Source organism: Phoenix dactylifera, chromosome 4, assembly GCF_009389715.1.
Source record: "Phoenix dactylifera cultivar Barhee BC4 chromosome 4, palm_55x_up_171113_PBpolish2nd_filt_p, whole genome shotgun sequence".
In the NCBI taxonomy this organism is placed as follows: domain Eukaryota; kingdom Viridiplantae; phylum Streptophyta; class Magnoliopsida; order Arecales; family Arecaceae; genus Phoenix; species Phoenix dactylifera.
The window spans coordinates 19,825,265-19,947,160 of NC_052395.1; the positions used below are offsets into that span (position 1 = coordinate 19,825,265).

Below are 121,896 nucleotides of genomic sequence, written 5' to 3' on the forward strand. Positions count from 1 at the left end.
TGCGGACTTTCGGCTCTGCCTAGTGTTTATACTGTTTTCAAAGACGAACCAAGTCACTGATCAGATCGTTTAGAGGTTCTCTGGACCTCTATTCTTTCACTTTTATGAAATATTTTGTGTCTTAACTGTGATGGCAATGCTGGTGTAAAATTAATGCGAGCTTCCGATGTACTGAAAAATATATAAAAAAAATATCTAAGCCCTTGATATCAGAATGCACGAAGATAGAAAGGGGGCAAGAGAGGGAGATAGAGAGATTTCAGTCTATGCGTGGTTCTTTAGCATATTTGTAAACTGGGAATCGTTTTTTTTTTTTTTTTTTTGCTAATAAAACAACAGATAGATGAGAAGAGAGAAATTTGAGAAGTGGAGATGTATTATGGAACAAAATATATGATTTTATTTCCGGGAGTTTTTCTCTCAGACCTAAAACAACACTAGACTCTGTATGCTAAGAATCTCCTCTCTTGGTTACATTTCTAGTAAGGTAATAACATTGTTTTAAGAACAAATTAAATTACAAATGCAGGAGATTCTACTAATACAAAGCCCCCTCCTTTTCCTTCCTTCATCATCTATACATGCGCACACACACAAAAAAAAAAAAAAAGAACTACAAAAGACTTCCCCATTTAACTCGTAGTTGTAGAAAAAAGACAGCGGCGCCATTCTGGTAGAGAGATATGGTTACCGGTTGTGGAGCGGGTCGGGGCAACTGGGCACCACCCGCTTGCTGTCATCAATACCACCACCCGCCGTCGCCGTGGAGGGGCGGAGAGGGATGGGCCTCCGCCCGATGAGCGGCGTCCCCCTACTTTTACCCCCGGAGTTCACCGGAAATATCCGAAGTGCCATCGCTCGAGAGTTGAAGCACACGAATCCATGCAGAAGCCAAACGCTCAATAGGACGGCGGCCAAGCACACGACGGTCCGTCTACTCCTCCCGGCAGTCGACATCGCCGGAAATATGACGTAAGCCCGCCGGAACCTCACCACATCGCCGGAATCCGCCGTCCCCGCCGCCCAGTCTCCCTTTCGAGAGAAGAGAGAGAGAGAGAGAGGGGGAGAGGTGATGATAGCTCCTTTTTCGCAACCACGTGATGACAGAAAGCGAGTAGTTGTAATAGCCTAGCGGGGTAGCTCGGTGTGGGTTGTTTAAGAGAGGATCTAATAACTATTCGCCCTTCATTTTGGACTAAATAACGGTAATACCACCACAGCAGACAAACTGTACGGTGCCGTTAATGGCGGGCGGTGTCCGTGATTTTATAAATAACCCTAATTATTTAACTTCTGATTTCAAATTAAACGCAAATCCACGTACACGGCTTTCTTTGATTACGTGTCTAAACCTACTAATTATACATACATTTTTTGTGTTTGTATATATACGCTTCTTTACACACAGCGTGGTGTGCAAATTGGAGAATGAAGAAAAGCCGCCCGTCCAATCACCGTCAGATGCCGCTGGACCCACCAGACTTTTGAAAAGTACCCGTGAGGCGGTAAGGCAATGAGTAGGGTGACCCACCGACGTGCGCCGTCTGATCTTTTTGATGCGACAATGCAAAGATCCCGTGCAGAAGCCGTATCAACCCGCACCGTCCATCAATTGAAACACAACAATAATGCGGTGTATCAGAGACGGGTCACTGGAACATTATGTTCCGTAATTAAGACAAGGTAGGAGGGCACTGTTTGCGAGTAGAGAGAACCACACACCATTATCTTAAACTAATAAGCTACTAATAATAAATTAAGAGAAGGGTAGGTATTTGGCTAAGAATCCGCGATGGCATGAGATAAGATTATGGTGATCATTAGCAAATCAGCGTCCGAATGGACCAGGTTTCGGGCAGTCTTTTTGGCCGCATTAACCCTTTTTTTCCGCTGTCCTGAAGGCGACACGTTGCGAAGCCAGCAGAAAGAAGGTTTAAATAAAGCAAAGTTTGTGCATAAAAAGAGGGTTTCATCCTTCCAAAACTCCAAACTGCTTTCCCCAGCCGGACGTCATAAAGCGGCGACCCAGAGCTTCCCCTTGGCTTTTGTTTACCTTTTGGCCGCTTGTGTTCGTCACCTTTCTCCTCTCGCTCCACAGTTTGTACTTTTTTTTTTTATTTTCTCCCTACCATCTGTACGACACCCAATTCATCGTCCCCTAGAAACCTGGCCTTTTCACTCATTGTCCGAAGTGGTTCACAAGATTGGGTTACGCCTTGGTGATATATCTGGCTCCAGCCAGATGAGTCATGATTGCTGGAGTTAATGAGCCAACAACTCCAAAATGGGATCCGAGTTGCTGAGTTCCAGGAGAGTCGCGCTGTTCTCATTATGGCGTCCTAGAAGATGGCTTCAATTGAAGAACGTCCAGAAGCCTATGAATCTGAGCATGGTAATTGGAGGAAAGAAAGAAACGATGTAAAGTTAGCCATTCACCGTGCCAAAGCTCGGTGGATCCAGGGACTGAAGTGATACAAAGCTAGCCCGTCCCAAGCGCCACAACTTTCTCGTATTCGCCATTAATTACTACTCGGTGTTAGCACTTACTCCATGCATGGATTCTTGATGGCCCAATTTTGCACGCGTTCATGATGATTTTTCCAATCAATGCCATCATCGCCTCGTTTTCAGAGAACGCGTCGGGAGTTTTTATGGAGCTCGACATCCATGGTGGCTTTTGGGGCCGCTACGTACGGACCCATGAGATTTCAGAGAACGCGTCAGGAGCGTTTATGGAGCCTGTCATCCATGGTGGCTTTCGTGGCTACTACGTACGGGCTCATGAGATTTCTTTACCCCCAGTGAGATGCCTTCGAAGGGCCCTGCTCGAATCTGCCTCAGAATGTGCAAGTCCGTGGACTGGCAAAGCCCTCTAGGCCGTCAGTGGTGACTCTAACCTAGCTAGTTGACAACGCCCTTGGCTCGAGCTATTTTACCATCCGTATTTTAATGAATGTAGCCATTGGATTTCTCCTGATCGAGACTCAAGTTGTTGGACACTGCTGCAGTAATATGAGAGCCAATGTTATAGCTGCAGGTCCATTCATGGTGATCGCCATTATTACTATTACATGGGCTCGTTAATGCACAGGACAAGGGACAGGCACAGTACTAGCTCGCCCAGGCGTTAATAAGCATCAATGCTCCAACAACCCATGATGGTTGACGAACCCTAAAATAAAATGAGTTGCAGGGTTGCAGGGACAACACCGTGCTTGACAGCCTGCAGGATGCGGTTTTAGCATCCAGGAATCTGTAACCTGAGCGTAGAATATATTACACGACTGCAAAGTCGGCACTTCATCGTCCATGGCTTTATTTTAACATGATAATATGTGTCAGGTTTGGTAAATGTCATGGAAGCATGCAGATGGGTACTTAAGGGCAAGTTACTACGGAGACCGATGTACTTGCTCCGGTAAATAAGTCTCTAATGAGTCATGGCGATCTAGAAACACAGCTAAGGGCCAAGTCGATTTTATGAAAGGGGCCCAGTGCGCTTGGTGGGATCTTCAGACAAGTTAAATTATTAGCGGACAGTGGATATATATATATATATATATATATATATATATATATATATATATATATATATATATATATATATATATATATATATATATATATATATATATATATATATATATATATCAAGGAGCATTATTCCATGTTACCTGGGGACGCCTGGGGTGTGGTGAGATCTGTGAAAGCCACCGTCAAAGTTCGTGTGACGGAGCTGCATGCTATCGTGATTCATCTACGTGAGGAAAAGGACTGTTTTGGACCATCCAAAGAACTATGGCAAACTGGGCTGTACCGCAACAGTTGCATCACTTCTTGACATAATGGAGGCTTGATGCATGATATTTGGGTGGTGTTTTCTGGAGTACTTGACACAGATAACGCCATAATTACGTGACAAAAGCATGCGCTGCTGTAGTCGGATTTGTATACCCGAGGAAAAGGATTGTTCTGGATCTGTAAGAGAGGGAAAGATTAATTTGTTGTAGATCACTACAGGAGAGAAAGAGGACTGTTTTGGGTCGCTCCATGAGAGCCAAAGGATTGTTTCGGATCGCTACGACAAGGCAAGCTGCAAAGTGTTCATGAAATAGATAAGGTTTTCTCAAAAAATCCAGAACCACTTCCTAACAATGCATCTAATTGTGTAGGAAACCTTGGTAGCTCGCATTTTAAAATATCTTACACTCCAGAGATCAACCTTGTCATGAATAGATGGATTATCTTCACGACAATTTTTAATGTAGTCTCAATCATGATCTTAATAGCTACTATTATATTGTAATGTGCACTACGTTTTTTTCTATTTATAATTTCAATGTTGCATTGGGTTAAATAATGTGAAAAAAATTGCCGGTCCAAAATCACCGCAGACAATCTCGTGAGTGCTAGAAATCAAAGTGGGGAACTGGGGATATATATGTTGTGGCACTTGACTAATTTATGTAAAAAAAGTTCAAACTTATCCTGGAGTAGGATGCTTCATGGATACAAGCAGTTTTCAAGCTCTAGCAAAGATATCATAGTAGAAAATTAAGTAGGATAACTCCTAGTAAACCCAGTACCAGGTTAGGGATCTAGTGCATCTTAAATCGCCTGGCATGGAGGTTGGATAGGGAATATCTGGCTAAGCTATGGAAGCTGTACTGATGTTGCTAGTCTGTTAAATTTTATGGCTATAACCTAATCCTACAGATCAAGTTGATGGCCATAAGCTTGCTACCAGCTGTTCATTATCCAAATCTTGAATAGTTTTGTATATAGGAGTCATTTAATGGCATATATACAATTAGTAGGACTTTTGAATTCTTGATGACTATGGGCAAATAGGACCATACTACTATCTATAACATGCTCCATCCTAGCCTCATCAGATTGACCCACCCATGGCTCAGAGTTCTGTATTGAACTACACAGCTATCACTAAAGGAGAAAGAGATGGTCCATTCTCAGAACGCAACCCGGCCAAACCAAGTGAAATGGCATTTCCTCGACCCAGCTTGGCCCATATAAGACTGTGTTGGGCTGGGTTTTCAGGACGGCAGGAGTTTCGTATGTGATTGGGTTCTGATGCCTATACTATATTACCTTTTTCTTTTCTACAGCGGATGGCTTATACACTTCCAATATGGATATATCCAAAAAAGTCAAAAAACGACATATCACGGAGTGTGCTAGACAACTTTCTTCCTCAAACTAACATGATACCTCCGAAGTGATCCGCCAATACGATGCCTAGCTTGGAACTTAACATCACCTCTCACCATAGTCCAAATGTCCCAGAATAGAGGGTGATGTAATAATAGCATCTGCTTCCTAATAATCATGTCCTTCCATCTCTCACCCTTGTACCATTCTAACATGGCAATCTTGCTTGTAGGAATTATAGATAAGTCCAAGAAATATAATATAAAACAAACAAATAAAAAAATATAATGGATGGTTGTATCCAGAATTGTGGGCCGACCTCTCCACGGCCCAGTAAAAGCCCAGTTTGAAGGATTCTTCCTTCCTTATCACTTTAGCCCTTACCGTTGCGCCTCCGGAACAACTGATTCTTTCCAGCCGGCCCAGCGACACAAAGCACCACCACCCAAAAGTAAAGCGTTAGAGCCAAGTTTGTCATCTTTTTGTCCGTATCGTAGAGGGCAAGATCTCGGACTCTCTGTTGTTCTCGCCGCCGCCGCCACCACCTTCGTGGCTAAGAAAGGGCGAGGAAGAAAGAAAAAGAAAGCGAGAGAAACCCCAGTAACTGTGCGTGAAGAGAGGGAAGGGAAGGGAGGGAGGGAGAGATGTTCCTTGTGGAGTGGCTGTACGGGATCCTGGCGATGCTGGGGCTGGCGACCAAGGAGGCGAAGATCCTCTTCTTGGGCCTCGACAACGCCGGCAAGACAACCCTTCTCCACATGCTCAAAGATGAGGTCAAGTCCAGTCCTCCATCCCTTCTCTTCCTCTTTCCTTTCCTTTCCCCTCTAATAATTTAGTTGATTTCTCTTCGTCTACTTTCTTGTACAAGAAGGAAAAGATAGTCTATTTGTAGTGATTTGAGTTGAGGGGTTTAATATTTTTTTTTGCCGTTTTGGGGGCAGAGGTTGGGGCAGCACCAGCCGACGCAGTTCCCGACGGCGGAGGAACTGATGATCGGGAAGATCAGGTTCACGGCGTTCGATTTGGGGGGCCATCGGATGGCCCGCAGAGTCTGGAGGGATTATTACGCTAAGGTAATTTATTTCTCCATCCTTCTTTCTGCTTCTGATATGTGGGTTTCATTATGGCGGTCTAGCTACAGTGGTGAAAGAAGGAAAGAATTCTAGGGTTTATATTCATCCATCTTAATTTGGCGTTGATATAATGATATTAAGATCTGAATATGGTTTCTTTGTTGAAGAATCTGGAGTTATTGAGGAAGGAATTTAGTTGTATGTTTGATGTAACTTTTGCTTGTCCTGATATCTGTATTGATTTCTGCCCTTCTAGAAACTGTTGCTGTTCCGCTGCTTACAAAACAAATGGACTTATTCACGATGATTCTACTACAATTTTCGTTTATGGATGCAGTGAAATGACATCTAACATGTCGCGCATAACTAGTTAGCCGAATATCTGATCATTTAAATTCGTCATGGAGCCAATAGTTTTTCTCAAAAGACAGAGAATATGAAACAATTGGTGCATTTCTAAATCAAAATGGTAAACCAGGTGAAAAACATCCAGCAAATTCAACTGTGTAAGATATCATTTATTCATGTAGAACATAAGCTTTTAATTACATCTCCTGATGCTCAATAGGTACCATTTCAGTTCTCCTTGATGGATCTTCATATCCTGAAATTGTTGGATGATCTCATTATTGAAGCCCTTAAAAATGTCTTCTTCAATATATCTGTCCATATTATCATTCTTCTGTTCAACTTCCACCTTTTTTGTGGTCATCACATTTTTCAATGCACTAAAAGGCTCTTTCAAAAATAACTATTGCAACCGGCAAAGTAAGCACTAGTGTCACTAACAATAGCAAATTCAACCAAAATCCACAGTTCTAACTTGAGTTCAAAGAAGGGGTACCGATCTAGCTCCAATCTGAGGTGGCTAAGACTAGTTTTTAGTGACAGTAGCGATAGTTTTAGAGATTGTCATTTACTAGAAGTCCTCATGTTAGCATAAACATATGTATGCCCAAGGTTGTCATTCTCTTGGTCAGGCAAAAACACAATTTATACTGATATTGGAGAGCATATCTTGCCCAGAAGATAGCTACAAGGCTCTTGAACGTTGCTTGACCTATAGAACGATTTACCAGGGATCCCTGGGCATATTGTTCCTCTCTCATCATTCTCCTATATACGGAGTATTGATGAAGAACTCTATAAGCCTTTCTTTATGTCCTCTATGAATAGATGCTGGTTTCCTAACCCATCAAGGCCCCCAGTCAACTAGGACTCCAAATTCATCTTTAGGTATCTGGAACAGGCTAGTCGACTGATTGGCCTAACCTCCCATGGTGTCCTATTCTTGTCTCCTAGTTGTCTTTTAGTAGGAATTTTAGTGCTTAGTTTGAGAGTTATGGAGCAGCCCATGTCTATGAACTATATATTTTTGGGATCACTTATGTCTATGAACTTTATACATTGGGGATATCGCATACATCATTGGATCAAGCAGTGGAAGTGCCAGTTTGTGTAGCCCCCAGTGCTGAAGCTTCTAGAAGTATCGTGCCCAACAATTGGATCTGATACCATGAGAAATAGGTTGGATGAAAGAGTATGTTATCATCAAGGCGTCAGTCGAAATTGGTATAAAGATGTATGATTGAGATAGTGTTAGTCTAAATACCACGAACAAAAAATAATAATAGAAGATGACTATCTATGAAAAATGCATCTAAAGAGGCAGATCTCACATACTTTGAGATCTGATGGTTAATTGAAGCTCTGATGCCTGATATACAAATAATTAACAAACTGGCAGGTACGTGATACAAGATTGCAGAGTCTCTCTCTCTCTCTCAAAATGAGTAAGAGAAAGAGAACAGTAAAGATCACTCCACAAGCATCTCCTTCTGTTTGTTGATTTTTTTTTGAAATTTACATTTCATCAACCTTAAGAACCACTATAAGCGTTTCCAGATTTTGTTGAACCATCAATTGATTATTGAGTCAAGAAAAACATGTTAAATGAAAATTTGTAATGTGGTAATAAATGGACATTCCTAGTGAACTTTGCTTGTATCTAGCCCACATTTGTAGATAAATATTTGTCAGGTTATCCCCACACGCGTTGCGACGATCGCAGCGGAAAGACACGCGCGAGGTTGTTCATCTCATGAACGTTTTAGGGAACATAGATTTCAAAAATTTTCTAGAGTTCTCTAACTCAGATTTATGAAATCTAAAGGGAAGATTAAAATTAAAAGACTAGATTAATTTCACATCTACTACAATTCCTAATTGTATAGAATTTATAAAAATATAATGTTTACCTTTGAGCGGGTAGAACTTCATCGCTATCTGATGATCGTTGGATTTCTGGTTTTCTTGAAGCCGCACAAGCGTCCGGCCTCTACAGGTATCCACACGAGGTACAGATCGCTCCAAGATCTCACCGGGGTACTAGCTCTCTTGCAGAGATCACCTTTGATGGCTGAATTCCTCTTTTGTAACCAACTTTTTGATTACTTTGAGAAGAAGAAAAAGAAAAACGACGAACGTCGAAGAGGAGGAAGAAGATGGCGCAGCTCTTCTTCCCTTTTCCTTGCTCACGCTAAGGAGGAAGGAGAGAGAGGGTGGCGGCAGCTGGAGGCTTCAATGCTTTCATACTTTATGCCAGGGCCCTTTAAATAGGCATCTCATGCCCATACAAACAAGAAATAATTTCAGAGATCAATCATTCCTTGATTCATCCCTCCAAAATCTGCAACACCCCTTACTTAATTCTATCGCAACTCTTACTTAAAAGAGTTTGAAGAGAATCCAAGGGATGTGCTCATGCCATGTGGCAATCCGCGTGAACAAGGAGGTGGAGGGGCATCTGCCCCTCCACATGGCGCGGGGCCATTATAGGAAAGGAGGGCGGACGCCCCTCCTTTCTTTGTGCGTGAGGAGGGGCGGACGCCCCTCCCTCTTTCCTTCTTTGCTCCATACGCATGAAGGGCTCTCTCCCTTCCTTTTATGCATGAGTCACCTAATTTAATTAGGTGTTACATGGTTCCACCTGATCCATTGAATCCTAATCCAATTAAAACCCAATGTGTCATCCAAATTGATTTATGTGAATCCTAATCCAATTAGGATTTGAATTGGACTTCATGAATCAAGTTTCTTATCTAATAAAGAGTTCTAATTAATTAGACCTTTCCATCCTTATCTAATAAGGTTAAGCCTATTTTAATTAGGTCCAATTAAATCAATTAAATTGCAATCTAGTTGCGATTTCTTCTTCTTTAACTCACTAACTCTTAGCGGGTTAAATCAAATTGACAATTAATTTTAATTTTGATTTCAAATCGTAATCCAACCGTTAGAACGATCAAAACCTCTAATGTGTGTGACGCCGTATGTTCTATTCTGACTGGTAGCGAGATGTATTATGATTTCTATCATAATATCATCGAAACTCCTTTCAATGTGTTGGAACAATTTCAACTCTACTCTTAGGGTTCACTAATCACCAAGTGAATGCCTTCGAGTCTCACAATCCACTAGTGACACCTAGCAGCATATAGTGACAATTCAGCAGAATGGAAGGGATGAACTTCTAGTTGCAGTTAGCGTATGATACAGTACCCCTATCATGGATCCCGACATGACGGAGGTTATGGATAATTCGTCAAACCCCATCGTCTGTCTTATGTCAGATTTATTTGACTCAAGTTCGAGATTTGGAAAACTCGTTTTTCAGAACCGCCATGGTTAAGGTCTTTCGAACTTAGTCTAATAAATCACATAGGATCACTCCTAATCTATTAAGGTCGATAGATCCCATCTAGATGCAACCCTAATCCGATAGTAAACCTACTGCAGCTAATCTGCACCACAAGGACCTTTAGAGCCTATATATATGTGCTCGTCAAACTACAGCAACCTCATCGTGATTAGCTGAGGCATCGCAGGTCTAATAAGTACTAGTCATACAACTGCAGCATCAAGTAAGTCACTAACGAGTGGATAGACATCCAAGTGATTTCTTGCTTTGGTTACGTTTAGTACCCTTGTTTTATAACAAGCACTTGCACAATCACCTCAGTGTCGCCACACTATGGACTTAAGACTCGTCCATTAAGAAAAGTGATATGTGCACTAATCTCATCGGATCGATCACCGTTCTTCGGATGATCCATCGATCGGAAGCTATTCAGGAATTAACTATTAATTACACATGCCTTAAATTTTCAATTCTTGAGAATGTGTCATTAATTTTATTAATTCTTAGGACGATTCATGGATACATAATAACACAAATGAACAAAATGCTTGATTTTATTAATTAATAAAAGATCAAGTACAAATTTCATGCCTCCAGAATAATTATAATGCGTCTGCCAAATTGACTTTAGGGCATACTCCTAACAATCTCCCACTTGCACTAAAGCCAATCAGACATATCTAAGCCCCATCTTCTCAAGGTGTGCTTCTGTTTTTTGCTGACTCAGCTGTTTAGTGAATGAGTCCGCCACGTTATCTGTGGAGGCTACTCTCTGCACTTCTACATACTTCTTTTCGAGGTAGTCGCGTATCAGGCGATATCGTCGCTCTATGTGCTTAGACTTCTGGTGAGACCTCGGCTCCTTAGCTAGTGCTATGACGCCATTGTTGTCGCAGTAGAGTGTGATAGCATCTGATGACATCACGCCTAACTCTTCAACAAACTTTTTGTACCAGAATGCTTCCTTTGCAGCTTCAGAGGCGGCAATGTACTCAGCTTTCATGGTAGAATCTGCAATAATCGGTTGTTTAGAACTCTTCCAATTTACTGAACCACCATTGCATAAGAACACATACCCTAATGTAGACTTTCTATCGTCAATGTTAGTCATCAAATCTGAATTTGTGTATTCTTCTACCTTTAATTCTGATCCTCCAAAGATCAAGAACATATCCTTAGTTCTTCTTAAGTACTTAAGAATGTTCTTCACAGCTGTCCGGTGCTCTTCACCTGGATTCGACTGATATCTGCTTGTGATACTCACAGCATGTGCTATATCAGGTCGTGTACATAGCATGGCATACATGAGGTTCCCTATAGCCGAAGCATAAGGGATCTTGCTCATGCGTTGAATCTCTTCAGATGTGTTGAGCACATCTTCTTGGAGAGATGAATCCTATGCCTAAGGGGTAGTAATCCCCTTTTTGAGTTTTTCATGCTGAACCTCTTCAGCATTTTCTCTATGTACATTTTCTGTGACAAGCCAAGCATTCTTTTGGATCTATCTCTATATACCTTAATTCCTAAAATGTAGGATGCTTCCCCAAGGTCTTTCATGGAGAATTTCTTAGACAACCATACGGAATATCATTCCCAATTATGAGGATATCATCCACGTATAATACGAGGAATACAATAGCCCTCCCACTAATCTTCTTATAAACACATGGTTTCTCTTCGCTCTTAATGAAATCAAACGATTTGATTACATTGTTGAAACGAGTGTTCCAACTCCGAGATGCTTGCTTTAGTCCATAGATGAACCTTTGCAGTTTGCAGACCTTGTGATCACCATCACTGGAAGTGAAACCCAAAGGCTGCTTCATATAGATATCTTCTTCATGATATCCATTTAGAAAAGCAGTTTTCACATCCATCTGCCATATCTCATAGTCATGATATGCTGCAATAGCAAGCAATGTTCGAATGGACTTCAGCATGGATACAGGTGAAAAGATTTTCTGAAAGTCGGTGCCTTCGCGCTGACTATAACCTTTTGCTACTAGCCTTGCTTATAGGTCTCTATCTGGCCATCCGAACTTATTTTCCTCTTGTAGATCCATCTACATCCAATAGATACTATACCTTCTGGTGGATCTACTAAGGTCCAGACTTGGTTGGTATGCATGGAGTCCATCTCCGACTTCATCGCTTCCAACCATTTCTCGAAATCGATGTCTAACATCGCCTCGTTGTAGCTATTGGGATCCTTAGAATGATCCCTATTTCCCACGAAGAATACTTCCCTTACTTCCTCTGTAAGTATACCTAAGTACTTTTCAGGAGGATGGAAAATCCTACTAGATCTACGAGGTGGAGTAGGTTTTATGTGTATTGGCTCAATGTGAATAGGTTCTATAGGTATTTCACCAAAAAAAATAGGTTCTATAGGTACAGTGGCTCGTTGCTCTTCAGAGATTTTCTCTTTGAGCTCAATTTTTCTCCTACTGCCTTTATCAAGGATAAACTGTTTTTCCAGAAAGATAGTATATTGGCTCACAAACACTTTGTGATCCTCTGGGACGTAAAAATTGTATTCTAATGACTTCTTAGGATATCATATAAAACGAGCACTAACTGTCCTAGCCTCTGACTTGTTTGCCTGTTGTCGCTTGACGTGGGCCGGACATCCCCAAATCTTGAGATGACCAAGACTTGGTTTCTTACCATGCCATATCTCATATGGTGTGGTAGGAACAGACTTAGAGGAAACTCTATTCAATATATATATTTCTGAAAGTAGGGCATCTTCTCAAAGGAATAAGGGTAAATCAGTGAAGCTCATCATGGACCTGACCATATCCAATAGGGTCCGATTTCTCCTCTCTAACACTCCGTTGAGCTGAGGTGTTCCAGGAGGGTCCATTATGAAACTATACCATTTTCTTTAAGATAATCACGGAATTTTTCACTAAGGTATTCACCTCGTTCTGATCGAAGAACCTTAATGAGTTTTTCTGTTTGTTTTTCTACTTCATATCTGAACTTCTTGAACTTTTCAAAAGCTTCAGACTTGTATCTTATAAGATACGCATACCCATACCGAGAACAATCATCGGTAAATGTTACGAAGTAAGAATAACCTCCCCTAGCTTGCACATCGAATGGGCCACACACATCAGTGTGTACTAGGGTAAGTATTTCAGTGGACCTCTCCCCGTATCCTACAAAGGATAATTTGGCCATTTTTTTCTTAAAGGCAGGATTCACAAATCGGATATGACTCGGAAGTCAATGAGCCTATAAGCCCATGTTTCTTCAATTTGTTTATTCTGTCTTCTCCTATATGATCAAGCCTGAGGTGCCACAAATACTTTTGATTTATCTCATCTCTAGATCTTTTAGATCCTATGGTACTCACTGTTTGCTCAAATACATTCACAGACACATCCAAATGTAAGGGATAGAGACTGTCAATCATAAAACTACGTACAACTATTTTATTTCTCAAATAAACGAAACAGTAATTTTTATTGAAATTGAATTCAAAATCTTCATGTGCTAGATAAGATACAGAATTCAAGTTTCTGCTAGCAACAGGTACATAATAACATTTCCTAAGTATCAAACTAAATGCAGACGGCAATCACAGAGGGTAGGTGCCCACAGCAACAGCAACAATTCTTGCTCCATTGCCAATCCGAAGGGTTACCGTATCTTCCGTAAGCCTTCTATTTTTCTTTAAATCCTGCATAGTAGTGCACAAGTGAGCACTAGAACCAGAATCTATAACCCAACTGGAAGTAGAAGAAACCGTTAGATTCGTTTCAATAATGAGCATATCTGACATACCTTCAGAAGGCGTGTCACCCTTCTTGCTCTTTATACTCCCCATATAGATTGGACAGTTCCTCTTCCAATGGCCGTCTTCGTTGCAATGGAAACACTTTCCCTTATCTGCGGCCTTTTTTTTTGGAACATTCTTCTTTGGCTTCTTCTCGATCTTCTGCTTCTTTGCAGACTTCTTCTTCCAGGTAGACTCTCTTGGAAGTAGAAGTCAACTCGGCAGCGAGAACTATGCTTCTTGAACTCTTCAAGGCTTCCTCAGTTGTTACCAACATATTTAACAATTCAAGTTTGGTGCATTCAATCTTGTTCATGTGGTAGTTTACAATAAATTGTCCATATGAAGAAGGAATTGCAGGTGCAAATCAGTTTGCAATTCATTGTGCATGTTCATGTCGAGCTTCTCAAGCTCTTCCAAGCCCTTTATCATGGTCAGACCATGATTATGGACAGACTGCCCTTTGCGCATCTTGGCCTTGAAGAGCATCTTGGACACTTCAAACCGAGCTGTGTGACTCTGCTCACCATACAACTCTTGCAAGTGATGCAATGTCCCCGGCAGTCTTCACATTCTCATGCTGGCATTGTAGCTCATTGGACATGAATGCCAAAATATAGCATCTAACTTTATTGTCTTCATCCATCCATCTAGCATGCATCTCACGCTGCTCAGCATATGGACGATTTGGTAACACTGGGGTGTCATGGTTCAGTACATGCCCTAATTTCTCACAACTTAAGACAATTTTCAAGTTGCGGAGCCAATCTTTATAATTGGGTTCGGTCAATCGGTTGTTCTCAAGGATGTGGGTCAAGGAATTAGAGGCTGACATTTTTATCTGCAGAGAGTAAAGATTCTAGTTAGAGTTTTATACTTGAATTTGAATTTCTATTTGTTTCAGAGACTTTTAAAACAAACATCTCCCACTATTTTCTCGGATCTCCTACACTTCTCTAGTAGAGAAACGGAAACCTGCGACTTTAGGTTTCAAGTGGGGTGCTACGGTTCCACCAATTTACATGCCACCTCACCTAACAGTTATTGGTGACACATAAATGATGAGTGTACAACTTCTTGTACAATGCTTCTTAAGCAAGTTGTAGCCTACTTGGTCTCCAAGTCATAAGGGCCTCACCTAACAGTTATTGGTCCTGTTCCTTAGTTAAGTCAGACCCACCATAATTTCTGTATAAGTAAAGTCGTCATTGGGTCCTCATCTAACAGTTATTGATCCCCAACCCCATCTTTACCCCACGTCTCATGCTAATAGAGAGGTCCAGCCCCCCATGCAATTTGCCCAGTGTGTCCAGCTGAGACAAGTTAACGCCGGAAAGACCTTAGCAACTCTACTACGGTGGAAGACCTCTAGACTAAATATTGGGTAATCTAGTCTTAGTGATTCCAACTTTGAGCTATTCATAGGAGGTAATTGATCAATTGGTCAGGTAAACAGGTGGAAGGCTCTCTTTACTTAGAGAGTAAGGTTCTAATTAAGTAACCATCTTTAACGCTTTCCTAGACACCAATTAGATCAATTAATTAAATATGACTAGCTCAATGTATCGTTCACTCTCGACTGATTGAGAAGGTTTTAGGTCTCGAATAGGGTTTAAATCTTATGTAAATATGAAACTGCTTTCAAATGTTATATGTTTACATCTTATGTAAATGTCATATTGTTTAGGTTTACATCCTATGTGAATATGAAACCTTTTGCATATGTGTTTACATCTTATGTAAATGTCATATTAGTTTAGTTTTACATCTTATGTAAATGTCTTAACCTATTTGGGTTTTTATTCACATCTTATGTAAAATTGCTTAACATATATATATATATATATATATATATATATATATATATATATATATACATCTCATGCATATATTAATTTTTCTTTTAAGCACAATCCTAAATAAAATTATCCTTTAATAAACATGATTCTATGATTTGATCATATGCTATGCATATCATGCATGTATCAATTTTCTTTTAAGTATAGGCATAAATAGGAATTTATCTTTTATGATCATGAATCTTTGATTGAATCTTATCACATACTTCTTAAGTAATTTCAGATCCGGAAATTTCAATTAAATATGCTATCAACTGAAATTCTGATCATGCAAGATATGATTTTAATTATTGCAATCTTATTGTAATTAAAATTAATCATGCAAGATCTAGATTTTTCAAATAAAAATCTGCATGCTGAAATCTGAAATTTTAGCACGTAGAAATTTTAGCAAGCATATAAATTTTTCAGATCTAAATTAAATCCTAATCAAGCCTATCAAGTTTAATCTAAATCCCATAAACGCGGCTCTGATACCACTGTCGGATTACCCCCACACGCGTTGCGACGATCGCAGCAGAAAGATACGCGCGAGGTCGTTCATCTCATGAACGTTCTAGGAAACGTAGATTTCAAAAATTTCTAGAGTTCTCTAACTTAGATTTATAAAATCTAAAGGGAAGATTAAAATTAAAAGACTATATTAATTTCAGATCTACTACAATTCCTAATTGTATATAATTTATAAAGATATAATCTTTACCTTTGAGCGGGTAGAATTTCACCGCTATCTTTTGAAGCCGCACTAGCGTCCGGCCTCTATAGGTATCCACACGAGCTACAGATCGCTCCAAGATTTCACCAGGGTGCTAGCTCCCTTGCAGAGATCACCTTTGATGGACGAATTTCTTTCTTTTAATCAACTCCTTGATTATTTTGGGAGGAAGAAGAAGAAAGACGATAAACGTCGAAGAGGAGGAAGAAGATGGCGTAGCTCTTCTTCCCTTTTCCTTGCTCACGCCAAGTAGGAAGAAGAAGAGAGAGGGTGGTGTGGCGGCAGCAGGAGGCTTCAATGCTTTCATGCTTCACGCCAAGGCCCTTTAAATACGCATCTCATGCCCATACAAACAAGAAATAATTTCAGAGATCAATCACTCCTTGATCCATCCCTCCAAAATCTGCAGCATCCCTTACTTAATTCTATCGCAACCTTTACTTAAAAGAGTTTGAAGAGAATCTAAGGGATGTGCTCATGTCATGTGGCAATCCGCGTGAACAAGGAGGAGGAGGGGCATCTGCCCCTCCACATGGCGTGGGGCCATTATAGGAAAGGAGGGGCGGACGCCCCTCCCTCTTTCCTTCTTTGCTCCACACGCGTGGAGGAAGGGCTCTCTCCCTTCCATGCGTGGGTCACCTAATTTAATTAGGTGTTACATGGTTACACCTGATCAATTGAATCCTAATCCAATTAGAACCCAATGTGTCCTCCAAATTGATTTATGTGAATCTTAATCCAATTAGGACTTGAATTGGACTTCATGAATCAAGTTCTTTATCTAATAAGGTGTTCTAATTAATTAGGCCTTCCCATCCTTAACCAATAAGATTAAGCCTAATTTAATTAGGTCCAATTAAATCAATTAAATTGCAATCCAATTGTGATTTCTTCTTCATTAACTCACTAACTCTTACGGGTTAAATCAAATTGACAATCAATTTTAATTTCGATTCCAAATCGTAATCCAACATCGGAACGATCAAAACCTCTAATGTGTGTGATCCCGTAGGTTCTATTTTGACTGGTAGCGAGATATATTATGATCTCTATCATAATATTATCGAAACTTCTTTCAACGGGTTGGAACGATTTCAACTCTACTCTTAGGGTTCACTGATCACCAAGTGAATGTCTTCGAGTCTCACAATCTACTAGTGACACTCCAGCAGCATATAGTGATAACCCAGCAGAACGGAAGGGATGAACTTCTAGGTGCAGTTAGCGTATGATACAGTACTTTTATCATGAATTCCGACATGACGGAGGTTATGGATAACTCGTCAAACTCCATCGTCTGTCTTATGTCAGATTTATTTGACTCAAGTTCGAGATTTGGAAAACTCGTTTTTCAGAACTGCTCTGGTCAAGGTCTTTCGAACTTAGTCTAATAAATCATATAGGATCACTCCTAATCTATCAAGGTCGATAGATCCCATCTAGATGCAACCCTAATCCGACAGTAAACCTACTACAGCCAATATGCACCACAAATACCCTTAGAGCCCATGTTTATGTTTTCGTCAAACTATAGCACCCTCACCGTGATTAGCTGAGGCACCGCAGGTCTAAGTACTAATCATACAACTGCAGCATCAAGTAAGTCACTAACGAGTGGATAGACATCCAAGTGATTTCTTGCTTTGGTCACGCTCAGTACCCTTGTTTTCTAACAAGCAATTGCACAATCACCCCAGTGTCGCCACACTATGTACTTAAGACTCGTCCATCAAGAAAAGTGATATGCGCACTAATCTCATCGGATCGATCACCGTCTTTCATGATGATCCATCGATCAGGAGCTATTCAGGAATTAACTATTAATTACACATGCCTTAAATTTTCAACTCTTGAGAATATGTCATTACTTTTATTAATTCTTAGGACGATTTATGGACACATAATATCACGAATGAACAAAATGCCTGATTTTATTAATTAATAAAAGATTAAGTACAAATTTCATGCCTCTAGAATAATTACAATGCGTCTGCTAAATTGGCTTTTAGGGCATACTCCTAACAATATGCTTATACGAATGGGAAATAGTAGAATCGAAAGAGATTCTAGAGAGGCTGTGAAAATTTTTTGCTAGTAAGATTAGTAGAGAAACTCGGGAGAGCACATCTTGTCTCATAAAGGTTTTGTGCTTGCTATTATTCGATGAAAATGCCTTTTAGTTTTGATACAGCAATTAGAAACTTTGGTGTTTTTGGATCTGATAGAAGATATGAACTATAATATGTCATACAGGTTTATATGCTATTATCTTTTGTTACTAACTTGATGCTAGTCCTCGAAGAGTTTTTCATTTCTTGCAGAATTGTCCTGATGTTCATGAATTTACTCTAGCTGCCAGTACTTGATCCACCATCCACACTAGGTTCATTCCCATATCTTTTTTTTAAAAATTATTTTTAAAAATTCTGTCCAGCTCAGATGAGGTTTTGGCACAGATCTTGATCGTTCACTAATTCTCCAAAAGAAGCTATATTCATAAGACAAACATCTCCTCATCATTCCAGACGGTAAACCCAGTACTTGACTGAAATGGTTACCCAAACTAATGAGCCAGAAGCTTTTGTGATCCTTTGAAGTAGATGGATAAAAATGGCGAAAAAAATGATCTTGTTGTGGTTCTTGTTTGTCTATTTCTTTGTTGTTGTTGAGTTCTGTCTTTTCTCTGTGTTCTACCATCATAGAGTTTACTTGCCTATGGAAAAGTTTCTAACAGAAGTTGCTGAAGTTAAATCACTCTTTTATGAATAGTAGATTACTTAGGGAGAGATTATCAACAACAAAAGGACAAAGCGACAAACCATGGTGGTGCCTCCTGCTGAGTAAAATGGAATTGAAAATGTGAACATTGCTTTTAAGGGCCTTTAGGAAGTTTATTATGGAACATCCAAATAGCATGCTTTTAATGTGAATATTGCTCTCTGAAGTGCTGATAAAAGAGAAATTTGGAATAGATCCCTATCTTTAATTAATAGAAAAAAACATGCCCTTGAAAATGTTGGAATTGAATGAGAGGTCCCTGTCTTGCCTACTATAGATTGTTTTGCTTGTGATTTCCAAACTACTCCCTGTCATCTCACAGGGAAAATGGTATATCATGAGTCTTTGAAGTGAACAAGTAAACAGTGTATGTAAGCTTAGGATAATATTCTGACCATTAAATGCGACTATCTTGCTTTTACTGAAGGATCATTCAACATTGTCGAGGCTGGAAAGAGGCACCTCTTGTTGGTTGAGAGTGAGTTGTGAATTCTGGTGATATGGCTAATGATCTTTAATCTAAGATATGTGGAATGAAGATCTGGATAGAGCTGTTATCATTCTCAAATACCTTCTTGGCCAGTACAGCAGCACCTGATTCCCATCTTGGGTAGCTCCTGTTTAAACTTTTTAATTTACTTCAAAATTTTCTGAAGCATTTGACCATTGAGTCTTTTATAGTGATATCACATTCTTTAGTCTCTTGGCCATTGGTTAACAATAACTAACTTGTCCTTTGAGAAGTTTCTATTGAATTACTTATTTGACCATTGATCACCTTACAGAGTACCCTTTTTAGAAATTCAAATCAAAGTGAATTTTTGGAAGGTCTACATTCAGCTATGGTTATTCTTTCTTTGGTTCCAATCTTTCCAAATGGACACACTTATTTGGCATTCAACTGTTGGCTTTCCAACTCTCCTTTGTGTCCATTTGAAACTTTAAGGGCATCCTTTCATTCTCTATATAAAAAGGTTGGGACAAACCTTTGGGAGATGAGAGAATGCATCCACGTGTATACTCTCCTTCCCACTTGCAAAAGCATAATTTGTGTTAATCTTTTCAATTTGTTTAATTATTTTGAGTTTTTTTGGACAGTTTGTGAGTGACAAGAGGCTTGCAGTTCGAAGTGTTCCCATCTATGGGCATGCATGCAGGAGGGTATGGTTGCATCTAGTGAATAGATGAATGCAAAATCTTGTGCACCATGAGGGACTCAAACTACTCAAAGGGCAGCTTCATGGATGTGCCTCCATAACCTAGATTGCTTCCATAGCCTCTTATTTATTTATTTCTTTACTTATCATTTTCTGTTTTCATTTATAATCCTACATATATCCCCCTAAATTGATTTATTTCTAGCAGCTTCATCTTCTTCCAAATACTTTTGTTAGATTTCCCTTCTTCTAGAGCTCCACCAGAACATAGGGGACTAGCCTGTTGTATAGCAGAGATAAGTCTGACCCTAACTGCGAGCATGACTCTCAAGCACATAATTTTTTTTTGTCTGATAAATGAATTGGTGCAGTCACTGTCTGATGTTTGAATTGAATTAAGTACTAAGAGGCAAGAGTGTGAGTTCAATGGCTCCTTGTTTTGAGAGGTAGTCATCAAGCGCCATTGCTATTGTGCCTCCAGCTTCTTTTCTTGCTACTGCAGTCAGTCCTGCTGCTTGCCTTATAGCTTGAGTTTTGATTTGGCTTGTCTTGCTTCAATGTGCTCATTAGAATCAGGCATTTGGTAAGAGAGTTGCTCTGACACCTTAAAAAGGGTTTTGAGTGCACGCATCATTGCTTAATCGAGGGGAGGCCTCAAACTTTGCTTATGAGCTATCTGTTGGTGCTCTTTGATTCCAGAATGTTTTGGTTTCCTCATCAACTTGGCATTCATAGGCTTTTAAAATTTTTCTTTTCTTTTCTTTTCTTTTTTTTTTTTGCTAAAAAAAGGGAGTTGGGGGGGGGGGGGGGGGGGGGGGGGGGGTGAGGAGAACCTCACCCGCGTAGCAACCCCCACTGGGCTCCCTCCCTGCTGGAGAATGTTCGATGCGGGTAGAACCTTTAAAATTTTTCTTTTGTAAGCTTAAATTTTAGTAGTTGCATGATCTTTGAGCAGGCTACTAAGAGTTATATGATGGCAGCAAGATTCCCTTTGAATTGATGGGCTTTCTGCACTTGCAATAGAATTCATACAATCGCTCATTTTGGTTTTGTCTTTTATGAATGTGAATTTGCAAACAGATTTCCTTGTTGAATTTTAAGGTTATGGATATCAAACATGGCATGCTTCATACATTTTCTTGTATAGAGGAAAATTTTTCATCAGAGATGGTCACAGAAACAGTATATTTACCTTGTGTTTTCTCGCAGATGTGACGGTATCTTGCCCACATTACTAAACTGTGATCCCAAGCTATATTTTCCTAACATTTCTACTTCATTTAGTATTCTCTATTTCTTCATTGATCTGTTGAGTTAAATCCAAAGCGATGCTTTACTCTCTAGCCGGGTATAACCTGCAGGTTGATGCGGTTGTATACATAGTGGATGCAGCAGACAAGGAGCGATTCCTCGAATCCAAAATTGAACTGGATGCATTGCTAGCAGATGAAACTCTGGCCAACGTTCCGTTTCTTGTCCTCGGAAACAAGATCGACATTCCTTATGCTGCTTCCGAGGATGAGCTACGTTACTCTCTAGGCCTGGCAAACTGCACTACCGGCAAAGGGAGAGTAGATTATTCCAATACCAACATCCGACCCATAGAGCTCTTTATGTGCAGCATTGTCCGTAAGATGGGTTATGGCGATGGTTTCAGGTGGCTCTCACAATACATCAAATAAAGGTTTTGTAGCTTGCAAAGATGATATAATGTCATATCTATCTCATAGTTGTAGTTTTGTACAGCTAGCAGGTATGTGAAATTGATTCTGCAGTTCAATGTACTATAAAATGTGTTTTTTCTTCTTTTTTTTTTTTTGAGGAAACTATAAAATGTATTTTCCATGTATGTAATAGCCAGAAATATAGTGTTCGTGGGTGCATAGTGATGGTAATTAGCAGTTTGTTGTACCATGGGTTTTTTTGAAGGACGGGAACTTGGTTTCTGTAATTTTCTTTATAGGCTATATTGACCTCAAACTTCTAGATTCTCATTCTTCAAAAGACAGCCAGGTTAAAGATCAGCTCTTATGCAAGTATCGAAGAATGAGAGTAGTGCCTAATTGGCTATGAAGGTAAATCTTGATGGATGTGATATATGGTATCCTCTATCAAAGATTTAAAGATGTAGTTGAACTATATATCCCGCAAATAAAATTAAGATAGAAGTGTGCAGCCTTGTTTGTTTTCATCAAAATAAAGCATGCTTATGTTGCATATAATTGATGCCACTGAAACAAAGGGATTAATGGAGAGATTTTATTTTTCTTATTAGGTTACTTTTTTTTTTTCTGAAGCTTCCATTTTTGTGAGGGATTTATTATTCGTTAGATGCCACTTTGAAGTTGTGTTCGATGCTTGCAGGAAACCATGGTTCGGAGGAATACTGGAGCCAGTTACCCCACATGTCATCACTTCGGTGATCATCTCTGGGCATCACCTTTTACCCATTTGCTTAGCCCTGTTAATAGATTGGCTTAAAAATATTTTATTGCTTTCCTGGAGTCTAGACATTCACCAATGTATGAGAAGCTTGCCATGGTGTAATTTTTTTAGTTCAAGCTCTGCCGAAAACCAGCTGCAAGTGATGGCAGATATAGTTCCATAACAAATCATGACTTAATTGATTCTGCAACTAAGAATTTAATCTAAAATTTTATGAAATCTGTTCTTATTGGTGCAGCGCTTAGGACCATAGTTTCTTAGTCTCCCCAAGTATTCATCAACAAGTATAACTAATTTAGTCCGAGATCATGGTATGCCCTGTGAGTCCTTTCAGTTTTCTAGAAAATACTTGTTTGATTGCTTTTCATAAACTATGTTCTGTAAAATTAGTGTGTTATAAAACTCCAAAAATAAAATTATGTAAAAAATAAAATTTCAAATTTATGTTAAGAAAATAGTTTTTGTATATTTCCATAGAACCTATTTTTTTAATAAATAAGGCTTTCAAATCATCTCTTTTGAAAAATCTCACAAACAAACAAGCAGCCTCTTGAGGCATATTATTCTCCACTACCAAAAAAAAGGAGGGCAGATTATTGTCGTGGCTTAACAAAGGAGATCATGCAGCGCAGATGTTTTTATTTTCCAACAAGAAATTAGGGAAGAACAAGTTAGGTATCAATTTCTAGCCTATGTCGACCAATAGATTTGATCATGGCTGCACAATGACCAGGAGCAATGAACAAAAAGTCATTGACCATGGATTTGTCAACTCTTTTTCTTTTTTGGGTTGAACGTCAAGTGTGCATTTTTAAATGACTTATGGTCTTAAAAAATATATAACTGTGGTTGTAGCCATTGGGATTCGTTGGCCGGACGGCACCAAAATATTAATTTTCTCCAAATCCATAGGCGCGCTCTCAGAAAAATAATTATGCCACAAACAAACTGCCCGACTTCTTTGATACCAGTCGAACCATTCGGTGGGTGCGATGAATCCTTATTACTTAAGATATTGAGATTAATCTAAAACGGACAGGGCTATTAGCTGATTCTAAGGTTTCCTCCTTTATGTCCTTGGATTTGGAATGGTTCGACTCCCAAGTGGCACAAAATTTGAGAGGGGTACTTTGTACCACCATAGAGTTTTATCGACGCCATCAGATTCCAAAGAGCACGATCTTTTTTTTTTATTGTTTGGATGGGCCGAGGTGCCGGTTTTTTCGTTGAGCAATGGGAATCCCAATAACATGCAACCATTTGACAATGTAAGTATGGAATCTGAATGTATTTTTGGTGCAAAAGAAGAATTCACCTTTTGAATGCACTCCAAACTCTATCATTTATGCACCTGCACAGCTTTCAAAATAAACAATCCAAACTCCATCATTCACGCACTTGCACAGCTTTCAAAATGAGCAGCTTATTACCGGATGGTGCATTTGTGCGAAGAAAGGTGAACCCTTCAAGATAAAACTCGAGTCCATGAAAAACACATAAAATATGCATGCAGTTCTACGGATATATCAAAGATTGGTGTCAATATGGCATTCTTTGCATATCAAACGATTCATGATTTGTGCATCTTTGATGATTAATAGCAGCAAATACATATATTTCAAGAATTGTCAGGCTAAACCGTGTATACACGGTGGACATGGTCATTGTGTACAGATTGTGGAAATTTCAAGTATTGTTATTCCTTGGTGTTGAATCCTCTTATATTACACATGATATAAATTATTGGCAAATCTAAAAGCTCGTGATCTCCCCCTTTTCCAGATTTTGGGTGGCTGATTTTCCTCACATTGTGATGCTGAAGACTCAGGCTGATGCCATGCGTATTTCTTTCTCTAGACTCTAATTTCCTGCAGCCCTTTTTAAGAAATTAAAAAGGAATTCTCTTACACTATAGACTTGGTTATTGCTCATACACACAGTTAATGCTGAATGTGGAAATGTTTTGTTACTTTCAGTTGAAGTTTCATCGCTAGCCTATCAAAATTCGAGACCGGACCCAGCGTTGAAGGATAGGCTTGGTTTCTCTTCCACTATTTTTGTATTTTTTTTTTTTTTGCTATAACAGATGGCTCATATATTTTTAATATGAATACATCAAAAAAGTTAAAAAGCAATAAATCTCAGAGCGCCTTAGACAGCTCCCTCACCAAAATAAAAAACTTCTTCAAAGTAATTTGCCACATACGACGCCACCCAACCCACAGTCTTATTGGCATCTCTGTAGACATGTTTGGCCTAAAAGATAACATCTCCATCTATCATGACCTAAATATTTCAAAGCAGTGGATAACAGCCACCCATGCTACTAGTGTACCTCTAAATCCAGTTAATTATCGTAGCCAAGTCAATTTCGAACATAACTATATTGACCCGCAATATACGTCGTGCTTGACATAGATCAGGCTAAGTTATCCTTGGCTATGCCTTAGGACCATTTTTGTATCCTTAGGAGTTCACTTCAAGTTATAACATTGGTCGGCATGAATTCATATTCCATAAAGCGTCCAATCATTTATGCTCTTGTGTGACACGTGTTGCATGATCAGGAGCCAGCTTATCTACTTCTAGAGTCGAGAGGAAAAAAAAAGATAGAATAGTTTATCCTAGGTTCGGCACAAGTCAGAGAAGTGGGAGAGGAGAGAATAAAGAACTTCGAGATCTAGGTAGCGATGAAATGCACAGGAAAAGTTGTTAGAATTCCAGTCTCATCCTGAATAAAATAAAGCTCATAATGTAATAATTAAACACACCTATCAGACTCATTTGACCCGCCTTCTATATATCAAAGGTTTAGTCTATATAGACGTGTTCACGTTTAGTTGGCTTGGTGTGTATGAGAACATGATCAGGTGGGTCAAAGATCTCGGCCGGCTGGGCATTGCGTTTAAAATGATGAGGTAATTTCACCAGCACTGTCCGAGTTCTTCTAGAACATTCTAGAAGCTCTGTTTGGAATATAAGTTGGATTGCGCATCCAATTGCTCCAGCGGTCCTCGTGATATCCACATGATGAGGGAATATTCATACATTGATGGAAATTCTTAGATTAATTCATGTATATTATAAAAAAATATAAAATATATAAATAAATCTACTTCATCTTATAAGTTTAAGCTTTTGGGATAAATGGTGATTTTAACACTGTATCAGAGCAGAGGTGCTAAGTTCGAACCTTGTCTCTACAATTTATCTCATCTTATAAACTTAAGCTTTTGGAATAAGTGGTGATTTCAACATATATGGTATGATATGGGATGCATATGAGAAAAAGCATTAATGGTTATCTTCTCTTTTTTAATGAGAATATATAGTAACTCTTAGTTAGTTGATTATTATTATTTATTTAATTTTAAAGAAAATCCCACCTATGCCGGGTGGCTAGGTGGTGGATAAGCTCTTCCCTTTCCTATAGGTAAAAAAGAAATTTATTAAGATTTATTTTAATTGAAAAAGCATGCTGAGAGCATTAAGGATGAAAAACTAGCAGCACATCAAAATTGGCAAAGATTTAGAAGCAGCAAATAGAAGCTCAAGCTGCATGGTTTCAGAAAAGACAATACCTTGTGATCTATTATTTTTTTAATATTATGCTAATGAACTTCTTAATATCAAATAGCTTATTGTTAAAAATGCTTTTCTTGGATATTGTGATTTTCTTTTGTAATATCATAGTAAATTTAGGAGAGTATATAAGACGGTCAAGAAAGCTCACTAGGTAAAACCAATTTTCCTAGAAGCCATTCCTAAGAAAATTAAAAAAACATCACTTATTATTTTCTGTTTCAAATTGCTTTTCCAATAAATGGTTTTCTTTAACTTTAAGATGGTGCGGGAATTTCTCAGAAAATGTTCTTCCATGGTTGCTGGTAGTCATGAGGAAGGAGAGGGGTTGTATTGTTAAAGATGTAGTAATTGAGATCTAAAATAATTGGAAAATTTTCATTTATTTCATTTATTTCATTCTTTTTTTTATATATAGCATAGAGATGAATCGCATTCATTAATGGTACACCTCATGGTTCTCTTTCTCTCTCACACAGAGAAATAAAGAAACAGATAAAAGTTAGGCCAAGCCTAAAGTGGTACATCTCATGGTCAAGGGGATGGTTAAGGCTGACAAATTAACTTGCAAGAACTTCTATCATAAATCTCCTTAGCAGAAATGTTAAATTTATTTGTTCTCGTTATTTTTAAATGATAAGAGTAGGTCATCGGTTCCTTATTGTTTTAGTGGTTACTACAACGGATCTTATGATTATATTAGCTATCTATAGGGCTTGGTGAATAGGAGGTTGTAGCTGCTCTTTTCATTGGTTGTTTGTATCCATTTTCATTGGTGAAACACAATAATGTAGTCCTAGAGTGATTCGATGTACAGTGTACAGTGGGGTATTAGTGGCCTACCTTTATGATAAAAAAATTGTGTATTATTCTAATATAATTTGTCGAAGCTTAAAATACAATTTGTCGAAGTTTTAAAAAATTGATATTAAATAATGGCAACTTGATTTTTAAGGTTTTATTATAATAGCCAATTTGTAGTTTAAAACTAATTTAGGTACTGAATATGAGTATATAATATTAAGATCATTACAATTTGTCTATCTTGGACTTCTTTCTCATTCTAGTTACAAATTTAGATTGTCCAACAGATTTAATGTAAACTATGGATAACTAATTAGTGGTGCTGAGAGGCTATTGTACGTGGCAAGCTTACTTTTAATCTCAAAAGAGAAGGATAAAAATTGTACTGATATAGTTATAAAATAATTTCTTTTTGAAAGTAAGCTACAAAATAATTGTATATCAGCAAAATAGGATAGTGAAAAACTAAAAACACATTAAACTATTTATATCTCTCATTCATTATTTTTATCTCACTTTTAAATTTTTTGTTATGAAGTTGAATTATGCTTAGCTCCTAATCATGTGAATGAAATAAAAATGTATCATCATGTTCTTTAATTCCCCTTTTTCTTTGTGCTAACATTAACATCAACGATTGCTTAATAAGTAATTTAACGTACTATATCCTCGGTTTTATTGAAAAATAGACTATTAATTTTGATCCACTAATTTCTAAAGTTTCAAGAATAAAGAACCAGCCAATTGTGGAAGAAATCTTTGATGAGGCGTAGTTTTAGACTGTGGACAAAGGAACAAAACAACACAAAGAATAAAGCATCTAAACTTATCTGGACATTAAGTTTTTTGATTATAATATATATATGAGATATATTTTAATGCTAAGATAATATTTTTAAAAATATGATAATAAAGATTTTTGAGAGAACTTACATGAATCCATTGGCAAGATGTTTCCCGATGGTTTTCAGTTTATATCCATGGTGCATATCCTACGAATTCCCCTCTAGATTCCCAAGATTTTAATTAATGAGTTAGATTCTCTCACGGTCCCCATCAGAGTCCAAGTACATAGGAACCTAGTCTTTCTCCACCGGCCCTGCTCCCATAGAATACACGGCTGCTAACTTATTTCCCCGGTTTGCGAAAAACCTAGGGCTCTATCTGAATCAAACTTTGAAAATGATTGATAAATTCTCGCCCCCTGATTCCATGACCTAAAATCCGGCAAGACCCGTCATCCTCACCGTCGTCAATCGTCATCACCTGCCACAAGAGAACCAGAAGAAAACTATATCATCAACTTTTTTCCCGATTCTCGTGTGCTAAATTTCTAACCACAGAGGCATGGTATAGCTACATAAGAAAACAAAGAAAGCTGATAAAAGGAAAAAAAAAAAGGTAGGTCCAAACTCCAAACCAGCCATCAGAACCACTTTGACAGCAATAGATTAGATCGAAGCATGCAACCTGCAGTCAATTGCATTGCTCTCGTCAGCAACTCTGTTTTGCCTTAAATTTAACTGGGAGCAAGTCTATCAGCCAGTCCAAAAAACTCTAATAGATGAGAGTGAGTTGGTAGCCCAGTGATCTTACTTCCAACCAAATGGTTCCAAATTCGAAATGCACGGACATCGATTAAATTATGGAGACCGGATGCTTCATGCTCGGACAAGAAATCTGGAAGAACGTATTGCTCTGTTAGTAGTCTCAATGGTGCCAGGCCTCACACGTGGTATTCGTGCCGAAACTCAGGGGGATAACCAAACCGGGCCCACGAATGAAAAGGATATGAGTAAAACCGGTCGGAATGTCCAAAACACGATCATTTCTGCCCGTATCGAACATTCTCTTAGCAAGATGAAAGCTCAATGAGAACTGCTACGTGGGGATGGACTTGTCCATCCCTCCCCCTCTCCCCCATTTTGAGAGAAAAAGAAAAAAAAAAAAAAAAGACGCCGGAAGTTGGTGACTGAATCGAAACTTTTAATTCGAAAAAAGTATTGCAGACTGTGACCTTGCTTTCAGCTCACCAGCTCTTCTTGCCGGAGAGCCTCGAAACCATCGGGAATCGCGTTCGGCTCGCTCTCTTCTTTCCTTTTTTTTTTTTTTTTATCGCCACAAAGCTGAACCGAAAAAACGACGACGCCAGCTGTACCATCCACTCCGTCCTCCGGGAAAAAACCTCCCTCCCGGTCCCACATAAGAAACTGAACCGATAATAGTCTCCATCGCCGACTTGTAACATATAATAATATTTCATATCAAGTACATATAATAATTACACTCATCAATTCTCTTTAGTTTCTTTTATCATTCACGGGTCAGTATTGTTTCCACGCAAGCTACAATCAGCGATTCGCCTTGCTTTTTGCTCACCATAAAGAAGAACGAGTGACAGGTGGTAGATAACTTCGCTACAGAGAAAGCAGGGAATCCACCCTGAAACTTCACATCATAAATCCACAGAAAACCCAGACAATGGGAGCATTACCGTTTTTAGTATTTCCCCTAAGCTAAAACCCCTGATAACACACAATTAACTAGAGGAAAAAAAAACCTCTACCTTCTCTCTACATCATATTATATCATAAAGGCTACACATATAAGGAAAGGGCTGTAAGCATAAAGATACATACAGATGAAAACAAGATGAAATGGACCCTCTAACCTCCAACTCCTAACCAAAGGAGAGGAGTTGGGGAGGGGAGGGGAGGGGGAATAAAAAAAGAGGGGAAGAGGAGGGGCTGAGGATGTTGCATATTGGATTATAATATTAAACAAATTCCTCAAAACGACGCCAAAACTGTCAATCTCCTAGTCTTCGCCATTTCTATGCTACAGAGGAGCTTAATTTCTCATCATCACGCCGGCAGTTCGAGCCCGAGATCCATCCTACACGTGTCGGATCCCCAGGTGCTAACGTCGCACCGCGCCTCAGCCGCGGGCCGGGTGGTCCGGCCGGCTCTGGAGACCGGTTCGAAACCCAGGGTCAGCTCCAGCCCCACCTCGCTCTCCTCGGCCACGTTCGGCTCGCCTTGGCTCACGTGCGACCCCTCCGCCGTCTCCCCGGAGAACACGCTCTCGTTCTCCCGGCTATCGCCGTCCCCCGCTCCTGCGGCCGCCGCAGCCTCCCCGGCGTCGGGCTCGGTCGCCTGGCTCCCGGCCGACTCATGGCTCCGAGCGCGCTTGAAGTCGACCGGGTAACAACGGGGCCAGCTAAGATCGCAAGGCGGGGCGGAGTCCTGTTCAGCCACCTCGACCAGTACGGCTCCGTGCTTCGGTTTAGCAGCGGCGACGCGCTTGAACCGGGTGCGTGACTTGGAGATCTTGTGCAGTTCCGCGGCGGCCCGGGTGGCGGCGGCGTCGTCGGAGTCCTTGGAGACGTGGCGGATGTCGTAGGCCTTGAGGGGAGGAACGGGGGTGGAGGCGGCTGTCTCGGAGGGGATTTGCATGATGGGAGCGCCCTTGAGCACCGCTTCCACCGCCGCCTGGCAGAGCTGCCAGCTGCCGGACCACAGCAGGCCAACCGAGCCGTAGATCGGGTTCACGATCCTCCCACAAGCTTCGTAGAGCAGCGAACGGAATATTGCTGAACCAGCGAACACCACAACATCAATTTAACGCCCGCAGAGGATCGTAAACAACCATAAAAGAAATAAAAGAACAGAGGCAATGAGGACGAACCAGGACGGAGGTGCTCTGGGCCGGCGTTGATGAGGTTCATGAGCCCGGCGCGGCCGTAGAATTTGGCGAGGAAGACGGTGGCGTTGGCCTGGGACTCGGGTTTCTTGATCCACTGGAGACACGGCCGGATGCTGCAGTTCTCGCTGCACCCCTTGCGGAGCACCCGGCATCCATTGCAGCTCATCCTCATCTTGTCCGCTTCTTCTCTCCTTCTGCGCCTCTCAACTGACCGACGGGAGAAATTCCCCTTCTCAAATCTTCTCCTCCTCCTCCTCCTCCTCTGTATCTGGAGTCGAGAGATCGCTTTCCTTGGTGCCGGTCGCGGCCAGCTGCCTCACATAAGAGAAAAGGCCAAAAGAAAGGGGCTCTGGAAAAAGAAACTGAAGAGGACGTTCGCGGGAGCGAGGAATATCGAAGGAAACGAGGGTAAAGATTTGATGTGCGAGAGGAGGAACGAGAGACGGGGAGGGTTTATAAGTGGTTGGAGAGAGAAGAGCCGCGGATTTGGGGAATAGCCGGTGGTTTCTTAAAGCGGGATTGGGCTATAAAAATAAAAGTTTTTTTGCGTTCACGTCCTGGGGGCGCACAGAAGGAGGAATCTTGCCCCCGAAACATCCTCTAAATTACGTCCGTTCGTTCCATCTCATATCATAACCCTGGTCCAATGGATAAAGGGTCCAAAGCAAGAGCCCGGGGGGGATCGAGCGAAGCCGCAGCGCGTGGCGTCCACATTCGCATCGCAGGGTGCGGCCGGGTCGCCACATTTCCGGGAAAGGGGTAGAAACGCACGCCACCCACCCCATGCCTAAACCAAAAACTCCCAGCCACCACTCCCCGTTTTCTGGAATTCGTACAGCGAAACCCACGGTTTTGGGCTTCCCGGTTTTCCCAGGACTGTGGGCGCCCGACGGGACTCGCCAGCGGTATTCCCACTCTCACCCAATGTTTCCACTTTTCGTGCTCATCTGGTCCTCTTCTCCCCCCTTTCTCTCCTCCGCCCTCCTTTTATTAATTACTGTGGCTAATAACCTCTTTAAAAAATGGAACCACGTTATTCAATAATACAATATTAGAGTTCCTCCGCTCTACGCATGCAACCTTGTGTAAAATAATACTATAGGGACCGTCATTGGTTTTTGCTATTTTATATTACAGTCTAATATTTTTTTTTTAGTACAACGATGGTTTATATCATCCTAGCATCAACACTATTCTCGGTATAAAAAAAAGAAGGCGACATAAAGAAAAAAAAATAGAACCGAGGCTAATCCCACGAACCTCACCTAAGTGGGGAGCAGAAAAAGGAACAATCCATTTTGCAATCTTATTCACTTTTCGAAATACATGAGCAATTTGGATGAACCACATCTCACTAATAGCCTCGGTTTAATATTTTTTGCCGCCTCTTAATAGTGTAGAGCTCTCGCGAGAGTGAATGGGAAGGGGGCAAAAAGATTGATTGACCATCAAACTGCTCAAATTTCCCTGTTTCTATGTTTAAGATGGAATTTGTACGCTAAAGTTGGGAGTTAGATGGGCAGCATATCTACCCCCTTCAAAACTCTTTACTTAAGTGCATCGGCAATCATAAGATGATAACATTATTGCTAGTCATAATAAGATATAATACTATAACGGATAATGTCAACTCTTCGTAGCGAAGGAAAAATGCAGGACATATAGGGGATATGCATGTTATATGTTACTTAGAAATTAATAAAGAGTTAAATAGTATCGTAATAAAATATTTTTAGTGTATTAATTAAACAACCAATCTTATAGATAATGTAAACATGACTGACTTTTTATATTTTGCAAATAGTCCTAATATTTGTAGTGTTAATCTATTACTTGAATGTAATTGCAAAACTTTTTTTTTTCCATCAATTTTAAGCCGTTGCCGCTCCTAAAGAAAACTTTCAAGTGTTGATGGTTCTTAAAATATCATGGTATCTTCAAGGACACTCTAACTCAACAGGGAACTTCTTCAAATGTAGCTAAAACTTGTTGCATCTTCTGCAAATTCAAAAAATTTCTGGACTCCTTGTATTAGTTCTTAATAGTTCTATTCATTCTATCGAAGCATTAAGAGGTTAAAAAAAAAAAAAAGCATTAGCAATCTCTTGGTCTCTGATGCTTTGAATTAATAGCCATTATTTCCTTCAAAAGAAAAGAAGTTGGAAGAATCCCTATATCTGCCAAAGCTACAATGCCATCAAATTTCATTAGAACCCGGTAATATTTAGGGGGTTATCATTTTACTAAAATTCCAAACCCACTTCCTATCAAAATTGTTTTGGACCATATTTTATTAGACCTCCACGCTTCCAACCCCCCGCCCCTTAGCAACCCTGAGGTCAGTGAAGCTTCAAGTCAATGATCACAACTACAGGCCTGTAATAATATATTCAAGTAGCAGGTTCCATCAATATTTACATAAAATTTACTGATCTCTAGAAGTTAACATTTGATCCAAGTTTCAGGTACCACTCCACTATCAAGAATTGTTGAAGAGTAGAGATTAGATTTCATGAATCAACTAGGGAAACTATCAAATGCTATCTTTTATTCTTCTTAGTTTAGTGGCAAGATTTTTCAGAAACCTTCAAAAGGAGGCCATTTTTTTAAAAGCAATAAATCATTCATTAAGCATTTCTACATGTGTATGAAACATTTCCATTGAAGTCGATTCTACATTCTCACCAATCAACACTGATACATCGAGTTGGCATGGGTCTGCTTAGCTTAGATAAGTTTAGCCAAGTGTATAAAACCTTTTGGGAGTCATATCAAGAAATATTTAAAAAAAATCAATACTAGCACTAATATAGTCATATTTGTAATGATAATAAGAAGTTTTATAGGATCTTTAGTGAACTTCTCATTTACAAAAATTACTATGCCCTGACCCAATTCAAATTGTTTGAAAACACACTTTGTTTTATGTCATATTAGAGTTGTTAAGACACTAGCTAGAAGAGAAACTAAAACCAAAAGGATTACAAAAATAGAAATGAGAAGTGATATTTAAAAAGTCCCTATATGAGAAAACAGGGAGCCTGATAAAAAAAATAATATGAATGGCATAGAATATGCATGTAAACAAATTACATAGAGGTTATAGAAACATCTATACAATATTTGTCTTTGGTGAATTTCCATTGATTTCTCAAGTGAAAGGTAAAATGCTGGGGGTTTTTTTTGTAAAAAAAAAATGGAGAGACTAGAGAAATACCGGTGTAGAACTTGTGTTTACTAAATTTCCATTGATTTCTCAAGTCGACAGAACTTCAAAGGTTTGCATTTCTCTTTTATATATTTGGAAAAGAATATTTGCAAGATCAATCCAGATCTATCAAGATAATAAAACATGATAAAAATGCTTGGAGGCAACATTTATGCACATGAAATGTTTTAGTCTTTTATGACTCATCCATCTGCACAGATCTCAAAATGCTTCATTCTCTATCATTCATTCATCTGCATAAATCTCAAGCGCTCTATCCTCTATCATTCATGTGCATGCATAGATCTCAAAGTGCTTAATCATCCGTTGTACATCTATTATCTGTATAGATCTTAAAGTACTTGATCTTCTGTCATTCATCCACCTGTACAAATGTTAAATGAACCGTATAAGCGATCCCAATGGATCACTTTGATTTTTAGAAAAAAAAAGTTCTAATTTTTTTTTAATTATCTTTCTCTTTTCTTCTATTTCCGCCAAAACAAGAGGTGCCCTAATAAGTTAGTGAAAAAGGCATTTCTAAAATTTTACGAATATTTTGTTATCACTTGATCATAAGGTGACAATTTGTAATAAAGATAGATGAATGGATTATATTGCAACGAAAAATAAGTTATGGTGGCTAATTCAAACTTTTTTAAAAAAATTGGGATGAAGTGTAATTAGCTCAATTGAAGAGGTGTCGTCATAAGTTTTCAAAAAAGATTGTAGAGATTATAGAAATATCCCTGAAAGTTTTGTTTTTAGTAAATTATCATTGGTTTCTCACGAAGACAGGATACCAAGGTTTGCTCTTTTTTTATTTGGAAAAGAACATTTGGAAGGTCAATCGATATCCATTAAGATGATAAAACATGGTCTAAAATCCAAACCACCTGTCCCAGTCCCAGGAATACTGATAATTATTTGTTGAAAAATGCTCAGTGACATCTCTTGGGCACATGAAATGTTCATGGAGCCAACCTATAATCAATCCATCCTTCCTATTTGACACAAATTTATTTTTTTTGTACATAATAACAGTAGTCACACAGCATTACTCTTATTTGTTTCATGCTAATAAATAAATTTGAAGCAGACAAATATAGAAAATCAAATGATTTTTTATAAAAATGTTTATGGTGTACACTTTCTCCAGGATGACGTGATCATAGAAAAAAGTAAATCTGGCCAACTGGCAAGATTTCTCGTGGGCACCTGCACCTCCTTTTTGGCAGGAGGTACAGGATACACGGGAGGGCGGTGTTTTCTTATAAATATTTTTTTAAAAAAATTTAAATTTGCATAAATATTTTTTTTAAAATTTATATTTATTCATGTATTCTTATAAAACATTGTTTTTACAAAAACCTCTAGTATAACTATTTTTCTGACACAATTAATAAAAAATATATTTATTCTAATTAAAAATAAAATAAAAATTTGAAATTATTTTTTGTTCTTCATCGTGATCGTCTTATGTGGAGGTATAGGTTTCGTCGTCAGAGATCATGAGTCCAAACTAGTGGCAGCAGGATTAGTGGATCTTCGATATCTTGGTGATGTGTACCAAGCTTAGAGCTGCCTAGAAGGGCATTTCTTATGCCTGACGGATACTGGACGCGGAACGGCTCATTCTCAAGCGCAACTCGCCGTGGTGATCGATTGGGTTCGAGGTCGGAATCGTGCACACGACGGTAGGCCGTTGCTCCTTAACATTCACAGGCTTTTACAGAAGTGTCGCCCATCATGCAATACACATATACATGGAAGCGAATGGTGCAGCTGACTAGGTTGCTTTCTATGCAGCCCACCATTCCAGAAACTTTGTATGAAGGGAGTGTGACAAAGAGGCAGGTTCTTTATTTGCTTTATTATTTTCTGATTTTTTTGGCGGCATCCACAGCCGCAGAGTGTGAACCGCCATTGTACCAATATATATATATATATATATATATATATAAATGAATATCTATATATTAAGAATATTTTAGTTATTTTAATTAAAAATTATTAATTTTTTAACGGCTGTAGATGAGGTGGGTACACTTGCAAAAAAAAAAGAAAAAAAATAAAATAACTAATTTTTTAACTACAGAGATAGAGAGGAAAGTATCCGGTGGTTCATTTGCGTAGACGTGTGCTCTTGGCTCGTCTTTTCTCCCGGTAGCTCATTATTTGATCATGACGTCCGGGGAGCAGCGACGCCGACCAAGTTAGCCATTCGCTGTCGCTCCCGCTGTTCGCGGGCCCTCCTCCCATCCTCCTTTCCCTGACTCCGGGCCGTCCCCTTCGATTCTAGTCCCATCCTGGCTGCTGCTGCTCCTTCAAAAAGAACGCTTGATTTCATCGATCGCTGTCAAAAATAAAATATTAACAGCAACCCCCCCTATTTCTTTCCCCAAATGGAAATATTTCCAGGCCTGCCAGGCCCTCGCTTTCGCGTCCCACGTCACGGAGGGTTTTGAGGGCGTAGCCCGTGAAAGGATGTGGGAAACGATTCGACGACTCCTTCCCCCTCTGGAGGCTTATCTTTTTTTTTAGCTAAAATTCTGGAGGCTTATCTCCGGATCATCTAATATCAGGTGATTTAAGATAACGGTATTTACTATGCTATCTATTTGGTTTCTGCTTTTCTTTTCTAAAGATTTATTTGGTATCCTTCGGTACCTTATTTAATTCTGTAGTTATAAAGTTTATTTTTTAATTTTTATTCATATATATATATATATATATATATTTATATATTTATTCATATTTATTTAAAATAAATACAAAGATGAGTTTTTGCATCCACCTAATATTCGTATCAATATCAGTATTTGTAAAATCAAACAAATATGGATATCGATACTAATATCCGATCCGTATTCAATCCAGTTTTAGCCCTAGTTTTTGAGTGTGTTGTGCACTAGTTGCTTGGTTGTCCTAGTCAAGATGCAAAGCTAACCTTGCATTAGTCATCGTAAGGAATTTGACCAAATCTTGCTCATCGTGGTGGTAGTAGGATCTAGTTTGATCCAATGAGTCCGCTACAAGCCTCGACAATGGTGGATTCAAAATTTTGATCACGGGAGGACAAGACAGAGAACAACTAGTAGTAAAGTATTTGTCAAGGTAAATTTCAAGTCCTTTTGATTTGTTTGAAGAATTATGGGTGCCCATTTCTTGCAATCCCAATGGAAACTTCGTTAACTATATTATCTGATGTGGAATATCTCCAATTAAATTATTAAAGATCCTTTAACCCATCCTAAATTAGTTACATTTATAGCATGTGCGCACGCGCATGTATCCATGCATGCAATTTGTATGGGTGGACAAAAAACTAAAAAATATATTATGCATTAGAAATCACATAAATAAAACACCGTTAGACATGGATTTGGATCCAAACCAAGTTACATTTTTAGTACCAGCTGCGAGCGGCTTTGCCCATCTTGAAATATCAAAATAAATCAAAAGAAAGCTTTCCCTTGGGGTAGCAGCTTTTCATGGTTTATAACAAGTGGCTTGCTCTTCATGTTATTAAATTCCCTCATTTGTTGCAGAGTATGTTGTTAAAGAGTGGTTATCCTAGTTTAACTAGTAGTCAAGCTTATAAAACAAACTAAAATTTTCAATATCAATGGAAAAAATTCAGTGAAAGAAGGCTAGAAATATGTTCTTCAATATAATATTTCTTATCATCAATTACACCAAAGCATGCGCTTTCTATATTGCTCCGTATGGTTGATTATCAATAGCTTATTAGTTTTGGTATCCTTCTTGTAGTTGTAACATAGCAAATGATTGTCTTCAATATATTGTATAATCTAGATCTCGCCAATCCTCTAAATTTTTAAGTGATAGCAGTAAATGAGATTGTAAAATATTTATTTCACAAGCCTTGCATATTCTCTAAATCCTCGCCGTAAGGAGTATGCAGCCATGTCACATGGTCAATCTAAATAATAGGTTCGAGGCATGACACTGCTAGACACTCTAGAATTGCAGATATGCTAGCAAGAAAGCTCACAAGAAGAAGCTTTTTCACAGTCTATTGGAGTTATGCTATTACAACTTCATTAACAATCTTTGCAGGAACTCCTATCTACTGTATGAGTTAGTCCTTGATGATTTAAGATCACCATATTTGGTATGTTATATTCTAATGAATAAAGATCCCCGATTATCTATAAGAACGCTATTTAGTATTTTATAAAAATCCAAAATCACTCATTATATAATACCAAAACTATCGTCGGTATATTCAATAAAATATATTTCATAATTATATAAAATATATTACAATAATATTTTAATTTATTTATTAATGTATTGAATAAAAAATATTTATTAATCCTAGAAATTTATTAATCAGATAAAGATATATTAATTGTTATTATAGCATTAATATTTTTATTTATACCTATAATATATTATGTTTAATACCAATATTTATTCTGATTAGAAAAAATAGGGTAAAGAAGTAATATATTCAATAATTTTATTACATAAATGTAAAGCACAATAATATATTTCTATTGCCATTTAAATTTATCTTTGAACAATTAGATGACAATAGTATGATTAGTATTATATTATATTATAATATATCATAAATATAATATATATAATATTAATATAGTATATTAATGGTATATTGATATACTAATTTTTTTTATTAGATTGAGGAGTATTTTTGTTCTTAGATTTAAGCACAAGATCATTGCCCTATAATAATTTTGAATGGATACCCGATCTCAAGAACGGATATTCCATCACTTGGTTGGATAGTAATTTTAGGAATGGATTGATTTGAGATCACCACCATATAGTGCAATATTATTTTTAATCTTAGAATGATATACCAAATGCCCCTTCAATAGTACTGGCGCTATTTTGGGCGAATACTACTATGCTCTTTCTTTATCGACCACAAAAAAAAAAGAAAAAAAAAACTTTCCCTGTGGAAAAAGCAGTACACAGGAAAGAAGGCTCACGTAAGCGGCCAGCGCCGTCCGATTCTCGCGGGTCCCACAGCGTGATCGGAATCGTACGTCTCCAGATCCAAATCTAGCTGCGGTACCATGGTTCTGTGGGCGCGTCCTAACGCCGGGCCCCACCGATCAGACGGCCCTCGTCCACACGTCTCTCCGAACTGCGCGAACTCTCGAGACGATGATCCCAGAAAACTTGCAGCCAGCCTCCGGGATTCCAGTTCCACCCGGTCCCACCACGGACGAGCACACGTGTCGTCTTGCCTTTCGTAATTTCCTCATTTCCACGTTCTAGGCCGAACAGCTGATCCATCAGACCAGTGCGAGCCCCTGTCGATGGGGGAACATGCGAGCCCACCACCATTGACCCATCCCAAAAGCGAGCCTCGGACTCGACGAGGATACCTACGGAAAAGAGGAGGAGGGAATCGCGTTTCCTATTTTCTTTCCCCAATTATGTAAAGATGGCTGGTTCCGTGTGGCCTGTGGGTGCTCAGTGGACTCGCGGCCCAACCCAACCCAACTCGGCCCACTTTTTTTTTTTTTTTACTTTTCTTAATTCTTTTCTGTGGGCTATTCCTTGCAACCAGGAGAAGGAGAGGGACAAGTACCGAGGAGACTCCGGTACCTATAAATATTCACGATGTGGATAACTTAGACATCAATTTTGGAACCAATCAATGGGCCGCCAAATGGTTACATCTCCCCTTCCCACTCTCCTGCCCCTACCTTACTCTTTGTATTTTTCTCATATTCGCATCTCTTCTTTTGACCTCTGACGTTCTTTGCAATAATCTAATTCTACTGGCGATGGGGCCAGGACAAAAGAAGACCAAAACCTGTGTACTGCTGGTTACACGCAAGGTCTTGAAGGACAGACGAGGGAAAAGAATAGGACGGGAGGGAATTGAGCGTACCGCAGTTGCGTGGGTTGGTCGCCGATTCTCGTACTGCATGCGCTGGTGCTATCGGTACCAATCAAATGGCGGGAGAGGGTAGAGAGGGAGAAGGGTTCCGGGCCGGGGAGCGATCCTGAGTGAGTTTTTCTCCCCGTTCGCTGGCTTTTGACGCTTTATCATGGGGGAATCGGGCACAGGGGAATCGCGTTCCCGCGGAGGGAAAGGATCCGGGCCGTACGATTTCCTTAGGGAACATGGTATTTTCGTTGGCCCCACGAGCAGGGTTGGTCGGAGCATGAGGCGATGCACTACCACCATATGTGTAGTTAAATATCTAAGGCTTGCCTCCATTGAACCTTCGGAAAAAAAAAAAAATAAAATTTTTATAAAAAATATTTTTTATTTGATAACTATTTTTTAAAATGCTGTGAGATTTTAATATACATTTGGTAAATAAATTGAAAAAATACTTTTGATATGATAAAATACTATAAAGAATATTGCATAGTATTATATGACAGAGCATAATAAAATATAAAATATATTAATACATAAATATATAATATAGTATAATATTATTGTAATATATTATAATTATTATCATTACATATTAATATTATCATTTTTTGTAATTATTATATTTTATCATGGGTATTTTGGTCCAATTTTTTTTATATATAATTCAAAATAACTTTCCAACGGAGCCTAAAAGTGCTTTTATGGATAAGCTCCAAAATGGAGCTTCTTCCAAAAAGCTGTTTTAGCTTTTTAATAAATCTGAAATAGCTTCTCGATTTTTTTATCAAACATCCTTATTCCATTTAAAAGTGCTTTTGGTGCTTTCCGACCCTCCAAAAACTATGCCGGAGCCTAAATTATTCTTACAAGTATTTTTTTGATAAATCAAATAAATTAATCAAACAAATATAAACAGAAATCAATAAATAAAAATGCATTATCACATCTCAAAATATTAAATTTGTATAATTGACTACATAAGACGTCATCCAATCAGCTACATTATTAACTTCTCTTCCCCCCCCCCCCCCCCCCCCCCCCCCACACACACACACGAAACTTCAGAAAAGAACAATGAACGTAAAAATCACCAGCAATCTAGACAAAAAAGATGGAATTGGATTCAATAGGCAATGGATCTAAAAGCCATCTAGTAACTATCTAATAATCTCCTTCTAGACAAATATTGCTCATCGTCAATATTTGAATAGCATAAAACAGCTCTTCTCATGCTACATGCAATTCTGCCATTCAAACACGTTGGCATAAATTCGAATACCACCTGCATCTACTAAAACACCACTAGTATTCCTCTTATACATACTACCATCAAAGTTGATCTTAAATTTTTTTAATATTTTTGTGATTCTATGCGATTTTTTTGCATATTTACTCTTTAAGAAATGCAAACATTTAGTTCCGCTGCAAACATATTTGCTAATGATCGCATTCATAATATGAGTATATGTATATGTATGAAATGTTCTTATAAATGGTAGGGCAGGGAATAGACCTGCGAAAAAAGAAAATAACAAAAGATCTTTCTGGCAAGGTCCTGCTGAATTTATAGGCAGTATACAGTAGTATGTCAACTATCTGGTGAAGAAAATGATAAACATTCAACATGTTAAGCATGCTTATCTATTTTCAGTATAACATTCTATATAATTATGGACATATAAAACAATATTTACATGTTTTATATTTATTTTGCAAAATCACAAAGGATATTGAAAGATTTTTTTTTTCTAGAAAAAAGCTGGAGAGACTGGTTAATGTAGCCATCACTCCTAAGGTTACAGTTGTCTGGACCAAAGGTTTATTTGGGCCCGATTTTCGATTAATTTGTGAAGTTCAATTATGCCCTATCATAGATTTTGAAAATCCTGTCCAAACCTCACCTATTTGCAACCCTAACCACTGCTTGATGGTCTCATGATCATGTTGTTTGATCTCATCAGAGGAGGACTATTTTATAATTTAGTTAGGAACCAATAGACATATATCCTAGAGTAGAAATCAATTGTGAGATTCATACATTATCAAGACATTGTGGACATGAATCACGAGTAGAGATAGTCCAGTGTAAACCTTCCAAAGCTGTTGAAGCCATCAAGGTTGCCACTCTAATTTGATTGTGTGGTAAAGTACATATAAGTTTTCCCCCTTTTATTGGAGAAAAGAATAGGCCAGAGTCTAATCACTTCAATTCATCCAATAAAAAGTTTATGCAAGTAAAAAACAAGAAAAACCTAGATTCTGTTGAAGCAAGTGAACAATAGCCATGCATCTTGATTAGTTAGATTGCATCTCAAACTAGACACATAAAATAAAAGACATTGAATTACTTGGAACTCATGTCAGAACAATGTCTAGTTATTGTGGCTGATCAACAACTTAAGCCCTATTTGTCATCGCTGCTGATGTTGCGATTTTATTGCCTTACCGATTAATGAAATACCACATGATGATATATGTTGATACATGTCGCTGCTATTTTACGATTTCTGAATTGCATAAAGCTCTAAATTTCCAAATGATTTAGGAAAATTGTAGTGTTTCGTCCTACACGTTGATCTATCTAGCTCATTTTAATTTCTTCTTGAGTTTTCGAAAACAAATACATGAAACCAAGGTATCACCAAATAAGCTCTTAATTATAAGTCTTTTATATAAAAATTAACAAATCCTAACTAACCTTTTGAAGGGAAATGGTGCGCCCATCCTGGTACGCTCCCAAGCTGTTTATGGCTTCTCCTAGCAGATCATGTAGAAAAAGAGAAGATCAAATTTGGAGGGAAACTTATTATCAAAAAAAAAGGGAAAAAGAAAATTAAAAGGAGAACTTTAGAGTGCAACTTATAGGGTAATTTGCCCCGAGTTAACGCAATCCAACTTGATCCAATCTAGAATTTGCATGGGCCATCATGCACGTAACATGGTTTGGACTTGGATTGGAAAATGCTACTTCCATTCCATGTTGCATCGGGCTCACAAACTTTTGAAATCTGGCCCAAATTCAATAAGCCTTTGAACCGAGCATAATCCAACCAAATCTAAACCTTATTCCATATGACCTCTCAACCAAATCGCACACTGCCAGACACAATTTAACTCATGGCAACCTAATCTGTGTTTGCGTTGAAAAATTTGGAATTGGGTTTGGGCCTGGATTTGATATTTCATTGGCTGTATTTTAATCTGCCAGCTGCACCATAGAGCATCTCGTATGAGCCTGACAGAATTAATTCTGATATAGGAAATTTTTATGCGCATATATGGTAGATATCCTGGTTTCATGATCAGGTAATAACCCATTGACTCCACGTAGATTGGTCCATCTAATATAAAGGGGAAATTTAGATAGTGAAGTTACCCTAAGTTGCTTTAATGCTTGGCATGATTTTTGAGCGACAAAGGGTTTTCTCATTCATTTTGGGTGTGGTGTCCTGTGCATATGTTTGTGGGTGAAATGAATGGCTTGGATTAAAATAGGCTTTGGCTTTCCTAATGACTAAATTTGGGCATATTATTGATTAAGATTTGCCGTTTTACTACCGAACTTTGTACTAGTGCCACACTAGCACAGTATTGATACGGTATGGTATGGAGTTTTTTTAACGTACCAAGTATCAGTATGTACCATCTGGTTCGGGTGGTATGGCGTACCTTATTGATGACACTTTGTAAAACCGCAATCTGCATCATTTGAGCTCGAAAAATATAGCCAATTGTGTGCTAATTTCTGGTAATTGCACCTTATCTTGTAGTTGATTTAAATTCCAAATACAGGTCCTATTAAGGAATACAACTAGAAGGCTTTGTTGTAGAATGTCTTTGGACTCCTTAACATGGTGAAGGGTATAAGGATACCTATAAGCTATTATCAATCATGTAAATCAATTTGCTTCTTAGATGATGTATTACTCATATATTTGACTGATGAAACCTGGGGTGTTAAAAAGAAATTAAACTTACTTAATTACTTAACAAAATAATCATACGCACCCAATATGCATGCAGAAAACTAAAAGACGTCCGTGATGCATGTGAATTCTCCAGCCAAACGACTACGAGTTCAAGCGCTCTTCATAGGATTAATTCATCATTTTCATCAATGTGTAAATTGACACTCTTATGAAATTAAAGACAGCAATCAAAATGAAAAACATAGCGTGCCAACTATATATTTGTTTGCTGAGGATGTTGGAGCAGCAATAATGGCTGAAGTATATGGAACATAAATAAAGCTTTCGAACTTTAACTTTCAATAGTGGATTCTCCCCCACGCACCATGGTTAAGAGCAACTAACATGAGCATTCTGAATAGCCCTTTTTTCTTCGGAATGAAGGGGAAAATAATTCAATTCAATTGCTTTATTAATAAGGTTTCTTCTATAAATATATATGCATATATATAAGGAAGTGCCCATTCCTCTTTCAGTAGCCTTTCCAAATAGAATTCTGATCGAACAGCTGTTGTTGCTGCATAGAATCCATGCCTCTAGACGAAGAAGCTGGGAAACTCAAGCTCGATTCATCTCCAAAGACGGTGTCTCCTTGTGCTATAAAATGGTTTGAAGTGGTCACATCTGTGGCTTCTCTTGATTGTTTATTGTTAAGCTGCAATGCCTTCAAGATCCCTGGATCTGCTGAGAAGCTGGAACTTAACAAGCCTGAAGGCCATGCACACTGCATAATCTGGTTCGTGGTTTCTTTAGCAAAACCCCAATTGCTATTGTTGTCGTTGTCGTTATTAATCAACACCGGATCAAGGGTGCTAGAAGGATTGATGAGATTATCTAAGATGGATGTATTGGGTTCACCAAGCTCTGTCCCTGAAGTAGTATTGCATGGAGATCCAAATGACTGTGGCATGGATGAAGTGCCCTCTTGTAGTTTTTTGCCACTGGAGACCCTTCTAAAGACCCTGCACACAACCCATTCTTCCTGCAGAGGGGACACTCAAATGTCATCAGTTGGTGCTGCGAAAAGCAATCACCAGTTAGTTTAGACAATTCAACCTCCGCGTTAATAAAGGGAGTGACTTATTCTATCAATTCAATTCATCTTCTTGCATCCTCTCTACCATTCAGCTTCTTAATTATGTGCAGCTAATTGTAATTTCCTTTGAAAGAAGGGAACTTTAAATGCGCCACCTTTGTGGATTTGTAAGGGAATTTGGTGTGGAGTCGATACTCATGCATCGCCCAACCAGTCTTCTCACCATTTGGAGCTCTTCCTTTATAAAATACCAGTGTTTTCTTCATGCCAACCAGGATGCCCGAATGGAAGATCTCCCTGTCTTTCCCTGTGGTTTTCCAGTAGCCTGCATCAGTGGCTCTGTTGGTCCGGAGGCCCGTCGGATATTTACGATCTCTCAAGCTGAAGAAATACCATTCCTTCTCTCCCATGAAATTGGCCTTCCCTGTAATTATTTCTGAGCAAACTAGGCACTTCAAAAAAATATAATGAAATGATATAGTAATAAAGATCGAACTATCCTTCTAAGTTTTTAACAAAAAAAAAAATCAGGAAATATGTGGTAACTCGAGAAAAAGCCAGATGTGATGACAATTTTGCATTATACATACTCATGGAAAACATCAGAAAAGAAAGAATTTCATTTTCTTTTTTGATGATAAGAAAGGATTTGCATTTTCGATCACATGGAAATGCAACTTAGCTTTAAGGAATAGAGGATCTTTAGTTTACTAAGACCGAAAAGAAATACAAGTTAGAGCAACAAAGTCCAAAAAAAAAAAGGAAATCCGAGATACTCAAAAAAAAGAAAAGGCTTTCTATGCCCAAGAGAGAAGCAAATTAATCTTGGCACACACCAATCGATCCATGTTATAGATATAAAGAGGTATAAGAAATCATATAACTACCTGGGAGCTCCCATGGCTCACACTTCTTGAGATCAACCTCAGCTATGGCTTTGGTGAAAAACCTAAAATCTGAGACCTTGCGGCTCAGATAGCAAATGATGAGCTCTTCATCCGTTGGATGGAATCTAAAGCCCGGAGGGAGGTTCCCTTCCATCTCCAATCAAGCTACTTCACCAGCAACTCTTAATTAAGAGAACATAGCTCTCTTAAGGATGCTCTCCTTCTTGTACACCCCAAGGAACTCTTTTTAATCCCATCCAGCAACTTGAGAAAGATGGTTTGGTTCACGCTAATTACGAATTACCACGCGACATGGGATTGTGGAGAATATATTGGAGACGTGCACCTAGATTTCGTTCGTGGTAGATTTGTAATATGAGGTGGTTTAATGTGAGAGCAGAGTCGCCGTCAAGCTTTAAGCTCCTTGGATCTTTTCGATCTGCGGTCCAACCAACTCCAACCGTTTCTACCCACCACCCGAATCGGAAACGCACGCGTCGAAGACCATCGCGCCACCAAGGCCACGTTCCATCCAACCCCAGAAACGTGTCAACTTGGATTTGGTACCCGTAAAAAAATATAAAATATATAAACAAATCTACCTCATTCTATTAGCTTAAATTGTTGAGACAAGTAGTACTTTTAATATGGTATCAGATCAAAATCCGACCCACATATGAAAGAGAGTGTAAAAAAATATAAAATATATAAATAAATCTATCTCATTCTATTAGCTTAAGCTTTTGGAACAAGTGATGATTTTAATGGTACCGATGAATATCGTAATATGTTTGGTCTACAATACTGAAAACTGGATGAAAAGAGGTTGATTTCAATCTTATATTGCATGGAGCTGATTACACTAGTATGGATTTACTCAAAAACGTTCACACTAGCGAGCTTATAAATAGTAATGCAAGAGTTTCTCGTGTCATTGTGTAAAGCTATCACATTGTTGTTGAAAATCTACATGACAAAAGCGTATTTCAAGTTTTTAATGATAGCGATCAGAATCATCCATCTGATCCTTAAATAGAGATAGATGAATGCGCAAATTCAAACAAAAAGCACTACTTTCTCAGTGCATGGAGATTGTGAATCAGATTTGTGCCAAAAGGGTAGCATATTGTACAAATCAACCTGTGAATGAGAGATGTAAAGGAATATCAATTAGAACAAAACGCATGGAATATCTACAAAGCCTATCTTAAACCAAGAAGAAATATCAATGCTGAATTGGTAATTGCTATTCAAATGTCTTAGAACAAGGTAAAAGAATGGGGGCTCTAGTTGCAATGAATCATGTTATTATTCGAATCCACAATGGACAAGAAAGGAAAATATTCTCATATAATAACATGAATAAATAAAATAATAGATTTTTTAAGAAAAAATATATTTCAAGTAATTTTACTTGCAAACAAACATGCTAAGAATGTTGCACATATGTTTTTATTTTTTCCACCTCTTAAAGAATCGTATTGCTTGTAATGCTTAAATGACTTAACACAAAGTCATATAACCTATGGACCCGTTTGGTTCGCGGAAAGTATTTTTCCTCTAAGAAATATGATTTCTGGAAAGTAGATTTCTGAAAAGAGGATGCTTGGAAAGTACTTTTGGTATGTTTGGTTGATAATGGAAAAGTAACAGATTTTCATAGTGCTTATGTTTGGTTGACTATCCACATTTTTAGGAAAGTTATGTATAATTTCTATAATACCCTTAATAAAAATTAGGTATTTAATGATGAAAGGCTCATTTGCCCTCAGGCTCAGGTCGTTTCATAAAATTCCAGGCTTGGCCTCAGGCTCAGTATCGAACCCTATATTGGGCTCGGGCTCGAGCTCACTTGGCACAGCCCGGCTCGGGCTTCAGCTCGTAAGGCTCATTTGCCCGAGGTCGAGCCCGAGCCCGCCCTATCCCAACCCGAGCCCACCCCATCCCCATCCACAACGAAGGAAAGAAAGAAAGAAAGAAAGAAAGAAAAGAAGAAGAAGAGAAGAAAGAAGGGGGCGGCCGCAAGCACCGCCGGCACGGGCGTCGACCGTGGGCACTGCGGCTCTGCCGCAGGGGAGGAAGTGAAAGCTGGGGGATAGGGAGAGCCTTGGCGCTGGAAATGGCTGGATGGGGCACGGGGGTTTGGGCGGCGGTGCTTATTGCCTCCCCTGTCGGGGGTGGAGAAAGGAGAGGAGGCATAGGAAGGGTGCCAGAGGCGGGTGCAGAGGTGGAGAAGGTCACGGTCATGCGGAGCGAGGCGGGATGGGTCCTGACCGCGGGCGATGCGGCCGGCCATGATGCAGAACTTCTTGCGGAGGCGGCGGAGCTTCTCGGAGAGCTGGGATCAGGTGTATGGCGTCATTGTCGTCGTCATCCACTCGTCCTCGTCGTCGTAGCTATTGTTAGAGAGGAGGGCGGGGAGGGGGGCATCGGCTTTAGGCTTGGGGGTGAGGAGAACAGAGTCGTGGGTGAGGGTGGAGTCGTGGAGGTGGGGTTGGGAAGGTTCTAGAGAAATCGAGAAGAAAGGAGAAGAAAAGAAAAAGAAAGAGGAGGAGGGAATGGGTTAACGAGTTGGTTTGGGTTAACGGGTTGAGTCCGAACCCAAACCAATCCAATTTGATTTAAAGAAATTAAATGGATTTGGGTTAGCCTGGGTTGGGTTTGATCTAAATCCAATTGGGTTCAATTAGATTGGGATTTAAATTGATTAAACCAAATAAAATTTAATTGGGTCGAGTCCAAGTTTAATTGGGACCCAATTAAATTGTTAATTGGACCGAGCCCTCATTTGGGCTCGTGAACTGCTTGGGCTCAAACTCGGGCTCGGGTTCGAATTTAAACGGGCCTCATTTTGGGCTCGGACTCGGGCTCGTTTGACTAACGAGCCGAGCCCGAGCCGGGCTTTTACCAAACCGAGCCCGAGCAGCTCGACCCGTTGACAACCCTAGCTTACAGGAAAGTAACTTTTTCATGAAACGTGGAAATCATATTTTTATGGGAATACAACTTTTCTGTCTTTCTCCTTTGAAAACTCTAACCAAATCAGAGGCATCTCATTACTTTTTGTTGACCACACTTTTCCCCTTCTTTTCCCGCGAACCAAACGAGCCCTATATTCTTGTCAAGATCTGAAAATTGATACCAAGATGGAAAAATAACGTATGATATGCAAAATAAAGAATAAAGCATATTTTTTTGCATTTTTTTTTAAAATAATCAACTACGTGTTTTTTTCGAAATCAGATAATAATTCTTGAAATTCTTTTTCCTTTTGCTGAAAAAAAGAAAAGAGGGGGGTGAGGAGAACCTCACCCGCGTAGCAACCTTCAATGGACCCCTCCTCGCTGGAGAATGTTCGATACGGGTCGACAAGTTTTACTCATACCTCCCCACCAGCACCATCTAAGTAACCGGCAGACCGGATAGCGACTCCACCGGGCAAACCAGACGGGGGGCATCCGGTCTCCACATTTAATCGACGCTTGTGCATTTCGAATCTGGGCCACTCTGGTGGAATCAAATCTCCGTTTCCACCGTGCTTAAGGCTGCAAATGGGTCGGGTCTCGGAACGATCCGTGTAGACCCGACCTGACCCGAATTTTAGGATCCGCGGATCCGGGTCGGGTCCTAAAATTGGACTCGAATCATTTTTTGAGTTGGGTCTAGGTTTACCGAATGGACCTGAAGAGAGAGAGAGAGAGAGAGGGGGGGGGGGGAAGCAAAAGTGAGTTTTTTTTTTGTGGGTCATGGCACTATTGGTCTATCTAGATTCTCTCTCGATCTATTATATTGTTGATACCTCTGGTGTCTCGGTAGCTGGCTTTTTTTTTCTTTCTGTTTTTTTTAACTTTTGCAGGGAGGAAGTGAAGGAACACTGAACTGAATATGGGTCATATGCCAATTTTCTGCAATGGAATTGGATTTTGGAAGAAGGTTTGGGATTTTTTTTATCCTCGTGAGAGGGGAGCTGAGAGACACCAAGTTCCGTTTAATCAGTCATATGGACAAAAAATAGTGTGATATGAAATTTGGCTTGCAGACTCGACTAAGTTAGTAGTCATGGGTCATCTGTTCTGACTGGAGGTCAATTGCAAGTCTTTGAAGTCATGGGTCACCCAGCACCTCATATCATATGACCAAATTAGATTTGCCCAAATTCTTTTCTAAAAACACAAAAAATTAGATCTGATTTGGATCCGAATCCGACATGACTCAGATCCAGATTCGATCCGATCCGATTTTCAACCAGATCGGATCTGAGTCTAAAATTAGAATCCAAACAAAAATTCAGATCGGATTGGAACCACCTAAGATTCGACTCGATCCGATCCGACCAATTTGTATCCTTCCGTGCTACCGTCCTTTAGGATCTCCGCCCGTAACAGATAAAAGATATCCCCCGGCATCTAAACCGCCGCTGCGATCGCAACCGTTTCCGTTGCTGATCTGGCTCCCAATGATTCGCACAGTCCGGGTACCGTACGGACTAGTCAATCTCACAGATCGGCAATGCGGTGAATAGGGCGGTGCTGCATAAAGTTTCAAGAAAGAAGATCTGTTGCTTCGTCGGTGCCCGCTGTTCAGCCGTGGGGAAACAGTCGACGAACGTTGGATTCCCAACTTATCGTGTTCCAGCGAAAGAATTCTCGATCTCCTCTCCAAGGGTTCCGATCGTGTACCCAAAAACAGAAAAAGGTCGTTTCTCGTCTACAATTTGGTGAACTTATCCAAATATCTCTACGATTCGTAGCAGCTGCCTTCGTCGGGAAGATGTCCGTTCTGAATTCGCTGTTCAACAGGGCTACACTCGGAGCAAGATGGTTCGTTCGTTCGTTCAATTATTTTTGGTTAATCTATTCCTTTTTCTTTCATTCTATTCTTCCCTTTTTATCATATTGGTTAGATTCGTCGAGTTGTGATCCCTGACAAGAGGTTCATAGCGAAAGAAACGGCCTTTTACCCCTTTTGTCGACAGTCGTTATCAGTTCTCTGTTAATACTCTGAGAAAATTCGCAATAGTGAGGTTTTATGCACTGATTTCTTGATATTGTTGGTTGTAGAAAAATGGAATTGGTTTCGATTTGATGTGTTTCTTGATGGAATCCTATTTTCCACGCACGGCCACTTTCTTTAAATCTTTAATACGATTTGGTGGGCAAAGTATAATTTTTGACGGGGAATGAACAATTTTGTATCCCGAGGACCCTCTGAATATTACCAACCGTTTGACAAGCATGCATTTCTTGGTCCGGCAAGTTATTGGTTGCGTTACTCTTTCTTTGTTTTCCCTCTTCAATCACTGAAGAAGGGAAAAATATCATTTTGTGTTTTTTTTTCATTTATTAGTAAAATGTCTGGTAACATTAGATGGACTTGTTATATGTAGGTCGCTAGAGTTGTCTACAACTAGTAGAAATCTCTTTGAGCATTTTAGATCTCCCTTCAGCAATCATCTTGTTCTTTGGGGATGTGCTTTTTGGATCTTTTCATGATGTTTGTCAACTACTGAATTAGAAAGAATAATGCACTGGTGACTAGTTGCTTAATTTCTTGATGCAGAAACATTATGCAGCTGTTGATTGTTAATATTTGTGGGTTTTGATATGAGATATGAATAACATCGGAATAAAAAGAGGAAATACAAGGTAATACTAGAAGAAAGGGGAAAGAAGTGGAGTGGAAATAGGGTCTTGTAGGTTCTTAATCAAATTTTTGTGCTGCCGCTTCTGTTATTATCAGCCATTTTTGTGTCTGGGGTGGAATACTGGAATTTGACTAAAACTTCTTTGTAATAAAGAGAGTATGTGATTTTTTCAACAAACTTGTACTATTAAGTACATACTGATTCTTAACCACTCCAAATCAATCCAAAATGTAAAAAACCTCAGACTTCAAAATTCCCCCTCCATTCTTTGAAACTTGTCAAAGAATGTATCAACTATGAAACCTTGTAAAAACATTGAAAAGATCTTCCATTTCACATATGAATTTGGCTAGTTGGTGCAAAGCAATGTGCTCAACATGTTTAACATTGAATCCATTTTCTTCTTGATGGATTTAAACCACTTTCAATCCCAAGCATTGCGAACTGTTGACATGTATGCTTCATTTTTTATTGCATTTAAACTCCACATTATTTTCTTAGACTTCTAAGCTGACTAGATTTCTTCTAAGAAATGATAAATAACCTGTGGTGGCGCATCTGTCCATGAAGTTCTAGCATTGTCTACATGAGAGTAGACCTCAACATTTGGGAGTTCTTTCATTTGTAAGACCTTATCTAATTGTGACATTGGATACCTCAGGATCAGCACTACCACATTTTAATTTGGAGCTCTGGGAGTAAGCATAACAGGGTCAATACATTAACTGCAAAGGTTATTTTTGGCCTATTGTTTGTTAGACAATTGATTTTTACCCACAAAAACTCCCATACGTATGCAGCTTAACCAAACAAATTAAAACTTGGGATGCTTTGTTTCTTTCCTTCAGTATCCTTAAAGAATAACTTATGCCACATATAGGAAATGCAACTTTCATCACCTGGAAATACTATAAGAAAATGAACTATTTTATGATTTGTTTGGAAAAAGTATATTAGTTACTTCACATCCTAAGTGTCTTCTTTGCCAATTTAGACCATCTTGAACAACATTAATGGTCTGGAGCTCTTGCTTGTGTTTTTATTTTTCTGATATTTAACTTCTTATGACAATCTGATGGCTGGACTACAGACAGATTGGACAGCATAAAAGTAAATGATTGTTGTTCTATTTTGAACCAAAAATCAGAAATCTAAACAAACCATAATTCATAAGCTTTGTAAATTACTATGAGTATATGAGTTCCCCATTGTACCGGTACTAGCATATGAACAACACTGACAGGATGTCTTATTAATGTGTAAACAGAGTTAGATGTCCCTTTGTAGTGGTTATTCTAAGTTTTGAGCTTTTGTATATTGTTAATGTGTAAAGTAGTTATGCCATGTTAAATTTTATGAAAAGTAACTTGTAACTATGCTATGCACATTTTAACCTACAATCAACATAAATTTCTATGTTAATTTATAATCCTATGTTTATATAAGTTGGCTAGAGCTATGTTTATTTCATTGAAACATGTCTACACAATAGATATAGTAATGAAAATTAGCTTGAGTTCTAAGAACTACGAGTAAAATAGTGTACCTCAGAATATTAGTTCTTGTATTTCTCTTTGCCAATGCATGCCAAGTGTTGACATGCTACTGCATCATATGCATACCTTGTCGAATTTTGAGTAGTAGCATGGTGATAAAAAATAATTCTTGAATAAGACAACTCAACAAAATATATTCACCACAATTATAGAATATATTGATCTTTTTGCATATAGATACATTTTGAGAGTGAAGCTTTGAATAATTCTTAAAATTTAAGATCTAAAATATTTTTGAAATATATACACCTCAAGAATTCTTATTTTTGTATTTATCCTTCATTTTTTTGAGAAAGGTTTACCTTCAAAAGGTTAACCCTTGAAGTATGAAATATGCATATATACCCATCCTGTCATGATACACCAACTTATGTCTTTCTAAGCTTATTTTTTTGGGGGTTAAAAGGCACATAACTTATCTACTTACTATTTTACATTTCATTGCATTTGTTTTTGCTTTTAATTTTGAAGGCTATATTTAAAACTTTGTTCTGATGGTATATATGCAATTTCCTTTTTTTGATGGATGAATAAGCAATTTAGCACTTTTCAAAGATTATATGTACAAAAATCCGTGGAAAGGAAAATTAGTAATGTAATATTTTAATATAACTCTTGATTTAAGGAAGTCATCTAATCATAGGGGCTTATCTGCAAGTTTCAGATTGTAGGAGGGTAGATATGCAAACATAAGATTTTCTAAGGGGCATGTGTGCAAGGTTCAGACTTTTTGAGTGGTATATATGTACATTTCACTTGTCAAAATTCAAATAAATTAGCATTTTTTGAATGGTATACATACAAAACCCCCAAAAATTAAAGATTCATTGTTTACATTTTATGAATTGTTTTCATTGTTCAATTTTTTAGTATAAAAGTATGATCCTACAGAAGAGGACAGTGAATTAGTGATATTCCTAGAACCTCTTGGATTGTGGAACTTGTCACCTTATAAATAAGATCTGATCTTAAATCTTACAATTTTGAGCTGAAGTATTGCATCCTATTCAGGTCCAATCTACTACCCCATCCTCTTTTCCTTAAAAAATCTCCCAAAAACTCGACAAAAAAAAAAAAAAGGAAAGCACTCTTCAACTTTGTAAGAACTCACCTTTTGTTGAATTTATTGCATCCAATACCGGAGTGTTTCCATTTTCTTTTCCGAACTTGCAAATCTGAGTCTGATATTTTTAAAAAGCTTTCTGGAATGAAGAAATTGATGAGTGATATAATTAACACAAGATGATCACTAGGTTTGAAAATTGACCATGCGACAGGGCATACCAGGATGTATCATGTGCTGTATAGACCCATATCAGCAAACTATGAGCCGATAAGGAACTGCACCATGATACATACCATGCTAGCATCTGACCAGTATGGCCCTGTATTCTGTACTTGAAACTCGTTTTATGTACATGCATTATGTATGGCGTCATATGGCAATAGAGCTAAAACTTTGAAAACGACTTTGGATTTAATTCTTTTCCAAGCTAAACTGAATAAATTTAGATTTTGGAGTTTTAAGGAAATCTTGAAATTTTTTCTGGCTGCCAGTCTTCCTTGCAAACCAACCTTGGAAGAGAAAAACTGCTAAAGATCTGGCTTCTTTAGCTCCCTGGATAATATATCCAGACCTTTACTCTTTTTTTTTTAATAGAAAAATCTATCATCCAAGAAGAAATTTTCAATATCCTACTTACCGTTGAAAAAGGGAGTGTGGAGAAGCCCAAATAGAATGATCCTCATGCACTTGAGCTCTATCAGCTTGCATATTTTGTCTTGCATAGATCTTTATAATTGTAGTTTGCATTCTTTGGAATGATTTTCATTTTTAGTTATTCATATTTTGGGGCTTTCTCATTCTTTCGCATTTATTCTGGGCTATTATTTGACTTTATGAGCAGAGTCTTATATTTCAAGGAAACTAATGCTTGAGAATGTATCTTTAACCGAACATTTTTGATCATTTATTAGCAAGACTTGCTTGAATTTGGCCATCTCACGGATCAAATTACTGCATAATAAGAGAGAGTTGCAACTGAAGAATATGCGCAAAGAGATCTCTCAATATCTTCAGACTGGCCAAGAAGCCATTGCTCGAATTCGGGTATAATAAAAACTTTTAGTCTATTAGCTATCTTGTTATCAATTGCCTAATTATTTATGATAATATTTCACCGATTCTTTTGATTTATTGATGTTAATGTAGGTGGAGCATGTTATACGTGAACAGAATATATTGGCTGCCTATGAGATCATAGAGCTGTTTTGTGAATTTGTTCTTGCGCGTGTTCCCATTCTTGAAACCCAAAGGTGTGTTTTTTTATTGCACATACCTGTTAAACATATACACAGATATGTATTGTATGTATATATAATATGTATATACACATACATGTATTTATGTTCTTGAGAATTTATCATTATATATAACACTTCAAGAATCATCTCTGATGATTTGGAGTCCACCAACCGTCATGATCTTCGAACTTCATAGACTGTTTTCACGGGGATAGAACTAGGCTGAGCCACATTTGATTGTAAAACAGGAAATAGGGTACAGAGAATATATTAGGCAGCATATACTTAATTTCAAATATTTCTGGCTTCACAGAAAATTGTTCCAATGTTGCTTATCTTGTTGAATAATGAATAGCTTCACCAACATTTTGAGGAACAGTGCCTCTTATGTACTGTTTTATATTTCTAGCGGCAAGCTCACCACTTGGTTAGTTTAACATGTATGTGTGGGTGTTCCTTTGCATTTAGATTGTTGGCTTGACCCTATGCAGATGATATATGTTAGGTCTCCACACTTATCTGCTCTTCTTTACATTCTAACATGGTGTTCGAGTGTTATTAACTCCAGGCTTGAGTTTTATGCTAAAGCATTTATGGATCTTATCCAGTGAATTTGTCTTGCTCTTTCATCTTGCCATACTCATTTTGAGCCTAAACCGTGCTGCCTTCAGCACTCAACAATATTGCCACTCTTTGTTAACTTTATAGACACCCTGATGCTAAACCAGAACTCTGCCCCACATAATGGTGTCATAAGCTTGCACTTGTATGACTATCTCTCAACCCAGGTTGAAAAAGAAAATTCTTTAGTGGTAAAGTCCAAATCAGCGGTCAAGCATAGGGCTTATGCATCTTCCCCTAATACCATGTTTTTTTTTTGAAGAAAAATGTTTTAGGTGTTAATTGCTAACACTTCAGCAACCCAACAGATTGGAGATTTCTCTGACTCAGATCTTAAAAATTCCACTCTAGCTTGGAGTCTGTTTCCATTGCCAACTGTAAGCTTCTTGAACAAGTCTGTTTCCCAAACCCCTGCTCTAAACTCTGTTCCAAAGGGTGGACCAGATTATGGCTCAGCTGTCATCATTAGATGCATCGAATTGTGTTGCCTAGCACACCTATGATCAGTTGCTCTCTAACATTTATAGAAAAATTCGTTTACACTCTTCTTTTTGTCATTTTAATTTTCTGGATAAGAATTTTTCTTTTTTGCTTTCGAGTGTAGGGTGGATGTGTTGCGTGTAGATACGATCACCATATAGTATCACATCTGTGACCCTTTTTCCCAAACCGCTATCTTGCATGTGCTGCTTTTTTCTCTCTCCCTCTTTACTTTTTATTTTTTATCTTTATTTTTAGGATGGAGTTGGAAGCAAAAAGCTTTCCCCAGGCCATATGCATGAAATTGTAATATTATAGGGAGGAGGTTTGACTGGGGTTCTTCCTTTTCAACATTTAGGATCGACAAAAAGAGTATAGTTTCGATGAGGTCCAATCAATTGGTTATATATGATGGTTTTCTGTTGCAGCTCTCAACCTTTCTATAGTATTTCATTAATAGAATACCATCGAATCGTGAGAAGTTATGGAAGTCAACCGTTCGAATGTCAGTTTCAACAGCAACCACTGCAGCTAAACGGGAATTCTTTTTTTCCGTAATCAAGGGTGTCACGCCCTGAACCCAGCACCCGGGTCCGGTACGCGATCGGCCGCATGAGCCCTACAGCAGTGCCCTAAAGATCATGCCAGGCCTAAGATGAACAAAAATTCAATAATTCCACAGTTAATTACTTAATTCAAATAGATAAATCTAACATGTCCAATTAATCAAATTGGTTCAATTACAAGATCTTCAAATACTCATCGGCATCAAAGAAAGATAAACTAACTAACTAATAACTTTAATGCTCGTGATCCGCGCCCAACCCATCCATGTCTATGCATCCTGCAACTCTGAAAAGAGAAAGAAGAAGGGGGGGTGAGCTTTCAGCGCAGTAAGAACCCCTATACATCCACACCAACACAATAATAATGTAGATTTGAAACCACAAGAAATCGATGCACATGTCATGAAATCATAAACCGGCTATCAACAGGCTCAAATAATCAATATAAGTATGTACGTCAAACATCAATTAAAGTCCAGCCATACAAAAATTATATAGCATATGATAGCTCATAAATCTTCATTATTATTTTCAATGCTTTTTCTTTCCATTCTATATTAACTTGATTCGAATCAATTATCTTTCCGACTTTGGCTACATCCCGGTCACGTTTCCGACCCGTGACAGGGCAATCGATAGTATCGCATTTCCAGCCTGTGATGGGGCAATCAATAGTATCACATTTCCAGCCTGTGATGGGGCAATCAATAATAACGAGATAAGCCCAAAATTCCTATTCATTTAATCAATTCATACACACACATCAATTTTCTTTTCCACTTTATTTCTGACCTAGACTAACCATGGTCACGTTTTCGGCCCGTGACAGGGCAATCAATATAACATGGTTAGTCCATCCACCATATCCATTAGTCCAATTATATAAGTGTAAGTTATGCTCAGGATTGTATGTATCATACTATCAATTACAAACAAATGTGATCAAAATACGATTTAATACCATCATATCATAAGAACCACATTCATAAATCCAATTATGCAGGTGTAGGTTATGCGTAAGCATGCATCCATCATGATACCAATCACAAGAAAATACGATCAAAATATAATTTAATATAAAACTATTTTTTTCTTCTAACTTATCTGGATCATAGCACATCATACATATATAGGTGCAAAAATATTTATATCATGTAGGTTGGCGTACAGGAATCCTTACCCTTTGTTGAAAAACTCAGACAGACTAATCACCCACCCTCACGGCGATCTAGGAACTGGGATGCGCAGAACTCCGCTTAATGTCCTTTTGTCCAATAAATTGTTCTTCTACAGAACCAAGACAATATTAAAAATTACCCAAGATATCTGACAACCCAAAACTCTCTATTGATCCTCTCAAGGGTCTACAAGTATCTAGTACCCCAAGACTAACCAACAATCCATGATCTTCCTAAATTAAACTAGAGAGAAAACATACTAATAAGCGACAGCAACTAGAGAGAGGAGATAAAATAACAAAGAAGAGAGAGAGTTGGCTCTCTCTCTCTCTCCCTCTCTTCCTTCCTTCCAGTGGATTTGGGGAGGAGGAATAGATGGAAACAAGGGAGGGAGAAGACCCACTCGGGAGTCTCCCTCCCCCTTTCTCATGGGTCGGGCTGGTGCCCCAAGCCCAATGAAATATGAGCCCTCACATTCTTCTCCCTAAAAAAAATTTCGTCCTCGAAATTAGCATACCTAAAGTTTCAAATTGTTGCGAATGCTTGACCTTCATCTCTTCTTCGAGCTCCCAAGTAGCCTCTCTTTCCGTATGATTATTCCATTGCACCTTCACAAAAGGAATGGTTCGATGTCGTAGTACCTGATCTTTTCTGTCCACAATTCGTGTGGGGAACTCCTCATAGGTCAAATCCTTATGAAGATGTAATGGCTCATAAAACCTTATGAAGATGTAATGGCTCATATGCTACCACATGACTTGGGTCAGGGACGTATTTCTTCAACATTGACACATGAAATACATTGTGCACACTGGATAAAGCTGGTGGTAAAGCCAGTCGGTATGCCACCTCTTCAACTCTATCCAGAATCTCAAACAGATCAACATACCTAGGGCTTAATTTACCATGAATCCCAAATCTCATCATGCCTTTAGTGGGTGACACTTAAAAACACATGATCCCCAATTTAAAATTTTAGTTTTCTCCTTCTATTATCAGTATAACTCTTTTGACGACTCTGAGCTGTACGAAGTCGTTCTCTGATCACTTGCACCTTATCTATGGTCTGTTGCACTATCTTTGGGCCTAATAATTTTCTTTTACTCACATCATCCCAACAAATAGGAGATCCATGTTAAAACTTTCCAAGTCTAAGACCAACCAAGGAATCATCAACCGTTAACGCTAAATTTAAGATGCCTAAGTTTCTTCCAAAAGTTGTCAACAAAAGAACCCACTTGAAAATTACTTAGCAACCTCTAGATCATCCATAGAATCAACATAGCTACCTCTAGATCATCCATAGAATCAACAACATTCTTCTCTGCTAGAAACTAACTCAAGTGTTCCATCATAATACCTTTTAGATCAAATATTAATGTCCTTAACCAGTTTCAAAATAACTCAAACCACCACACTTCCGCTGCACACTCTGATTTAATTCATTAAATACTCTAAAGCCTCTAAATAATTTATGACCGAAATATCACTTTGCACTAGGAGTAAGAAAATCGAAATTTCAAAATTTTAATTGAGCAGAACTTCCAGATCTCTCTGTCCTCAATTTATGTAGAGTATACTTACCATAACTAACTCTTAAGTCATTAGTCAAGTTTAAGGTCACTGCATGATCTCCACAACTTAGAATCCAAAATATTTAGGTTTAATTAACTTTGGATTTCCTTAGCAATTCGATTAGACAGTCTAGATTGATCTTCCTCCCAATAGGATTTACTCCGAATTCAATGGGTTAAAAATCATTGAGCCAATATCACTATAATTAGAAATTAACTATATCAACCTTCAAATCTTTCTTCGCCAAGATTCTTAATATGTATGATCAATGCTACATATGATAACTCACATAAGCATCTCAAAATCTAAATCTCTACTCAATGACAAAGATTCCTGGTTAGATCATAAATCTAGACTTTAGTTTAAATTACACATCCAATATTCTCTAACAATTATAAGAAAAATCTAATAGCCCGATCCAAATATGAGAATTCAATTTACTAGAATTTCCACCAATTTGCATACTCTATGGCCTTAAGAATTTAATCCACTAATAGAAATACACCTATTGCAATATCCAAACATGCCAATACCAAATATAATCCATATACAGATTAACCTCGAAAAACAATCTACTCTAATATTATGAAAAATCTTTCTTAAATTACTCCAATACTATGATAGATCCATGCACAAAGTCTACTCTAAAAATTAACAGCAAAACCAAAAGTACTATTAGATCTACACCCATATCAAGTTTGAACTTCCAAGTCATTGACACAATATCTAAATATGGTATAACTGATATGCCATGGTTAACCTTCATACACTTACGTTAGGTCTAACCTCTCGTATCATGATCAAAGACAATTTATCCAATCGTTTCGTACTCATTGAATATCAAACCCAATACTTATATTTTATCACAATTCCTAGTGATCTTACACCTAAGCATTGAATTTAATTCTGCTACTTTATGTCAAGTTTAGAATGATCATAACCTCAAGATCTGACACAATTCTATCGCAATACCTGGTGATCCTAAACTTATGCTTTGGTTCTAATTTTGTCACTATCCCCAATGATCTTAAACCTCAAACTCTAATGCCACTAAGGCCACAGTTCCTAGTGGTCTTAAACCTTAGATTATAATATCATTCTTGTTCCAATCTCAAGTGATTATAAACCAAGGCTCTGATAGTCTTTCTATCATAATTTCCCACTCACACTCACCTGAACCTAAACCCTAGGATACCTTAACCTTAAGCTCTGATACGACTCTGTCACGCCCTGATCCTAGCATCCGGGTCCAGTATGCGACCGGTTGCATGAGCCCTAGAGCAGTGCCCTAAAGATCATGCAAGGCCTAAGATGAACAAAAATCCGATAATTCCATAGTTAATTACTTAATTCAAATAGATAAATCTAACATGTCCAGATAATTAAATTGGTTCAATTACAAGATTTTCAAATGCTCATTGGCATCAAAGAAAGATAAACTAACTAACTAACTAATAACTTTAATGCTCGCGCTTCACGCCCAACCCATCCATGTCTATGTATCCTGCAACTCTGAAAAGAGAAAGAAGAAGGGGGTGAGCTTTACAGCCCAGTAAGAACCCCTATACATCTACGCCAACACAATAATAATATAGATTTGAAACCATAAGAAATCAATGCACATGTCATGAAATCATAAACCGGCTATCAATAGGCTCAAATAATCAATATAAGTATGTACGTCAAACATCAATGAAAGTCCAGCCATACAAAAATGATATAGCATATGATAGCTCATAAATCTTCATTACTATTTTCAATGCTTTTTCTTTCTATTTTATATTAACTTGATCCGGATTAATTATCTTTCTGACTTTGGCTACATCCCGGTCACGTTTCCGGCCCGTGATGAGGCAATCGATAGTATCACATTTCCAGCCTGTGATGGGGCAATTGATAGTATCACATTTTCAGTCTGTGATGGGGCAATCGATAGTATCACATTTCCAGCCTGTGATAGGGCAATCAATAATAACGAGATAAGCCCAAAGTCCCTATTCATTTAATCAATTCATATACACACATCAATTTTCTTTTTCACTTTATTTCTGACCTAGACTAACCATGGTCACGTTTGCGGCCCCTGACAAGACAATCAATATAACATGGTTAGTCCATCCGCCATATCCATTAGTCCAATTATATAAGTGTAAGTTATGCTCAGGAGTTTATCCATCATGCTATCAATTACAAACAAATGTAATCAAAATACAATTTAATGCCATCATATCATAAGAACCACATTCATAAATCCAATTATGCAGGTGTAGGTTATGCGTAAGCATGCATCCATCATGATGCCAATCACAAGCTAATACGATCAAAATATAATTTAATATAAAACTATTTTTTCTTCTAACTTATCAAGATCATAGGGCATCATACATGTATAGGTGCAAAAATATTTATATCATGCAGGTCGGCGTACAGGAATCCTTATCCTTTGTTGAAAAACTCAGACATATTAATCACCCGACCTCATGGCGATCTAGAAACTAGGATACGCAGAACTCCGCTCAACGTCCTTTCGTCCAATAGATTGTTCTCCTACAGAACCAAGACAATATTAAAAATTACCCAAGATAACTGACAACCCAAAACTCTCTATGGATCTTCTCAAGGGTCTACAAGTATCTAGTACCCCAAGACTAACCAACAGTCCATGATCTCCCTGAATTAAACTAGAGAGAAAACAGAGTAATAAGAGACAACAACTAGAGAGAGGAGATAAAATAACAAAGAAGAGAGAGAGTTGGCTCTCTCTCTCTCTCCCTCTCTTCCTTCCTTCCGGTGGATTTGGGGAGGAGGAATAGATGAAAACAGGGGAGGGAGAAGACCCGCTCGGGAGTCTCCCTCCCCCTTTCTCATGGGTCGGGCTGGTGCCCCAAGCCCAATGAAATGTGGGCCCTCACAAAGGGAGCCTTTTGCAGTGAAGCTTGAGGGATCAAATGAATCAAAGGAATTGAAGAGGTGGTAGTGTCTCACCACATCAATCTGAAATTAGGGTTTTAGTCATCAAAGATTAATGAGCCTCCTTTCTGGTCTTGGTTTATAGGAGCTACATCTGGATAGTGAATTGCTGTGATGATGGGACTACAATATCAGTTGCTCATTTCCTGGTTGCTTTTACTTTACATCAAGCCAGACCCTTTCTTCTCCCCCACTTTCTCTATTCATTTTTTTAATATTTATGTTTTTATATCTTTTAGTTTATAGTGTAGTCAACTTCTGAGTCATTTGGACTTTTTATATTATTATTATTAATTAGTTTTAATTTCTCCTACATTTTACTGAACACCAAGATATCACCTCTCTCTCGTGCGCGCGTAAAAAATACTCATTTTTTCCCTATTCCAGGTTCTCTCAAGTTAATGAAGGGTCCAGTCCAATCACCCATCTTTCAAGCACCCACAAATAAGGAGTGATTGAAATCTTTTGCTATTGCTTTAGGTTTGAAATCTTGATCCAATCATCCATCTGGCATGGTTGGATGAACTAAGACCTCCACCAACAAGAGAGGGAGGGGCTCACAATCAGATCAGAATGGAGTATATGTATAGATCATGCTGAACAAGCTGATCCTCTCTGCGACATGTTTCCTTTACACTTCAACATCTTTTTCAGATGGTCATGGTCGGTGTCGGGTCCCACCCTCCTGTTGCTTCCACGAGTTGGCAACCCCATTCTGAATGGCTTAAAACAAAATCTGTTAAGGGGAGGCTTCCATGTAATGGGTAAACACTGGCATAAATACAGAGACAGAGGTCTACAGGCAGATAGATCATTAATTCATACTCCTTTGGTAGAAACTGTGAAGTAATAGACTTCCAGGCCCATACTTTTAGTTGTGTTTTAACCATTTCTTGTATTTGTAAATCGATGCTTATTTGAACTGCTCTAGAAACAGTCAAGATTTAATGTCAAATGAAATCAATTAATTTCAGCTGATTTTATATAATATTATCATGTTCACCATTTAACCCATAAATATCATATCCATGTAACAGGAATTGCCCATCAGAATTGCAGGAGGCTGTTGCTAGCATAATCTTTGCTTCTCCAAGATGTTCAGATTTGCCGGAGTTGATGCAGGTCCGGAATTTATTTACTGCAAAATATGGGAAGGAGTTTACGTTAGCTGCTTCTGAGCTGCGACCAGATAGCAGCGTCAATCGTACGGTAAGAAGCATCTATTTACTCCAAATTGTTGATATGGAATCTTAAGCAAGAAGATCAACTTACTAGTAATATCTTCAGATCATTGAGAAACTTGCAGTGAGAGCTCCACCTGCAGATTTAAAGCTTAAGATTTTGAAAGCAATAGCTCAGGAGTACAATGTGGAATGGGACTCATCAAACACTGAAGCAGAATTTAGTAAAAAACATGAAGACTTGCTGGTATGTTTTCTTGTTGCTAAATTGCTTCTAGGTATCTCCTTTATAAATAGCTTGTAGTTTATACTGAACTGTAGCTTTTTATTCTTTGTTTTTTTTTCTTGTTGTCCTTGTGGAAACAATGCTGAGTTTCATTTTTTTACTGTTTTGTAATCTTATAACGTTAATCGTAATCAGCAAACCTTATGCCGTCTGGAGTTGGCTTCCACAGTCGTTTGCCATCAATTTCCATGGGTCAACTTGTCATAGGCATCCTTTTCGTCTTTTGTCACAACAACAATGCAGGTTTTCATGTGCTTCCTCCTTTTATCGGACTGTTGGAGCACTATCTGATCCCATCTATTGATCAAGACGTTTGGCCATTGTTGCACATGACTGACTACATGGCCGTACTGTCTCCATTTTTTCTCCATAATTTGGTCACCGAAGGGTGTAATTCTACAGCTTCAACAGTATGCTCATTTATAACTATTAGATTTACCACATTTGTCTTTGCATTCTTGTTGCTGCAGTTATATGTAGTTAAGAAAGAAAAACTTCTTATGCTGCAGAGTTTCTTTGAATCCAGTGCTGCTGCTTTTGTCACCATATGGGCTTCCATCTTCAAACTTACCAGCAGCTTGCATATCACGTTTCAAAACCAGAGTCCCATTTTATATATTCTGCTTTGATTCTGACTGATCCTTCAATGTCATTAACTTGCTTCATTATTCCATAGAGTAAATTTCAAAATAAATAAGATAGTCATTATGGACAGTCTCTTAGTTATCATCTTGACTGGAACCTCATTTTTGTTTTTCTTAGCACTAGACTATGGACCTATATGCCCTATTTATGTTGAATTTGTTTCTTAGATCTTCCAAAGCCTGCATAAACTATAAGTTTCAAACAATTTTTTATTTATTCATGAATAATTTACTGGTGCCTACCTTGTTATTGCAGTTCCATCTCAAGCATATTAAAAGTGTAAAATTTCATTTAGTTATTAAGTTGGTCATGTAAGTTACCTGAACTTGGTGATGCCTGAGAAAAGGAGTGAGAATTAAGTTAAATACACTCCCACCAAAATTGAGAGGTTCTTCTGTTTCTTAGTTTCTTAGTCATTGAATAAGGTTAACAGTAGGGAGTTAATCGATTGCAGCAGTCCACTTTAGTCTGTTGAGAACGCCTTTTGTTTCTTTTTGTGCACTGACCAAATAGAAGTATTTGTGATTTAATCAAATATAAAAGGCAACATGCGACAACACGAAAACTCTGCAACTTATGCTGCAACACCACAAGTCTTTATCATTATCTTCTTCCAATCTCTATGTCCCTAAAATTTTTAGGGGGGAAAAAATCCCTTTGTTCATGACTCATAAACACATTTCTCTGGAATGCAGGATGGATCAACTCCCTCGAAGTTACAGGGACCCGTTGTTGAGAGTTCTGTGGATATGTCGTTACCCAAGAGTGGACTTCCCGTTTCACCTATCAAAGAGAATCAAAAAGATCAAATGCTTGTGGCTTCCATCCCCTCAGTAAGTAACGCTTCAGCTCTCATGAGTGGAGTCTCTTTGGAGGGCACCAAAAAAATAGAACCACTCAGCACTCAGAAAGGGGGGCCGCCTAGTGATGAGAAAGCAGGTACAAGCTGGAGCTCGTCCGATGTTTTGGAGAGAGCTCGAGCAGCCATTGCTTCAGCAGAGCGCGCATCTGCTGCTGCCCGTGCTGCTGCCGAGCTTGTAAATGTTAGATTGGATCGCCCAGCTAGCAACACCAAAAGTTAAAATCAGATCAATCTCTGTTACAAATTTAAAAATTCTTGAAGCTTCCCAAAAGATGAAAGGAAAATCTAATCTGTAATTAATCAGCCATATCTTATGGAAAATTTAAGTGGCTGAATGTGCATGATGAGGTCTTAACTTGTTTTTTGTTTGTTCCTTTTTATTATGGAAGACTATTTGTTAAACTACTCTTTGAAAGGTGGTGTGTTTTTTTTTTTTATACAACCGAAAAAAAGGTGGTGTCTTTTAAGTTTTAAGCTGTACCTTTTCAAAAGATTTGGATCAGAATGGGATCTTTTTATTATATCATGTACATAGAAATAAGCTTTGCAAATTGGATGTGTAATTAAACAGACTTCAAAATAAAAAGGTGCATGCAAGAGGCTCCCGGTGCAAAAATTCATTAGTTATTTGGACTTGTTTGATGCCGGAAGGACCTATTCGAAGTAAAACCAGGCGACCAGATTTCATTTAAATATAAAATATATACAGAGGACGATACGAGGATCTAGTAATATAGCGTGACAAACGTGCAACTTCTGAAATCAAATTTCTCTTTGAAAATCTTCATTCAGTTGGGTAAGGTCTGTCGATCTTAGTGGTGCCATAAAAACAAGAAATTAGAGCACTCGGGCAGTTCATAAAACTATGCCTGGCTGTTAGAAGGTTTTATCTCCACAATTCTTTGCACGCGTATGGTCGGTTTCAAGGATCATATATGATTATGTACACATTACGCAAATTAATTCCCACTTGAAGCCTTGATGTCAACTTTCTTTATAACCATCTTCCTGGCCTCAAGGTTGCGCCATGCAAGACAAAAGATACGCTACTCAGCTGCCTAAAATTTCTAATGTTGGAATTCACAACATATGAACGGAAGCAAAGACGATGTGATGTACTCCATCCATGGCTGGCCGAAATGATGGCAGAACTGAGAGTTAGAAGCTGTCCCTCCCCCTACTTTAACATTAAATTACATATGTCAATCTTTGCATTAAGGGCAAGCACAAGGTTTCAGTATTGTAAGAAGAACCGCCATTCGGTGGCCTTACAAGGTATATAAAATACCAACAGCCCTCTCAATTTGCATTGTCAGATACCATATTTTAGATTTTCTATAAAAAAGCTTAGAAGAAAATTAGAAGTTATAGAAGATCGATAGAAATTCGGCTTTCGACCTCGAGGCCGGCAGGCAGGTTTGCGTAAGCATGGGGGACGACCGGAAGGCGAACTTGGTGACCGATGGCGAGGCCACCAGGTGATGGTCACCGGTGGAGTTTGCGACGGGGAGGCTAGAATTCACGGTGAAGTTGCTGTCTTTTCTGATGTCGAACTTTCTGCTTTTAGGCTGTTTGGAGTCTTCAATTGTCACTAGGATGATCCTTTCTTAACATATGCCCTTTGTAAAAAATTTAGCATGTTATCCTGTTCAAGTTGCCAAGGGTTTCTCTACCTGATGGAAACTTGAGATAATATGTTCAAATTTTGCAGTTAAAATTGGATTCTTGCAAGGATTATCAGTCATTGTGCTTCAAACTCACAGGAATAAATTGTGCCAAAATGAACTTGTTGCATTACTTCGATTTACAAATCTTTACGTGTTCAAAATTAGTGACATGGCTGATACGCAGGCCAGTTCTGTTCAGGCCTTCTTATCGTAGTACTTGTTGAAATATTCAAATTCTTGAAGAATTAGAATCTCGATAAATCCTTGTTGTAATTTAAAGGATCCACAAACATAGGTGCTAAATTGTACGAAGATTAATATCACCTGAACTTGGGTGCTGTATCACATCTATCTCAGCCAGCTTAATGGATAAAAAAAAATGATCCACTAGAGTTTGCTTCTGTGCTAAATTTCTAATAATGGCAGTTGGGCAAGAGAAGGCCTTCCTAGAAACCTGGATGACCGGATGGTGGCAGGGAAGTACTTCGTCATTTAAGATCAGATGCTTAGAAGGCAAGTTAGCAAAAACATTGCCGTCTCCTTGGGTTGTTTCTGGACAGAAGGAAGCATGCAAGGTTTGATACAAGGAAAATGTTTTCATTTCCGGGGCATAAAATACGAATAATTTGAGCTTAGACACCAAAGAGCCAATTAATTTGCAGGGGCCTCACTGCACCATTTTTCCTTGTAGCATCCATCATAATCTATAGATCTTTGAAGAAACCTGTCAGGTTGCTGGGGATTATCAATTGCTTTTGATACCTTGCTGAACACTAAAATAACAGACTTCTTGTTGTATGAACTATTAATTAACGACATAGCAAGGCATAAATTCTTTCCATCTGTACACATGCACATGTATCCACTGGTTTGCCAATGTGTCCGGGTAGCTTATCTCGATGATACCTGATAACCTTTACGAGCATCTACACTTGCTTTCTGTAAGCAAGGCAGCAGTATCTTCTTCTAGACTCATTTTCCTTCTGTTCCGGTCCTTTTGTTGACCTGAATGAAACTTCACCTGGATCTCATATGTAATGAAACTCTCAAACAAACTGTATTCATATTTCTTTTTTAATTAACGCTAACAACTTTTATTTTTTAATTTTTCCTTCATGGGCATATATAGAAGAAACTATATATGAACATTTGACTACCACGATCTCATACTCGTTCATCCTTCTGCAACACAGGGTTCGGCCATGCTCTGTTATGCAGGCTGATTCTTTTGAACTTGCTGATGATACAGGGCGAGGAGGAAGTTTGACTGGCATGGTGCATCCCGTTGATATTCATCCATCACGAAAGCATATATGTGTAGTAAGATGGCTTCTTGCTCAATCTTTAGAACCAGTTTGTTTGATTTAATGCCAGATATTGGAAACAAGAATGCGTTCTTTTTACCCTTTCACTTCAATATGCACACTCAGAACTGAATGTTTGACCTCCTGCAGAGTATTCTTTTGACACAGATACACATATATTTGTTTATCCTAGTGGCCAATCTTTAAAGGTAACCGCAAGTAAAAAAATTATATATCAATCTATAATCATTCTCCCTTTTGTAGTTTCATGCTGAAAACCATACTGACCTGGGTAATCTTAAAGGTGTACAGTGATGATAATCCATACGCCTCATCAAAATCTAGAAATATGAAATGCAATGCACAATTATCGGTTTCAATGCAGACGGTTTTAGAACTACATGTACCATTTAATTTTAAATTCAAGTAAGCTGGATAAACCCATAGAGTCTGAAGCTCAGCTTCTTATACCTGTAAATGGTTTACTTGGGTAAAACTTATAAATTCTAAAATCATTATATCAGTTAATATCGAGTATTACACCAACAAAGGGACTCCACGCCCACTCTGCCACCCACATAGTTTCTCTCCTTCATGCATTTGCTGTTACCGCGCATTCCTATGTTAATTATTGCTCTAACGATCCCTCTCTTAGACATGCTAATGCCTTCAAAGTTATTCATGGTTTGTCTTCGTTGTTTAGTTCCATGTGGTTTACCATCTTCAAATCTTGTTTAAGATGGTTAATTATATGTCTTGACAGCAGCCAATCCTGCTCTCAGGAGTTGATCTAAATGGAACAACCCAGCCAGTCTCTGAGAGTGAGGTTTGGGAGGTCCAATGTGACAGCTACGCTCAAAGTTCAAACATCACCTCAGCTCCTTCCACAAGAATATTACCTATTATGATGTATTTTGGCTGACTATATAGCATTTCAGTTCAAATCACTTGCTTACTTAGAGGATGGTTTACACCTTTTATTTCTACCAAATATGATAAGCTATGAACTATATGCATTACTAATAAATTAGATGTGAGACTTTGAGACACGTCCTGACTCATGTAACTCGAGTAACAATTTCAAATTGTTAGGTTAATAAACCTAATGCCATGTATGAACTTTCTATACATATTCTTATATGGTTGTCAATCAGCAATCAGTTCGGAAATTACAGTTTTTAGTAATTTACTAGTGGTTCTGTAGTGGAATAGCATATTCTTCACTTGCATAGAAGTCAATTCCTACTCAATATAGTAGATTATAAAATAGTAGATACCAATAGTACATCTAATGAAAGTCCAAAAATTTGGATTAATATAGTAGATACCGATAGTAAATCTAATGAAAGTCATAAAAGCCCTAGATGAAGATGAGTGCTATCTTATAACCTATATCAGTTATTATTCAATTTACCCTCATTCTCTTTATCAAGTCACTATGCATCCAATATTCTGATTATAAATCCCTACTGCTGATTATAAAATCTTGACTGCGTCTACTGTTGATCATGAATAAGATGAGTGCTATCTTATCACATGAAGTCCTGAGTGAAGAAGAATGCTGCTCCAGTAACAATTATTTTCTCTTCTAGAGAAACAAAGAATATTGTTATGTACAGGCAAGTCAATCAGCAACATGACCTAAAGAATTCTGCCCTGTAAAGATTTTTGACATGAAGAATTCTGCCGGTAACAATTATTGTTAAGAGAAACCCCTCAGTATTTTCTCTAGATAACGTTCCACAGAAATAAAGAATGGTGTTTATGTATGAGCAAATCAAGTATCGACCAGCAACACGCAAGTCCAAAGGCAAAGACCAACACAAGCAGAACAAGCAAACAGAAGTCATGTTGATTGGTGCACGCACAATCTTTCACGCAAGGGACATCCTTTTTAACTCCCGGGGCCCTCATGCTAAAACCACAATATATAATAGCTTAGATAAGTTAGACTAGGGATCTATTGCTGGGAAGGTTAAATATTTATCTGAAAATCTATATTTTTCTTGATAAATATTTTTTAGAAAATATTTAAACAGGAACATAATTTACCAATAATTTTTTGCATTACTACTTTTCTGGATAAGTTGCTCATTAGATCTATCTATATTTTCCATTATATTATATTATATTATATATAAAACATAACATTATATTATAATATATTATATAATAAAATAATATAATATTAGGATTAAGGATATTTTATGAATAAAAAAAAAGTATTTTACTGGTTGCTGAAAAATGACTTACCCATCTTAGATGGGTAAGATTTTCTCTTCATTTCATAGGTAAATGCTACTCATGAAAAATAAATACGTATTACCCAGAACAGAAATAAGTTAAGCAGATTTTAAATTAGTTAAACAAGTCTTAAAAAAGATTAAATGAGTCGGGTTTTAACCCGACCCAATTATTAAAAATGGGTCAAATGTCTAAATTGAACCCAACCCATTAAATAAACAGCTTTAGACGGGTTGATCAATTTATGACCCAAACTTATTTATGTCAAACTCGAACTTGCTTAAAGTAGATCATTCAAGCATCGGATTGACGGATCGGATCATAAATTACTACCTCTAACTTTAAGGGCCCATTATTTTGAGGGTAAAAAACTTACCTAAATGCTTGTATTTCTGAATAAGTATTTTCTAGACAACATTTAGACAAAAAAATAATTTACCCATATTTTTTTATGCATTGAAAAGTAGCCCCTAAATCTGTTATCTATGTTCTATTGCATTACTACCTTCTCGGGTAAGTTGCTAAAATTTATCCATATTTTCTATAATACCCTTATGCTTCCAGCCTAATTTGATAAGTCTTTTCTGATTAAAGCCCAATTGCCTCATACGAAACTATGCTTTTAGCCCGTACAAATTGAGGAGAGGCTAGATGATACAAAGGCAAAGTAATATATAATTTCTTCCAATACATCCACGAGCATACTTCTTTTTGTTAAATTCAGAGTCCATATGTAAACTAACATAAATATAAACTCTAAAAGGTCTAATCACCAACTGTAGTGGCGGACGGTTTAGGAAATTTCCTTTAAAAAAATATAAATTTTCTTTTTTAAAAAAATTTCTTTAATTTTTTCTTTTCCTTAACTGCACCATTAAAGTTTTCTGGATTTATTTTTATGTCGTTTGTTGTTTTTTGTTTATTGTTTGTTGGTTTTTGGTTGTTGTTTATTGTTTGCTGGACCAGTGCAGATACTAAATAAGTCAAACCAACAAGTTGACCTAACCTATTTATTAAGGTTAAACCAATAGGTTAAACTAATAGGTTGATCTGATTTGACCTGTTTATTAAACTGGTTAAGCAGGCCGGGTCAAGTTACTTGCTTATCAAGCATAACAAGTTCAGATTTTAAATTCTGATCTGTTTAATAGACATGTGAGGTTTTGTGATTTTCTAATTCGACCTACGTCTGATCCGATCCGTATACGATTCCTATGGACGCCCAATGGATCCTATTCTCATGTTTCAACCCCCACTACGTGCCATCTGTCCGCCGCCCTCCCGCCTGCCCCTCTTGATCGTCAGCGGTCTCCCCCTCCCTCGACAGGTGGTTGTGGCGGTCCTGCAAGTGTCGGCCTCCTCCAATCCCGCTGCAGCATCCCGTGGTGGTCCTGCCAGACTCATCCACTCCCTTGGCTACCTTCCTTCTTTGGGTGTGCTCTATCTCTCTTTCTCTCCTCCTTCCCAAAGCATGGTTTTGTCGTCCCTATTCTTTCTATTCTCCTCCATTTTCAAGCGATCTCCTCCCTCTGTTTGTGAGCAAATGATGGGGGAGACCCACCAAACATAATGAGTACAAGAGTAGGGAGAGGGAAGAAGAAAGATCGTCATTTTTAAGTTATCGTTCTCTTTTTCATCCTTGAACCGACCCATTTACATACCGAGTTTAGAAACCCCTGTTCCTCCTTTTCACAAAGATTTGCATGGCAGGTATTTATTCTTATTTTCATGGCAGGTATTTATTCTTATTTATTTATTCTTATTTTCATGGTTAAATTTAGTGTTAATTTTGGCATACATGCATGCGATTCTTGTTACTGGTTGTTTGTGTTTGCCATGTGCCATGGCTTAATTTGGATTTATCTATGTTACCGAACCGGTTCAGTACCGGTACCGTACCGACCCGTTTGTCGACAGTACAAGTCTCGGTACCGATTCGGCGGAGCTTGTCTACACCTGTAAATTTTTTCTGGTAGTGAAAATTATTGACTCACCAAAATTACAAAACCAAAGCTGAATTTGCAATATGATGACCTGAACCACTTGACTAATACATGGGTCCACCAACAAGTCACTAAAAACTTCATACCTGCTGAGTTAGAGAAAAGAAGTAGCTCTACTCAAGCCTCGAGATCATACTCACTGACTGCTTCTATGTGCTCTGCTAAAAAACATGGTATACTGGAGGTACAAATAGGTAAAATTGTTGAGTTGTGTGTAGATGAAAGATCACAAAAATTCATGCATCTTCAAATTCCAAGTCTGAAACATGCAAGATGACAGAACTTTTCTTCACTCTATTATCACCTCTCTGTTCAGCACAGCATGATATCAAAGGAGAAAACAAGTAGACTGTCCATATATGCTGAAGGACCAGAGGGTCATGTTTCCCACTTGGCAGTACTCGAGGAAAATAAAAAGTTGACCACTAGATTCTCAATTTAGGAAAAAAATGATAGCTTCCATAAAATTGCATTTCCAGATGACAAGAGGACTAGATCAGAAATAATTTATTCTAGAGGTACCTTGTCAAGTTGTTAAGCGAAACTTGGTACAATAACCAAGAAAATAGTTCTCACCTCCAAGGGTAACCTGGTACAAGGGGAGCCCGGTACATTACAAGCATAAAGTGAGAATATTTCATGTACATTTCCTTCGAATAACCAAGAAAATAGTTATCTCAGTTTTCAGCATGTTACCTCACAGTGGATCGAAGCTGCCAGTGGACTTCTTGGCATTGCGCAAACAAAACTGTGGAGGAATTGATCATTTCTTTGAAGACTGCCCTAGAAAGGAGCCTGATCAGCACTTCTTTTTGGCTGAGAGACTCCGTTCTGAACCAAGGATTATCCCCACTTGACACAATAACTTTTCTATTGCTTCCACTAATAGAACACTGTAACAACATTGCGTTGCAATCATGAGATACGCATTACACTACAATTTGATCCACCAAAAAAATTGTGATTCTACCAACTAAACTACTCCTACGCTTTCAAAATTTCTAGAGTTCTTCACTTTTGCAGGTTGAGATCTATTGCAAGGTTTGAAATCCTCGGTTTGGAGCTGGTATTAGTTAGGACCTGGTGTCATATCAACACTTGGGATGGCTTGGCTCCTGGTCTTTACTAGAATTCTCTTATTCATTGTTTCTAATGCCTTTTTAGGATTTGTTTAGGTCAAGATTCATTGTTTCTTATTCTCTTATTCGCTCCTAGGTCGTCACACCCATATTGCACACTTTGCACAGAGAGAAGAAAATGAAGAGGAATGCATACTTGCTGAGCTTAAGCCAATTGACCTGCAAGTAAGTTACCTATGAACAATCTTAGTAATCAAAGTTACCTCAAACTTTCTACAACAATGGTTACTTACTCTCCTTTCATGCATCTTGTTCCCTTGATTAGTGTTATCCATGTCCTTATGTCTCTCTCAAATATTACATCAAATACTGTTAGATGTAGGGATGGCAGCCTCGTGGCTTTTTTCGGATATCCGACCCGTCCCAACCCTAATAGGACCCATTTAGAAAAACCTTGTTGGGTTTGGGATGGATTTAGGATTTGCCCCTCAAGGTATCTGCTCCCAAACCTAATTATATAATACATATATATACATTGTAAAATTTTATAAATATATATATAATTGCCCTGTAAGACTACTGAATGACTAGTCCATGGGGCCAGACCATTGTCCCACGGCAGATTTTTTTCTCCATAGCAGATACTGACCTTCTTTCTTTGAGGAGCACAATCAACAAGACTTCCAATGCCTTCATCGGAGCAAAAGCGGGCAAGAAAAGTCATTGGTAGTACTCTGGGGTAATTTACTTCCCCCTTACCCAATTGTGGGAGAAGAAGGAATGTGGAAGTAGTCCCCTCCTACGGTTTGATGATTGTTTTAATCAAGAATGGGTTATGCATTCAATCATCATGCCCTTCTACAAACGAGAGAACCTATTAATTATATGGCCACCACTATGAGATCATCCGGTAAAGACAAAAAAATTACCCACAAATAGTGATGAAATGGTGATTGAAGTGTTGGAAATAGCCAATGCTCTCGTATCCTCGAATTGCACAGAACCCACAACTACTACCTTTTTCGATAATAAAGCCCTCAACCAAGGGGTTAACCCGAAAGAAGTGATTCATGCCGCTAGCTACCCACCTCTTTCGAGCCCAAGTCAAGCAAAGGCCCTCTCCTTGTGAAGGGACTTGAACCTCAAACCTCAAAAACATCCAACCTCTACCTTTACCATTAAGCTACAAAACTCATTAGTGCTTTAGACTGTTTGCCAAATTATTTATACCATTTTTACTTGATATTATTCCCCTTTTTTATTTTAATTTTTTGTAATTCTGGGGGAACCCACTACCACCACCTTCTCAATAAAAGGGCCCTCGACCAACCTGAAATGAGTGATTCATGCCGCTGGCTGCCCACCCTCAAGCCCAAGTCAAGCAAAGGGCCTCGCCTTATGAGACTTGAACCCCAAACCTCAAAGACATCCAACCTCTACCTTTACCACTAAGCTATAAAAATCATTTGTGTTTAGACTGTTTGCTAAGTTATTTATACCCATTTTTACTTGATATTATTCCTTCCTTTTTTATTTTTTTTTTGTAATTCCGGGTCGGGTATCCAACCCTATCCGAATAACGGATCTAAATAAAGATTAATCGGATGGATTCAAGTACCCAACGGATTTACTATTTTTTGATGGGAAATAGGTTTGGTATTTTTGGACAAATTTTTAATCATATTTGGGATGGGTTCAGATAGAAGGATTTTAAGAGTTCGGGTATGGATAAGACAAATTTTGCGGATACCCTACCTGTTGCTATTCCAAGTCATATGTCATTTTGAACCCATATATGGCAACCAATATGCTTCTTGGACATGGAGCAGATGCTGAATACCATGCCACTTTGGGCTTGCAATTGAAGAGATCATATTTCACGTTGTGATCTCATCAATTTTGCTTATAAGTATTTAACCTTGCTCTAGACTCATTTGCTAACATGACATTTCAGAGAGGCATTTCATCGAACAACATGCCTTCTTATCCATGCTTGAACTTCTTACTGTTGCATCATTGGCTCTATCAAGAGATAGAGCTGCAAAGAGGGAAGATATATGTCCATCAGATCGTTGTTCTTCTTCTGCTGGGTTAGCAGGGAGCTTTGGATGGTTTTGATAGAAAAAGATGAGGCTTTTAGTGAGTCAAATGCATTCAGGATGTAGTCCTCCAATTAATGGGACTCCAACAAGGAAACAGAAATCTGAGTAGATATGACACCCATATCTGTAATTTACAAAAACATGAGGGGGAAGGAATTGGATGAAATATAAGAAATCGATTAGTTTCACAGATAGTATCTTAAGATTAGAGGTGATCTAGTCTTCCAACCTTTTTTAAAACTCGAAGAACGAAACAAAAACCCAAGTAGAAGTGGTAGCCACATTAATTATGCACAAAAATGTGAAGGAAAAGGAGTCAACAAAATTTTTTCCATAAACAAGTCAATGAAATATTTTTAGTCAGTGAATTTGATGGATTTTAAGAATGCATAAGAATTTAGAGAAGTTTATTATGGGATTAAAAATGTAAAAATATTTTAATCATCAGTTTGGTGTATTGTGGGAATACAGAAGTAACTTGACAAGAGGGTTGTTATGGGATTAAAAGTGTGAAAACTTTCACTCGGCAAAGTTATGGATACTTCTTAATAGTAGTAAGGATAACTTGTCATTGGCTAATAACACAATCATCATGCATGAATGCTTGCTAGAAATGATGGATCATTTACAGAATCCACTAGCACAACGTGCCTATCACACTTAGAAGTGATAGATTCTTAGCCATCAAGGGGCTAACAGGCTTTCAGTCATATGGACCCGTAAGATACAATATCCATGCGATGTCTCCTTCACAACTAGGAATTGGCTGAGAGGTGGTGGAAGGAAAAGGAATTAGCCAGTGCATTGAAATGTCATAAAAGTTTTGAGATTGTGGGATCAACCACCACTTTAACCCCTTCCACTTCTACCTTTGCTCTCACATCATCCTCAGCCATTTTCCAACTGTCTAGGAAAAATCTCCCATGGACATGGTAGCTAGGTATTTACAAAGTCCTTAAGGGCCTGTTTGGATGTCCAGTGGATTATCTGCTTGATGCTGCACCATGAAAAGTAGGAGTTGAGAAGAGGGAAGTTGTGAAAGAAGAGTTTGAGGGATCGGGAGGCGCTTGAGTTTGAAGGATCAGAAGACTCTTGCAGCGAACCTTATCCCTAAAAATTAGGGCAAACAATTTTGATAAAAATGTAATTAAGTGTCTCTCTGGTAAATAGGGATAATGAAACCACATCAACCCCTAAATAGTTGCTCAAAAATCTTAATCAGGACCTCTCTTTCTTAGATCTTTCTTGAGTGGGAAAATGTTATTCATAGATTAGCTGCTCAGCTGTCCAAACAGGCCCTGAGAAGATATCTTAGTTCGTAATTATTTAATATTTGCAGAGAAAGAAAAGAACATACTATTACAAATGCACTTCACTTAAATGAGAATGCCATTAGCTATACTAGCAAAATATTTTTCTTCAAACAAAAATCAAAATTTTGGATTTTCGTTGATCAAAGAATTCTGGTATGCAAGGATATCATGGATATATATTTATCATATAGCATCAAATCCCATATTTCTATGACTGCTTGAATAAATAAACAATATACAGGGAATCTATATTGTCCGCCCCTCTCAGAAAAAGAAATTCCTATTATTACAAATGCATTTGAGTTTCGACCAATAAAATTCGTTCTCCTTCATTCAGTTATTCATCTAGCCAAATACAATAGTTTTCATGCTGACATATATAATATATTTCCTGCATGCACATTTATCCAGTAATTACAAATTTAGTTAGATGAAAGTGTCAATTTACTTCATCAACAGATTTGGACAATGACTGTAGATCATAATTTTCACGTGCATGGAGGAAATGTTCGATAAATCACTGGAAGTGTTGAAACACTAGGTTCATTTAACACTTTAAACAGTAAAGAATTAAAGTGTCATCACTTGCTTTAAAATGTTTTAGATATAACACTCCAACTGCCAGCACTTTAGCCAAAGAAAGCATGGGATACACATAATTGCAGTACCACAGATTATATTGTCGCATCCAACCATCCAAGTGTCACAAGTTTAAAAGCTCCAATATTCAGAAAAACACAACTCTGAAGGTAACACTTCTTATAAAGTGCAGATCAGAAGTTCCAGTCAAAGTCACCCAAATGAATAATCAACTTATTGGTAAAATCATTAGTTAATCAGAACGAGTCAAGTATGGAACTTTTTTTAGAAAATAATAACATATCTCCACGTAAGTAGGGCATGTTGCTATTTATAAATCAGACTATTGAAATCTTGTAACGAAGTTATAGGCATCAAAATCAACTCTTACCTTGTAATTGCAAAAACAGGATACATGCTTGTAGCTGTTGTGAGTATTACATAAAGTGAGACAACAACCTGCAAATCATGTGAGTTGAACAGCATTTCAGCTACGATAGGAGGTAAGGGGAGATAAGCACTGTTTTAAAGTTCATAAGCAGACAGTGCTCATTCTACCAACTAGATACACCGATCAAATATAAAGCAGAAATGGTACAGGTCATACTTTTATGAATCAGAATTCACCAAAAAGCAGGCTTTTTCCCATGAAGCTCATTATGGTTGTAATATCAACAATGTACAACATCTTCAAAACATTTATGTATCAGACCCCATAGTGCGATAATCTGTTTGGCCATGCATGTACACTTGAAGAATCATGAAGAAATAATCAATGTAACATCCAACAAAGTGCAAACTGGCAGGTGTTGGGAGATAAAAAAAGGATAAAGAAAAATCAATTTAAAATTGTAACAATAACATATGATACAAGAATCTCATTGTCCAGATTCACTCACTGAACCAAAACTTTTGACTCCTTGCAGCAATTCTTGATTTATCAGCAAGTGGCAACTGCTGGGAAAGCACTTGATAGTCAAAAGTATAAATGCTAAATTAGTAATGAGTATTAAATATTTCAGGGAATATGCCCTTTATAAAATGACATGGATCAAACTGGTTTGTATCTTTGATGGAGGAAGACAATCATAATTAATTGAATGAGAGAAAGTATTCATAAAGGAGGTTCTAGGTCGACAGAGCCATATTTATTTTCATTAAGTTAATGCATACTTTGTTTCTCAACATAATTTTAGAGCACACATTCATCACAGCTAGATATCAAAATAGGCAATAACTTTTTGTTCTAATATTTCAGCATATTAATAGTAAAACAGAGTTTGATGCAGTATAACAAGCAATAACTATGCAACAATTAGCCAAAATAATTTATCTATATACCAGGCTGATAACTCCTGATAAGAAAAGATAAGTTGAATTTGATATGGAATATTTAGTATCTATAGGCCATTTACAGGTTCGGAAATAAACTTGTGATATGCTCAAGTTTGAAACCATATAAGCAGTTTGGCTCAAGAGGGAAAACACCTAGAGTTAGACTCTGACACGTAAACACTAAAAAGTTTTTTTTTTTCTGGGTCGTTCACATCATGAAAATAGTATAAATTTCAAAGAAACCCAAAAGAAGTCATTAGAAAGAGGGTAAGTAGGCCGAGCGACACTATGAACTAAAGGGTTTAATTGGATCGTTTACATCATTTAAATCATAGAAATTTCAAGGAAACCCAAAAAATTCATCAGAAAGATACTAGCTTTAAGATCGCAACACCAACAACCAACGGCTTTTGGGAATAATTGCAAATATTTGTGTTAAAATTTAAAATAGTAGAAATTTCAAGAAGCCCCAAAGAGATCACCAGAAACGTACAAGCTTGAAGATGACGATATCAACGAGTTTTAGGACTGGAGTAATTTCAAATATTTGTATCAAAGTTGGAAAATCATATAAATTTAGAGAAAACACCAAAGAAATCGTCATAAAAATACGGGCTTCAAGATGACAATATCAATGACTCGTAGCACTGAAATAATTGAAAATATTTTCGGAAAAATTGGGAAATCATAGAAATATTTCAAGAAAACTGAAAACAAATTATTAGAATGATACTACCTTTTAGATCAAAATATCAGCGAGTCGTAGCATTTAAAATATTCAAGACACCCACGCGTTAGTAGATCTGTAAGATAAACACATTAACATAAAACAAGGATTTCGGATCACTTACAGATTTTCTCTTTTATTCGATTCACTGATCAAAGAGTGGATTTTACCAATGAAAATCTACTGTTTTCCACAACCTAAATGCCCAAGTCACTTACAGAGAATCTCATAACCACCCCCTTTTTAAATGAAGCCTTATGCATAACTGTCAATAGATAGTTTCAGGGTTGGAGAGATGTCTATGGAAAGACATCTCTTTTGGACATGAGATCATGTCTTTTGGTTACCGGTTTGGTTGAACCATCATGGGTGGACCAAACCCGTTTTTCCAACATCTCCCACTCACACATGATGGGTTCAACAGTGTGAGTTTTAACCATTACGAACAAGTCTTTTCTCTGCGATTTTCATACAGGCAAATAGATCGTGCGACCAGCATACCAATAAAAAAAATGATAACGAGCTCACACTACCATACATCTGTTAGGAATATATAGTAGTTCAGTAGAGTAAGTATGCAGTACCCCAGAACATTTAAGTCACATTTCAAGTACCTCATGATCTCACTTTAACTTATCAGTTATCACATTATTTGTTTTCTGTTTTGTATTCACAATCATGCTTTAACACGTAGTCAAGATGATTGGTCGACCAGTGAATACAACAAAGAAATGAGACATAAAATGATCTTCCTTTCTATCTCGAATCTCTTAATTGTAGTTTAGTTGCTTTTCCAGATATGTCCCAATAAATCGAATCAAGCATGACTGCAGGTAACATTCCAAGATAGCATACACTGAACTAAATCTCAAGAAACAGTAAAAGTAATAAGGGTACTAATAGAGGTAATTATAGCCTCAGGGCTCACACAACGAGAGAGAAGAGATCAATTCTCTCGTTACCCTTATTGGTCGAATTATGCACATGTGGTATGAAGCGCATGTTATGGTATTTTTCTCCTTTTCCATGGAGCGTATGTTGATTCTCATTATATGAAATACCATACAAATGATAGTTCAGACATACTTAGTGTCCAACTTGAGTTCACCACTCTACTTTCTTTCTCATTATTACTACAGAACTCACATTTAGCATTTAAAACAGACAAGGTGATTTGTGGGTTTACTCACCTTCGATCACAAAATATTACATAGTGACCTCATCTTGATTTACTATCAAGGCGATACTAATTTTAAGTTTGAGCTCATAAATACGTTATGCTTAAAATTGTCTCATCTCTATCAACCACAAGTTATAGAGGTGATTGCCCGTGTGAGAAGGCCAATCTAATTTCTGTCCAACATACATTTCTTTAAATGAACTAATCATATGCACTAAGCATTAACGCATATATATATATATGCATATGTGTGTGCTTAAAAAAAAATAAGAACTTAGCATTAATATAAATACATACATGTGAATCCCAAATGAGAAATTAAAATATCTCATTATTCAAACCATTAAGTACATCAAAGTCTACGAAGACCTAAAGATTTCACATGTCTCATAAATACATCTCTAGGAATAGATTTAGTAAACGGATCTGCAATCATTTGATTCGTAGATATGTACTGTATGTTCACTTTCTTTTGTGCAAACATGTCTCTCACAAAGTTATACTTTGTATCAATATGCTTAGTCTTTGAGTGATATTTGGGATCTTTTGTATAAGCTATCGATGCTTGGCTATCACAATGTACTAGTACTGGATATGCAGCATTTTTCATAACCCCCAAATGATTAAGAAATCTCTTTAACCAAACTGCTTCTTGTACCGCCGCTGAAGAAGCTACAAATTCAGCTTCCATCGTGGACAAAGCTATACAAGTTTGTTTCTTACTACTTCATGAAACTGCCCCATTACTTAGTAAGAAAACATAACCAGAGGTTGATTTTCTTTCATCCAAATCACCTCCCCAATCAGCATCTGTATAGCCTTCAAGACGCAAATCATTTCCTTGATAACATAATGAATAATCCGCAATACCTTTTAGATATCTCAATATCCTTTTGACCGCTTTCCAATGGTCATGGCCAGGGTGTGATTGATATCTACTTACCATACCAACTGCAAAGCAGATATCTGGCCTTGTACACATCATTGCATACATAAGACTTCCAACTGCACTGGAATAAGGAACTCTTTTCATTTGCTCTTCTTCTTGTGGAGTCTTCGGGCACATTCTTTGGCTTAACGCTTCAGCTTTTGCAATGGGAGTATCAATGGGTTTACAATCTTGCATATGAAACTGTTCAAGAATTTTCTTTATATAAGGCTCCTGTGAAAGAGATAATAACCTTTTTGAACGATCTCTTTCAATTTTAACCCCAAGAATATAATTAGCTTCTCCCATGTCCTTTATTTCAAAATTCGTGAACAACCAATTCTTAACTGATGCTAAGAATTCTTTATCATTAGCAGCCATTAGTATATCATCCACATAAAGTGATAAAATCACAAATTTGTCTTTGGATCTTTTAATATAGACACAGTGGTCTTCATTAATCATGGCAAAATCATATGATATGACAGCCTGATGAAATTTTATATTCCACTGTCTAGAAGATTGTTTAAGGCCATAAATCGACTTCAAAAGTCTACACACTTTGTGCTCTTGGCATTCTTTAATAAAACCGATAGGTTGTTCCATATAAATTTCTTCTTCCAATTCTCCATTGAGAAAAGCTGTTTTTACATCCATTTGATGTAATTCAAGAACCAAACTAGCTACTATGGCTAAAATTATGCGAATTGAGGTGAATCTCACAATAGGAGAAAATGTCTCTTCATAGTCAATCCCCTCTTGTTGTGTATAGCCTTTTGCTACAAGGCGCGCCTTATATCTTTCTATTGTGCCATCTGCCTTGCGCTTTATTTTGAGAACCCATTTGTTCCCAATTGCTTTCCGACCTTTCGGAAGATCAACCAATTTCCAAACTTGGTTTGATCTCATTGACTCCATTTCTTCTTCCATTGCTTTCATCCATTGCTCTTTTGCAGGACATTTAAGAGCTTCATCAATATTTCTCGATTCACCTTCCTCTTGAGGTGTAACAAGAAATGCTTCTCCTTCAATCTCAAATCGTCGACGGGGAACTAATCCACGGTTACTTTTTCGTAATTGAGATTGTTGTGAAATAAATTCATCATTTCTTGAATTTCTCCCACTTGAACCAGATGTTGTTGATGGATTTTCAAGATTTTTTACCAATTGAGTTTGATTAAACAAATTATCATGGTCCTCTATCTCAAATAAAGATAAACCTTTATTTATTTCACCCTGATTTGGAAAATCATTTTCCAAAAATGTGGCATTACGAGATTCAAACTCAGTAATACTTTCATTGTCAGTGTTACCAACGAACACATATCATTTGGAGGTTTCAGAATATCGAATAAAAATACTCTTTTTGCCCCTTGGACCCAATTTTCCATATTTATGAGAAGAATCATGAATATATGCAGCGCATCCCCAAGGTCTTAAATTACTTAGGTCAGGGTTGCGACCGGTCCATAATTCATAAGGGGTGGAAGTTACTGATTTTGAGGGTACTAGGTTAAGTACATATGCAGCTGTTAATAATGCATCACCCCAATAGGTGATCGGCAAATTAGCTTGTGCCATCATAGACCTAACCATTTCCAATAGGGTTCTATTTCTTCTTTCCGCAACGCCATTTTGTTGTGGAGTACTAGGAATAGTTAACTGTCTACCTATTCCCTTTTCATCACAAATTTGTTTGAACTGATCAGACAAATACTCACGTCCACGGTCAGTTCTTAATACTTTGATTTTCCGGTCTAATTGATTTTCAACAAAATTTAAATATCTTATAAAGCAATCTAATACATCAGATTTGTGAGATATCAAATAGACATAACTGAAACGTGTATAATCGTCAATAAATGTGATGAAATAAGAAGCCCCATGTCTTGCCCTTACATTCATCGGCCCACAAATGTCAGAATGAATTAATTGCAATGGAAAATCGGCTCTAGTTCCTTTACCAAATAGTTTTCTTGCTGTTTTTCCTGCTAAGCAATATTCACATATAGCTAGATTAACCTTTTCAACAGGGCCTAATAATCCCTCTTTGGCTAATCTATTCATTCGTTGTTGCCCAATGTGACCTAACCTAGCATGCCAAATATTTTCATCCATGTTTGGATTACTAGTAGATGTAACAAAGGAAAAAACAGTACTTATTACATTACACATACTATAATCAGTATCAAGTACAATAAAACCATTTAGTACATAACCAGATCCATAATAAGTTGTCCCTAGCAATATGTCTACACCATTACCATGAAAATTTAAGATATAGCCAAACTTAAGTAACATAACAACAGAAATTAAGTTTCGCCGAATATCTGGAGCATATAATACATCATGTAGAATTAAGGGTTGACCACCTCGCATATTCAATTTGCAGGTGCCAATCCCCTTTACTGCAACTCTTGAATTATTTCCCACGTATATCCATCTTGCTCCTTGTGGAATTCGACGATATTCCACGAAAGCGTCTCGATCTCTTGCTACATGGTATGTGGTCCCTGAGTCTACAGTCCACAAAAGATGAGATTCAGCTAAGAACACAGAACTTGAAACATAAGACATACTCATATTTGTGCTAAGGGTTTTTACCTTCTTTGCCTCGGAGCATTCACGAGCAAAGTGACCCTTCTTGCCACAGTTGTAGCATCTCAATTTTGCTTTGTTCCTCTTAAAAGGACGCTTTCTTTTACCCGGCTGGCTATGCTTGAGCTTCTTAGAGGTCTTGCCATTACCATTGCCTTTCTTAAAATGACCACTAAAATGCTTTCACTTGAAGCCCGAAGCTCCTTGCGAACTAGTGTTAGCCATATACACTTCATTAGTGGTTTTATTTGCCTCAAGACGGTCTTCCTCCAATTCCAGATGACGACCAGCATCAGTGAAAGTTCTAATGCTTTCATTATGGGTTAAGTGAACTTTCATGTGCTCCCAACTGTGAGGCAAAGATCGAATTATAGCTTAAACTTGTTGTTCATCAGTTAGCACATGTCCAACATCTCGCAGTTCACTTATCATGTTCGACATTTTCCTTAAATGCTGCTTCATATTATTATTAGTGCGTTTCTTATATGTGTCAAACTTGATGGTCAGCTGCCTAAGTTTGGTGACAGAAGTTCCACCAAACTTTTCTTTTAATGCTTCCCATATTTTCTTTGCCATCTCAAAAGGCCTGAACTCTCGCATGATATCATTTTCCATGCTACTCAGCAATGTAATCCGAGCAATTGAGTTCTTCTTTTTCCAGACAATATAAGCCTCCTTATCCTTTATGTGTTGAACCGTTATTCCATCCTCAGGCTCCTTCATGGTATGGTTTAAGGCTTCCAGCGCCTCTTGTTCCTCCAATACATATTGGATTTTCATTTGCCATATTTCATAATTTTCACCATTCAATTTTTCACCCTTATTAAGTTCAGCTACTATATTCTTAGATGCTGAAGCCATTGCAGAAAACTAAATTTCTACATAAAGACAAACATGCACACAATTAATGCCAAGCACAACACATATTTTTCTTTGCCACTAAACACAAATAAAATTAATGCTAATTCACATAATGGCATGGAATTGAAAGTTCACTATAAACATTAATTTTGATTCTTAGCAGACAAAGTTCTAGTTCTTAAGACAAATTATATAGTAAGTCTTAGAACTCCCACTTAAAACATGTATACTAAAACATTAAAAATTATATAAACATGGAGACATTTATTATCATAAAAAAAATTAAATAATTAATACACAAGTAAAGAATATAAGTCATTCTAGCTTCGACTAGTTTTCAACTAGTGATTTTGCCATCTAAGAACCCGAACCCTCCTTGGAATAGTATCCTCAATTTCTTTTTGAATCATAGTTGATACTGTTTGTTCGATCCAAGGAACCATTATTCTACTAATGGTATGACCTCCAGCTACTGTTAAAATTCCACTAATCTCATGCATTAAGTACTCTTTTATAAATGCTCTCACCAATTGAGCATAATCTCTCACTGCTAAGGAATTCCAAATATCTCTTAGAACTTGTTGCCATGATCCAAATAGAGAATCATACAACACTTGGTATCGTTGATGTTGACATAACGCATGTCCTAGATGAATGATTTCTTCCATCATATAATGAATAGTTTGTACATGTAAAATCATGTCATCATTAGGATCCATCCTTATAACTTGTAATGTGTGCAACAAATCTCTAAGCCTCGCCCTTTGTTCCGGGGTCCTTGCTGCCCTCGGAACCCTCACTAAGAGTGGTACTCGTGGTATTACTTCCTACAACAAATGTGGAAAAAATGCTTAGGCATAACACTGAAATATAATAACACACAATTAAAGGATGCGAGAACATTCAATTTCAAAATTTCCAAATGTCACACATACAATCACGGTATGATTGAAAAAATTTCAGAATTTATTTATTTTTTTCTCATAAAAAAATATTTTTCTGTAATTTTAACTCATTTTCGAATATAAATAATAAAAAAATTATTTTATATTCGAAAAAATATTTAAAAAAAATTACAGAAAATTAAAAAATTAATTATTATTATTTTGAATCCAACGGTACAAACTACGTCTCATTATACTTCTCCAGAAAATTGGTGGCCCGCCCGTTAAACTTCCACTGTTGAGAGCGGGAGGTGTTCGCTGTTATGTGAAACCAGCCTCACGCAGTCCCCTCCGCTTAAGGAGAAGCGCGACCCAAGCTTTTGCTGAGGCCACGCATCCCACCACCCAAACTTGGAATGGGCAAACGAACCCTTCGCACCAACCGCACCCAGACTCGTTGACGAGACCCAACGTTCAAACCACCAAGTGCCCCCGTTTGGATTACAAGCCCCCACCACGAAGCTCGGCCTTCTTTGTTTAAATATTATATTCTTCCCAACGTAGCCCATCTCTCCTCCTTTCTCTTCTTCAAGATGTTCGGATGAAAAAAAAAAAGTAAGAAGAAGATGAGGAGGGGAGAAAAAAATGGTCTGGGGCAGTTGGGCTTCCTTTTTTTTTTTTATGAGGTGGCCGTGTGGGAGACGCCATCCGTGAGCCGTTTAGAGGCCGCTGTGCAAAGGGGAGGTCTTCTTCACATGAAAAAAATTTTTTTTTTTTTTTGCAGAAACAAGCCTGAAATTTTCGGGCCTTGTTTCTCCCTCCATAGTGAACGAAATTAAGTGTATTATATATGGATAGAAAGCTTGTTTCAAGGGCTTTCCATTGATATAAGTTTCGTTTCCCAAAACAAACTGTGGAGAAAGTTATCAAGGTTCAAAGTTCCGAGTTTTTTATCTTTATGAATTTATATCTCTCAAACTACTGCACCAAACATCACCAAACTTTCCAGATATCATCTACATATCATATAGTATCTTCATGTAAAAAAACACGGCCTAACTCTATGTGTAAACAAAACCGCCATTAATGGCCATTCAAGGTGGTGAGTGCGAGAGCAATGGATTTAAGATATTAAAACATGTAATATCCACTCCAAAACATTTCAGAAATCGAACAAACATGCTCTGATACCAATGTAAGATAAACACATTAACATAAAACAAGGATTTCGGATCACTTACAGATTTTCTCTTTTATTCGATTCACTGATCAAGAAGTGGATTTTACCAATGAAAATCTACTGTTTTCTACGACCTAAATGCCCAAGTCACTTACAGAGAATCTCATAACCACTCCCTTTTTAAATGAAGCCTTATGCATAACTGTCAATAGACAGTTTCAGGGTTGGAGAGATGTCTATGGAAAGACATCTCTTTTGGACATGAGATCATGTCTTTTGGTTACCGGTTTGGTTGAACCATCATGGGTGGACTAAACCCGTTTTTCCAACAAGATCTTTATTGACCTTCATTTCGAAGATCAAGAAGTCATCAATCGAAGAAGGATGAAGCAAAGAAAATTAAAGGGAACTCTGGTGCAAGAAGATAACGAAGAAGCAGAAGAGATAATGGTAAAGAAACAAAGAGAGAGCCGCACAATAGATTAAAACTCAGCTCTTAATTAGGGTTGTCCTTATAGAGAATAAATATGATCCCGTTCGAATTTTTGGAGGAACGAGTAGAAGAAACTTGAAAGAAAATCTAAAATCAAGAAATGGATAGATTCTTCAAGAACAGAATAAAACCCTAGATATCTTACCGAATTCGATGCACCTGGAGCTCTCGAGGAAGAGAGAATGGAGTTCTTATCAACGATCAGAGCCACCGGAGAAGAGACGACGCCTTCGGGCCCCCTCCTTCCCCAGGGAAGAAGGCCGGGAACGTAGAAAAGTGGGAGTCGGTGATCTAACGGGCTGCTACGAGGAGAGGGGGGGTTTTATAGGGGAAGGCCGGTAGGCTACGGCGGTTTGGAGTTTTAAGCTAACCCGGAAAGTTGAACCGGATTCAATTATCAGAATTAGACCGGACCCGAACCGTCCGGGTCGGTCGCTGCATGACCCGGTTCAGTATAGACCATGAACCGAACAAACTCTTTCTTTTGTGTGTGTGGTTACAAGGGAGGTTGCAAACCTGTAAATTAAACCCAAATAGAGGAACCAAAAAAGGAACAATCTTTGAGAAAATATCGGAGAAGAAAAAAATAAGACTATTAAATACCAAATAATGAAAGAACGTGTTCATATTAAAATCAGTCCACGTACCTCATCCTCTATTCAAAAAATTAAAATAAAATAAACAGGATCGAATTTCTTAAAAGATAGATGATCCAAAAGACGTGCAATTTAATTTTTCGAATGATGCATTATTTAAAAGATGCATGACTTAGGCCCTGTTTGGGGGAGCTTTTTTAGATGAAAAACTGTGTTTGGTAAATTTTTTAAAAAACTGTTTCAGCTTTTGCGGGAAGCTGAAAACAGCTTTTGGGAGGAAGATCCAATTTGAAGCTTTTGGAAGGAAGCTGTTTCAGCTTTTTCGGAAAGCTATATTTTTGACCAAAATACCCCCATTTAAAAAAAGAAATTCCTCCCCCAAAACCGTCTCACCGCCTGTTCCTCTCCCAACCCACCTCCCAATCCACCCGCACCCCCCCCCCCCCCCCGCCGCCCGCCTGTTCCTCTCCCAACCCACCCGCACCCCCCTCCCCCCCGCACCGCCGCCGCCGCCGCTGTGCCTCCCTCTCCCACGCCGCCGCACCCCCTCCTTCTCCCCCGCCGCCGCTGCAGTGCCTCCCTCTCCCCCGCCGCTGCAGTGCCGCACCCCCTCCCTCTCCCCCGCCACCGCACCCCCTCTCTCTCCCTCGCCGTCGTAGTGCCGCATCCCCTCCGGCGCCGTCAGCCACCGAGACTGCCGCCGGCCACGGCCCGGCCCCCTCCCGCGGCCGCGGCCTGGCCCCCTTCCGGTGCTGTCGGCCGCGCGGGAGGAGAAGAACGGAGAAGGGGGCAGAGGAAGGAAGGAGAAGAAGAGAAGAAAAAAAGAAAAGAAAAAAAAAGAAAAGAAAATAAAATAAAAGAAAAGAAAAGAATAAATAAATAAATAAATAAATAAATATTTATATAAATGAATGAATAAATGAATAAATAAATAAGATAATAAATAAATACATTTCAATGGATAAAATAATAAATAAATAAATGTATAAATAAAAATATATATACGAATGAACGTATAAATAAATAAATAAAAAGAAAAATAATGAGTGAGTGGCAAAGAATCTGATCCTTATGATATTGATAAGTATAGTGAATTTGTCGCCATTGCAAATAGTTAAATAAAGAGGTAATCTATTAAACAAATAAATAGTTATTTATTGTTGTATTATACTATAAATATATTATTATATTACATTATATCATAATACATTAATATATAATGTTAAATAATTTAATATTATGTTATATCGCCATTGCAACAGCTCTACTGCCAACAGCTCCCGCAAACAGGGCCTTAATGCCAATATAAGAAGATCTAATTTCAACTAAAGTGAAAAAGAATGCGCTCCTCGAAAGAGATCTTTCTGAAGGTCTCTCACAAAACTAATAAAATAAACACTAAGAACAAGAAAGTTAATTAATACCAAAAAAATCTCAATCAACCAATTCAAATGACATTTTATCAAACCACACTAAATTGGAAAAGGAAAAAAAAAAAAGAAGAAGTAAGAAAGAAGATAACGACAAACCAAATCAAGAGATAAATTAATTAGAGAAATAAACAATGCAGAAGGAGAAGGTTTGGTAGTCTCCAACTAATCAAGAGCTTGCTAAGTTAAAAACAAATAGATTCTTATAGGCACCGACTGGTACAAAGGAGTGGAGTCATGTAAACTATGAACTATATAATCTATTTACATGACTCCACATTTTTTGGCACCCAGTGCTCAGTCTCTTCTATGTTCCCAGCCCCACTTTTTTTTTTTTTTTTGCTTTTTTTGTGTTGTATATATTTTTTTCTTTTTCTTTTGCACCTCGCTTCACCGCTCTGTCCCTTCGCGGTCCCCAAATCCCACCACTCGCTCGGCCCCCACGCACGTGCCCTGGGATTTGGATTGATCCGCTGGTTCGTCTAATAATTTTCCCCCCAACCCTATCCAGAAAACCCACGGAAAAGAGAGAGAACCGAGGGGACGCCACGGTCTACAGAAGAGAAAAATGGCCTCTTCCATCTGCTTCATGAGGTTATCTTCTTCCGTCCCACTTCCGCTTCGCTGCTTCCATGGCGTCCGTGTCTCCCCCTCTCCCATGACGGTCTCTCTAAAGAAGAAGCTCAGCTCCTCCAAAACCCTATCCGGGTCCCCTCTTGTTCTTCCGAAGAGTCTCTCTCCAATCCCTTCCCCCTCTCAGAAGGCTTCTAAACTCGCCGTTTTCGCTGCCAAAGGATACAAGAGGAAGACCCACAAGGTGCCACCTTCCTCACCTTTCTCTCCATTTTGATTTGTTCTGAGGAGAAGCCCTCTCTCGTTTCCTCCGTTGGCAGGCGTCGGCCAAGCGGTTTCGGGTGACGGGAAGGGGAGTTATAGTGAGGCGGAGGTCGGGGAAGCAGCACTTGCTCGCGAAGAAGAACACCAAGAGGAAGCTCCGGCTCTCCAAAATGGTGAACTCCTTTTGCCCCATTCCTCTTTTAATGTTGAATATTTTTGATTGTCGGACTGTTCCAAGTACTGCTATTGATTCAAATTTATTGACATCTTATAAATTAATAGTGTTATTCTGGTTCCAAACACTATAATTTTGGCTGTGCTGCTGCTTGTTCCCAACTTCTTGGATGGTGAATCTTGCAATTCCGTCGTTTTTTTTCGCCATCATTTATTTATTTATTTATTTGATGTATAGTTCGGGCCGATATATCCAATAGTAATCTTACAAGTAGAAGCCTAGGTACTTGGTATCTCTAATTCTTCCTTGCTTCCCTCGCCCAGTGGCAAAAAGGGGCAGCAGTCATTGTTGATCTTTCTGTCTATGCTCCTCTATTGGCAAGAGAGGCAAAAAAGTGGCAACTGTTTCAATATGGGATGCTCTGGAGAGAGATAAGAAGAAGATTGTTGAAGAAACTGAAAAGACATGTTGCATAGAGATTTAGATGAAAATTTCACGTGAGTCTGGGCTTCCTGTATTGGATAATGTAGATAAAGCCAAAGAAGATTAAAACCATTTGCTTAAGATAACATAGAGAGAATCAGCAAAATAAATATTAAAGAAAGAATTGTTTCTTAGGATGTCGAAAAGAGAGATAAGCATTACTGTACTAGGAGTCTTTTCAAAAAGGATCTAGAAAACCTGTAAAAGAAATTTGGAACATTGAAAAAATTTCTCACCTTGAGTATTTGTTTTGTTTTAACTTAGATTTTTTACTAAGACATCATTATTGCAGAAATGGTACTCTGTGCCAGTATTATGTGAATACCATTATTAGATGCTGAAATCAAGAAAACTTCATTACAAACTATTACAACGTCAATGAAGAGAAAAAGATTTAGTAACTTCTAAAGCTAGTAATTTTATTCCCGACTCAGAATGTTAGCTGTTAGAATGTCTATTTGATTTTACTGGTACTAGGCTTAAATTGAAATGAAATATCAGAAATTTATATGAAGATTCTTTTGGTTTTTTATACTTAAGATAGTTCAGTTCCTTGTGGTAATTGATATGATTTATCCTTACTCGGACATTGGATAATGAAACAATTGCATTATTGCAATGTGATTGCCTCCTGCATGTGCAATTCAACAAATAATACTGGAAAATATTCATGAAGAGTTAAACATTATGATTTTGTAATTATAGCTGAGATTTCTGTGAACCATTCCGAGCAACTTGGAAGTTCATTAATATTCTTGACGGCATATAGGAAGAGGGATCAGTTACAGCATGACCAAATTCAAAATATTTCCTACACCAAATTTCATTAAGTTAGACTTGGTAAACATTATGAATCTTGCAGAGCCTCAGAAGGAGAGAGAGAGGTGTAATAAATGGATTCTTTTGGAGTGAGTGAAAAATATAACAAATGAATAGAATTTAGGTGGAGTTAATATGTCCTTATGCTGTTTGATAGTGAATCTGCAAATGTTAAAACACTATCAGTGAGATCGAATTTTAATATAAAAAGTAAATATGGCGTCACTAGATAATAAGAGGAGGATTATAAGTGTTGTGAATATCTGTGGTTGTTGAAAGTTACATATGAAGGCACTGGTACTTTATAATTTGATCCCTCAATCCTTGGATATGCAGCAAACTTGAAGTTAGGGTTGGTGAGACTTTTTATTGGGAAAATTGAGAGCTGCCCCATGAATTGATTGACATTTTATACTTAGCCTCTGTTACCTAGGTATTTTATTCCCTTTCTTGGTTTCAATGTCCATATTATGTTTAATCCCTCTCTGTGCATAACACACCCCAATTTTGTGTGCTATAAAGCCCAACTCTATGTAAAAAAAAAAGGCTTAACTGTATGTGGTGCGGACACGAATACTGGACTGATTATTTTGCGGGATTATGGTCGTCGCAGGAAGACGGTCCAACCACTTTCATTGTGGCTGGATTGATTGATGTTTTTCTTTATTATTATTTATTTTTTATTTTTTATTTTGATAGGATTAGTTTGCATATTGTCTTGTGAGGACCTCTTTCGAATTGTTTTTTTATTGGGACTTATTTGTTATTTGGTGGCCCTATATATATATATAGGGCATGCATTTGTTATTTTTTTTTAATGAATGATTGCATGAAAATTAATCTTCTTCTTCCTCCTCTCCACTCCTCTTTCTCTTCTTCTTCCCCTCTTTCTCTCCTCTTTCTCTCTGCATTCCAGTCCGTACATCCGTCCTGCATCAGCTTTGGTATCAGAGCAGGGCTGACTTTGCCTCTGTTGCTGAAGTCGAAGGATCCAGTTTATGGACGGACCCCCGCCGATTCCTTTTCGGCCTTTTCCTCACCTGTATTTTGCTAGATCATTTGCACCGCAAACGCCGGAACGCACGGAAGGTCGTCGCACGGCACGCATCCCGAAGAAGAAGGGTCACTCCATTTCTTCAATTTTTTCTTCCCTGTTCATCACCTCACCCACCGAGAACAAAGAAAAGGCAAAACCCTCCCGTCGGTCGACTGTCTTCGGGCGTCAATCCACAGATCGCCTTCGCCCCCCCACCGCCACCGCCTCCACCACCGTCTCCGTTCCCTCTCCCTTCCCTCTCGGTCCCTGCACAGAAGGGGAAAACCCCGTCGCCGGCTACCCCCACAGTGGCCCGAGCGGCGAATAAGCCGCCTTCTCCCTCTTCCCCCCCCCCTCTCGCCGTTTTCCCTTCCGGCCGCCGCTACACAGGCGCCAACCACCGCCTCACCTTGCAGCGCCGCCGAATCACCATTGGAAGCCACCGCCCGTGAACGAAGCTCGGAGGACACCACCCCGTTCACTGCCGCACCAGCACCCCGCTCCACCGGCGCAACGTCTTCCCGCACCCACCGCCGCAAAATCAGGCGAGATCCGGCGGAAGCGGACGGCCGGTCGAAGGTGGAAGACGATCCACAGTACGGGTACGCTTTCGACCCGTTAACCCTTAACCCATTAGCCCGAACCAATTCAAAAAAAAAAAAAAATTCAAAATTCAAATTTCTATATTGCGGATCGGACTACATTAACGGGTTGGGTCTGTTAACCCGATAACCCGAATCCGTTTGGGTTATCAAAAAAAAAAAAAAAAAAAAAAAAAAAGGCGCTGCACGTGACGCGTAAGTCACGCACGTGCCGCGGTTTAGTTCTTTTCCCCTCTTCTTTATTTCCCGATCTTCTTCTTCATCTCCGATCACCGCTTCCCGCCGCCTCACACCGTCCCACCACCACCATTCCCGCGGCCTTCCACTGCTTTCTGCGCCACCGCCCTTGTCCCACCGCCGCTGCCATCTCCGCTGCTTGCACCACCGCGCCGCGCGCCGCTCACGCCTCCTCCGTACCGCCGCTTGCCGCTGCTCGTTACTGCCGCACCGCCGCCGCCGCCGGGTTGCTCTCACCGCCGCGCCGCCGCGTTGCCGTCGCCGCCGTCGACTGCTGCACCGCCACTGTCAGCTCTGACAGCCTTCACTGCCGGCCGCCCCAATCGTCCTGCATCAGTTTTGGCCGCTGCTAGTTACTGCCGCGCCGCCGCGCCGCCGCCGGGTTGCTCACCGCCGCGCCGCCGCGTTGCCGTCGCTGCCGTCGACTGCTGCACCGCCACTGTCAGCTCTGGTATCAACTCTGTTTCTCCTCCCCGCCGGTTAAACCTGTTCATTTAAGTTGGCATTATTTATTAAATTTTGTGCTTGGTGATTAAGTTCCATATATTCCAACGCATGCAACCACATACATCCACAAGACAACCAGAAACCCTAGTAGTCACATTTCTTTAATATTAACTGGGGAGCTAGATCAAATTGAGAAGACATATGTGGCTCCGTGACACCTTGCATAGTCCGAGAACTTGGTACTACTTGTTTGCAGCTACTTGTTAGCCTGCGTATTATATTAATTTTCAGTTTGCAATAACTATCTGCTAGGGAGTAGTTTTAGTTTATATTGAGCATTTACTTTGCAATTGTGAATTCATTTCATGCATTAGGTCTACTTAGGAACCTTTATAGTTGGTCGGCTCATACATTTGGTCATTCATTTTATGCATCTACGTAGTGGTCGTGTCGCATCTCATTTTGAGTTTCCCCTAGACATGGATTCCAAAATTGAAGCCCTATTAACCGCTATCCACGACACTAATGATCAAGTCCAAAACACTAATGCCCAAGTTCAAAAAACTAATATTCAAGTCCAAAATACGAATGCCCAAGTCCAAGCAAACAACGCCCAAATTCATGACCTAACCACAATGTCCACCCAGGTTAATGCTCGACTCGATTCAATTGAGGCCTCACTTCAACGGGTTATTGAATCCCAAAAGGTTAGTACTCCCCATTTACCGGATCTTGATGAGGACGATACCCTAGAACAAATCCTAGAACAACAAGGTTCGGTTCGGCAGGGCAACTTTGATCATAGGTCTGTTCCAGGTCACCATTATGCCTACCCTCGCCCTAGAGGACCTGGTCCCATTCCTCCTGTTGATAGAGGTCACCGACATACCGTAGAATCTAGAGAGCCTCGTGACCCTGATGAAGATGTAATGCGAGGCATTAGGATTGAAGCCCCCACCTTCGATGGTCGTCTTGATCCGAAAGTCTTCTCCGATTGGCTACACGAAATGGATCACTTCTTTGAGTGGTACAATCTGTCGGAAGAGAAAAAGGTCCGATTCGCTAGAATGAAACTCCTTGGTCGTGCTAAGTTGTTTTGGCAAAACACCGAACAACTGTTAGCCAGGAGACATCAACCTGCTATTACCGATTGGGTAGAGATGAAAGAAAAATTAAAAGAAAAATATCTTCCATTAAGTTATCAATCTGACCTCCTAGATCGATGGAACAATTTACGACAAGGTAGTCGCACAGCTACTGATTACATCGCCCAATTTGATGAATTTATGATGCGAAGTAATATAGCTGAAGATGAACGTATGATCTTAAGCCGGTTTCGACGAGGCCTAAATGATGAGCTTAGGAAAGAACTTGTCCTTCGTGAAGTGGCCACCTTAGACCAAGCATATACATTTGTGCAAAACTACGAACAATTCTCCAAATCTGTGTTTGCTAGGCGCCCTGACACCAGGCGTGTTCCCACTAGTGCCCAACCATCTGGACCCAAAACCCCAGTCAGGTCTGTCCCACCCAAGCCCTTTTCTTCTCCACCTATCCAAAATCGAGATATTAAAGGCAAAGGAATTTTAGGTGAACCTCCAAAAACAAGCTCAAGAATTCAGTGCTTTAAATGCCAAGGGTTTGGTCATGTTGCCTCCCAATGTGCAAATCAGACCCTTGTTATTGATGCACATGAACAGAAGGATGACATAGATAATTTGGAGGAACAAATTTATGAGCCTAATTTAGATGATATTCAAGATGTCGAAGATGAACCCGAGGACGAATCACTCACTTTAGGTTGTATCCGACCTAATCCCCAGATAATTGCCCACGAACCTGACCGATCCACTGTGAATGTAGTAAGGTGTGCAATTACCCAGCCTAAAGAGACTGATGACTGGAGACGAACCTCAATTTTCCACACTTACATTAAATGCAGCGAAAAAGACTGTAAAGTTATTATTGATAGCGGGAGCTGCATTAATGCGATATCTTCCAGCATTGTCGCCCGCTTGGGTCTGACCCCTGTGTCCCAACCTCACCCTTATAAGGTCTCCTGGATCGACACGTCGTCCATTCACATTAAGGAACGGTGTCTTGTACCTATTCAAATCCTCTCTTATAAAGACACTGTCTGGTGTGACGTACTCCCAATGGACGTAGGTCATCTGATATTAGGTAGGCCTTGGTTGTTCGATCTCGATGTCACCATCTACGGTCGAACTAACTCTTGCTCCTTTGTCTTCCAGGGTAAAAAGATTAAGCTTAATCCTTTACGGCCCAAAACGCTAAATAAGGGTACAGACAAGAGTAAATCAAAGGGGAAGGAACTGCATATCCTTAACCCCACGGAATTTGAGAGGAACGTCTTTAAGGACTCTCCGGTGTTTGCCCTGCTAGTTAAAGAACTTCAGCCACATCTCACAAGCACATTATCGGCTGAATCCCTCGCTATTCTCGAGGAGTTCAAAGAAGTTTTTCCGGAAGACCTTCCAGATCATTTACCCCCTTTGCGTGATATTCAGCACGCCATTGACCTAGTCCCGGGAGCTACCCTTCCTAACCTGCCCCATTATCGGATGAACCCTTCTGATCATGCAGAGCTCCTAAAGCAAATTAACGAGCTTTTACAAAAGGGATTTATTCGAGAGAGTCTAAGTCCTTGTGCCGTACCTGCCCTTCTTACTCCAAAAAAAGATGGGACTTGGCGAATGTGTGTAGACAGTCGGGCTATTAATAGAATCACGGTCAAATACCGTTTTCCTATTCCCCGGCTCGACGATATGCTGGATATGATGGCAGGTGCCTCGATTTTCTCCAAGATTGACTTAAAAAGTGGCTACCATCAAATCCGGATTCGTCCAGGAGATGAATGGAAGACAGCCTTCAAGACCAAAGATGGCCTCTATGAGTGGCTGGTAATGCCTTTCGGCCTCTCAAACGCTCCAAGTACATTTATGCGAGTGATGACTCAAGTACTCCGACCTTTTATGGGCAAATTTTTAGTCGTGTACTTTGACGATATCCTTATTTATAGTCAAACTAAGGAGCAACATTTAGGCCATTTAAGGCAAGTTTGTACGACTTTACGCAACGAGAACCTCTATGCTAACCTTAAGAAGTGTTCATTTTTCACTACTCACGTAAACTTCTTAGGGTATATAGTCTCCTCTGAAGGTTTATCTGCTGATCCTGCGAAAATCACCGCAATTGTTGAATGGCCTGAACCTAAGAATATTACTGACATCCGTAGTTTTCACGGCCTGGCCACATTTTACCGTCGTTTCATTAAGGGCTTCAGTACACTTATGTCACCTATCACTGATTGTCTTAAACGAGGTGATTTTCAGTGGACACGCGCAGCCGCTAAAGCATTTAATGACATTAAGAAAAAAATGACGGAAGCGCCAGTTATGCGACTCCCTGATTTTAACAAAGTTTTTGAGGTGGAATGTGATGCATCTGGCTTAGGAATAGGTGGTGTGCTTAGTCAAGAACGTCATCCTATAGCCTATTTTAGTGAAAAGCTGAATGAGGCTAGACAAAGATATTCCACCTATGACAAGGAATTTTATGCCATAGTCCAGGCCCTACGGTATTGGCGACATTATCTCCTTCCTAATGAATTTGTTCTCTATTCTGACCATGAAGCACTTCGTTTTCTTAATTCCCAGAAAAAACTTAATCACCGACATGCCAAGTGGGTTCAGTTCCTCCAGGATTACACTTTTGTCCTCAAGCATATGTCCGGTGCTGCGAACAAAGCTGCTGATGCGTTAAGTCGTCGAGTAACTCTGTTGTCCGCCATGTCTGTTTCCATCACCGGTTTTGATAGACTTAAGCTCGATTACTTGTCTTGCCCAGATTTTGGCCAACTCTATAATGCCCTTGCTGATGGACAAGGACCTTTGATTGATGGTGTTTATCTACAAGACGGGCACTTGTTCAAAGCTTCCAAGCTCTGCATTCCGCGCACTTCCGTGCGCGATTTCTTGATTTGGGAAGTACATGCCGGTGGTCTCTCTGGACATTTTGGCCGTGATAAGACCATAGAAGAAGTTGAACGTCAATTTTTTTGGCCAAGTTTGAAACGGGATGTTGCTAAAATTGTGGGACAGTGTCGCACGTGTCAACTAGCTAAGCACAAAAAACAAAATACTGGCCTATACACTCCGTTACCTGTCCCAGATCGCCCTTGGCTTGACCTTAGTATCGACTTCGTACTCGGCCTTCCTTGCACATTTCGGAAACATGACTCCATTTTTGTGGTTGTGGATCGTTTTTCTAAAATGGCCCACTTCCTTCCTTGTTCCAAAACTTCCGATGCCTCTCGAGTAGCCAAGATATTTTTTGATGAGATTGTTAAGTTATACGGTTTACCAAAAACCATTGTCTCCGATAGGGATGTCCGTTTCATGAGCTATTTTTGGAAAACCTTGTGGCATCTGGTTGGCACCAAACTTAAATTTTCTACGGCTTATCATCCTCAAACCGATGGCCAAACCGAAGTCGTCAACCGAAGTTTAGGTAACCTTCTGCGTAGTCTAGTCGGGGATCACAATCGTAACTGGGATTCTATTCTGCCTGTCGCCCAATTTGCATATAATTCGTCAGTCAATAGATCTATCGGGATGAGTCCATTCGAAGTGGTCCATGGTTATAAAGCTCGCAAACCTGTAGATCTCCTACCTATGTCCCCCCATATTCGCATTTCTGAGTCTGCACATGCATTTGCACAGCACATTCATAATCTGCATCAGGAAATTAGCAAGCGCATTCATATGACTAATGCTCAATATAAGCTACAAGCTGATTCTCATAAGCGAGATAAATCATTTCAAACTGGGGATTATGTGATGATACGTATTCGGCCTGAGCGGTTTCCATCTGGGACCGTCAAGAAACTGCAGCCTCGTAGTGCTGGGCCCTTTCGGGTATTGCAACGCGTGGGTACTAATGCTTACGTTCTTGATCTTCCATCTGATTTTGGTATTAGCTCCACTTTTAATATTGAGGATTTGGTTGCTTACAAGGGCCCCCTTTCTATTCCTACTGATCCTTTCGCTCCGCCATCCCTTGAGCTTGACGATACTCCTCTTCTTGATTCCATCCCATCCCCGACCAATCTAGCTTTACCACCAGCACAAAAAGAACATATTGATGCCATTTTAGATGAGCAGACTGTTTCTACCAGTGATGGGGGTGTTCAGCGTTTTCTGGTTCGTTGGCGAGGACGCCCGGAGTCTGATACTACATGGATTACCCGTGCGGAGTTACAGCGCATCGACCCAGATCTTTTGGAGTACTACCAGAGTCATTCGTCGGGGTCGACTTCTTCTTACCCGGGGGGAGTTGGTGCGGACACGAATACTGGACTGATTATTTTGCGGGATTATGGTCGTCGCAGGAAGACGGTCCAACCACTTTCATTGTGGCTGGATTGATTGATGTTTTTCTTTATTATTATTTATTATTTATTTTTTATTTTGATAGGATTAGTTTGCATATTGTCTTGTGAGGACCTCTTTCGAATTGTTTTTTTATTGGGACTTATTTGTTATTTGGTGGCCCTACATATATATATAGGGCATGCATTTGTTATTTTTTTTTTAATGAATGATTGCATGAAAATTAATCTTCTTCTTCCTCCTCTCCACTCCTCTTTCTCTTCTTCTTCCCCTCTTTCTCTCCTCTTTCTCTCTGCATTCCAGTCCGTACATCCGTCCTGCATCAGTATGTAAAGGACTAAACAAAAACGGCTAACAGTGTCAGAACCAATTGTCAAATGGCAGTCGAGCGAAGGACCGATGTTAGGTGTCTCTTTTGTATGTTGGAGTTTTGATATGTTTGATACCTTCTCATCAAGATTTGTCATGATCAGGAGATAGGTTTCTCTGTTAGGATATATTAGACTATGGTATTTCTCTATTAGAATATATTAGATTATTGGGCTTCTGTGATGGGAATATATGAGGTCATGAGGTCATTTTGTAGCTGCATTCTGGAGGCATTACTTGACCTAGATTTGGAAGTCTTAAGCATTTAAGTACCTGTTTCGTAACTGATCTTCCTTTAATAATATGGTTCATAATTAGGGTTGCTTTACTCTCTTATTATCTCCAACTGGCGTTTGTAGGTCAGATCAGCTGTGCTTCGTCATCAAGTCCTCAATGATATTTACCTGCAAAATTATTATTATTGTAATGCATCGGGATGTATTCTTTTCATGTCTTCATCCATTATATGTTTTTTCTCCTTTTGCATCTAATTTGATATATGATTTGGTGCAACTATTTTATCATTGTTCAATGATCTTAAGTTTTTTCCCTTTTATTCATATATTGCATCTTTCATCTTAATGCATCTAATGTAGTTTACATTGTACTGCTATCCATTGTCATCTTTGATGCGGTCCATATATCCACCTTTATCCCTGGTCTTTGGACTTTTTCGAAATGGTTCACAAGCCTAAAGTGTTGAACACTATAGTGTCATAAAGGCCTTTAACGTCAGCATACTTTAAAATGGAATTTGGAGGCCTAAACCAGGAGTAGGAAGGAGTTATTTTGGTTTGGATGGAAGCAAAACATCTTGTACAGAGTGGCGGTAAACATTACAAAAAACAAAATTATAATAGTTAAATTAACTTTCTGTCTTCTTTGAGGAGAGGTGAGTGTGCCATTAAAAGTCCATCGATGAAAAGCAATGTAGTGCAAGGAGAGGGGAAGGGGTTGAAATCCTTGCTTTGATCAAAAGAAACTCAATGAAAAGACCTGCATGATAGAACCATAAGACGTCTAAAATATATGGTATTTTTATTAAGAAGATATCATGAAAATATAACAGCTTTGTGGGAATAAAATTTAACATGCAAGACATTCCACTAGCAGTTAAAATTATCTTCCCCTCAAAATATTGAATTTGGAAACAATATTTGATATGATTAGAAAATTGTGGAAAACAGAGATAATTCAGTAAGAAAGGAAGAAACAATTATGCACTTCTTATTCTTTTAAAGTACTCTTGGCACAAGTTGGTAGTACTGTTGTTGCCTAATGGAACGATGCTAACAGTGGAAGCAGTGCAGATGTTCAAAAACAGTTCAATACGTTGTGTAGGTCTCTGCTACTGAAATGCTGAAGATCTTGATATACTTCAATTAAGTAGCTGCAACCTTATTTTTAAACTATCCATGGTTCTTAATGCAGAAGAAGCAGGGATTGTGCACTTTTTGACTTGTTTTAATAGATGCTCTCTCCCCAAACCAAAAACATGAGGTTGTGCCCATTTTCAAATGGCAATATGGTGTCGTCATGATTTTGGAAGTTCATTGCTGGATGCTAGGAGAGGAAAAAGATTGAGAAGTTGGTGATGTGTGGGGTAATTAGACATGGTTTGTGGAATAATTAATTATATATATATATTTTTTTGTCTATTTCTTGGTTGGCAATGGGAACGCTAGAGTTGTGAGATCAAATCCATCTTACTGTAATTAGAAGATTAGTTCATATTATTGCATGGATTGTAAATCTCGTTGGTATTGGCTACAGCAAGTCACCGAAGAAGATTGGCTTGTTCTTTCCTTCAAGATAATATGTAGTTACTGCATCCTTCCATGTTCTCTCTGTCATTTGAAAGATATAACCAATTGTCAAATAAGAAAGATATTTAAATCTTTTAGTTTAGGGGTAAGTTTAAAATTCTTGAGATCATAATTTTGATTTTTCTTGCTTATTAGGTACTTTGTCATCCTGCTTTCCTGTTATTCAATAACTGCTCTTGCACCATATGATCAAATACTTGCTTTTCTTAAATTTATTGGATTTTGCTTACAGCACCCAGTTAGCAGAAGTGATTATGACAATGTGATTGGTGCACTACCATACCTCAAAGTGAATCGGAAGGCAACGTGATGTCCAAGTGATCATCAAAGGAATTTGATAGTTTCTTTAGTTCTTTTCTTTGAAACTTAAATGTCCCTTGCTTATTACCTGGATATATTATTTATAGTCACTCATTGTTTTTTAGACTGTTCAGTTTATGTCTGCTAAAATTCTCAATCTGGATGTTAATATGATGGATCTGTTTCCCAAGTAATCCAGCGCACAATAACCTTCTCCATGTTTGATGGTTCTTTGAGCAAATGCCAGTTATTTGCTTAGCAACCTGAAACAAAGTTTTTATCAACATCTTTCTTGAATTAATGAATCAAAAGCCTTTTATATAAAGATGCTGCAGGACTCATTTTGCGACCAGCCATGGATCGACCCGGACAGCGACCAGCTCTGACTAAACGCAGAGGGTGGCTTCTGTTTTTTCAATCACATACCAAGGGAATTTATGACTAAACATTGCTGTTTATCATGCTCACGTATTATGATGATTAAATTATGTTGAACTACATAGCCATGTAGTGAACTGGACGCATGCTGGTGGCTCCTTCATGCAGGGAGGTTTTATGTTCAGACTCTTTTGTGGTGCATCTTGGGTAATATTTGGAGGTTGGCGGGGGAGAGCACTTTATTTTTTGCCATGCCCTTCGTCATATTTTATTTTTTTTATTTTGTTAGATATATATTCATACTAGATTAGTATGAGTCAGTGCGTTCTAGCAAATAAAAAAAATATATATTAAATTTTAGCCTATTGATGCTCTATGCCAAATTTGTAATCAATAAAACTTTTGTGATTGCGAGGCTTCTTTCTTCTTTATGATTATCATATTTTTTAACAATAAAATGTTACTTTTTGGCTTTAGGGATTTCCATACTTTTCTTTTTCTAGGGCTGGGAAGAATTGGGAACTCTTCTTTACAAGCATTTTGCAAGAGTGATCCTTCTTTTAGTCTTGGAAATGCTAATTAGCTTCCATTTAAGTTCTTTTTGAGACCTCAATGATGATGCTACTTTTTTATCACAAGGGTCTTACCATCCATATTTGCCAGTTCATATACTCATCATTCAAATCGGGATTTTTATATTGTCTTCTTAAAGCACTTTCTAAAGGATCGACCCTTCTTTTTGGGCAAGGTGCTGCAATAGAGCGGCAGAACAGGTGTACTGGATCGAAGTGGTCTCCTCTACGTTGGGCTAGTTGGAAGGAGCGTGATGCTCGATCATCACGCACAAGGAATGCTCCTCCCCCTCTCTCTAGGTCACGATCAAGGCCCACTCACATTGCATTGAGCTAAAAAAGTCAAGCCCAAAAGCCAGCCCAGCTACATCTAAATAGCCAACTCATTTTTGCTCTATTTACAAGCACCATTGATTCCTTGCATGAAGGGGCATGGTATCACCTAGGCAATGGGGTGAGGAATTAGCTCCTTCTATTCTCAATAGGAAAAAAAAGAGGCTAATGCATCAATTTGATCATTACGTTCTCTTTTTAATAATCGATATGATCAATTACAACATTGCATACCTATGGAACATCTTTCCAACTCAATTTATGGCTTTACACTAGAATTGAAACAAATTCTATTCTCTTAAGGGATAAAACCACGTGTTACTAAAGGTGATAATGAAACCATACTTAATGCAACAACCAGAACCTTTAGTTCAACTATTACCCAACCTAAAACATGCTAATCAAATGCGCCGAATTTGGTAGAGGCTTTACAAAATGTGCTTACTTTATGGGTTTTCTCTTTGACCCATGGACATAGAAGATGGGTTTTTGTAATGAGGAAAACGAAGCATATTTAATTAGCAACTGCATGGTGCTCTAATCATTACTAAAGAATTCAAATGCTCTGGATATATGAAAGTAGTCTCGAAACCAAGCTCTTAAGAAAATATAGAAAAGCTTTTACTGATTTAACAATGAACTCGCATTAAGTAGTTATCACTATACAATGTGCTTAAACGACATATCAAAACTTAATTTCTTGTAAAATCCCTTTGATCTTCTTAACGGAGACTAAGTTAAGAAGAAGAACGAAATAAGTTTCCATGCAGCCACCCGCACCTATATTTCATAGTAGGTCACTGTGTTCTAACGACCGTTATTCTGCGGCATGGCAGGGCCAGGTGCAGGGCTCGGAGCTATGTGGATGGGATGCCAAGGTCACGTCCCATCCGTCAGCCGTAGTCTGGAGGACGAGATCGATTGGACTTCATCAAACGATCCGACGATCACAGCATCAGCTGCCGTCAGATCCCGGCCACCCGTGGTCCCACTGGTGCACCTCGTAATCGGGTACGACCTACCGTATAGCTGCAGGCGAGGGGGAGAAAGAGAGAGGGACCAGCGTGGGCATCTTGGGAATAACCAGGACTAATAACGCCGGCAATGTTGTTTCCGCTCTCCAATTTCCATGCCCCGGGAAGGAGCAAACACTACTTGAGGCCTCCTACAACTGCAATGATGCTTTTGCCGTTTCTAGAGACCACCAAGAGCTCAAATTCAATGGACTCAACAACCACCAGGCCATTCTCTTGGCGCCAAGCCATCAGCAGTAATCACAACATTAAGTACACGTTTAATATATATAGTCTAAAAGATTGCTTTCAAAATTGAGTTAGTATATGCTATGGAGCAAGAAAGAAATGGACGTGCACAGGGATAATCGTTGACAATACTCTCTAAGCCAAAAGATGCTCCAAAAACTAGTACTGTTTTTTTTTTTTCATATTTGATTGTAGAGAAGAAATAATCCTTCACACTTGTGCTGGGAGTTAGGTGCTTGCCTCCACCCACATCACATGTCTCCCAACAACACGCTTCTTAAGTGGGCATCTCTCTCAAACTCACACCCAAAATGTGATTGAGATTCCCCTTTCAAACCTACACACTCGGAAGGAAAGTAAGATAAAAAAAGAAAAAAAAAAGAGAACTAGATAGGAAAGAAAAAGATACAATAACTAAGATAACCCGAACTAGACCCAACATTTTCTTCTCTTTTTTTTTCCTTGTGTTGTATAATTTTTTCTTTTGGCACCCAGTGCTCTGTCTCTTCTCTGTTCCCAGCTCCACTTTTTTTTTTTTTTTTTTTGCTCTTTTTGTGTTGTATGATTTTTTTGCCTTTTCTTTTGCACCTCGCTTCACCGCTGTGTCCCTTGACTGTCCCCAATCCCACCACTCGCTCGGCCCCCACGCTCGTGTCAGAGGCGTCCTCACGCACCAAAATTGGCCGCCTGCTCCGCCCCGGCTTCCTCCCAACGATATTCCACTCACCCTTCTCCCTTTCTCTCTCTGATACAAAAATTTAAAGATTAAAAGGAAATACGTTCTCGAGCTGTTCGTACCCTTTCTTTGTTCCTTTTGGTATCTTTAGTCACCTTTCTCCAAATTCTTGAAAAAAGGCCGGTCTGGGCTGGGAGGAGAACCACGGACTCGCTCAATTAACAACCGAGTGGAGGAGAAAGCGAGGACTCGAGGAAGCTCTCCACCGCGGCGACGCTGGGCCCCACCACGTCCCGGTCCCATGCCGCCGCCCACGCCGACCCCTCCAGCCGCGCCCGCACCGCCGCCGTCGCGTCCACCCGCTGGAGCGCCCACCCGCATCCGCTCTCCCCGAGCCTCCCGATCTTCCGCACCTGCTCCTCCGCCAGCCGCCGCGTGTTCGCCTTGATCGCCGCCACCGCCGCCGCGTGCTTCTTCGCCCCTTTCCCTTTCTCGAAATATTCTCGGAACTCCGGCACCCCAATCGCCTTCTCCAAGCCCGGGTGCCTCCCCGGCTCCGCCCCCTCCGCCGCGAAGTACGCCTCCAGCTCCGCCACCATCCCATCCGCCGCCATCTCCTCCACCCGTCGGTCCAGGTACTCCGCCAGTACCTTCTTCTCCACGTCCACCCAGAGAAAACAGCACCGGTAGCGCAGCCGCTCCCGTCTTCCCCGCCGGCTGTCCCCCGCCGCGAACGGGTCCACCCGAGGGTCGTGCCGTGCCGCCAGCAGCGCGTGGATGAACGAGTTCGACCCGCCCGCCACCACCGGGAGCCGTCGGCGGGCGGCGATTCCCTCGATGGCCGACGCCGCCAGGGACCTGAACTTCAGTGCCGGGAGCTCCCCAGCCTCGGGGTCGAGCTCCCCCAACAGATGGTGCGGCACGCCGCAGCGCTCCGCCAGAGGGATCTTGTTGGTGGTGATGTCGAGGCCACGGTAGACCTGGATCTTGTCGGAGTTGACCACCTCGGATGGAAATCTGGTCGCCAAGTCGATAGATAGCTTCGACTTGCCGGTCCCGGTTGCACCCATGACCACGACCACGCTCTCATTCCGGCGACTGCTGCAGGCCCTCCCGGGGAGGTAGAAGAGTTGGTGGTGGAGGCTCTGGCTGTCCACCGCCGTCATCACGCTCTGCTGCCCGAATAAGAACTTCGCCGTCGCCGCCCTCGCCACGGGCCGCTGGACACCCTGGAGGAACGGAAGAAGAAGAGCGCTGAAGGTGCTGCCGCTTCTGGAGAATAAAATTCTCATATAGAAATTTTTTTTATTGCAGTATGAGTCAACAGATTGTTGCAATATATTTTCTTCTAAAGAGGAGGAGTTTGAAGAAGAAGAACAGAGAATGGAGGAGAGAAGGAAGTAGAAAGGAGAATCCGATACAGCGTGTAGTGGAGGTGGGAGACTGGCATGCCAAGTGTTCGCCAATGATCTCATTCAGTACAAAGGGAATCAAGACTGTGGGAAAAGAGGGAATGCCGTTTCGCATAAGAGCAGCAGCAGAGGGCAACCGCCCATCTCAATTCATGCACTTCTTGTTGTTGTTCTGGACCATGGACTTGGGTCTCTCTCCCACACACACTATTTCCCTTTGTCTTCTTTCTCACTTACCCTGTTTTGCTCACGCTAACGCTTTATAACTGGTTCCAGGTATCCCATATATATGTGTGTGTATGTGTGTATATATATATATATATAGATATATACAAGCTAACCCCTTTCCTATCTATTTAATTAAGTTTTAGGTTAATCATTTCGAAGACCATGCGTATGGGCGTTACACCATTAAATATTGTGGTGTGTTCTACTGTTCTGCTTCTATTCCCTGCCCTTCTCTCCCTTCTCCCGAAGCAGTATAAAAAAAAAGGCAACGAAATAATGGAAGGGTGATAAACCAGCCAGCTCTTGTCACGATCCTTCTGAGTTAATAGTTTGTCTTGGTCCTTGCTGGTTCGGTTGTGCTTACAAATAGATGGTTTGTGTGGATAAAATAAGTGGAAGCATAAAAAAATGAGCATGCCTGGTGCTTTGGGATCAGCCCCACCCTGGGGCTCTCTGTCCTTAAATGCAGGAGAGGAGTGGGAATATGGTGGCTTGGTTGGTTTGCAACTAGCACAAGTGGCCGCTGCTTGATCAGACCAGCATGGGTGGATGGTGGTAGTGAGTAATGGTGTTGGCCAAGTTGAGCCTCATCCGAACAAGGGAATCGGGTTGGCTGCATGGATTATTCCATTAGTCACGCATCGATGCGTCGTGCTTTCACGTACGGAAAGGATTGATATTTTTTTAATTCTTCGAAATATCGCATTTCACAATGTTCCAGCAAATTTAGTGTAGTTTCTCCGTGCCCAATGTAGTCATTGCCTGCTTGGACCTTGTCCATCTTCCAAGAGGAAGCTCAATCCAAGTGATATCTCACTAAATTAGAAGCGATCCAACTGCAGACCAACATGCACAAGGATGGATAAATTGGAAAAGAGCACAATACATGTGTTTTCGTACGTATTTCTTCGTGGTTGGACTGGTCCACCAACTCAGTGATGGATCTGGTCCAACCGAAAATTATACCTAGATTAGGGGTAGGCCTTCATGTTGTGTATTGAAGAGTTTATTGGGGTTGCACATGTGGGGTTTACCTATGATTTATTAATCATCGAATTCCTTTGGGTTCGGGTTAATTCGACATTTTCTTGTTTTTGCAAGCACCGTGAGGAAAGGGACGTTGGATTGCCTTATAACAAGTGTGATGGATACGAGGGAACTAGGAGAGGGCCTATCACCATCTGCTATGGCTTTGCTCTCCTTCGGAGGAAGATGCGAACAACTTCAAATTACCCTAACCATGGTGAGTCTTCATTGTCATGGACCCAGAGAGCTCAAGTTGCAGGAGTGGTTAGCCTCAAAAGAGGGTATTCTTTCTGAGAAGGTGCCAAGGAGATGTTCTGTCTCGAGGTTTTTCTCAGATACGAAAGCACCAGCTAGAACGGCAGGGAGTGAAAAGCGAAACCAGACATCTTAGATATTTTTTTCTTGTGCAACGAACATGTTCCCTTCGTCATGCTGAAGTACAGCATCCCCTTTGACAATAGCTAGATATGCTTGTGAGGAGAAACTAGCAAGTCAGGCAAAAATACATACATGTCCATAAACATAAATTTCAAAATAAACGTACGTGATGCATTCATGATGAAAAAGAGCATATATGACGTTACGAGAAAAAAAAAAAAAAATCAAAGGGAAACAAACAAGAAAGAATGGCCATAATTTGAAACACATAACTGATATAAAAAAAATAAATAAATAATCTTTGATCTGCTGATCGATCTTCATGTACCATGCATGCACTAGCCTGGCTCCTCTCTTGTGCATGCTGCACAGAGAAAGTGACGTGATATGTTGGATGATGCAGATTTTTTTTTTGTATGTGTTTAAGATTTACATGTAGAATTTTATGGACGAAGTTATCCACCACTAGGCCTCGATAAAGCTTTTAAATGCTCAAGCTTGGATACGTTAATTATTTCCATGACAGCAAACTTTGTAATTCTAACAAGCACCAATCTTTCTAGTACAATGGGAATAAAAGTCTTCTTCTATATATATACAAGATTGACAAGCGGCAGTTTTCACACATGGCTTGCAGCTCAGAAAAATGGAGCAAAAAGAACTCGCAGTTCTCCCTTATCGAAAAAGACTTTAAAAAAAACACCTTAGATGTTTATAAACATCAGGTCCTCAGATCCCAAGTTGTAGGAATTTCCCAGATCTTGGTGTAGGTTATAATTGGCCAATAGGTGCACTTGGATTAACTTGTCTTCTTTATTGAAAGCCACCTACGTAGGTTGATGACAGTCCAGAGTAAGGGGATTATAGACAATTCTGCTTCTGTTATAAGTGTCTGGACTGGTCTCACTTGGTGAAGGAGTGTAAAAAATTAAAATGGCTAGTTGTATCTTAATTATTGTAGTTGTCGTTATGGGTCCTTCAATTGCCCTGAACTGACCTTTAGTTGTCTATCATAGAAGAATTTAGATAAGGAACTCTCTTAGAGCTGTCCAAATATTGTTCTTGCCAATTTTAAATATGATGCAAAGAGAAAATTTTGATCGTGCAAGTGCCACTACCTGGAGAGGTTATTTGGACTGGGGATACTGATGTCCCTGATGCTTTGTTTTATTTTCTTTCTGCTGATGTAGCTGACTGTACTTATTTAAGAGCAATATGAAACGCCGTTTTACCAAAAAAAAAAAAGCATTTGCACGCCCTAAACTCCGTCCGAGTCTGGATTTGATATTCCTATTATCTTGGAAGCTTGACCAAACATGGTACAATATTGGAATGCAATTCGGCAAGATTGCATGTGGCAGGGCTGGGATATGCAAGACATGGCAAGGTTCAAGCCAAATCAACTCGACTGGTCTAATAAGCTAGGCTTAACTCGTTCCTGTCATGAGGCAGTACAATTTAATTTCTTTGGCTTTCGGTGTTAATAAACTTTTTCTACGTTGACTCGTCCTCTACTTCTTGACATTTGGAGGATTATTTTTGGCTTGTTTAGCTTCTAGGTTACACTTATTTATCATGAATGTAATGCAACAACAGATTAGATGGCCTTCTATATCACCAACGTGGATCGCACTAATGGAACTCTGTCACGATTACTATGTAAAGGCTCGGGAGCATTTTGTTTTCTGATTTGCAATGGATGCTTTATTCTTGCCCATTATAACCCCAAAAGAAAAATCTATTCCAACTCAAATTAATTTATATTGTTCTATTTTTTGCTTAATGCCAATTTTATTAAGGACGATACTATATAAGTTTCCTCATAATAAGTAGTTGCGAAGGGGTTTGCCTACCACCTGTAATTCAAATTTTAAGGTGATATTCTACTAGATGTGAATTCAAGTGGAACCAAAATTTTCTCCTGCTTTATACTCCAAATCCTAGAAAGATAAATTAACATGCTATGGTTGCAAGAAGGTGGCTTATATGTTGTTTGCGCAAATTATATATATATATATATATATATATATATAATGACATAACAACTGTTCTAATGAATTATTTAGTACTATAATGATCTGATATAATGTATATTACAGCTCTTGTTTAACTTATAAATTTATAGTAATAAAATATTATCAAAAATTAAATTTTTTAATTTCTCTTCAAAAGTGATTGTACATTTGGAAAATAATGTTTTTCTCATCCAGAAAATGGTGAATGGAAAAATGTCCTCAAAAAATAGTTATAATATTCATTGTAATAGTGATTAAAGCTTGAAAAATTACATTTTGAGATAAAAAAGGCTATTATATATAATCATGACAATAGTTAGTAACATTTTCAATCGATTCCATTATAATGGAGTCATGCTATCATTGAAACCTTTGAATTATTTTTGCATATAAAATGAAATTCATACCGGCCTTAATACCCTCAGGTTGCATATAACTTTCCCTCGTAGAATATTGTCCAACCATTTCATTCTTTTTTTATGGAATTTTGCACATCCTTAGTAGGGTGCAAAAGCAAATGTTGTACATGGATGGTATTGATTTGCTCAAGGAAAGAGCAAATTGCGAATAGTCAACTTCTGTATAGATTTTTGTATAATATGATTAGATTTGATAATTACTCTAACTTCGCAGTTTTCAGTTTCGCTTATGACAGAATTGTCTACTTCTCTACAATTTCAATATGGAGTGAATTTGCTTGGCATATAGAAGTGTATGGATTCTAATATTGGTACATTATTTACATATTATAAAAATACATATTTGCCCCTTCCAACATTTTGCCTCTTGGTTGATTTCACGTATAATTTTGAATGTTCTAGCAAGAGCGTAGATTAAAAATTCAACAAGTAGAAAGTGATGCTTACATATCTTAGCGTTACTTATTGCTACGTGGCAAGATAAATTTACGGACGCAGACTGTCATCCAAGTAATGCTGAAATGCTGATCAAAGATAGTGATTGTTATGTCGACAATATTAATTACTATATTTTGTTGTATCCATACTTTGTAGTGTAATGCGTCATGCCAAGCCCCCCTTTGACTTATGAAGTATAAAAAAATAACCCCTGGCTTTAATCTAAAAGCATCAAGTAGAGACCATGATATGGCATACTGTGGTAAGACATAATTTCAATTTCATTGACCATAAATTGACACCAGGTTGCAACAAATATTTGCCGCCTTACAAAATTTTGGCTGCAGTTGCCGTGGAGTTTCAATTGGCAGAAGTCCACAAAGGTTCAAGCCAAATGGCATCCCTTTAGCGCGCCATTACATTTATTATTATTATTATTTGGGTAGGATAGGTTTTTCACTAACCAAGGAGCCAACAAACATGTACTAAAAGGCTAGATTCTCTATAATTGCAATAAATTATGTCCAAGTCCATTGAGTTAGACCTCAACTAGAGTTTGATGGCCTCATTCACTGTTTCATCAAAGTAGCTAAAAGAAAATGATAGCTATAGTTCTTGGTTGCATGAGCGGCTTAGGCACTTCAGCTTCAATACTATAGACAAGGAGATATTGCCTTAAAAAAAAAAGGGTATTATCCAGAAGGAGTCTTCTTGTTGGGCCGCACACTGTCACGACGCTTAACCCTTATAATATCATCTCTAATGTCACAGTCTTCGTCACCTTGATGTGCTGTGGCCTTTTGGAAGTGAAACTGTGAAAGAGAAGAGCTTAATAAATTACTTTAGCTTACTTCATAGAAGATGGCGTGGCCAACATGGTACCCACAAAAATAAAGGGTTGGTGCAGGGATTGCCCATTTTTCTGATATCCAGAGGAGCTGCGAACGAACGTTGCCTTTTTAAGAATGCTGCTAGTGTGGGCCCTCACTTCCAAGCCAGCAGCCCCCACGGCTCAAACCTATATCTTCCGTCCCATTGGCTATAGATCCTCCCCCTTCTCTCTCTCTCTCTCTCTCTCTCTCTTTGTTTATTTATGGGGTTAGTTGGTTTACTACAGCAATAATAATGATAGCTACCAGCAAATTGAGGCTGTTTCCATTCGAATCCCCTCACCAAAACCTGGCAAGTTGCACACACTGTCCGTGACAAACAAAGAGAGAGAGAGAGAGAGAGTTGGACAATTATAAGAGTAAGGTTTTAGTAACCCTACAATCCCCTAAGTAGCAGCTTGCATCAAAACTGTAATTGATTGACATTATATTAGCCATATTCTTAGAAAAATTGCTTCATAATAAAAATAATGGCATGTTTGTCCAAACAATAGATACAAAGATTATTGCCTTAGTTATATATTCTTTCAAACAAAAATGTTATTTTATTAAAAGATAAGGTGATCAATTATTTGAATTTTCATTGTATAATGTAGGAGCCTCCTTGCGATCATGGTGGTGGTTGTTTTAATATTGTAAATGATCTTTATCTATACTGCCATACAAAGGGATGCACCTTCACACTCGACTTCCCTTCAAATGATATTTTTCACTGTTTTTTTTTTTAGCGATGGAGAAATGCTTTGAGCTATTCTTTCCGTTCAAGATCTGACGTTCTCGTCAGGCTAAGCGTTCAAATCTATTTAAACCTAATTACAAATACCACGATCGGCCTGTGGTCAGCTCCAATGAATCCGTACTGCAGTGTTTCTTAATCCACATAGGTAATGGGTCGGATCCGCTCAGATACAATTTGTAACAATACAGGATCTTATCCAAAATAACTAGCGGAAAGGTATTATTTGAATTTCTTGATTCTATATAAGTATTTAAAATCCATCCAGCGAATAATCGACGTGGGACTTTTCCACACAATTCTGCTACCAAACGGATAAGATGATTTATGCTTTATTGTTGGAATAAATATGATGAACAAGCTTGTGCATCCGCACGCAACGAGTTGGGGCGCAGGACCCGAGGGGAGGGCGTGAGCCCAAATCATTATTACGGGACTCACCTCGCCAAGGACAAAGGACGAGGGAGTGCGAGCCGAGGGAGGGGGGCAGCGCTAAGAATAACAAAATGGGAGGAGGTCAGAAGGGCACCAATTGCGAGTGGTTGCTTAAACTTGTCTCTTTCCAACCGCTGAACACTGAATGTGCGTGGACCATCGAGTGCTCCTACCTCCTGTTCGACACGCTTACATGTCCTCGACGAATCATTAGCTATTCCTTTAAATAAGCCAATGTGTGGTACTGGTGCTTTATGTTTTCTAGCTAACATGCTTTAATTTATATTGATTTTGACTATAGGTGGTAAAATACATAGAATCTATACAATTTTTTAATGTATTTGTTGGAGATAGCATCCGAAACCGTGAACGGTTTATACGGTACAAAGATTTGTGAGATCAAGTGAGTGAGTGATCTACTTGGCTGGCTGTTTAATCGGGCCTTGCTGATGACTGGATAATTGGGTTGATGATAATATGAGTTGAGTCGATATTTCTTCTCTCTTCTTTTCTATTTTTTTATATGGTGGAAACTTAAATCTATTATAAAAGTTCTCTTAAAAATTTATTTAAAAAATACCATGCAGTACAATTTTTGATATATTTGTATGGCATGCAGGAAGAGATTCGCGTGAAATATGAAAACAATCAGACTGCTACAAAGTCAGCATTTCAAGCGGAAAAAATAATTTATATTATCTGAGTTGAGCCATGCTCGCCAAATGAATCAACTAGGTAGGGTCATTTTGGCATAATTATGTGGCTTTGGACTGTTCTACCATAATTACAAAATATATTTTTCAAAGTAAAAAAAAAAAGGGAAGTACCTATCTGACTATTTTTAGATCATCTCTATTACTGATTAATTATTACCGTGGGACAAATCCTCGCTCCTAAGACTGATGGTTACCAACTTGTTGTCTTGAATGGTAAGTCACGACTAGCTTTTATTTTCGTTCCCCATGAGAGGTGGAAGTGGCATGCTAGACTTCCAAAATTCTGCTTGAGCTTCTTCGCAATCTAGGAATTACAAAGGTCGAGTTTCAAAATATGGGAGATAAAGATGCTCCCTTACATGATTAGAGAGGTTCCATGAGAAACACAAAAAGATTGTGCTCCCACCATCAATCTCAAATTTAATAAAAAAGAAAAAGGAAGAATCGATAACTTGCTTCAATACCCTAGAGAAAGCATGGCCTCCAAGGGAGATACTGGTTTATGAGGAAGAATTTTCCCTTTGTATTAGGACAATGTAGCAAGACAATGACCTATATCACACTAGATGTACTAAAGATTAGCTTGATGTGCTTAAATCTTAATACAATTGATATGTTGTTTAATTAGTCCTAATTAAGAAATAAGAGCAGATATGCTCCACCATTAGAATCAATTACCAAGACAATGCCCACTTCTTTGCAAGCTGTGAATGATTCTATATAAAGTATTTTAACGAAATCACGGGTATAATCTCTGGGGAGCTCATCCGTGACCGCCAACGATCCTAGATCTTGACCCTCCTCCCAAACATGTAGATTGGTGATGATTTTTTTAAAAAAAAATAACACCAACATAATAGGAGTAGTTGGGCTGCCTTAGCCTCTCAGAGTCTTGAAGAAGCATTGCATATTTATTAAGAAAAGATTCACTCTAGTGTGCGATGTGGATGAGTAGTTCCGAGATGCAAAGTGCCTGAATACCACCTACCTAGTTATGTAGAGAAGTATTCAGACGAGAGAGTAATATTATGGGAATGCATTCCTGGCTTGAGATGGACATATTGAGAGTCAACTTTCTGCATGTAGTCCACGGATTCGAACCAATAGATGCTCCCATTGTAGGCCATGGTTTTCGTCCGCAAGCATCTCTTTAATAATAATCCTTAGTTGATGCTAATAGAAGTGGCTACTTTAACGTAATGGAAATTAAGAATGCAGTGCGCCATGACGGCATGATCTGCAGGGTGTTTAGGTGGACTACGACTGTTAGTGACATACAAATGTCATCTGAAAATTTTGGCTTTTGATGCATTTTATTCTTAGTTCAAGTTTATGAGGTACCATACAATGCACGGAACTGATTTGTTTTCTCTCTTTGGATCGAGAGTGCTTGTCTTCATCAATTGATCAATCAAATCACTAGATTACCAAAAGCTTGCAAGTCCAAACCTCCTTCTTGTCTTGTTTTCAGGGAAAGATTAATCATTGATTCTTATCATATCATAATTATGACCAATTTAAACATTGAAGTCAACATGTGATTTAGTTACATATAGTGTAGCTTTCATTACGCACTTACAGTCCCCTTAATTATTGTTTAATTCATGTCCCACTATAAATGGATAATTTGTAGAAGAACTCAAATGTAAGTAGAAGTCCAATTATACAACTTGCAAATAACGGTACTCAAAAGGTGAGGACAAGAAGAAACTGGTAGAGATGACTCGGTTTTGAATGGAACTTCAAGTCCTAGCTTCAGGTCATGTTCCGTTCTGATTTGCTATTTTATATGTGTCTGTATTTGTTGAGAGCTTTCTCATAATGAGTACCAAACCCCTAAATTTCCCAACCACATCTTATACTATGAACAGATTGATCACATCCGAGGCATTAGTTTAATCACTTCTACGTGGGATTTTTATAAAGTTACACCAGTCCACCCGCCCAGCTGGCAATGGGTAGGAGAGGGAAGCTTCACCATTGCCGTAGAGGTATCTCGCCACCTGTTGCCTTTGTGGAACATCTAGGACAGCACAGGCAGATGAGCGGCAGAGTTCGGATTGTTTTGAGATCTATGCAGTAGGTGATCTAATAGTGGACGGACACGAACAAAGGTGGCGTTAGAAACTTTCTGATTAAACAAAATAATAATCACGCAAAAAAATTCTAAACTAATTTTTATTTTTTAAAATTTTTAATTTGGCATAATCAGATCATCGAACCTTGCAGAATGGTTCGGATTGTATCGTTCGCGATGGCAACTATTAGATGGCACATTGCATAGGTCGTCTTGAAGCGCCCATAGGTGAACCATTCTTTCGCACAAAAGATACAATCTGAACCCTTGCAGGAAGCCCCACATAATGGTCTTGCTTCTCCTTCCAAACTCTTTTCTTTCTTTTCTCTGACAACACAACCATTTTTTGCAACACAGATAATTATCTTCAGCCAGAATAGGACACTTACTACGAACATCAACATACCACATAGCCTGCCAAGAACTTGTTTGAACTTTGAAATTTGACTTTCAGCCATATGCAACTTAATCAAACTTTCGGTGTCCAAGTTTGGCAGAGCATGTCTGTCTTCTTTACAGTTTGAGCCTGGTTTGAAATTATACTTCAGAATTGAGCCTGCGCCTTTCTAGTAGTTCCAATTGATTTCTTCAAAAATGAATGTTTAATCATTTACACACTGCTTACACCGGCTGAATCATTTTCAACATCCAAGGGAAAGTATTTAAGTAGTCATATGTAAAATTATCCCCTTTCCATCCTTAACCTGTCATTTAACAGCCCATTTGGTATGATCAAACCATTATAAGCTAGTTTCCAATCAAAATTCCAGTCCTGTGATTTTGAATGACATAGTTATGAGAACTGTGAAAAATTAAGTCTGAATTAAAGAGAAAAGGAGGACAAAATCACCGACCTGTCGTGTCTGGCAAGAAAAACCAAGTTTACACCTGTTCCAGGAATGTTCATATTACTAACGCATAGGTTATCCATGCTGTGATCTGATCCTCCAGCTTTTGCCATTTATATTTACTCCATCAACAATGACTTACTTCCTGAGGCTGTCAACTGGCTCAAGTTGGTAAAATCACTGGGTGTTGATACCAGTGGCATGAGTACAAATCCTGCCCTCACCAGGCTTTAGATTAGCTTCCACCATCCTAGTTCTCCACACACACAAACCAACAAAAAGAAAAAGAAAAAGAAAAAGAAAAAGAAAAGTTTTACTTCCTACAGGTTCAGAATTAACTGTGAACAACAGATCATCTGGTCTCCAGACAAATATTACTAAAGCTGCATTCCTATAATCCATACTTAACAGCACTGTTGCAGCAATCAAGACATTAATATGTATCACAAGCTATAAGTGACAGAGGCCTCTTATCAACAAACATGACATAATAAGGTTAACTTGGTTCTCTGAAAGGACACAACAAATGGAGCTATGCATATAGCACAAAATAATGAGAATCTGTCACATTGCACGAGCAAAAGTCCACTTGGAAATTTAGTTATCATTTCCTCTGAGAGCAGGAAATTGATCTCGCACCAGGATCAGCATCCAACATAGCAAGATTCCAAATCTTCAACTGGTTTGACACAGTGGATGAAGATAAGGTCAATGCATTGAAGACTCCCACCAGAAAACTTGACCGCCTACAATACATGGAATGCAAGAAAGCATCAGCTTGCAAAGAAGTTTAACCATGAAATACATGTCATCATGTTGAATGCATTCTCAGGCACAATTTTTGATTCAATGTTCATTCTCATACTACATGCAGGTTGATTTTGTACTTTGCCAACCCTTCAAGAAAAGATTTTGTACTTTGACACAATGAAATTGACATTTTGATACATTTCATATGAGGAGGCATCAGAAACACTGATTCTGAAGTGTTTAGCATGCAACGCCAACGAACAAGGGCAGAAAGAGCTTTCCTAGGAAGGGCATATCCAACAGATACACTGAGTGCATTGATAACCAATCCTTTTGTCTAAGTTAGCATGTTCCCCAGATGAAATAGGTACGTTAATGGAGTATAACTCCACATGTAGATTATCAAAAAATAAAGATGACTTCTATCTACAAAATTGTGTAAATGAAAACACCTCTACTAATATTGCAACCACAGTTTCAAATCTCTATCGAAGCTCCAAAACTACAAAACCAGTATACTTTTTTTTTTTTTGCTACAACGGATAACTCATACATGTCTAGCGTGAATGCATTCAAAAAAGTCAAAAAGTAAAAAGTTTCGGAACACTCTATGCAACTCCCTCTTACCAGTCTAGAGAACTCTTCCAGAGTGATTTGCCGCATACGAGGCTATTCAATCTGCAGCTCCATTGGCCTTCCTGTAGACATGCTTAGCCTAGAAGGCAACGTTTCCACCTACCATGGCCCGCTCCGCCCTAGGAACAGAAATATCAAAGAGCTAGCACCTACCAGCTGCAACCACTATAGAGTCTGGACCTCTGATCACAAAGCCCGCACCACCCTTTCTACCACCATCCAGCACACATCCATTGAAGTTGACTTTAAGAAAACTCGAAAGTGGGGCTTACAGGTGATAAACACCGTCTGTGATGCTACAAGAGCAGATGTAAAGCGACCGGTATACTTTTCACTTTCACTTAGCATCAACTCAGCCAACCTATGGGGCCACATGGGAGAGTGGGCATCCAAAGAAAATTTATGTTACTATATCACTGTAACAACCCAGAACTTCATTCAAAAAGGCCAGCCGGAAGATATTATTTGGCTTCCTTGATCCTGTATAAATACCCAAGATCTACCCAATGAATAATTGATATAGGACTAAACATATGCCCACGCGGGTCCTCACAATCATTGTCTGCTCATTCTTTCATTTCAAATAGTAATAAATTATAAACTTGTATTTTTACAGGTGTTGAGAAAGTTGGCAGTTTTTGAGTTTATCAATGCAAGAAATTCAAGAGACTTCGTATTTCAAGGTCCAAGAGATTTAGGGGGAGATGTTTAGAAGGATGAGGAAAAATTTTTAAAGTAAATTTGGTTTAAATACTAAATTTGTAAATTTTGAGCATGAAGCTGTGAAATTTGAACTCGAGTCTCCTTTGCATTGTATCCAATTTCAAGAATCAAGAATTTATGCATAGTCTTGCATAGACGCAAATATGAAAAATAGTTCAGATATGTGTCCAAATGTCCAACTTAGCAATAGGAAGAAAAAGAGAATATGAGGATATGTAGAAAAATAATTTTTAACTAATGTGTATTGTATAAAAGAACTGATGTGATATTTTGTTAAGGTCTTCCAATATGCATTCCCAATTAGCTTAAAAATTTTATAAAAATAATATTCTACAAAGTTATCTTGATACATCCGTCATTGACCAATCTTTGAATAGAATAAATTAGTATAGTGGGTTGAGTTCATTTTTGAAGTCTTGACTCTCTACCACTTTTCAGAAGCTACAATTAAAAAAAAAATGACAAGTATCCACGTGTCTACCATATATCTGATTTGGATATGTATCAAATACAAATTCTAAGACCTGAATGCAAGTCATCTCTATGCACTAATCTTAGAAATATATTGTGAAATAGTAAAAAAAAACCATAGTTTTATTACTTAATAATTACTAGGGAAGGGACATTCCCTATTTCCTGAACAAGTCATACAAGTGTATTCTAAAATGATGCCTCATATATAAATGTTTTCCATTTTGTTAGGATTTTCTTTCTTTTACTTCTCTTTTTTTTTTTCTCGTATTTGCAGTTGGGGTTTTTGGAGTGGGGTGAAGGTCGTCTTGAATCTAAACTGTTCAAACAGCTGAAATTGCCAGAAGCAAGGCTCAATTTAGATGGCTGAAAACAAAACTGAATTTGAGTTTTTTTAACCTTGTAGAAAACATACAACCCTTGCATGGTTTGGTTTCATCCAATAGGTCATGCATCTTGCCACTTGGTGTCAAACTTGACACAAATCAAGAAAATGGAGTAGAAGCTCTTCATCTGAATGGCTTTGTAACCTAGTCAATCATTCATGGGCATTTTCACTTTTTTTTTTCCTTTAGACAAGAAAATTATGAATACATGAATTTTACCAAAATATATTGGTGGTACTGAAAATAAGTCATTTATAATGAAGACAGGTACCTTTATCCATATAAATTCAGAATGAAAAAACTGATTGGTGTTAATAGTTCCAACATTTCTAAGCTTAGGATTGATCTTATAAAAATGTCGTTTGCCCTCATGATTATGTCAAACTAAATCAGACTTGAGAAGAGTTTTAAAAATAAATTTCAGGAAACAACCAACTAAAGAATTTAGAATTATCTCCAAACAACTAAAGGGGTTTAAACAAATCGATTCTTTAAACACCGGTAAAACACATGAAAACACATGAAAATTTAATCCGAGCTTAACGCAAACACCTGCAATCGATTCTTCATCAATATTCTTTTCAAAAAAAAAAAAAACTTCATCCAATATGAGAAAGGGCTGTAAATTTCAAAAAACCCTAATCAAGCACCTGCGACATCCACGCCGCCTCCGCCTCTCTCCATTCGCGTCGTCCTGCACGTAGAAGGAAATCTCCAATTCTTCATACAGATTGCTAGAAGTTTGGAAGAAGAGGTGGAGTGGATGAATGGTCCGAGATCATGGAAGATCGATTGAGACCGAGAAAAACTGGAACACCAGAAAAAGACTCGGCGAATTCCACCGCCCATCTCGGAGCCAGACCCTTGCCCTTCTCCATGGCTGCTTCTGCGAGAAACGAGGCAAGATGGACCGCTCTCCACGGGCCCTGTGCGTTGCTTTGGACCTATCTATTTGCAGCCCAATTCAAAGATGGCCAGACTTATGTTGGACCAATAAAACGTATCACATGATGGATCAAGGACTAGATACAACCCATGGTCTAAGGATCTTCTAGAAACTGATGGACTTAATAAAATTCTTGTGTTATTATCACACAGTGATAATTTATACTCATTATAACTAGTCATTTTAGAAGAATCCAACTAACAATTTGGCATATTGTCACTAATAATACATATTGACCAACTATATTTATATGCATATTTCAAATTCTATTTATATATAATTTGGGATGGTATCAGGTTAGGTCTTTCGGCATGACCAGATATGCAATCGGGCATGAACAGATATGCTAACATGCAATCATGCATCTCAAAGTGACTCCAGGGTATGATTAGGCAATTGCATCGTATGTGAAAGATTGGAACGTTTTTTTATGCAAAACACCTTGCCATGTTCCATCTTGAGT

General features: G+C 38.7%; 6 protein-coding genes and 1 long non-coding RNA gene across 8 annotated transcripts; 3 read left to right on the plus strand and 4 right to left on the minus strand.

Moving 5' to 3' along the window:
* Window positions 1-5,628: 5,628 nt before the first annotated feature.
* Window positions 5,629-22,146, plus strand: LOC103713956 (GTP-binding protein SAR1A-like). The gene is made up of 3 exons (XM_008801020.3): window positions 5,629-5,942; window positions 6,111-6,242; window positions 21,597-22,146. Exons 1-3 carry the CDS (start codon window positions 5,814-5,816, stop codon window positions 21,915-21,917), a joined length of 582 nt encoding a protein of 193 aa, XP_008799242.1. The 5' UTR covers window positions 5,629-5,813; the 3' UTR covers window positions 21,918-22,146.
* Window positions 22,147-29,605: 7,459 nt separating this feature from the next.
* On the minus strand, window positions 29,606-31,259 carry LOC103713957 (LOB domain-containing protein 41). Its single transcript, XM_008801021.4, has 2 exons — window positions 30,754-31,259; window positions 29,606-30,658 (listed from the first exon to the last, which is right to left on the minus strand). The coding sequence occupies exons 1-2, from the start codon at window positions 30,941-30,943 to the stop codon at window positions 29,931-29,933; spliced, it is 918 nt and encodes a 305-aa protein (XP_008799243.1). The 5' UTR covers window positions 30,944-31,259; the 3' UTR covers window positions 29,606-29,930.
* Window positions 31,260-44,225: 12,966 nt separating this feature from the next.
* LOC103713958 (NAC domain-containing protein 92-like) lies at window positions 44,226-46,092 on the minus strand. 2 transcript variants are annotated; one of them, XM_008801022.4, is made up of 3 exons: window positions 45,770-46,092; window positions 45,038-45,306; window positions 44,226-44,828 (listed from the first exon to the last, which is right to left on the minus strand). In XM_008801022.4, the coding sequence occupies exons 1-3, from the start codon at window positions 45,921-45,923 to the stop codon at window positions 44,319-44,321; spliced, it is 933 nt and encodes a 310-aa protein (XP_008799244.2). In that variant the 5' UTR covers window positions 45,924-46,092; the 3' UTR covers window positions 44,226-44,318. The 2 variants fall into 2 exon arrangements, with proteins under 2 accessions (XP_008799244.2, XP_017699949.2); XM_017844460.3 differs by having other exon boundaries at window positions 45,038-45,318.
* Window positions 46,093-50,305: 4,213 nt separating this feature from the next.
* On the plus strand, window positions 50,306-66,158 carry LOC103712811 (IST1 homolog). The gene is made up of 6 exons (XM_039125797.1): window positions 50,306-50,589; window positions 54,947-55,079; window positions 55,182-55,285; window positions 63,701-63,872; window positions 63,951-64,091; window positions 65,471-66,158. Exons 1-6 carry the CDS (start codon window positions 50,540-50,542, stop codon window positions 65,855-65,857), a joined length of 987 nt encoding a protein of 328 aa, XP_038981725.1. The 5' UTR covers window positions 50,306-50,539; the 3' UTR covers window positions 65,858-66,158.
* Window positions 66,159-90,635: 24,477 nt separating this feature from the next.
* Window positions 90,636-102,893, plus strand: LOC103712810 (50S ribosomal protein L35, chloroplastic). The gene is made up of 3 exons (XM_008799448.4): window positions 90,636-90,957; window positions 91,034-91,150; window positions 102,615-102,893. The coding sequence occupies exons 1-3, from the start codon at window positions 90,709-90,711 to the stop codon at window positions 102,690-102,692; spliced, it is 444 nt and encodes a 147-aa protein (XP_008797670.1). The 5' UTR covers window positions 90,636-90,708; the 3' UTR covers window positions 102,693-102,893.
* A 2,826-nt stretch (window positions 102,894-105,719) lies between these two features.
* LOC103712809 (adenylate isopentenyltransferase-like) lies at window positions 105,720-107,823 on the minus strand. The gene has a single exon (XM_008799446.4). It carries the CDS (start codon window positions 107,376-107,378, stop codon window positions 106,122-106,124), a length of 1,257 nt encoding a protein of 418 aa, XP_008797668.3. The 5' UTR covers window positions 107,379-107,823; the 3' UTR covers window positions 105,720-106,121.
* A 9,991-nt stretch (window positions 107,824-117,814) lies between these two features.
* On the minus strand, window positions 117,815-121,450 carry LOC103712808. Its single transcript, XR_604996.4, has 2 exons — window positions 121,138-121,450; window positions 117,815-118,267 (listed from the first exon to the last, which is right to left on the minus strand). It is a non-coding gene; the product is annotated as an uncharacterized LOC103712808 (long non-coding RNA).
* Window positions 121,451-121,896: the final 446 nt, after the last annotated feature.

What these genes read in the sequence shown, in the direction of transcription:
- LOC103713958 (XM_017844460.3), bottom strand. Translation starts at nt 45,923, where the DNA reads ATGGAAGGGAACCTCCCTCCGGGCTTTAGATTCCATCCAACGGATGAA. An exon ending in TGAGCCATGGGAGCTCCCAG is followed by an intron (nt 45,319 to 45,769) that starts GTAGTTATATGA and finishes TAGTTTGCTCAG; the next exon opens with AAATAATTACAGGGAAGGCC. An exon ending in TCCCTTACAAATCCACAAAG is followed by an intron (nt 44,829 to 45,037) that starts GTGGCGCATTTA and finishes TCCCCTCTGCAG; the next exon opens with GAAGAATGGGTTGTGTGCAG.
- LOC103713957 (XM_008801021.4), bottom strand. Translation starts at nt 30,943, where the DNA reads ATGAGGATGAGCTGCAATGGATGCCGGGTGCTCCGCAAGGGGTGCAGC. An exon ending in CCCAGAGCACCTCCGTCCTG is followed by an intron (nt 30,659 to 30,753) that starts GTTCGTCCTCAT and finishes TCGCTGGTTCAG; the next exon opens with CAATATTCCGTTCGCTGCTC.
- LOC103712809 (XM_008799446.4), bottom strand. Translation starts at nt 107,378, where the DNA reads ATGAGATCATTGGCGAACACTTGGCATGCCAGTCTCCCACCTCCACTA.
- LOC103712810 (XM_008799448.4), top strand. Translation starts at nt 90,709, where the DNA reads ATGGCCTCTTCCATCTGCTTCATGAGGTTATCTTCTTCCGTCCCACTT. An exon ending in ACAAGAGGAAGACCCACAAG is followed by an intron (nt 90,958 to 91,033) that starts GTGCCACCTTCC and finishes CTCCGTTGGCAG; the next exon opens with GCGTCGGCCAAGCGGTTTCG. An exon ending in AGCTCCGGCTCTCCAAAATG is followed by an intron (nt 91,151 to 102,614) that starts GTGAACTCCTTT and finishes TTTTGCTTACAG; the next exon opens with CACCCAGTTAGCAGAAGTGA.
- LOC103713956 (XM_008801020.3), top strand. Translation starts at nt 5,814, where the DNA reads ATGTTCCTTGTGGAGTGGCTGTACGGGATCCTGGCGATGCTGGGGCTG. An exon ending in TCCACATGCTCAAAGATGAG is followed by an intron (nt 5,943 to 6,110) that starts GTCAAGTCCAGT and finishes TTTTGGGGGCAG; the next exon opens with AGGTTGGGGCAGCACCAGCC. An exon ending in GGAGGGATTATTACGCTAAG is followed by an intron (nt 6,243 to 21,596) that starts GTAATTTATTTC and finishes TATAACCTGCAG; the next exon opens with GTTGATGCGGTTGTATACAT.
- LOC103712811 (XM_039125797.1), top strand. Translation starts at nt 50,540, where the DNA reads ATGTCCGTTCTGAATTCGCTGTTCAACAGGGCTACACTCGGAGCAAGA. An exon ending in GCTACACTCGGAGCAAGATG is followed by an intron (nt 50,590 to 54,946) that starts GTTCGTTCGTTC and finishes ATCATTTATTAG; the next exon opens with CAAGACTTGCTTGAATTTGG. An exon ending in CCCATTCTTGAAACCCAAAG is followed by an intron (nt 55,286 to 63,700) that starts GTGTGTTTTTTT and finishes TCCATGTAACAG; the next exon opens with GAATTGCCCATCAGAATTGC.